General features: G+C 35.7%; 16 protein-coding genes across 16 annotated transcripts; 12 read left to right on the top strand and 4 right to left on the bottom strand.

Annotated features, from left to right (window-relative positions):
- Positions 1–705: 705 nt before the first annotated feature.
- On the top strand, positions 706–1,173 carry HELRODRAFT_176632 (hypothetical protein; the record flags this gene model as incomplete). Its single annotated transcript, XM_009023957.1, has 1 exon — positions 706–1,173. The coding sequence occupies one exon, from the start codon at positions 706–708 to the stop codon at positions 1,171–1,173; it is 468 nt and encodes a 155-aa protein (XP_009022205.1).
- Positions 1,174–9,311: 8,138 nt separating this feature from the next.
- Positions 9,312–23,101, top strand: HELRODRAFT_83783 (hypothetical protein; the record flags this gene model as incomplete). The annotated part of the gene is made up of 16 exons (XM_009023774.1): positions 9,312–9,479; positions 10,501–10,575; positions 10,833–10,889; positions 11,711–11,782; positions 13,269–13,301; positions 13,682–13,834; positions 14,120–14,385; positions 16,976–17,150; positions 17,928–18,001; positions 18,430–18,581; positions 18,767–18,822; positions 20,636–20,698; positions 20,963–21,036; positions 22,477–22,585; positions 22,796–22,905; positions 23,002–23,101. 16 exons carry the CDS (start codon positions 9,312–9,314, stop codon positions 23,099–23,101), a joined length of 1,737 nt encoding a protein of 578 aa, XP_009022022.1.
- Positions 23,102–29,622: 6,521 nt separating this feature from the next.
- On the top strand, positions 29,623–30,347 carry HELRODRAFT_127019 (hypothetical protein; the record flags this gene model as incomplete). The annotated part of the gene is made up of 2 exons (XM_009023958.1): positions 29,623–29,806; positions 30,229–30,347. Coding segments are annotated over 2 exons (303 nt in total), but the record flags the coding sequence as incomplete, so codon positions are not given.
- A 5,745-nt stretch (positions 30,348–36,092) lies between these two features.
- HELRODRAFT_125554 (hypothetical protein) lies at positions 36,093–36,771 on the top strand (the record flags this gene model as incomplete). The annotated part of the gene is made up of 3 exons (XM_009023959.1): positions 36,093–36,230; positions 36,348–36,530; positions 36,658–36,771. Coding segments are annotated over 3 exons (435 nt in total), but the record flags the coding sequence as incomplete, so codon positions are not given.
- Positions 36,772–39,734: 2,963 nt separating this feature from the next.
- Positions 39,735–42,076, top strand: HELRODRAFT_83887 (hypothetical protein; the record flags this gene model as incomplete). Its single annotated transcript, XM_009023784.1, has 8 exons — positions 39,735–39,803; positions 39,939–39,996; positions 40,459–40,601; positions 40,716–40,848; positions 40,944–41,099; positions 41,194–41,318; positions 41,483–41,659; positions 41,783–42,076. Coding segments are annotated over 8 exons (1,155 nt in total), but the record flags the coding sequence as incomplete, so codon positions are not given.
- A 1,760-nt stretch (positions 42,077–43,836) lies between these two features.
- HELRODRAFT_185809 (hypothetical protein) lies at positions 43,837–46,017 on the bottom strand. Its single transcript, XM_009023960.1, has 6 exons — positions 45,937–46,017; positions 45,458–45,535; positions 45,207–45,387; positions 44,780–44,877; positions 44,554–44,688; positions 43,837–44,131 (listed from the first exon to the last, which is right to left on the bottom strand). Exons 1-6 carry the CDS (start codon positions 45,937–45,939, stop codon positions 44,054–44,056), a joined length of 573 nt encoding a protein of 190 aa, XP_009022208.1. The 5' UTR covers positions 45,940–46,017; the 3' UTR covers positions 43,837–44,053.
- Positions 46,018–52,457: 6,440 nt separating this feature from the next.
- HELRODRAFT_176639 (hypothetical protein) lies at positions 52,458–55,531 on the top strand (the record flags this gene model as incomplete). Its single annotated transcript, XM_009023961.1, has 2 exons — positions 52,458–52,760; positions 52,883–55,531. 2 exons carry the CDS (start codon positions 52,458–52,460, stop codon positions 55,529–55,531), a joined length of 2,952 nt encoding a protein of 983 aa, XP_009022209.1.
- A 4,147-nt stretch (positions 55,532–59,678) lies between these two features.
- Positions 59,679–69,776, top strand: HELRODRAFT_101473 (hypothetical protein). The gene is made up of 35 exons (XM_009023962.1): positions 59,679–59,761; positions 60,052–60,165; positions 60,719–60,792; positions 60,928–61,008; positions 61,228–61,304; positions 61,425–61,534; positions 61,659–61,775; positions 61,845–61,943; positions 62,206–62,341; positions 62,529–62,611; positions 62,876–63,026; positions 63,171–63,237; positions 63,409–63,484; positions 63,557–63,639; positions 64,366–64,505; positions 64,740–64,825; positions 65,021–65,159; positions 65,249–65,411; positions 65,536–65,613; positions 65,729–65,797; positions 66,023–66,212; positions 66,290–66,385; positions 66,484–66,699; positions 66,772–66,861; positions 66,975–67,090; positions 67,198–67,272; positions 67,367–67,435; positions 67,589–67,725; positions 67,828–67,925; positions 68,138–68,226; positions 68,302–68,412; positions 68,654–68,815; positions 69,002–69,114; positions 69,301–69,384; positions 69,541–69,776. Exons 1-35 carry the CDS (start codon positions 59,722–59,724, stop codon positions 69,596–69,598), a joined length of 3,687 nt encoding a protein of 1,228 aa, XP_009022210.1. The 5' UTR covers positions 59,679–59,721; the 3' UTR covers positions 69,599–69,776.
- A 5,408-nt stretch (positions 69,777–75,184) lies between these two features.
- Positions 75,185–81,838, top strand: HELRODRAFT_129847 (hypothetical protein; the record flags this gene model as incomplete). Its single annotated transcript, XM_009023963.1, has 20 exons — positions 75,185–75,311; positions 75,681–75,748; positions 75,975–76,115; positions 76,338–76,494; positions 76,636–76,663; positions 76,896–77,004; positions 77,359–77,457; positions 77,550–77,613; positions 77,885–77,986; positions 78,200–78,303; positions 78,674–78,815; positions 78,981–79,249; positions 79,380–79,550; positions 79,819–79,998; positions 80,301–80,424; positions 80,555–80,616; positions 80,735–80,822; positions 81,106–81,223; positions 81,333–81,587; positions 81,721–81,838. Coding segments are annotated over 20 exons (2,526 nt in total), but the record flags the coding sequence as incomplete, so codon positions are not given.
- Positions 81,839–85,735: 3,897 nt separating this feature from the next.
- HELRODRAFT_157461 (hypothetical protein) lies at positions 85,736–87,265 on the top strand (the record flags this gene model as incomplete). The annotated part of the gene is made up of 4 exons (XM_009023964.1): positions 85,736–85,836; positions 85,989–86,256; positions 86,372–86,489; positions 87,234–87,265. The coding sequence occupies 4 exons, from the start codon at positions 85,736–85,738 to the stop codon at positions 87,263–87,265; spliced, it is 519 nt and encodes a 172-aa protein (XP_009022212.1).
- A 1,477-nt stretch (positions 87,266–88,742) lies between these two features.
- Positions 88,743–89,000, top strand: HELRODRAFT_83777 (hypothetical protein; the record flags this gene model as incomplete). Its single annotated transcript, XM_009023772.1, has 1 exon — positions 88,743–89,000. A coding segment is annotated over one exon (258 nt), but the record flags the coding sequence as incomplete, so codon positions are not given.
- Positions 89,001–89,335: 335 nt separating this feature from the next.
- On the top strand, positions 89,336–91,838 carry HELRODRAFT_113615 (hypothetical protein). The gene is made up of 7 exons (XM_009023965.1): positions 89,336–89,466; positions 89,987–90,173; positions 90,323–90,388; positions 90,522–90,599; positions 90,771–90,840; positions 91,110–91,191; positions 91,431–91,838. Exons 1-7 carry the CDS (start codon positions 89,411–89,413, stop codon positions 91,564–91,566), a joined length of 675 nt encoding a protein of 224 aa, XP_009022213.1. The 5' UTR covers positions 89,336–89,410; the 3' UTR covers positions 91,567–91,838.
- Positions 91,839–94,287: 2,449 nt separating this feature from the next.
- Positions 94,288–96,965, bottom strand: HELRODRAFT_84003 (hypothetical protein; the record flags this gene model as incomplete). Its single annotated transcript, XM_009023802.1, has 7 exons — positions 94,288–94,454; positions 94,572–94,681; positions 94,786–94,878; positions 95,035–95,086; positions 95,330–95,448; positions 96,569–96,669; positions 96,822–96,965. Coding segments are annotated over 7 exons (786 nt in total), but the record flags the coding sequence as incomplete, so codon positions are not given.
- An 8,051-nt stretch (positions 96,966–105,016) lies between these two features.
- HELRODRAFT_84013 (hypothetical protein) lies at positions 105,017–105,457 on the top strand (the record flags this gene model as incomplete). The annotated part of the gene is made up of 3 exons (XM_009023803.1): positions 105,017–105,100; positions 105,182–105,308; positions 105,381–105,457. Coding segments are annotated over 3 exons (288 nt in total), but the record flags the coding sequence as incomplete, so codon positions are not given.
- A 286-nt stretch (positions 105,458–105,743) lies between these two features.
- HELRODRAFT_192833 (hypothetical protein) lies at positions 105,744–110,218 on the bottom strand. Its single transcript, XM_009023966.1, has 13 exons — positions 109,984–110,218; positions 109,759–109,850; positions 109,493–109,617; positions 109,257–109,392; positions 109,082–109,140; positions 108,100–108,194; positions 107,849–108,001; positions 107,629–107,717; positions 107,168–107,406; positions 106,833–106,935; positions 106,611–106,681; positions 106,257–106,339; positions 105,744–105,995 (listed from the first exon to the last, which is right to left on the bottom strand). Exons 1-13 carry the CDS (start codon positions 109,997–109,999, stop codon positions 105,898–105,900), a joined length of 1,359 nt encoding a protein of 452 aa, XP_009022214.1. The 5' UTR covers positions 110,000–110,218; the 3' UTR covers positions 105,744–105,897.
- Positions 110,219–111,125: 907 nt separating this feature from the next.
- HELRODRAFT_185810 (hypothetical protein) lies at positions 111,126–115,049 on the bottom strand. The gene is made up of 7 exons (XM_009023967.1): positions 114,883–115,049; positions 114,547–114,686; positions 113,607–113,809; positions 113,265–113,431; positions 113,096–113,156; positions 112,609–112,823; positions 111,126–112,048 (listed from the first exon to the last, which is right to left on the bottom strand). The coding sequence occupies exons 1-7, from the start codon at positions 114,988–114,990 to the stop codon at positions 111,944–111,946; spliced, it is 999 nt and encodes a 332-aa protein (XP_009022215.1). The 5' UTR covers positions 114,991–115,049; the 3' UTR covers positions 111,126–111,943.
- Positions 115,050–119,170: the final 4,121 nt, after the last annotated feature.

Consider the following 119,170-nt stretch of genomic DNA (forward strand, 5'->3'; position numbering starts at 1 on the left):
GATATGACAAAGATAAACGAATGAATGAAAGAATGAATGAATGAATGAATGAAGAGTACGTAACTAGGATTCTATTTAAAGTAACTAAGCCTCAATTTCATGACTCTATACATTAGTTTCATTCATTTGCTCTCTTATGTTTTTGTTGAAAGAATATTTTTTCTTTTTCATCAACTTCTTCTCTTCCATCTTCTTCTTCTTCTCCTTCTTCTCTTTCTTTTTCTTCTTCTTCTTCTTCTTCTTCTTCTTCTTATTATTATTATTATTATTAGTAGTAGTAGTAGTTTTATTTCTTTTTTTCAGTTTTCTTTAAAACTTCTTTATGTCACGAGATCTTTGAGAGATGAATAAGATAACGACGACGATGAAGAAGATAATGATGATGAGGAAGATGATGATGATGAGGGAGATGATGATGAGGAAGATGATGATGATGAGGAAGATGATGATGATGATGAGGAAGATGATGATGATGATGAGGAAGATGATGATGATGATGAGGAAGGTGATGATGATGAGGAAGATGATGAAGAAGATAATGATGATGATGATGATGAAGAAGAAGATGATGGTGATGATAGTAGTGAGGAAGATGATGACGACGACGTTGTTTATGATAAGCGCAGGCTGAATGATCATAATGACATTGATGACGAGCAAGTCACATGAGTTGAATATGAAACGAAGGTGACGACGACGACGACGATGTTGTTGTTGCTGCTGCTGCTGCTACTGCTACTGCTTCTGCTGCTACTGTTTCTACTGCTTATGCTGCTACTGTTGCTACTGATGATGATGATGTTAATAGTCATCAACAACAACAAAGACATCAACAACATTAACATCATCAACAACTACAACAACATTGGCAACAGCATCAACATTATCATCAACAACAACAGCACCAACAGCTTCAACAAAAACGACAACAACAACAACAGCATCAACAACAAAAGCAACATCAACAACAACAGCTTCAACAACAACAGCATCAACAACAGCAGCATCAACAACAGCAGCATCAACAACAACAGCTTCAACAACAACAGCATCAACAACAACAGCATCAACAACAATAGCATCAACAACAACAGCATCAACAACAACAGCATCAACAACAACAACATCGCCATCATTTTGTACATAAATTCGGCCCAACGACTGCTTTTGTAGCGAAGTTAATAAGCGTGAAATGAAACTTGGCAGAAATGAAAGATGGTGATGATGAAGATGGTGATGATGATGGTGACGACGGGGACAATGATGAATTATTTAATTATTAATCCATAATAAAAGAATTGTGAGATGAATGACGATGACGTCACGATGAATTTGAATGGCACTGCCAATGAGTGTGTGTGTGTGTGTGTGTGTGACGTTGATGGCAATTTTACTTATAACTTCAAGTTATAAACTTTTAATTGACAATAATTCAGTGTGTCTGTGTTTGTATGTGTGTGTATGTATGCATACGAAGATTGACTGATTGATTGAAATGGTTGAAATACTAACTGCTTCATAATTTTGCACGTTACCTGCCACCTAGTGAAAAATTCGAAACTTCTCACGCGTTTGTCCTGGGAACATTATTTTCAATTATTTCTCAATTCTCATAAATATATATATTTTTTATTTATTTAATTATATTTATAATTATGATTAGTACATCAAAATTATCAACATCGTCGTCGTCATCATCTACGTGATTATTATCATTATCATCATGTACAACAACATCAACAAAAACAACAACATCAGCAACAACTGCAACATCAGCATGGTGTGGCATCGTGTCGTGACGTGTGGTGTCGTGACGTGTGGTGTGGTGTGGAGTGATGTGGTGTGGTGTGGCACACGTCACGACACGACGCCACACGACACCACACCAGACGACACCACACCACACGACGTCACACCAGACAACATCAGAAACAACAACAAAACTGGTATTATAAATTGTTTTAACGCGCCATTCTCGTGAAAAGCATCGCCACTATTTTTCTAAAACAAACTTTTTTTGAAAAGTTGTTTTCTTCTGTTTTTATTTGTACTTCTTATTTGCAACAACTTCAACAACTTCAACAACGTCAACATTATACGAAAAACATTTATCTTGCATTTCTTTTTCAATGGTCATTTTATAGTTTCGTTCACAGCTCATTCATTCGTTCATTTGTTGGTTTGTTTATTCATTCATTTATCCATTCATTCATTCATTCATTTATTTCGTTCACAGCTCATTCATTCGTTCATTTGTTGGTTTGTTTATTCATTCATTTATCCATTCATTCATTCATTCATTTATTCATTCATTCATTCATTCATTCATTCACTCATCTATTCACTCATTCATTCATTCATCTATCCATCCATCCATCAAATCTTTCAAGTTTAATATCATCATCTTTTACATGGAAACCTATGGAATTGTAAAATATTCGATCAATATATTTTGGATGGGTGGATGGATGGATAAATAAATTTATTGTTAAATGAATATTTAAACAGTAAATAAGCAAAACGGCATAGACATTTTAGACTAATTGTTGAGTGATTGAACGAGTGAAAACAAGAATCGAACGAACGAACAATGGAGGAACGAACGAATGAACGAACGAACAAAGGAGTGAATGAATGAATGATGAAATGAATGAATAAAAGTGAATGAATGACATAGAATCGAGAAAAGAAATAAAATTGAATAAATAAATATATTGAGCGAAAAGATGAAAGCGGGCGATAGCATTTGCATCTACAAATGTTTGTGTGTTCGTCTTTCTGTTCGCCTCTCTGTCTGTCTGTTCGTCTCTCTGTTTGCATGTGTATATGTATGTGTGTGTTTATATATGTGTGAATGTATGTATGTATATTAACGATCGTGTTTAAGTATGCAAGATAAGCTTGTAGCCACATCTTTAAGTCTGCACTCATCTTGTTCTAAATGCTTCTAAATACGCTTCATACATAAATACAAACATACGTACAAACATACGTACGTACACACACATACATACAAATTTACATACATACATACGTACGTACATACATACGTACGTACATACATACATACATACATACATACATACATACATACATACATACATACATACATACATACATACATACATACATACACAACACACACATATAAAATGGTGAGCACGATGTGTTTACACGAAAATAAAATTTTAAAAGAGATTTTTTTCATTTAAGCAAATTATCGTCTTTTAAATATTGATATAAATAATAATTAGCAATAATAATAACAATAATAATAATAATAATAATAATAATATTAATAATTGCAATGATATTTTTTTCTTTTTGGATTGATTAATTTAACGAAGTAAAATCGGCGTCATGTGGACGTCACACCATCTCCACCATCATCTACCGCTTCACCCACACCATCATCACAGTTAGTTTTGAAATCGTCACCACCATCATCATCTTCATTCCTTTATCTCGAATGTCTCGATTGAAAGAAAGAATAAACAAAATTTTTCGCAAACCGGCCAAGCCACCAAAACTCTCTTTGACGTCATCGTCAGCCTCACCCACGCAATCATCATCATCACCTCCACCATTGTCTTCCAAACTATCATCAACACCACCATCAACTCAGTCCTCATCGTCGCCAACAATATTTGATGATAACGATGATGACAATCGCCATTCAAAAACATCGCCATCGTCCTATTCATTCGTTAATATCAATTCAACCACCACTACTGATGCCACCACTACTGCTATCACCACCGCAGCCATTACGACCTATACCGGCAGTTTAAATCCCATTACCGCAATTACTACTATTTCTTCTACTATTATTACTAACACTACTACTTCTCCTGTTAGTGAAGCTACTAGCCATGCTCGTTCGACTATCTCTATTACTGACGCCACTACCGACACTTCTCATTCCAATACTGCAAATGTTGATTTCAATGGAAGCAGCGCTAAGAGCCACAGAAAGTTGAAACCCTCTCCGAAGACAAAAAAATTTTACTACAACAACAACAGCAACAAACTGCAACAACAACAAAAATTTTTACAATGTCTGGACCTGTCGCCCACAAAAATGACCTCAGCAACGACGACATCCTCAATAGCAACAACATCAACAAGAACGACAACATCACCAAAGGCAAAAGCCACAACAACAACAACGTTGAAAGTCCCGAAAACACCGCCAACAACAACACGAAGCACGTCAACAGCGTCAAACAAGAACAGGAGTTTGAGTTTCGACGGCATGTTGAAGACGATCAACCAGCTAAGTAGCAAAGAGTTCCATCTGAAAGTGCCAAGCACCGACCGACGATTCAGCTACAGTGATAGCGATAAGGACACATCCTTATCCTTACATTCCGGATCGAATTCCGTTCAGTCCGGAGCCAGCAACAATTCGTCTGTCAGTTCTCTGACCGGAAATAGCTCGTACAACTTGCCGGAAGTTCAATTCAAGTGCGTTCATTGCGCTTATTTGAGTTCTTTGGCCAGTGCAGGGAATTATTCTTTTGTTAATCAGTTCGCGTTTGGTCAGAAGTATTTGCCATTGAAAGAAGATGAGGACGACGACGATGAAGATGACGATGGCGCTGACGTCGGGGCTGGTACAGAAGGCCAAAACAATGCCGACAGGAGGCAGAAAATTGATGGTGCTACTAGTGACAGTGATAAGATGATGAAGGATTTGAATGTTTCCCTTTCAAATTTCGCTCAGTCCAACAACGACGATGAGGATAAAAAAACTGCAGCCATCAGTAAACCTTGTAATACAACTAATACTTCTGCAACTACTGTTTATAATAATGATGATGATGATGCAGTCTCTATCGCTACCACTCCTACTTCACCCTTCCAAACGGCTTCTTCTAACTTTACTACTGGCACAAGTACAAATACTCCCACATTATTTACAGCAACTGCGGCTAACAACTGCACTGACAGCAAAAAATGTCTGAGTCCAACCGCTAGTAACTGCTCAGTCTTCACCACCTGCTCAGATGTGTCTTCGGGCGATGAAAATCTCAATTATAATAATAATAAATACAATACTACTACTAATAATAATTATTACAATAATAATAATAATAATAATAATGGCAATAATGACAATACTAAAAGACAGCGTATGATGTTAATGAGGTATCGAGATGGAGAGGAAGAGCACGTTTATAATGAGGGGATGACCATCAATGAAGATGAAGACGACGACGATGATGGTGGCTATGATGACGACGACGATGATGATGATGATGATGACGACGACGATGATGAAAGCCTCGCGGAAAGGATTAAGGTTCTTAGCGGAACTCAACTTAAAAAAAATGGAAGAAAATCGAACGAAAATAAAATAAATAATAAGAAAAATAGTAATATTGATATTATAAATGATATAAATAATAATAATAATAGTATAAAGAAAAATAAGAGAAGAAAAAGAATAATAAGATCTAAAAATGTTAGCGAATCAGTTGAGGAGAATGTCGCAGCAGTATCTGAACGAGTCGGATTCTTCCCACTTCCAACAATATCCCTGGTGATCTCCAGCCCCTCTCCTCCCATTCCTAACAAATCTTCCTCCACCACGGACCGCCAACAATCCGCCAAAATATCTTTTTCTAGCACTGCTACCGTTCCCTACTATCTTAACTACTCTCTTGCTAAAGAAAAAAATAATAATACAACTACTGCTGCTACTGCTGCTGCTGCTGCTACTACTACTACTACTACTACTACTACTACTACTACTACTACTACTACTACTACTACTACTACTACTACTACATCTACTCTAACTGTTTTAAATATATCTGAGAAGCTTAAACTGTCACTTTCATCCTCATCATCACCATCATCACCACCGTTCGTGGCATCAATCATCATTTCTTCACAGCCTACGACAACATCCTCATCGGTCAACTTGCTGCATGGACAAACGCCAACGGCTGCCACAACCGCTACAGGTAGGGCGACAACGCAACCAACTACACAGCAGCCGACAACGTCGCAATCACCAGAACAACAACTCACAACAACAACAACGTCAGCAGCAGCAGCAACAACAACAGCAGCCGTAGCAGCAGCAACAACAACAAATGATTGGCGGGAAGCAGTGACCTTGCAAGTCCCTCTCTTCAAGCCGCGCTCTTGCTCCCTGGACACCCACTACATCGACATCAACGTCACCGGCGACCAAAACTCGCCAACTACGACCACACCAATTTGGGGTAGCGGAAGTGACGTGAGCGCCAGTGACGTCACGAATGAAAGTTGGGGCGATATTAGGGTGAATAGGGATGAAGAGGATGGCGGGAGCCAAAATAAATTGGCCCGTGATCAGCTGGGCATAGAATCAGAAATCCACAAACAGCATAGATCAACCAGCGTCGACGTTAAACTTCCTGTTGGCGATAATGAAGCCTACGAAGCGTTTGTCGTCGTAAATAGCAATCATAATTATAACCAGCATCATCATCACCACCACCACCACCATCTTCACCATCATCATCATCATCGTCATCGTCGTCCGAACCAGGATGGAGAGGATGTTGGTGTGGGAGGAGCGATAAAGTGGGTCTCCCTGAGAATAACAATAATAATAATGAATTATAATAATAATAATAATAATAAATTTTTATTATTATTATTATTGTGATTATTATTATTATTATTATAGTTGTCGTCGTTGTTGTTGTTATGGCAGACACAGTGGCGAGCAAATATTGTTGTTGGTTAACATGCATGCTGTTGTTGTTTACACAATCTTTTTTTCCTAGATTCATACTATCGATGAAATATATTACCGTCACCATCTTCATCATCATCATCATCAGTACGACACTATTATCAACATCAACATTTTCATCATCATCATCATCATTCCCGTGTCCGTTATTTAAACGTTGATTAAAAGAAAGATGTATGAAATGTTTATGCAGACTATGATGATGACGACGACGATGATGAAGAAGATGATGATGATGAAGAAGATGATGACGATGATGATGACGATGATGATGATGATGATGATGACGATGATGATGATGATGATGATGATGATGACAGAGTAGCACTGATAATGATGTTGACACAACTTTTTCTGTAAAAAAAAAATGTTTCCACTGTTTACGCACGTAAATCTTTATTTTAATTTTTTTTAAAATGAAAAAATTTTTTTTTGACAAATTTTTCAAAAAGAAAGTGATGATGGCGATAATGATGATGATGATGACGGGTGATGATGATGATGATGACGGGTGATGATGATGATGATGACGGGTGATGATGATGATGACGGGTGATGATGATGATGACGGATGATGATACGAAGATAAGTAATGGTAATGATAGTATTAAATCAATCAGTTTATCGTCGTCTAATCATTTTTCCCTTCCTTCTATCTATCATTCATTCACGAGGCTATTTTCAAATTTTGTCCTTTTATCTGTTGGTCGTTCGTTCGTTCATATATTCATTCATTCGTTCATTCATTCATTCATTCATTTATTCGGTCGGTCAATCAATCATTCATTTATTTGTTCATCCAACAAAGCATCAGTCAATTTATTCGATGTTTTGTTATCTGTTCGTTTGCTTTTCCATTAAGTTTAGTTATCTATTCATTAATTCATTAATTCATTCATTCATTCATTCATTCATTCATTCATTCATTTATGCATTCATACATTCATTCACTCAATGCATATGCACTCTTATTCAATGTTTCATGAAAGCAAACTGCATTCTCCAGTATCAAACAGCAGTGAAATCACCATCATCATCACAATCACCATCATAACCACCATCATCATCACCATCATAACCACCATCATCATCGTCGTCGTCATTCCCAGCTAGACAGACATGATTGATGCTAAGGTGCATGAATTATAAAGTGTGGCATCAGTGCTATTTTTAACCACCACCATCATCATCATCACCACCATCATCATCAGTATCATCATCATCACAATTATCATCACCTTCGTTATTATTTTTCTAGCGCTTTTTTCTAAAGCAAGCGAGCCGAAATATTCGATACATTGTAACATAGGATGAAGATGATGATGATAAAATATCTATTTTGTTGTTGTAGCTACTACCACAGCTACTACTACTACTACAGCTACTACTACTACTACTACAGCTACTACTACTACTACTACATTACAATAAAGAACTACTACTACTACTACTACTACTACTACTACTATTCTTAATACAACTACTACTATTACTACTTTCAATAAAAGATCACTACCGAGAGGAACTTTAGCAATTATTTTTTAATTTTTTCAAGATTATCATCTATGGACATGATACGGACGCACGTGGATGACGATGAGAATGATGCTGGTCATCATGGTGACGTTGAATATTTGACGGGCGGCCACATGGTGATGAAGATGATGATGAAGATGATGATGATGATGATGAATGATGAAAAGAATGATGACGTTGATAGTGACGTCATTTTGAAATAATTTGGACATTGTCATTTCCGCGAAAAAACGCCATATTTTTACCTCCACCATTACATCTATTAATGACGCTAATAACATTAATAACAGTAATAATAATGATGACAATAATAATAATGATAAAGTTATTATTGTTGTTATTATTGTACTTCCATGTCTTTAACTTCCATGGAATCATTCGTGAAATAGCTTTTTGTGCACGCTAATGCATGGCGGATAGAAAAATTTCATTTAAAATGTGAAACATCATAATGGTGATGACGATGATGATGGTGGTGGTGATGGTGATGATGATGACGAGATAGAAGAAAGTGAAAAAGTGGGAATAAGGATAAAGTTGATTGAGGAGCAGAATGAAATTTTTTATTTTCTGGACTCTTTTTTTTTGGTCTCATATTAACTCAAAGCCGCCACCACCATCATCATCACCATCATCGTCATTATTATCATGATCGTCATCATATTTTTCTTCTTCTTTTTCTTCCCCATTGTCATTACAAACACCATCATCATCATCAGGGTTTTCATCATCATCATCATCATCAACGTCACAAATATCGTTATCATCATCGTCGTCGTCATCACATTAACAGGAAGGCAGTGTCATCTCAACACGCCAACAACATCAACAACAACAACATCAACAACAACGCAACAATGTTGGCAACAACGACAACCAACAATAACTTTCTACACCCTAAATATGCCGAGTGTGTCTATAAAAGGAAAGAGCCAAAGTCTTATGTTGATTGGACGGTTGGTTGGCTGGTTGACTGGTTGATTGATTGATTAATTGGTTGATTTAGATTTATCATTCATCTATGCATTCATTCATTCATTTCTTCATTCGTTCATTCATTCATTCATTCATTCGTTCACTCATTCAGGACACAGCAGTAACGAACGATCACATTTGGATCAGCACAAACGCATCTGGAGATACATGCTATCTAGCTGACATTGAATGTTCTGTATGTTTGTGTTTGTGTGTGTGTATGTGTTTGTTTGTATGTTTTTATGTTTGTGTTTGTGTGTATGTATGTTTGTATGTATGTATGTTTGAATGCATGTATGGGCAAACATGTAGAAAGTTCATTAGGAGAACGCCGTAAACAAAACAGTTTAATAGTTCTCTCGTGCTGAATATTTGACGGGCCATGGTGATGACGACGATGATGATGATGATGAAGTTTTTCTACCATTGTTGGTATGTTGTGTGACATTTTCTATAGGTCGCTTCTATGGTTTTAGTTTTGTTTGTAGTGTTTGTATTGATGTTGATGTTGGTGATGATGATGATGATGTAGTAGTAGTAGCAGTAATAGTAGTAGTGGTAGTAGTAGTTGTAGTAGTAGTGGTAGTAGTAGTTGAAGTAGATGCTGTTGCTACTGTACTTTCCCCACTAATTACTTAGTAATGTGGCCAAAAGCGACTGATTCATGTTAACAAATTTTTTTACTTCAATTTCTAAAGCTGAAGCAGATGTTGTTGTTGATGCTGTTGTTGTTGTTTTTGATGTTGTTGTTGTTGTTGTTGATGTTGTTGTAGTTGTTGATGTTGTTGTTGTAGTAGTAGATGTTAACGATGGTGTCGTTGTTAATGGGCTTGTCGGCGTCATAAATTGTAGTATCTCCTTGCCCATCAACAATCGCTTGGTTCGTAAGATACCATCTGCTGACAATAAGACAACTCGAACAATAAGTGGCGTAGAATTTATTAAAGTCAGTCAGCAATGTAACTCTAGAGACTGCAGACCACATAACCATTGAGGTAAAACTGGAGATCTCTACTGACTCTAAGAATTGCTGGGGTTTTTTTAAACTTACAAATTTAATGAATGATTAAAGAAAGAACAATATCATGAATTAATGAATGAATGAATAAATGAATTAATGAATGAATGAATAAATGAATGGATAAATGAATGAATGAATAAATGAATGAATGAATGAAGATAATTGAATGAATGAATGAAATATTGCTTCCTAACTCGTGGCACTTGATTGACAGAAATCTGGATTTCGCAAGAAGTGTGCGAGTTGTAAGATTGTTGTTCATGTTGGATGCATACCTAAGTTAGATCAGGTAGGTTTGTGTGTGTGTGTGTGTGTGTGTGTGTGTGTGTGTGTGTGTGTGCTTGTCTGTATGTGTATTTGAAATGTAATGTTTGCCTGTTTTTGTTTGTTAGTTAGTTGGTTTGTTTCAACCATCATTAATTTTTTTCTTTGCAAAATTTTTCAACACAAATTATCGTCATTAAAAGAAAGCACAATCGTCATCATCATCATCATCACCAACATCATCGTCATCATCATCAATATCATCATTACCATCACCAACAGATGATTTTTAAATGTAAACCAACATTTTGTGAAGGAAGTCACAGAAATTATAGAGAGGTTTGTTTGTTCGTTCATTCGTTCGTTGTTTGTTTACTTGTTCATCTGTTCCTTCATTCGTTCACGCGACTATTCATTCACTCGTTTGGTCTTTTTGTTTTTATCTTTGTTTTTCTAAACATTTGTTCAATTATAAGTATGACTGTTGTCATGATTGTCATCATCATCATCACCACCGTCTTCATTGTCGTCATCATCATCACCACCATCGTCTTCATCGTCATCCTCTTCTTTTAAAACACTTCTTTCCCTTCTGGCTTTTCAATAATTTAGAACCTTGAAAAATGTTTTACAGACTATGTTTACTTTTATGCATGCGTGTGCTTGTGAGTGTGTGTGTGCGTGTGTTGTTGTAAATGAGTGGATGAATGCATGATTGAAAGAATGAACGCATGATTGGATGAGTGAGTGAACGAAAGAATGACTGAAGAAGGAAGGATGCATTCATTCAATGCAAGACTTTGCCGGCATTGTATATTTTTTTATTTGCTTGCATTCGTTCTTCCTTCAATCCATCAATCAATCATTCTTATTTTTTGTTTAATTTATATTTTTCATTCGTTTTTTCTTTCCTGGTTTGTTCTTTCCATTAAAGATTATTTATGTGATTACTGTTGTCTGATTCGTTCGTTCACTCACTCATTCATTCATTCATTCATCCGTTAGTTGAAATTCTTCTTTCATATACTCATTTCTTCGTCGATTCATTCATTCATTCATTGATTCATTCATCCATTCATTCATATGCATTCATTGATTCATTCATCCATTCATTGATTCATTCATTCATTCATCCATTCATTCATCCATTCATCCATCAGAACCCGACGACAATGCGTCACCATTGGGTGCATAGGAGAAGGCAGGATGGGAAATGTTCCAAATGCGGAAAGGTGAGATGATGACGATTGTGGTTTTGATAATGATGGTCTGGTGATAAGCAGCATCAAAGCCATCATTCATCATTCTACTCATTAAAAGCTAACAATGCATAAACACGTATAGCATTCATAAACAGCCTCCTGCTACAAAAACGTACATTCATTCTACAAATTCATACTCCAGGCAGAAATATCCAACTTTCATCTTCATCATTTGGCTTAAACACTATAAACAGATGAAAGATTCTTTATCAAAAAAAATATTTGAAATCAGTCACTGAAAGAAAATTGCGTGATTTTATTTACGTTACCGGCATTCATTTTCAGTACTACAAATGACTGCCTCGCTAAACACGCATATGTCTATTATTATAATTGAGATACAAGATAAGAATGAGATACAAAGATGAGATACAAGATAAGAATGAGATACAAAGATGAGATACAAGATAAGAATGAGATACAAAGATATGTTATAAAAAAACACGAGCTTGATTGAAAAAATATTTATAGGATGGAACAAACTTCCTAGTATGTAACGGTCTCGGAATGAAAATAAATATCCGATCGACTTCGAGCTACTCCAAATGATTTCGGCTTTGACACTTTTGTACACACAACGAAATAACCGACACTTACAACAAACATCAGTAACAACAACATCAACAACAACATTATCAACAACAACAACAACATCAATTACAGCATAAACAACATTAAAAATAAAGATGACAACAATAAAGTACACAAAAAATACATTCAAAGATTAAAACCCCCAAAAATGTGAGATAAATAACAAAAAACATCAACAACAACTGCGGCCAAAGAAATAGCGTTTTGTAAGGTCAGCCTAAGCAATCATTCAATGTCATATCGACAAAAATCAAACATTTCCTTACAGCAAAAACACAACAACGATACAACATCAACAGCAACAAAAAAATTACATCAACAGCAGTAGAATAAAGCTTTCTAGCAGCTGCCATCAATAACTGAATATCTTGAAGATGCGTGCACCCCGCTTGTTTATAACTGATTTCAATGGTTGTTGTTGTTTTTTTATTGTTATTGTTGTTGATGTTGCACACACACACGCACACACACACACACACATACAAACAAACATACAGATGCTTACACACATGCATTGAAACCATAAATTCAATTTAACTCGATATTACAAACTCCATGGCGAATGCGCTTGGGTTTTAAAAAAAACCTTTTAAAATTTTCAAAAGTTTTATTTGTCATCATTTTCATTGTACCTATCGCCATCATCATTATCCTCATCGCAAAAAAATAGTCATCATCATCATGACCGACGTCATCATCATCATCGTCGCCATCATTGCCATCATCACCCTTATTTAACTGTTGAAAACGCTAGGGACAAATAAACAATGCTGAAGCTATGGGTTTATAATTGTCTGTTTGCTGATGGGACGATGACAATGATGATGATGACGACGATGATGATGATTAAACTCTCAATTTGCAGTCCTTCCCGCAGAGGTTTTCCTTTCAGAACAAGGTAATGAAAACGAACAACTTTTTTATTGATGATGTTTTTAAATATTTTATATTTTAGTACGGAATGATGACGAAGACGATGATGATGTTGATGATGATGATGGTAGATAAGGCGCAATCGATTACGTCATTCGTGACGTCATGCATCTTCCTCCAATGGCATCTGTCTTAATGACGGTTCGCCTGCCTGTCCAATGGCTTTGAATTATGCGCCGATAGGATGAACATCTGATTTGGTGGTGGTGATGATAACGATGATGATGGTGATGATGATGATGATGATGGTGGTGGAAATATTTATTAGATTGATTGTAAGCATAAGGATCGGAAGAAGTAAAAAAACTGGATGTGAATTAAGACGTCCCCATCACTGCCAAACAGGAAATAGTTGCGATTGGTTGTTCCTGGTGCAAGATGGCCTACCACAACAAGATCACGTGCTTCACCATGAGCTGTTTAGAGGAGTGTTGTTCGTTGGGAGAACATTCTAGAATCATCATCCCGCCATTTTGGATTATCAAACTTCCAAAAAAGGTCATTTTCACGATTCGTTTGCAGTTGTAATAATAAATATTATTATATAAGTGTTATTGCTACCGTTATTATTATTATTATTATTATTACTGTTATTATTATTATATGCAGGGTTTTTTCAAGTCGTCAGTTTGTAGAAAGAAGAAGCCGACGTTGAAAAAACGCGACAGCAGCAGCGGCAGCAGCAGCAACATCTCAACAACAATATCAACACTATCAACAACGCCATCATCGTCGTCGTCCTCGTCGTCGTCTTCCACTCATCATCACCACCACCACCACCAGCGATCGACTCACCTACGTGTATCATCGTCATCATCATCGTTACTCTCACCACTTCTGACGTCGTCGTCGTCGTCCTCATTATCGGCGTCACCGTCTTATAAATCGTTCATCGTGAAGCCACTTCCGTCGCCACACAACCTTCCACTGCTGGTCTTCATAAACCCGAAGAGCGGGGGAAACCAGGGCTGCAAGCTCGTCAACAAATTCTTCTGGTACCTCAACCCCAGACAAGTCTTCGACCTCACTAAAACCAAGCCCCAGACCGCGTGAGTGCTGATGATGATGGTGGTGGTGGTGGTGTTGAAGATGATGGTGATGGTAGTGGTGATGATGATGAAGAAGAAGATGATGATGACGAAGATGAGTTTTCACCAATTAAATTTTACAATCAAATAGCAGCAGGCACTCGTCGCTCATACGAGATGAATATAACTGCACTCTCAAATATGAATCATAACAATAATAATAAAATTTATTATTATTGTTATTGTTGTTATTATTGTTATTGTTGTTATTAAAACTACTACTACAACTATTTTTGAGTCGTAATGTGGCTATTTTTAGAACATCATTATCCAAATTATTACTTAAGTTTTCATCGTCGTCCTCATCACCTTCTTTTTCTTCCTCGTTCTCTTCTTCTTTTTCTTCCTCTTCTTTTTCTTCTCTTTTTTCTTCCTTTTTTTCTTCTTCTTCTTTTTCCTTTTCTTCTTCTTCTCCATCTTCTTCCTCTTTATCTTCTCCATCTTCTTCTTCATCATAATCATTATGTCTGCTAAGCGTTTATTTGTTTGGATAAAAAGTTTGTTTATTCACATAATTGTTGCAAGCATCTCTGTTAACGATGTCACTCATCATCATCATCATCAGCACCATCATCATCACCACCACCATCATCATCATCATCATCACCACCACCATCATCATCATCATCATCACCACCATCATCTTCAACATCATCTCCACCATCATCTTCAACATCATCTCCATCATCTTCAACATCATCACCATCATGATTACAAAGTCTCCCACGTGACCAGGTCATTCATCAATAATAATTATACCATTACGCACACAAATATATAAATAAATACATACAAACATACATACAGACATGCATACATACATACACACAGGCACACACACAAACATAAAAACATGCGTGCATACATACACCCACATGTTTGTATATATTCATGTTCATGTTGTGCTGTTATTATTTTCATTTTCATCGATCTTTTTTCTCTGTTTTTGTTTACATAGAACAAATTTTTTTACTTAAACATAGATAAGAAATTTGATTTATGTTCTTTGTTTATTTAGGTATCATGGTGGTTATATTTTTTTTTTCAAATAGGATGAATTTTCATGTGTTTTTAATCGCTGCTAACACATTATTTTTAAATATAAATGCCTATACATGCATGCATACATACACGCATGCACACATACATACATGCATACATACATGCATACACACATACATACATGCATACATACATGCATACACACATACAAAATGTACATTCACACCATTAACATCACGTCCAAATCAATTTCATTAGCTTCCGGATATCAATTAACATCATCATCGTTATCATCTTCATCGCCATCATCATCATCGCCATGTTTCAAATGCCCAAACATGTTCAGATGGTATATGAATAATGACGTCATTTCTATTTTTAGCTTGAATTCATTTTCGTGTTCAAATATTTTTCGTTGCACATGTGTGTGTTGTTTGTGTGTGTGTGGTGTGTTGTTGTATTAAGTGCGTTGTTGTTGTTGTTGTCTCGAGTGAAATCTTCTTCCATTCAATTTTTTCACCGTATCATGCGTCCTTGTATTGTTTTTGGAAATTATTTTTCAAAAAATTAATTTTTCGTTGTTGGTGGTTGTTTAACTATTTGCGAACTGTATGTATCTGACTCCTGTATCATGTTTTTATCTGACTTTTGCATCATGTTTGTATCTTACTCCTGTATCATGTTTTTATCTGACTTTTGCATCATGTTTGTATCTGACTCCTGTATCATGTTTGTATCTGACATCTGCATCATGCTTGTATCTAACTCTTGTATCCATCTGACTCCTGTATCATGTTTGTATCTGATTCTTTCATCATGTTTGTATCTGACTCCTGTATCATGTTTGTATCTGAATGTGGGAATGGCGGTTGGTTGATGACGCAGATGCGAAGATGCCCCCTGTTGGCCACGTCCCCCCCCCTCCATGCAGTCGTTCGTTTTTTGTGTTTTTTCTTGATCGCTTCCGTTATCATCGTACAACATCTTCCGGGGAAGATCAGGAGAGAATAAAATCGATAAGGATGACGTCATAGTTACGTCATCGTATCGCGCGGTTGCGTCGATATGATTGGATGCTTCGGCGAGTGTGTGTCTGCCTATGCTTGGCTGCTTGTTTGTTTATTGACGTGTGAATAAATAAGTATTTCTTCCGTCTATTTATAACTCATGTTTCTTACACACACACACACACACACACACACACACACACACACACACACACACACACACAGACAGACAGACAGAGACATACATACGTAGAAACAAGCAAGCACGCAAAATGATGTTTAAAATAGTTGCAAGGACTCAGTGCATTCCCTAAATTGATTTTTTAAAATGTTTCCATCTACTTCTTCATTCTTTCATTTTTACTTACTCTCATTTTTCCATTCATTCGTTCATTTGTGCTTTTATTTGTTGCTAACTTTTTCAATCACTCATTCAATCACTCATTCATTCATTCTCTTGCTTTATTTAAAAAATTTTGATTTCACACAAGATAAGTTAACCTCAATCATCATCACCACCCCCACCCCCACCACCACTACAGATTAGAACTCTATCAGAAGGTTCCTAATCTCAGGATTCTGACATGCGGGGGTGACGGAACGGTGGGGTGGGTCCTGTCGGCCATCGACCACCTCCAACTTCAACCCCACCCCCCTGTCGCCATCTTGCCTTTGGGGACCGGAAATGACATGGCCAGGACTTTAAACTGGGGAGGGGTGAGTTTGGTGGTGGTTCTGATGTGATGGGATGATGACGACCTTGTTGTTGGTGACGATGACGACGACGATGATTGTATAAGTAATGACAATTTTATTGAATAAATATTTGGCCGCCCCTTAAACTTAGTCGCCCTTGTTGGGTGCACCATTTTGCTACCCCCCTGGGCTAGGGCCGGCCCTGGTCAGTTGCCCGGGATGAAGGCCGGCAAGCAGGTGGAAACATGAAAACTTCTTGCGCATGAATTTTTGAAGACGTGTGAATTAATTCTAACAAAAACGAAAAGATGGTGGAAGAATGAGGAGAGAGAGAACGAGAAAGAGAAAAAGATGAAAGAGAAAAAGAAAAAGAAAAAGAAAAGGAAGGCAGAAAAGGGAGAGAGAGAATGAAGGAGAGGGTAAAAATAAAGTGTGGAAAGTTGTGTAGAAATGTTGAAAGTGTCGACGAGATGTAACTGATGGGTTCCTTCTCGCCTCCTCCAGTTTCCACGTTGCCACATGGCGGCTGCTGTTGCTGCTGCTGCTGCTGTTGTTATTATTATCGTTATAATTATTTGTATTACTGTATCTGTATCTGAACAACGTGTGCAACGTCACTCTCTCAGAAGCTGTAGTAGCAGCAGTTGTTGTAGTAGCAGCAGTTGTTGTAGTAGCAGCAGTTGTTGTAGTAGCAGCAGTAGTAGTAGCAGTAGTAGTAGTAGTAGTTGATGATATAATCATCTTCATCATCGTCGTCGTCATCATCATCATCGTCGTCGTCGTCATCATCATCGTCAGGGCTACACAGACGAACCAGTGAGTAAAATTTTATCATCCGTTGAAGAAGCTGTTTCCGTTCTTGTGGACAGGTGGTCATGATGATGATGATGATGGTGGTGGTGACGATGATGATGGTAGTGGTGATGATGATGATGGTGGTTGAAAAAATACATTGTTATTTAAGTATATCATCTTCCTCATCCTAACCTTCACCCTTATTATCGTAATCATCATCATCATCTCTATCATCGTCATCATCATCATCCTAATCACCACATATTTCTAGATGGAATCTTCAAGTCGAGCCCCTTGCGATAGAAGACGATCAACCAACACCATCATCATCATCAACAACAACAACAACATCATCAACAACAACAACATCATTATCATCAACAATAACAACATCATCAACAATAACAACATCATCAACAACAACATCAACAAACTTGTTGCTTGGTAGCAGTTGTCTTAGTGGAACAGACTACGATGGTGGGAATGGTTGTGCCGGTAACTTCAGCAATATTGGTGGTGGCGGTAGTAGTGGTGGGTGTGGAAATAGTGGTAGTAGTGGCGGTGGTAGCGTCACGAAGCTTCCACTCAACGTAATGAACAATTATTTCAGTATTGGGGCCGATGCTAATGTTACGCTCGAATTTCACGAGTCCAGAGGTTATGAGAATGATGACGATGATGATGATGATGTGATGATGATGGTGATGATGATGATGTGATGATGATGGTGATGATGATGGTGGTGATGATGATGGTGGTGATGATGATGGTAGTAATAAAGATAGAAGCATTAGAGATTTTTAAAGTTTATAAAAATGAAATTTTTTACTCAACCTCTTCAGAAGCCAAGCCGGAGAAGTTCAACAGCAGGTTCAAAAACAAAATGTTCTACGCCGGGGTAACATTATCATAATTTATGTGCATTTTTAATTAATTGCCACAATTTATTCAATTTCTTGATAGAATTTTTATTCAATGTCATATCAACAATTCGCGCCTTTTGCACGTAAGCATCGGCGTCTCGTTATTAGTTATTTCGAGGCAATACGATTCGATACGATACTGCAGTTTTGTCTCGAACGAAACGAGACAACCCTTCTGCATCAGATAGATAACTATCCAACAGACAGCACCCCTATAGCAATACGATGTTGAGGGGCGTTTGAAATTTTTAGGTTTGGAACCTGCTAGCACTGCAACGTTAATTTTGTGCTACCGCTGCTGTGTAATGTTTGGCCAGCAAAAAGTTAAAGATAAGTTTGAAATAAAAACAAAACCTGAAAACCTGCTTATTTGAGTTGAACAATTATATGAGACCACTAAACCAACAAATAGAGCGATTTTTGATGCGCCAGACCTATCATTTTCCATCTCCGGCGAGCAACCAGCAGGTAGCTCGTAAGACTGTCTGGATGGTTGCTAGATGTACTTTTAGCTGTTGAGAGACATGGCAGGCGAGTTCTCTTTCTCCGCTAACTCTGATTTACCGAGCGAACTGCATTGAAAGAAACAGAAACAAAAGTCATTGAAATCGAAATGCGAAACTATAGTTACGATTTTGTAAAACTTTTCATTTTTTAAGAATGATTTCTCTGCATTTAAATCTTTTCGAGACGTTAAAATGACAAAAATGTTGCCTCCTATTTATTATTTTATACGAGACTTCCTGAAAAATGCCTCGTTTGAATAACGACACGGAAGGTGTCTCGATTGGCAGGAAACGAGAATAACGAGTCGAGACGCAGATGCCCATTGTGCGCTTGAACTTCCAACAATCACAAAATTAACACCAACAACATCGTCAGCACCAACAACAACATCAACACCTACAACATCAACAGCAACAACATCAACAACAGCAACAACATCAAGAAAGATTTAAAAGCCCACATACATCAGCGTCATTCTCACTTGTTAAATTACTTCTCTTTTTTCCTCCTTCGTTCGTCAGATCGTAAGAACGAAAATGATTAAATATTCTGCTAATTTTTTTGTTCGTTGTCATCATTTTCATCTTCTTCTTTTTCTCCTACTTCTCCTTCTTTTTCTTCTTCCTCTTCTTCTTCTTCTTTTTCTTCTTCTTCTTCTTCTTCTTCTTCTTCATCTTCTTCTTCTTCTTCTTCTTCTTCTTCTTCTTCTTCATTTAATCTCTCATATTTAATAAGTTAATAGAATCCTTAGAAAAAAATGAGACGAAAAAAATGAATCGTCAAATTAAAATGCGAAATATTATGCTTGAATAACTATGTATGTATGTATGTATGGATGTATGCATGTATGTATGTATGTATGTGTGTATGTAGGTATGTATATATGTATGTACTCTTACTTTTGAACTATATTTGGTTTCATATTTAATTTATTGAAATGCTATAGAATCCTAAATTCAAAACTTTAATTTTATGTACTCATTTTGAACTATATCTCTGTTTCATAAGATTAATAGAATAGAATCTGCAGTTCAATAACTTTTGATTTATTTCGATCTAGTTTAATCCTTGATTTTTGTCGAACTATTTTAATTTTTGATTTTTGTTGATCAATGTTGATTTTATTTGGATAGGGTGACTTTCTTACAAGCATTTGGTTGCTTTTTTAGTTTACCCCTCTTTTGAGAAAATAAACGAATTGAATTGAATTGAATAGTTGAAGTAAATTACATTGGAAAAAAATTATGATTTGAAGATTTGTTTGAAATGAAAATTATGAAGGTCGGGGGCATAGATATTTTGAAGAGGAGTTGGAAGGATTTAACGGAGTACATATGCCTAGAAGTAGGTTCATTCCTCCATTCTTTCATTCATTCATTCATTTCTTGCTCATTCTGGTGTTCATTCGTTTATTAACTCTTCTTCCATCGAGTCTTTCTTAACATTTATTCATTCATTTTGTCAGTAAGTTAGTCATTCATTCATTCAATTTAGTTATTTATTCACTCATTCATTTATTTGTCCTACTTCACTTTTTCATTCGTTCATACATTCATTCACTCGTTCATTCATTCCTTCATTCGTTCATTCATTCATTCACTCGTGAAGTGTGACGGACAAAACATGGATTCAATTGTGAAGCATTCGAAATTTCACTGCTTACTATTCCTCAACATCCCAAAGTTAGCTATGATGATGATAAATGATGACGACGATGAAGATGATGATGACGTCATATATTATATTTATAATGTAATGATTTTGATTTGTCTGCATCATTTTCATGATCAATCGTCATCACAATTAGTAACACTTTTTTGTCACCAACATCATCTTCATCAACATCATCATTATCGTCGTCATCATCATCGTCCAAATATAGCAGCAAATAAATCCAATTATACTTGTGGAATCATTTGAAATAATTTATTTATCTGCCCAGACAGCATTGTTTCTCTCTCTTTCTCTCTCTCTCTCTCTCTCTTTCTCTCTCTCTCATTTTTTCGTTTCATCTTTCTATTTTTTGTGTTTTTTCATTCATTTCATTCATCCATTCTCTTTCTTTCTCTCTCTGTCTCTTGTTTATCTCTTAGATTTTTTTCAGTCATCTTCTTTGAATTTTTGTTACTTTAATTTAAATTTAAATCTCATCTCCCTCCTCACTCTCGCCATCTCTCTTTTATTTTTCCATTGTTTTTTTTCGTTCGTTCTTTCATTCATTCGTTCGTTCATTCCATTCAAGTTTCACTTTCGCTAATGTTTTTGTATAGAAAGAATAGAAGAAAAGAATAAGAAATGAGAAGATATGAATATAAAATGAATGAGTGAATGATTGAAAGAAGATGAAAGAGAGAGAAGAATCAGTGTGTGTGTGTGTGTGTGTGTGTGTGTGTGTGTGTGTGTGTGTGTGTGTGTGTGTGTGTGTGTGTGTGTGTGTGTGTGTGTGTGTGTGTGTGTAAAAGAACGGTCCGCGAAGATATTTTATGCGGCCCGCAAAGCCTTGCTCGCCAAAAAAAGGTCGAAAAAATTTGCTAATTAAGTACATATGCAGCCCTTCAAAGGTAAAATAGTTCTCAACGCGGCCCTCACAGCAATAAGTTTGCCACCCCTGTGGGAAAAGTGACGATGCAAATCGAGAGAAAGGGTGAGAGAGAGGTACGTGAGATAAATAAATGTAGCATACATGACGATGCATCCACACGCTCACAAACACACACACACACGCATACACACAACGTTATATCATGTTTTATTGTCCATTTTAGCACTGACATCTAATGAAATAATGTCTATTATTCTTTTACGTCACTTTGCCTCTCCTACCTTTTTTCTTTATTTCTTTCTCTCTTTCTCTTTCTCTCTCTCTCTCTCTCTCTCTCTCTCTCTTTATCTCTCTATTTTTCTACTTATCTATCTCTTTCAAAATGTTACCTACTGAGATGTATTAATACATATGATGATATTAATTTAATGCGATTATCCTCATTAACATCCATCATAAATCTATTAGCGCCATAGAACGCTTCTACTTCCTTGCAATCTCCATCATATTATCATCACATCGTCGTCGTCGTCATCACTATTACGTTATGATGACGTTATCATGACGTCATCGCCACCAGGTACGCCGCAGGAACCAACCCGTGGGGCAACTCATCTTCAAGTAACTTTCGCCAGCAGAAACCAGACGATGGATACCTGGAGGTTGTCGGATTCACCGCTGCTTCATTGGTCTGCCTGTCTGTCTGTCTGTCTGTCTGTCTATATTTTTGTGTGTTTGTCTGTCTGTCTCTCTGACTGTTTGTTCGTTTTTAAGTGTGTCTCTGCTCGCCTTTTTGAATGTTTGCAGTCTATCATTTACATTTACTTTATTTTATTTTATCCTAATGTATGCTTGTACTTAGTTGTATGTAAGTACGCACTTGAATGTACGACCGACAGGCCAGTCTGCAGATGGGTGCCCACAGTGGAGTCAGGGTGACTCAGTGTCAGAAGGCCTGCGTTAAAACTTTCAAGTCCATGCCTGTCCAGGTGGATGGAGAGCCCTGTCGGTCAGTTGCTGGCGTCATCATCGTCATCATCATCACCATCATCATCGTCATCATCGTCACCATCAACTTCATCATTAACTTCATCATCATCATCAGTCTTTCTCCTTCCACCATCACGATCGAACGGAGAAACCAGGCTTGCATGCTCCAGAAACTGAAGAATAGAGGCTCAACATCGTCTGTGCAATCTGGGTGATGATGATGATGATGTTGTTGTTGATGATGAAGATGATGATGGTGATTTTTCACCTTCTTTTCAATATTTACCCATTACCTCCATCAACAATATCATAATCTTTGTCATCATCATCATCATCGTCGTCATCATCATCAGTAACATCGCAGGCAGGCAAGACACCAACATATCAGAGATTCAGATCAGACTGGTCACAATGGCTGACTATTCTACGCTCATCCACGATAAGTTGAAGCTTAATCAAACGTGTATGTCTGTATGTGTGTGTGTGTGTATGTTTGTATGTGTGTGTGTGTGTGTGTGTGTGTGTGTGTGTGTGTGTGTGTGTGTGTGTGTGTGCTTTTTTATGTATTGTAAATAAAATAACGAAATGTTAAACAATTTATACTGGCTAGTTTTTAACAAATTTCAAGCAATTGTTGCTAAAATGGGGATTACGGTGCATTTACATTGTATACATCTGCAACTATTCACATACACACACACGCACACACGTACACACACACACAGCCATCACAATCACAACGATCGAAGCAGAGCACGATAGCGATTTGAGATCAGTGAGACAACTGATCAACAGCAAACTGCGGAAAGTTCGTATTTATTTTATCAATTATATTTGCGATAATATAATTAATAATAAGAATAATAAAACCATAGTTAAAAATAATAATAATAAAACTATAATTAATGATAATGATACTATAATTAATAATAATAATAAAATAACCAATATACTTCTATCTGCAGACTTTTCCGAATAACACGTCTCGAACTCCGGGTCTGAGTGAATCCTGGTGCTTTCTCGATAGTGAGGAGTTTTGATAATCATCCTTTTCATCGTCGTCATCATCACCATCGTCATCTTCATCATCACCACCATCATTATCATTACCACCAGCGCAAACAGCTGATCAGTACTTCCGGATCAAAGCGGGCAAGGAGCACCAGCACTACATGAGTGATGTCACTTCCTCCCATCTCTTCATTCTCGATCCTGATAATGATCTCTCACTTTGCGGCGGTTATGATGACGACGACGACGATGGGGACGATGATGATGATCGCCAAAACAAGGATGATGAAGATGATGATGAGGATGATGATGATAATGGTGGTGGTGATAGTAATGACGATCGTCGCGATCACCGATGCTTTGATTATCGAGCTTTCAAGAGAGAAAGAAGAGATTATGATAATGATACCCGAATCAATAATAATAATAATAATAATAATAATAATAAAAAGAAAAAGCAAAAGACCGTCAATGAATCCTGTGATAAGAACAACATTATCATTTACGATGGCCGAACGGAATGTGCCAACATCAACAACAACAACAACTACAGCAACTACAAGCGAACCAAAAATGATGATGACGACGACGACGAAGATGGTGATGGTGATGATGAGAGTCGTATTCAGCCTGAAAGAACAATTTTACAATCAGGTGGTTATGATTATAGCGGTACTGCAGGTCACATGTTTTCAGCAAGGGGGAGGGGCAAACTTTTTTTTTGTGGGCTACGTGGGAATAAGTAGCGGGTTCGAAGGGCCATACTCAGTGTGCTTTTGTCGTATTCGAACCAGGTCACTGCAAAACCGAAGTAAGCGACACTAACCACTAGGCTATCACGCCGATCATGCAACTAAATTGCACTGCAATAATCCTGCAAGCCGCAATTTTCCACCCTCTGATTTATAGTGATGACGACGACGACTTCGTTGGCGCTGATGATGTAATAGCCTTTGGGGCAAGATGATTTATTATTTTCATTATCGGTGTGACTGCCCTGTTCAGTCGAAATCATATTCAGAAGAATTAATAATAATAATAATTTTAATAATAATAATTATTATTATTATTGCTGCTACTGATCATGGTATTTCATAAATAATAGATGATCATGAACACCATCATCACTCCCCACAGCATTTCTGATCGCTTGCAAGACTGGAGATATGAAAACAGTTTGTTCTGTCTTTTTTTCCTTCGTTCATTCATTCGTTCATTTTTTCGTTTGTTCGTCGGTTCATTCGTTCGTTTGTTCATTAATTTGTTTGTTCATTTGTTCATTCATTCGTTTATTTATTCATTCATTTGGTTGCAAAAATTGAACATGACCAAAGGCAACCAACCGGCCAAGATTGTAAAACATTCATTCATTTCTTTCATATGTATTCATTCATTCAATTATCCATGCCTTCATTCACTCGCTCACTTATTCACTCACTCATTCGATCATTCACTCCTACATTCTTTTCTTCCTTCATTCATTCATCCAGTTGCAGAAGTTGAACATAACAAGGGAGAACGCGGAGACACGGGACAGCATAACGGGAATGACAGGCTTGCACTATGCCTGCGTGAATGATCATCTCAGAGTCGTTCAACACTTGATCGCCAGAAGTTTGCTCATTCTTTCATTCTCTCATTCATTCATTTTTTCATTCAATCACTCGCTCATTAGTTTCTTCATGCATTTGTCCATGGATAATAATTATAATGATGATGGTGACGATGATGATGATGATGACTTTTTTTTATTTCAGCTCCCACCTCAATTTACGACGTTGTAGACAATTTGAAGTAAGTTGATATCATCATCACCACCACCATCATCATCACTACCACCATCATCATCATCATCACTACCACCATCATCATCATTGCCCCCATCATCATCATCATCATCGCCACCAGGAAGCAGACGGCCCTCCACAAGGCCTGCTCCATTGTTAACCGCAAGATCATACTCACGCTCATCATAGCCGGATGCAGATGCTGCATCCGAGATGACGAAGTATGACGTCACCATCATTTTCATTATCAACATCATATGACGTCATCGTTATTAGCATAATCATCGTCGTCTCGTTCGTCATACTAACACGTTCCTCATCATCTTTGTCGTAGTTCTCATCACCATCATCATCATTACCATTATTATTATTATTATTATTATTATTATTCTTTTATTATTATTATTATTATAATTCTTTTATTATTATTATTATTATAAGGGTTTCCTCCCGAGTACATTAGCCCTGCAAGCGAATGATGTTGATCTTTCAAAATTCATTAGAAGTTTGTTTCTGTATTTGTCTCAGTTTGTCTGTCTGTTTGTGTGTGTATATATGGGTATATTTATATGGGTATTTGTATGTACGTGTAATCTGTGTGCATGTTGTGTTTGCATGTGTGGTTAGTATGATTGTTGTGTCATTTTTCTTGAAGGCTGTTTTTTATTAGGTCTTGAAAAGTTCGTTTTTCCAGTCTATTGAGCCACCATTACCATCGTCATCATCATCACCATCATAACCATCATCATCACCATCATAACCATCATCATCAACATCATAACCATCATCATCACCATCGTCGTCATCATCAGGAGTTGAGTTGCAGGAATGTCGAGACATGGGTCAGAACATGAACATGTTCGGTGCGGCAACTGACAACCAGTGTTGTTGATGACGACGATGATGATGATGATGATGTGGTGATGATGATGATTGTGTGGTGACGATGATGATGATAATTATGTTAATAATAATCATTTACCTCTTAACTTTACCATTATCTACGCGTATAAATTTTTTAATAATGTTTGATATTATTATTATTATTACATAAATAATAATTATTTTTATTATTATTATTTTGTTGCTGTTGTTGTTGAGGTTGTGGTTGAAACTAAGGCCCAACAGACAAATTTGGAGCGCAATAATTTTCCTATTTCATTTACACACACACTGACACACAAGCAGATGAATCTCACACATTAAAAGTTTTTTATTTGTAATAATAACAATAATTATTATTATTATTGTTATTATTATCGTTTCTAATGATTTTGTTGTTGTTGTTGTTGTTCACTCGATCATTTTTCCGATCTCAACCTTTTTCCTCTTCCGCTCTGTTGTATCGATCGTATCGACTCATTTGAAACGAGACAAGCCTGCAGATGTATCACCATTCGAAACGAAACTGCACGTACACGCACACAAACACACACAGTTTAGATAGCTTCAAGGGTTTTATGCACACAGCTGTTAATTATATAAATTTTAAAAAAACTTTAATTTGTGATAATAATCATCAATAATAATATTTTCAGATGACGTTTCTTATGCATTTCTAATTGTAATCAATGTGATAATTGAACATCGGTTTGTGTCTGTTTATGTACCTTTGAATGTCTGTTTGAATGTATGTTTGCATGTATGTTAGCTTGTGTGTATGTTTCTATGTTGTTTAAATCAAATTTTATCATCGAGTCAGTGAAATTTTGTGAACTTTTTTCTTAAAAAATTTTTTGATAATAAATCGAAATAAATAATTATATAAATCGTGTTTTTCATTTTTATTTAATAAGTAAATGAATGGATGAATGATCGCATGAACTGATGCATGAATGAATTGATGAACTGTTGAATGATTGGATACACGTTGGAATGGAGAAATTAAAATTTTCATCCAACTGGAAGTGCAGATTCATTCCACAGATGGCTCGCCTAAATCATTTTCGCAATTCACAGTCGTCTTCATCGTTTACATCTTCATCATACGCCATCTTCTTCATCATCGTCGTCATCATCATCATAGTGGTTTCATCATTATCAGTTGAGAGATAATTCCTCTTCTGTTCTCTTTCCAAAATTGATAATAATAAAAATAATAATAAAAATAACAGTAATTATAATAATGAGGAGAATAATAATAACAAGGGTGTTGACGCTGATGAAGATGTTATCATCTTGCGTGATGAATACATTAAAATCATGACACTCGAAAGCAAGCGCTGGATTGCATGGGTCCGTGGTAACATTTTTTATACACGCACACAAACACACACATACATACATACATCATATATACATACATACATACAAACACACATACATACAAACACACATACATACAAACACATACATTCAAACATAGATTGAAGGCTGCTGTCTGCTGGTTCCTTGAGCAACATGCAGCTGGCCTGATCAATAAAAGATGTGTTCACTGTCTCATAAGAAGCTGCGGTAGTAGTAGTTGTTGTAGTAGTAGTGGTAGTAGTAGTAGTGGTAGTCGTAGTTTAGTATTATTATTAATATTAGCAATAAAGTTGTAATTTTTTAACTAATCTTCTCGGTACGTTTATAATAAGTGAGGATGTTTTTGTTGTTGTTTAATGATGATGATGACGACGATGATGAGAAGGAGGAAGAGGAAGATGTTGTTTCTTTTTCTTCACTTTATGCAGTTGTATTAATACAGTTTGAGACAAATGCATGCGTGCATGAATGCTAATATATTTCGCGGAGGCATACATACATGCATACATAGATACATACATACATAGATACATAGATACATGCATACATAGATACATACATACATAGATACATACAGACATACATACGTACGTACGTATTTTTCAAGTTTTCAAAAGAAGCAGACTCATTTACAGAATATTTTTCATAGCATAACCCTTTCCTAGGTGCATTCAACGTCAGCTTTGCGACCAATGCTGAATAAGTTGGCGTTTTTTAGGCTGTTGTTGGTCAGTTTAGCACCAACTAATGGCTATAATTAAACATATTTAATAAAAATATATTATAAAGAATAATAATTATAATTGCTATATTAGTTGAGTTTCTTGGAATACATAGTTTAAGAAAGAAAATGTGGATAGATGGATGGACGGTTAGATGGATGAATGAACTGATGAATAGATGGATTGTTTGAAAAGTCGATGGATGAAGAAATGGGTGGATGGAAAGATAAATAAACGAATGAATGAATGAATGAACGAATATAGATTGATGGACGAAAGGATAGCGAGGCAAGTTTTAGAGATCCTGATGGAATGGAGAGTCAATGAATCCGATGAATGAACCAGATGTCAGATAATTTTCGGTGGCCACATTAACAACAACACCGTCAACAATATTAACAACAACATTGTCATCAACATCAACAACGACAAAACCATCATCTCTTAAATGGATTACAAACATCAAACTGCTTCATCTATTTTGTTCTACTAAGCAGCGGCAATAACAATTATGAAAGTAACAATAGTTTGAATACGTGGCCAAAGATTGTTAAAAATAATTTGGTCAACTTGTCATTCATTTGATCATTGATGTCTGTTTATTTCTCTACAACCAATCAACTGATTCCCTGCAGCCAATCACAGCAATCCATCAAACTATTCAATAATTGCTCATCATCAAACCAGCCAATCAGAACATTTTATTCAACTTAACCGGCCAATCACGTTTCGTTTCTGGCATGGGCAACCAATTATGTGCGCCCTGGAAGAAGGTCTACCAAGATGATGACAACCAATGGACGCCCAGGAAGGATTCGCATCTTTTGAGGTGTGTGTGTGTGTGTGTGTGTGTGTGTGTGTGTGTGTGTGTACTTGTAGATGATGGGGCGTTTGTTATATATTGTGTGAACGTGTTTGATTTCAAACATATTGAGCCAAATCAATCAAAACTGGCCAACCAATGAAAACAGACTGTGGGCGGAGTTATTTGAGGTTCAGGAGGAAGACGGAGAGATATGTTGGAGCAAGTTGTCGGATGATGTTGTACCGATCAACATTACCTGCGTCCAGAACAATCCACTGGCCATCTTCCAGATCACCGCCTACAACCGACATGTCGAGAAGATATTTGACGTCAAACTGACTCAACCTGGTTCGTTCGTTCGTTCATTCGTTTGTTTGTTGTGTGGTGGTGGTGGGTTCTCCACATGCTTCTCCACAAATGTTATGAATCTTACGGTAAGTTTAGTAATTGTGCTCACAAATTTGTGGCTCTTTTAGTGCTACCAACGATTTGTTCTCATCATTTCATTCAATGTTGAACTTTCACATCATTATTTTCTACAGTTTTTTATCAATAATTCACCAATAATTTATCAAAATTTTATCACAAATAATTCAGTAATAATTTTTCAAAATTTTACAAATAATTCATCAAAAAATCTGTCGAAAATTCGAGACCAATTTAACAAATATTCAGCAATAGTCCACTAAAAATTCGCCAATAACCCATCAATAATTCGTCAAAAAATTGGCGATAATTGGCCACAATTCAACGCCCACCGACGGCCGCAGGGACTCGCATAACTCAGGCGTCCGAATGTTTCGTGCACTGGAAGGATTCGAAGCTGGATCACGAATGGGGACTCAACTTCACCACTCCAACTGACGCCAGGAGATTCAGAGAGTGCTGCTCTGTATGTTTCTGTTGTTGTTGTTGTTTTTGCTGCTGCTGCTGTTGTTGTTGTTTCTGTTGTTGTCGTTGTTGTTGTTTCTGTTGTTGTTGTTGTAGTTGTTATGTTTTGTTGTAATAATGTTTACTTGAACATACATACATACCTACACACATACAAACATACATACATACAAACAAACATACATACCCACACACATACAAACATACACACACATACATACTCACAATCATGCCTGCGTGCAATCGCACACATACTTTACATGTACACATACACACATGTACAAACAAGTGTACAGAGCAGCTGCGTGGCTAGTGGTGGGTGACCTTACTCTCTCTTTCCTCAATCTCTCTCTCTCTCTCTCTCTCTCTCTCTTGCATATATTTTTTGAAACTAAATTATCTCTTCCTCTCTCTTTTATTTTCTCTATCGCCCTATCACTCTCTCCCTCATTTTATATTTCCGTCTTTCAATCATTTTTGTTACCATCATCACATCACATCATAACCTTCACAACCATCTCCACCATCATCACCATCTTCTTCATTATCACGGTCATGACGCCAGCGCAATCAGACGAGTAGAAAGTCAGCTTCGAACCCCACCTCCCCCGTGGTTCAACCGAGGCGAGCCATCTCCTCCCCGGAAGAACTCGGCAGTCATGATGATGATGACGGAGGAGTGTGCGTAGGGGGTGTGGGTGGGTCCATTTCAAACTACCAAGGGGTGTTCGGCACGGAGGATGATGTTTCAAGTCATTACAGTCACGTTTCAGGTTGGCGTTTCTTTCCTCATCGCCATCACCATCATTATCTTACTGTTTTTCCCCAGTGACGTCATCATCTACGTCATCCTCACCAGGAATAGCCACAGCTCCAAGAAACTACAATAAGAACAGCTGCAACAGACAACAACAAACACAATCCATGTACTCAACAATGGATGTATACAACAACAACAACATCAACAACAACAACAACATAAAAACCATCAACAACATCAACAACGATTGTGTTAGCAGCAACAATGAATCATACCGCTGCGAAAATATATACTCGAAAATAACTCGAAACCCACAGCAACAACAACAACATCAACAACAACAACAAAACATTTTCTCTGGCACGTTACGTCATCCAGTGACGGAAAAGTTGTACCTTGCAAACAACAACAACCTCAACAACAACATTAACAACAACAACATCATCAACAACAACAACATCAACAACAACAACATCATCAACAACATCGTCAACAACAACTTTTTAGATAAACCCGTGCATGGCAACACAATCAGTTCTGGGCACAACAGGTAGTAGTTGTTGTTATTGATTGTGTTTTTGTTGCTGCAGTGTTGTTGCTGATGTTATGCTAATGTTGTTGCCTTAAGGTAGATTTTGTGTTGTTGTCAATTGTATTCCTGTCATGTTTATTAATAACAACAAGGATGGTTGTTCATAACTGGCACCAAGAAACAAACATACAAACGCATCTGGAAACACACATACAAACTAACAAACATACACACATACAAACATACATACATACATACATACATACAAACATACATACATACTTACATACAAACATACATACAAACACACACACGAACGTACAGAATGAACAGCTTAGGACATTATATCAATCACGGAAACAAAAACTTTGATGAAGTATGCCGATGTTACATTTGTATTAACTTTGTATATTGGAACTTTTTACATACTTTGTTGTGGTTGATGTTCTTGTCAAAAATTTTAAAATTTATCATCTGAGGTTTAAAACCACGAATTGACTGTTGTCTAGATATCTGTTGGATAAGTTTCAATAAGAATCGAACGTAATTTTTTAGAGGATTCAACTTCTTGGTTGTCCAGCGATGTATTTAAGACAAACTCAAAGATATTTATTACCTCTGATCTGCAGTTTTATTTCATGCTCGTTTCAATTTTTTTTTTCGTTCATGTATTAACTTATGGCGTTTTAGAGATATTTGTTTTAATAACACTTTATAAACTCGTTATAATAATAATATTAATAATAATATTAATAATAATAATAATATTAATAATAATAATAATGAACCACAAACACTAGCTGTCGTCGGCAATGCCGCCAAAGTACAACTATCTTTCAAAATCATTGAAAAACATTACCTGCTCCCCTGGTGCAAAGTCAGTATGTTTGTTTGTATGTTGATGTCTGAATGTGTGTGTATGTTTGTACGTTGAGGTTTGCTTGTATGTATGTATGTCTGTTTGTATACATGTTTGTATACATGTTTGTATACAAGGTTATGAATAATTATTGTTTCTTCATTTTTTTTTTAAATTTTGCAAAAATTCAAATTGCAGTTTTCAAGAATTCTGCAGAAATAATCGAGAATTTCATAACACAACAACGCACTACAACAACAACATCAACAACAACAACAACATGTCAACATCAACAAAACCAACAACAACAACATCAACAAAACACGCCGAGTTAAGACAGTTTAGTAGGGAACCGACTGTTCTAAACTTCAACAGCAGCAACATCTTCAACAACAACAACCTCAACAACGATGATGATGGTTGCGATACTGTCAACAACAACAACGCAACCGACTCACATCTAGTCAGTCAATTTGCCAGACAGCTCACACATTCTATCAATCAATTTAATCCAATCAACAACCGCAACGACGACGACGACAATGATGGTGATGCATCTGGTGTTGATGGCGGTAGTAACAACAACAATAACAATAACATCTACAGCTCGTCGACAACAAAATCGTTAAAAAGCAGCAACAACATATCAACATCAACAACAAAAGCACAGCCACTGAAAGACAGTTTATTTTCAATTGGTTTCGACAGCAACACCTTGAAAAGATTGCTGCAAGTTCTGCCTGATGTTACTCCGTTCGATCAAGTTGTTCATATTTATTAATTTATTTAATCATTCATTCATTAATTCATCCAGTCAGTCATTTTTTCGGTCGTTCATTTATTCATTCATTTATTTATTCATTTATAATAATTTTATAATTATAAATATTAATAATTTATTTAAAAAAAATTATCCGTAAACATCTCGCGATTAAACATGACCAGGCGAGTATCAGAAGCAAGTACACACTGACCTCTCCAACTGATAGTACAACAACGACATCAACAACAACATCAACAACAACCACAACATCAACAACAATATCAACAACAACAGCATCATCGTCGTCGTCGTCGTCAACAAAAATGTCTTCAACTACAACTTTCCCAACAAATAGTAAGCTATATAAACTTTCAGCTAGCACCATCACAATGAAATATTTTGTGCTTAATTAGCTTTAAGATCTCAGAATTTAATTGCAACAATCCTTTTGAACTAATTTTGGCTATAAAATTTAGTCGTATAATTTAACATCATCCCATCGTATCTGATGGGGTGATGTTTCATAATTGCAACCTCCTATTTAACAATTTTTAAAAATTTTCTAGCTGATGATGTTGTATCACAGTCGACCATTGTACCATGCACTTCAGATAAAACATCAACAACAACATCAACAACAACAACAACATCAACAACAACATCAACAAAATCAACAACATCAGGTGGTTATTCAGTCAGTTTGTTGAGATTAAAATTTGACCAAGCTGAATCAACAACATTAACAGCAGAAACCTCAACAACATTAACACCAACAATCACATCAACAACAACAACAACAACATCAGCAGCAACAAACGTGACGACAGCGACGACAGATGTAGCGTCCTCACCATCATCGCTTTCGATACTGAGTGTAACATCCGATGATTACCCCATAGAAAAGAGTTGTGGTGACGATGTTGACACTGGCGATGATGGTGCTGCGAATGATGGTGCTGGAAAATTTATAAACCATCAGAACGATGATTCTCAAATGATTGTGACGCCAGCGGCTGTTAATGATGATGAAACCAAACTTCAGCAACAACTTATCGAACATCAACTACAACATCAACAACAACAACATCATCAGCAACAACATCAACAACAACAACATCAACAACAACAACATCAACAACAGCACTTGTCATCGTCATCATCTCCTTCAGTTGTCAATTCTATCAAACAGCCAATCATGTCAACCATTAATCAATCAACTAATCATCATCAACAGCAGCAACAACATCATCAACGACAACATCAACAACAACAACCGCTACAACAACCGCTACAACACCAACAACAACATCAACTTGAAGGCTTAAGTTTTTCATCATCGTTCTCGTCATCATCATCTTACGCCACCAATCCAATCAATCAAGAACCCGCAATTGATAACAACGACAAAGTCCAGGTAAAACAACAACAACAACAACAACAATTTGTTAATAATATCGATTATAATAATAAATATTATTAATAACCTTGAAATTCAAACAGATTCCACCAATGAAATCCGACCTTATAGTTCCGCCCCTTGAAAGGCAAAGTGTTTTCCTTAGCAAGTGTAGCTCTGTAAGGAGAGCTGGGTTCGTTTATCTTTACAACAACTTACCGCATCTCATTAATGGAAGTTTAATACTTCCATTAGAAGTTTAATGAAATAACCCTAACCCTTTTTATATTACATACATCTAGCAGAAAAATTATCCCTTGGTGTCTTTCACGTTTTAATATATTTTCGGTAGACTCCAAACCGGCGGATTTTTGGATCTAGCTTAAGGAAACTAATCAAAGGATTTGACATTTATTTCTTTAAATTTTGTATTTTGGCTTGGTTTCATTGTTTTGACAAAAGTTTGCAATCTGTGTTACCTATCCTCTTCTCTGACTGCTTCTCAATCAAATACGAAGTTTTCAGATTTCAAGTCTCAACCGACAGCATTTTAGGAGCTCGCTATTCACGACTTTTACTGTATCATCAATTATTACTCTTATAATAGTAATAATAATATCATTATTATCATTACCACTGTTGTTGTTGTTAATGTTATTATAATTAATCCTCCTCCTCATCATCATCATCATGATCACCAGCTATCTTCTGGTAGCCAACCAACTGCTGCACAAGATGTCAACGATCACCATGGCGACGAACAACCAATGGGAAGAGTTCTACGTGTTGTTGAAGGGCGCCGCTCTGCATCTCCACCAATCAGAAGAGGGGGCACTTACGGATGAAGCCGCGCCCTGCCACATCATAGGTAGGCAACCTAACTGCAGTGTTGTCGATACCGAAGTATTACCGATACTTTTTAGTATTAGCTTTGGTACCGGCGATACTTTTGATGGCGCGTGTCAAACTTTATATTGCTCATACTGATTACTTAAACAAAAAAAGTCAAGTGGTTATATGTTACCATTGGTCATCTCAGATTTCTAAGTTTAGCGCAGGTTTCAAGCGGTAAATTTTAGATTTATAATTGAAGCTGTGATTTTATTTTGTGCAAACAGTTAATAAAAGTTGTCTGACTTTTAATTATTTTTCGACCATGAACAATTCGTCAGTTCTCATCGGATGCCTAGCCTACCCGGACGAGAACAGCAACAACAACAACAACAACAATAATAATAATAATAATAATAATGGTGGTGGTGGTGGTACGTTTGCTGTGAGCACCATTTTTGGAAACACATATCTGTTCAAGGTCGGTGTTATTCATCATCGTCAACATCAACATAATCAACATTATCATCTTCTTTATCATTCTTTTTCTAATCACTCACTCACTCATTTATTCACTCACTCACTCACTCACTCAGTCTGGATGTCCTGAAGAGATGCAAGGATGGATCGCCAACATCCACTCCGCTTGCATCAGCAGCATGGCCAGACAGATGAACAGATCGAATGTTTGCAAACTACTCAAGGCCGAGATACACAAACTTGAAAATAGCATCGATCTGGTGAGATTTTTTGGCGGTTGTTTTCTGTAATCATCATCAGCAACACCACCACTTTTTTCATCTTCATCATCATGGTAGTCGTTATTTCCATCGTCTTCATTCCAACCAACCAACCAGGATCTGAAGATGCGGAAGATGGCGAGCATGCAGTCGAACCTGGTGAAAGAGCCAGAGATGAGGTTAGTGCTCGAGAAGCAGATGCTGGAGTGGGAGAACAATCTGGACCGTCTTTACATGGAACAGTTCCAGCTGAGGTGTTACCTCGCTGCCCTGCAGGACCAACCACTGCCCAGTGCCAAGGTGCAGATGATGATGTTGGTGCCAATCATGATGATGTTGGTGCCAATTAACCGGTGATGTTATTAGTGGCTAATTGATTGAATGATTAGTTAAATGAATGAAATTATCAAAAACCTTTCAACAACAGTCCCTTTTGAGCAACATTTCAAAACTAGCCCGAACAAGTTTGGTCAGTTTGGGGGTGAGCAGTCCCTGCTCCTTCCACGCCACAATCTGTTCCCGTCTTCCCCTCACCCTTTCTGCCAGTCTGCACCTCTCCAAAATCACCAATCAGCAGCCACAGACAGGAATGTCTACCTTCAAAGCCGATGTTTCCACCTTTGGCTCGTTGTCGTCGTCGTCAACTGCAGCAGCTGCTGCTGCTGCAAACTCTGCGTCGTCAAAAGGAAAAGCCGCAAAGTGCCCACGACCGTTAAGTTTTCAAGCCGGGTTAGTGCTGCGCGCTCATTCATTCTTTCTTTCATTCATTCATTTGTTTATAGTTCAATTATTAACTGAAAAACTATTTGTTAAATAATATCATCTGATTTTTCAATCATTTGTTCATCCCGCCATCAACCTATCCTCCAAACAGTCCAGACAGTGAGTGCATATTGTTAGAAAACGAAAGTGATGAAACAAAAGTAGCATCAGCCTCATCCTCATCGCCTGGGGAAATTGGAAATCCCCAACAGTCCGAAGATGGCGAATCCAGCGTGGCTGTTTATTTGCCTGACGGACAGGTGAGGATGTCGTTGTTGTTGATGCTGATGATGATGCTGCTGATGATGCTGATGATGATGCTGCTGATGAGGCTGCTGATGCTGATGCTGATGATGATGACGACGACGATGACGGTGAAACAACCCCACCAGATCGTAAGGATAGGTGTGAACGAGCGAACGACCGCCTACGAACTGTTCGAATGTGTGACAACGCAGTGCCAACTCAACCCTGCAGTCTATTTCATGAGAGTGCAGCTGAAGTCGGCCACTGCAGCCAGTGCTGCTTCTGCTGCTTCTGAGACTGCTTGCTACAAGGTGGCTTGCTTGTTTGTTCATTTGTACACTCGTTCGTTTGTTTGTTTCTTCGTTCGTTCGTTTGTTTTCACTATATTGAAATATATTCGGCTTTCTGTGCTATACCCAGTATCCAAGTGAATGTTCTACCGCATAATTTAATTTATTTCTTCATTAATTAATTTCTTCCATTCATTTAATTGCATTTTTTCGTTGAAAGGTCCTTGAGAAGAACAACACAGTACTCAACGAGGTAGGCTTGTGTCTGCCTAATATTTCATTCATTCATGCATTCATTCATTCATTCATTTATGCATTCATTCATTCATTTATTCATTTATGCATTTGCTCATTCATTCATTTATTCATTCGTTCATTCATTCATTCACTTGTCAATTCACTCCCTCTTTTACCCAGGAGTACCAGAGGTATGAAGTATGCACCAAGTTGCTCTTCCAAACGGAAATCGTTCGAAACTGGAAAGAGAAGGACCTGGGTTTTTCCGTTGAATGCAGAGAGGATAATTTTAGCCACAACAACAACATCAATAATAACACCAATAACAACAATAACAACAACAATAACAATAATAGTAACAACAACAACAACAATCCAAATAATAATAACGACGACGATTTGAGCGTTTGCATCGTCGACGTAGCTAAAAATTCTCAATCGGCCTCTAGGAAAGGTAAATAATAATAATTATTATTATTATTATAATTATAATAATAATTATTATTATTAGCATAATTATTAATTATGCTTATTTTATGTTTTTAATACATTTTTGAAGGTTTACAAGTGGGTGACGAACTGTTGGTGATCAACGGCATGCTGGTCAGCGAGTTGGACATGATTTACATCGAGACGTTGTTGGAGGAATGCGATGTCGTCACTCTGACGCTGAGGTCTTGCAGGTGCATTGAACGGTTAGTTGGTCAGTTGGTTGGTCGGTCGGTCGGTTGGTTCGTTGGTTCGTTGGTTGGCTGGTTAATTAATCAATTAATTAATTAGTTAGTTAATAAATGAAAAATCATCAAGTTGTTTGATGTGGTTCATGATATAAATAAAAAAGAAACAAATAAACAAACGAACGAATGAACAAACAAATGAACAAACAAACGACTCCATTAAAACTTAAAAATTAAAACACTAAAGATCGTGCGGAACAGCTCTAACTGGTTTGATCGAAAACCAAGATGAAGGAATATACGAACCATTTCCACAGATACAACAACAGCAACATCAGCAACAACATCAACAACAACATCAACAGCAACAACCATATGCATCATTTGTTAATGCCAACACAACTGAAAACGTCTTTGAAAACACAAGCTGCAACAACAACGTTGAAGATGATGGAGCAGTTGGCAATTTTGAAGGATCAACTTATATCGATTTGTTGCGCCAACAAAAACAACAACAAGTTTATGAACAACAACAACAACAAATTTATGAACAACAACAACAGCAGCAACAAGTTTATGAACAACAACAACAAATTTATGAACAACAACAACAAATTTACGAACAACAACAGCAGCAACAAATTTACGAACAACAACAAATTTACGAGCAACAGCAACAACAACAGCTGATACTTGAGCAACAACAACGACAATTACTATTGTTAGAGCAGCAAAAAATGTTAGAACAACAACAACAATTTCAAATGCATCTGCAACAACAACAACAACTCACAAACAACCAACAATATGACAGCGAGCAACAGCTAATGCAACAACAACAATATTATCAAAAACAACAGCAACAACAGTATTTTCAACAGCAACAACAACAACAAAATCAGCAACAACTTTTTCAACACCAACAGATGCAAATTCAGCAACAATATCAAATTAACCAGCAACAACAACAGCAACAACAGCAACAACAACAACAACAGCAACAACAACAACAGCAACAACAACAACAGCAAATTCCTAACGTTTGGAACCCATTAACCAAACAAAGTAAAAATTATTTTCTCTTTATTTAATTACGTCTTTTACATACGCCATCATCATCGTAGTCATCACCATCACCTTATTCATCATACGTAATCACCATTTTGTCATCGTCACCATCTTATTCACCATCGCCAGGCAAGCCAGCCAGCAGCATCAATAACATCATCACGACAACAACAACAACAACAACAATGATAATGACGTCATCGTCGGCGTCATCACGTGCCATCATGTCGGACACTGTGAAGATGTGCCGCGTCATCATGGAGCTCATCGAAACTGAGAGGCAATACGTGCAAGTCTGTTGTTGTTGTTGTTGTTGTTGTTGGTGGTGGTGATGATGATGTTGTTGTTGTTATTGTTGTTGTTGTTGATGATGATGATGATGATCATGAGATGATGATGATGGTGATGATGGCGATTTTTTTCCAAAGGACTTGAATTGCCTGATCGAATGGTATCTCGAACCGTTGAAAAATGAAAAGATCGATGGTCAGTTGATGTTGTTGTTGTTGATGATGATGTTGTTGATGATGTTGTTGTTGATGTTGTTGTTGTTGTTGTTGTTGATGTTGTTGTTGATGATGTTGTTGTTGTTGTTGTTGATGTTGTTGTTGATGATGTTGTTGTTGTTGATGTTGTTGTTGTTGATGTTGTTGTTGTTGATGATGTTGTTGTTGATGATCAGCCGTCTCCATGCAAATAACCAACCAACCAATCAACCAGCCAGCCAACAAACAAACCAGCAACCAATCAGAAATCTCTCATATCAACCAATCATTTGCATAACCATAAACCGGTCGCTTAAACATTTAACCAACCAATCACAACTGACTGACCAACCAACCAACCAATCGCAACTGACCAACCAATCACAACTGACTGACCAACCAACCAACCAATCGCAACTGACCAACCAATCGCAACTGACCAACCAACCGACCGATGAATCAGGCATTGAGGAGATAGAGCAGTTGTTCGGCAACATCCAGGAAATAGTTCACTTCCAGAAGATGTTCACTCAGAGTTTGGAGGCCGCCATTGATAAAGAGATCAACCAACACACAGACCCTGACAAGGAGAATATTAATTTCAAAGTCGGTTTGCCACTATTATTATCATCATATGTCTGACAATTTTGAATTATGTTTGTAAATTAGTAATAAACAACTTCATCGTCATCACCACCATCATCATCATCATCATCACAGAAAATCTTGCTGGCACTTGGCAGTGCGTTCCTCTACTACGCTCATCACTTCAAACTTTACAGTTCCTTTTGCGCCAGCCACTCCAAAGCCCAAAAAATTCTGCTAGCTGGTAATGATGATGATGATGCTGATGGTGCTGATGATGATGATGATGATGCACAAACACACATCCTCACAAACACACGCGAACACTCACTCGCACACCAGACAACAACTCCTCGCTCCAAGACTTCCTAAAATCGCACAACCCCATGCAACAACACTCCGTGGCCCTGGAGTCCTATCTCATCAAACCCATCCAGCGGATCCTCAAGTACCCTCTCCTACTCAGGCAGCTGAAGGACCTCACTGACGTCAACAGCGATGAACATGACCATCTTAAAGGTTGTTTCAGTTTTCAATTTGATTTGTTCGTTCGTTCGTCCGTTCGTTCGTTCGTTCATCACCGTCATCACGATCAACCCCTCCTCCCTCGTAGAAGCCCTCCACGGCATGGAAGCAGTGGCAGAGCACATCAACGAGATGCAGAAAATTTATGAAGAGCACGGTGTGGTGCTGGACGAGCTGGCCAAACAATACAAAGACAGCAATCCAAATGAGAGGGTTATATTTCAATTTTTATGTTCGCAACTTTTTAAAATCATGGCAAATTTTATCTGACATTTTAAGCGAAATTAAAAATTTTAAATCTGATCATCATCTTGTTCTTTGTCTTTATCATCTTATTCGTCATCTTCTTTGCCCTCACCGCCACCACAACAAAGCAGGGTCTGGATTTGAACGTGGGTGAACTGCAAATGTACGGAACAGTAAACTGGTTGAACGCAAGCAGTGAGCTCGGGAAGATGAAGCGAGGGATGGAGCTGCTGACACTTCTTTTCATCTTCCGAACTGGGGTGGTTCTTATGGCGCAGGAGAAAGTCAAGGGGAAGAGGAAAATGAAGGTGGTGATGATGCGACGATGGTGATGATGGTGGTTTGATAATGTGTATTGTGATATGATATGTGCAAAGGTGACTTTAACGATGAAGTTTTTTATCCATCATCTTCCCAAACATTTCTTACAGTCCAATCAAAATCGTCTGGCCCCCTTCCTCTCTGACGTCACGAACGGATCAGGGATGGGCGGCACTCGCTACAAGACAGCCATTCCAGTGGATCAGTTGCAGGTGAGGTTGATGGTTGGCGACGCCCACGAGTGCCACGGCATTTGGGAGATGATTCACTGTGGATCACGTGACGAGGAAGATGGTCGAGCTGGCAGGCCGGAAAAAGTTTACCAGTTCGCAAGTTCGCAGGAAGCGAGGAGAGATTTTATAAAAACCATCCACTCATCCATCAGGGAGAGTGTTCAACAACAACCGCAACAACAAGTTTGTTTCCAACAACAATATTTTCAACAACAACAGCATGGCAAAAAATCAAGCCAGGTTGTTGAATTTCAACAGCAGCAGCAACAAATTCCATCGACATCTGCCACCGAATCACAACAACAACAACAACAACGACCAACAAAATCGTCTTTGAAGCAGTCTAAACCAGACACACACGAACAACTACAACAACATCCTTATCAACATCGTCCGTACAAACAGCATAGAAACATAATCATAGACTCGAGACAACAACAACATCAGCAACAGCAGCAAAACTTCAGATCATCATACAACACATATTTCAGCACGTCACACAGAAATCCTACGATCTCTTCAAACACCTTGCAACAACCCACGACGTCTGACAGACATGATGGCCACAGCAGCAAGTACTCATCTCAAACACTCCAACATTACCAGCAGCCACAAAGCTACCAACAGCAGCAGTATTACCAACAGCAGCGTCAACAACAGCCCGCCAGATCCAGTTCTCCAGTTTGGAAGCCGCGATCGAGCATAAAAGTACCGCCAGCAACATCACAAAACATCAGCAGCGTTCAAGACGACGATATGGTAGTTATATCTGATTTTGAAAAAGCTGCAATGCTAACAGCAGTAACCTCTGCACCACCGCTAACGACGACTTCAAACGTGGTCATCAAACAGAGGGTGGCATTCCTCATCCCCAACAACAGCAGGTTCATCGAGGACACGGACTGCTGAACCGAACAGAAATTAATATCAATCAGATTGTAAATTATATCGGTATTACAATTACGAAAGATCTATCGATAATTATTTTCATATAAATGAGTAACTCGATGCAAATCAATCTAAATCTAAAATTCAGTTTTTATGTAAAAGTATTTTTGTACATTCCAACCAGCGTTTGTAATATGCGAATTCCGAATTTGCATACAGCAAGTTTATGTTTGAAGAACGATGCAACAAACACAACTTGAATGAAACTTTGACAGCCGACAAGCACACGAAACTTTTTCAATTCAATACTGCCTCTCTGCCATTCGATTTTAATGACATTCTGCTGATGAATGCCACTACTTACAAACAATCCCATTGCATTATTTAAGGGTTGTAAGACTAATTGTAGTAGTAAACTATGTCTAAGGCCTGATCTAGAATGAACTGCAAACAGGCAAATGTTGTACATTTATAAAGATACAACAGTTTTCAATGTTATTACAGACAAGTGCATAAAATTTCATTTCTTTAGTAGCGTGGCGTCAAATTAGATAATCCTTACATACTGCTGATGCAAATTAAACTCATCATCATCTTTCAATCTACGTTAATTCCAACGAGCAACATTTAAACACAAAAACACTGGCCCAACACGCTCACATTAAGTCAACCCGAACACATTCATCCCATTAGAAACTTGTGAACAGCGGACCAAAAAAGACATTGATACCTTGTCCAGTAACATTTGAATTACAAACACACCGTATCCATTCTTTCTTCTAATTGTTTCGTAATTGTAAAACGTATGTCTTCTTCTCATAGTCAGTATACACTTATTAAATTTATTTCAAATTATAAATTTTGCCCGGAGTATTAAATAAAATTACATATCGCACGTCTTCCGGTTGCATCAAACTATCGAACAAATAGTTAAAACAAACTACAAGTGTTAAGATAAATAGGTAGGTCGGTAGGTAATTAATTATAATTAATTGCTAGTTAACATTGTCAACAAGAAAGAAGAATTTCACAAACAAATCTTTCCAATTTATTAAATTTATTTGAAAAACTTTCAAACAATACAAATCGCATCAAAGATAGATAGATACATCTGTTTGTATCCACCAATCAATCACATTGCTGTTCCATAGAAATATAATCAACCATCAATCAATCAATCGATGAACATGAAGATAGACAGCAGCAGTTCAGTTGTGTCTGGCTTGAATCCTTCTGTCCCTTTCTTCAGCAATGGTCAGTCTAACACCCTTGCCAGCAGGCAGAGAGACCCAGGGTTTGTTGCCCTTGCCAATTATGAACACGTTGTTCAACCTGTGGTGGCGGAGGTTATTTCAAATTAGATGGGAAGGTAGATTGCGACAATCACGCATCACAAAATATTCATGTCATGTGAGAAGGCAAGAAACAAATAATGAGTCCAAGTAAAGAATAAATAAATATGACAACGAAGGACCTTGTGGCGAAGACATGTCCGGTGGGATCCTTGATGTGGACAATGTCAAACGAGCCAGGATGTCGTTCCCTGTGCGTGACCGCAACCGACACGCCAACATTGTGTCCTCCAGTGATCATGCACACATTACCTGGTTAGGTAGAAAAAGGCGGTCAAAAAGTTACCATGGATTTCAAGTTTAACAGATGAAGTGGCAAAAAACTTTTATAGGTGATGTTTTTAATATGAATTAAAAAAATAACTGCACACCTGGGTCAAACTTGATGAAGTCTCAATCCTTTCCAGTTGCTATGTTCACTTTAACGGTGTCATTAACTTTGATGAGTGGATCTGGAAATCTGATCGTACGCCCATCACTGGTTACCAAACTTGGAATTCCTTTCAAACCAATCAAGATCTTCTTCACCTTGCACAGTTTGTACTAAATGTGTGGACAAACAACAATTATTTCAAAATATAGAAGCACAGTTAAATTGTGAAAAAATTTCAAAATTTAAATTTGAAAAAGAGACTTTGGCTTCCTCAGATTGGATTCTGTGAACAGCAAATCTCCCCTTGGCATCGTAGATCAGCCTGAAGTTTTCGTTTGTCCTTTCAATGCTGATGACATCTGCATATCAATCATTTCAAATTATTTCATTCATTGTCTGCATTTAAAACATCTTCCAACCAGTTAGGCACATATAATTAAACTGGGATGCGACTAACTTTAAAAAACATAATACAGATGAGCAAAAATAAATGTGCAGTATCTGAATTCAGATGTGTATGAAACGCCACCTGTCACATTCGACACAACTCGATATTTAATCTTGCATCGTTTTATTCCAAGTTACCATGCTTAGCTCATTCAGAACTATTGATAACTAAGAGATCAATCAATGCTTTCTTGTGTGAATATTGGACAACTAATTAATAACAGATAAACAAGTAACCAACCCATGAAACCAGCTGGGTACGTTTTATCAGTTCTGACTTTTCCATCGACCTTCACCAGTCGTTGTTTCAGAATTTTTTTAACCTCTTCATAGGTCAATGCATACTTTAATCTGTTTCTCAAAAAGATGACTAATGGCAGACATTCTCTTAACTTATGTGGCCCACAACTTGGTCTCGGAGCCTAAATAATGTGTGGATGTTAAAATTCTATTACAAATACAAAAAAAACAATGTGACAAGAATGTACTTACAAATACTCCACCAAGCTTGTCCAACATCCAATGCTTGGGAGCGACAACACGCTTCAGATGCTTGCGAGGCCCGCGAACCTGTCAACATTAAATTTAATTAAATTTAAGTTTAAATTAGTTAAATTAATTAAATTTTAAATTGAAATGAGTTCAACAACCAAAGCAACAAATACAATATCACTAATGATCTAATTGATTCTACAGCGTGAAACGCTATTTAACAAAACAACATGATCCAAACTAATTTTTTTAATTAAATTCAGATATAAAATAAATGAATGCTGCACGCAATGTGGTCCAACATTGTGATCACATTAACATAGAGAGCACGCGGACGGGTTTGGAAATATTTATGCGTTAAAAATAAACTTTAGATAAACTTTTACAACAGATTAAACTGATCAGATGAATACATTTCAAAGATTTTTGCGTAATTGAAATTTAATTAACAAAAATGAAAAAACTAATCGAAGACCAACCATGATTGATTAACGTGAAAGGGAAAAAGAAATAAACAAAGACTAAATATAATTTCTTAGTTTACAAAAAATCATTTAGCGCTTGTCAGGAACTGTTTTATTCGTCCGAAAACTTCCGCATCAAAAATAAGATATAGACCTTATTTCTTTGCTTTTTTTAAAGAAAATAACACAGATATAGCCTAGTAGCAATAGAAAACATTACCTAAAGCAGAGAATGTTGAATATTAATATAAAAATCAAACCCGTTGAACAAAAGTTGAATAAACGCAAACCATTTTGATTATTAAAATCACAGAAACACCGAATATAAAAAAAAAACAAACAATTTGAAACAAATAAACCATTCTGCAAATGTATAGTTCTGTCAGGCACATATATACTGAGGCCCCAATATGGCTAAAATTATAAATAAACTTATAAACTAAATAAGCATACTAAAGAATTAGAACTAAGAGAATGTTTAAAAATGACATTGGCGCAAAAAAGTGAGAAAAGAAAAAGTGTCAGAGAATTTGGTTTCATCCGTTTGGCAAATTTTTTATGTCAACATATCACACTTGACCATATAAGGAAGTTTGTAAAGAATTATCGCATCATATCTTCCTCAACATCATCGTCATCTTAATTTAAATAATCCTCACAGCAGTCACACATAGACCTTGAACCATGCCAGCAAAATAGTTCAATATTTACCCTATAAATTTAAATGAAATTTTATATCAGATAATATCTAAATAGGACTATTCACGTACAGTGCTTAAATGTGCGGTGTGTGCGTGTGTGTGTGTTTGTGTGTTTAAGTGTACGAGTGCAAATCTATTTATCATAAATGCCAATTTTGTAGTACATGTTTAATACATATTTATATACACATTTTATATACACATGCATGCATGCATACACACACACACCACACACGCACATACATACATATAAATAATATTCTATAAATATATTCTATAATTATGGTCTATTACCAACATTTACATATAAATAAACACACACACACACATGAAAATATGCAGTCAAACTGTAATGATAAAAAATTATAAACAAAGGAAAAGAGAAAAATGTTCATTGTAAACATATCAATCCATATATCACAGCCTGCAAATGTTGTTATGTAAGCAGTGACATCAACAACAAGTGACAATAACAACAACAATGATATGAAACAGTTAATGATGTGATCGATTGAAAGGAATATCATAGACGAAATGTATTTGAAATGGAAAGAGAGGAAGGAGTTAAACAGATGAAATGAAAGGTGAAAACAAAATTTAAAAACAACAACAACCATCAAACAAACAAACAAACAAGCAAACAAAACATCATCAACAACAACAACAAAACACCAACAGCAATTGAAAAGGTGTAAAAATGAGATGAATGAATTGAAGATTTGTATAGAACGAACAATGAGACGAACGAATTGGAAATTTGTCTAAAGCGAAAGGCAGAAGAAAAAAAGGCCTCAAAGACGACGAGATTCTTAAAAGGATACAGACGATAATATATAATTAACATTGAATATATTATTATAATTATTATCACTAGCATATTCGATACATCTAATCAATAATAAACTGAGTAAATTATTCATCAAATATTTAAATGATTGTTAAAATAAATATGCAAATTAGCAAAGTTATAAATTAGGGAATGATGTATAAATTAACCAATGAGATAGATACGAAAGAACAAAATAGAAAGGATGAAAATGTGTTGAAATTTAAAACATCGACTCAGTTTATATAAAAAGCGTTTAAATCTATACCGAAGCAGCGAGTGAATGAACAAAAAATTTAATAACTTCAAGGAATGAGTGAGAAAGAACGATTGGATGAACAAAAGAATGAACGGGTCAATAAAAAAAAACATGAACTAAAAATGAACAGATGGGTTGAAAAAATATCAGTGATAATGTATATTACAATCAATCAATCAATCAATCAATCAATCAATCAATCAATCAATCAATCAATCAATCAATCAATCAATCAATCAATCAATCAATCAATCAATCAATCAATCAATCAATCAATCAATCAATCAATCAATCAATCAATCAATCAATCAATCAATCAATCAATCAATCAATCAATCAATCAATCAATCAATCAATCAATCAATCAATCAATCAATCAATCAATCAATCAATCAATCAATCAATCAATCAATCAATCAATCAATCAATCAATCAATCAATCAATCAACCAATCAATCAGTCAGTCAATCAATCAACTGAATGATTGATTGACACAAATGATAAAGTTCTATGCATTAATATTCTCACTCATTCACTCACTCACTCACTCATTCGCTCACTCATCCATTGATGTTTTGAATCATCCCTTCAGATATATTAGCCCCATCATCATCGTCATCATCGCCGACAACATGAACATCACCAATAGACGTCATCATTAAACCATCCCCATGAATAAACTCGCAACCATCATCATCATCAATACTGCAACGACCAACGACATCATCACCATCACCACCACTTATGACATCAACATCACCACAACTATTTTTCTCCTTCCCCACGGCGGATGTATTTGAATAGGATGACATCATCATCCTCGTTGTTGTTGCCGTCGTTGGTGATGATGATGTCGGCGATGATGGTGACGTCACTGTCGAACGCCTCTGTAATTTTTCAAAATTCCGAGCTTTCTGGTAGAGAACGACCCCAACCAAAACCAAACAACTCCCAAAGCCACTCCAAAGTGTCACGTGGTTTCCGAAAATTGGAACCGACAGCCAGACTGCTACTCCACATTTCATTGTGTTGCAAATGCTGATGTGATTGTTGATGTGATTGTTGATGTGATTGTTGATGTGTTTGTTGATGTTTGTTTCAACTAGCGAATACATTGTTGTGAATGAAGTAATAAAAGTTCTGTATGCAAGTAGCGTAGGTAGACAAAATTACACGGAAACAAACACACACGTGCACAAACACAGATAAACGGATAAGCAATAAAACCTAATCTGAGGTACACATAACTCCTCCCACAAACCTATGAGTGACAGGTGACAAGAACTCCATGAGCAGCCAAGCCATGTAGGTCTGCAGGTAATAAGATATGCCGACAATTAACATAATCGCAAGGGACCGCCCACCCATGCTCATGAATATGTTAATGTCGAACAGGAAGAGAGAGAGTGGGATGATGGAGAGGAGGCCGGTTACGCTTGAGTACAATTGGAAATCCGAAGGACTATGATGGAAGTGATGATGGCGATGATGACGACTGAATGAATGAACGAACGAATGAAATCATGAATGAATGAATGAATGAATGAATGAATGAATGAATGAATGAATGAACCTATACCAACTTACTTCATCTTACTGCCCAGGAATATTTTGGAGAGAACGAACTGCAGACTGCCGGGAAGTATAATAGTGAATCTATATAATCTTCATCTTAACTCACCAACACCATCATCTTAACTCACAAGCATCATCATCATAATTCACCAACATCATCATCATAATTCACCAACACCATCATCTTAACTCACCAACATCATCATCATAACTCACCAACATCATCATCATTACTCACCAACATCATCATCATCATAACCCACCATTCGGCGACATTGGCAGCCAGAGCGGCAAGGAATCCGAGCCAGGTGAAGCTGATCTCAAAGATGCTGCAGAGCAACAGACCGACCATAATAGGGAGGATGGACGCCTGCTTCGAATCATCAAAGTGTCTGAGTCGATCCAAGTCGGAGATTTTTTGAGGACTCGGAGTCGGATATATTTCATCCGACTCCGCAAAGTTTTATGAATTAAAAAAAAATTATTTTTTATTCAAAATTAATTTTTTATGCCGTGAGATATATAGGCGCGTGGCAACATGCAAGCAATCACCTGAAAATAGATGAAAATAGGTGCTTTTATCAAAGGCAATCACTTTCATTTTTAAAAACTGGTGCTCCTTTTACGACAGTATGCGTAATGCAATGTTAACTGGCTTGAAAGCCATTGACGTATACAATTTTTCTAGATTTGCGCCCCAAGTACGATTGAATGAATAATTTTTCACGACTGTAACGTTGTGATAACCTATCCTACCCCTGGTTATTCTGGTGTTTCATTGTTTTAAGATGCTTTCGAAGTCGTCCACTAACTTTGATACACATTCAACGGATTATTTTGCTCATTGAATTATTTAATGTTTTTTCATATTTCTCAATTATTATTATGACACCAGGGGCTGGATTGCAACTACGAAAGATGAAAAAATGATTTGCCAGCTCTAAAAAGTTGCATCTTGCGACGCAGCAGGGATCCAACTCTGTAATTTAACAGTGCGACCGCCAGCAGTGCACAGCAGTGGATATGAAATCACATCTTTTAGCGTATTTTTAAGCGTAAATATGAAGTAATTTAACCGGAGGAAACCATTATATCGACTGATTTCAAATATTTTTGAAGTATTTTTTATTTGGTTGTGGAGGTATTTGAGTGAAATTATATGGCAAAAGTTGAAATAATTTTCTGAAAGTTGGAATCCGGAGTCGGAGTTGGAAAAATTAAAATCAGGGAGTCTGAAATATTTTCACCTAACTCCAACACACTGGTTATGACGATGATGATGACGACGACGACGATGATGTTGAGGATGGTAGTAATAATGATGATGGTGGTGACAATAAAAAAAAGATGATGGTAATGATGATGGTAGTGACGATGATGAAGAAAAAGCAAATGATGATAGATAAAAAGCAGATGACTATGATGAAGAAGAAATAGATGATGATGACGAAGAAGAAGCAGATGATGATGAAGAAGAAGATGATGATGATAATTTATCACCTGAGTAAGCACACCACTCTTTTCCTTGAGGACCACAAAAGAGATGACGACAGTGAAGAGGGGCGCAGAACTTTTGACAGTCTCCATGAACGACAATGCAACATGCTTCATAGACAGCAGGCCCATGTAGACCACCAACAATCTGCAATGGCGTTGTTGTTGTCACGATGTCATGATGTGGTGTTGGCCCATTGTGATGAAATGATCAATAATCAATATTATTATAGCAACATGCCTATAGTTAACCATAATAGAATAAAATATGTTTTAAAATTATTCTAAATATGAATATTTCTGATTAAGATGAGCAAAGATTTATAATCTTTGACCTCATGAATCCTATGATGACCATAGAAAAGTAAACATCTCTATTGAAATGACTTAAATCCTTATGTTGTGGGTACTTTGAATCATCACTTGGCTTCTTAGTTGGCAGTTGAATGTTGATGTAAGCCATAAAAGCTGATATGCCCAACTGGATGGCACCTAATTAGAAGGTTTTTTAAGGAAGTATTACTTTCCAATAATATATTCATTTTGTAAGTTTAATTTAATTTAATATTTTAAAAATTAATTTGAAAGAGAGATAAATCTAACAGAAGAAGAGGAGGTCAACATTCTGATGATCAATGACATGTTTGCTGAGAAAGATGGCGACAAAACTGAAAAAGTACCAAACGATGATAATTAAGATGGTTTCCACACTTTTAAATTTTTTCTTCAAACTGCCAGACTGATGTTGTTGTTGTTGCTGTTGAGGATGGCGATGATGATAATGGTGGAGATGATAATAATGATTGTTGTAAATGTTGGTTGAACTTATGTTGATGTTGTTATTTATTTCCTTTTCTGGGACAAATTTTTTCTGATGAATCATTGTTTCATTTATAATGAAAGTTGTTTGTTGGCTGTTGTTGATCACTCTGTTTTCTTGTAATTGTTCCTGCTGCTGCTGATGAGGTGGAAAGGAGAGAAATAAAAAATCCATATATATTATATTATAAAAGGCATAAATAAATAAATAAGATTAGTAGAGGAAGAAGAGTCCTGTTTTAGATTTCTGTTTGCAGTGAGACCTTCAAATTTAAAACTACCTTCCTCGAATGATTATTTATTGAGTAATTGGATGATTCTGATAGTCATATATAGTAAATAGAAAAGAGAGCTTCTTATTCTTTTTAAAAAGTTTCTTAGTAGTTGCTACTTAGTAGCAAGTAAGAGCTTAGCAACAACAAATTATTCATTTATACTTTCAATTTGAGCAAGAAGAGTTTAATAAAAAAATGAAACAAATTGTTAAAATTAGTTGCTTAATAAAAAAAAAAACTTTAGAATTCATTTAAAAGCCGATTTAAAACAATTTAAATAACATTTTGAAACAATTTTTCACAACGATCAGTCGACAACAAAAAATGAAATGTGGATTTAAGTTACAAATTTTCATTTAACTTCAAATGTTAAGCGCAGCAAAATCAAATTAAACAACTCGTCCATCCTCTCGCTCAGCGTTGTTTGGTTATTATTGTTAAAAAAAGTCGTCTGGGTATCTCTAATTAATCCGTTTCTCGATATAAACACAAATGTTAAAAAAGTAATATTTTAATGACGTAAAAATGTGTGAATGATTTTTGGCGATTCGATCATGTTGCTCTAAAATTCAAGATTTCCTTAATCTATGGGTGGTTTCGGAGTGACACCGACCAGTGATGTGCTCTCCCCACCCGATCGTTTCCAAAGACGCCTGGATGGCTACAGAAAACATCACAGCAACAACAAATTACATTACGACAACTACGCCTCGGTCGAGTACGAGAAGATAAAGGAAGACACAAGGGTCCTCCATCAGAGGTGGCTGGAGGGCAGAACCAAAAAAACCAACAAAACAAAAACAGTGAAGCCACAGCAGAATGAACATATAAAGACTGGTAATAGTAAACTTGCTGACCAGCAGACCTCTACCTCCTCAATGAATAATCAGGTTTTCTTCTTTTAATTTTACAATTGGATTTTGATTATTTTAATGTTTTGAATTTCAAGTTACTACCCACAATACTTATTTCAAAGTGAGCAATAATAAACCAATCATATTTTCAATAGCAGAGCAAACCAAAGCCGAAAGTGAATGCTGTGAAGCCGATGGTTATAAACCCACCACCATCATTAAACACAACAACTAATGAGCAATCAACAGCACAACAACAGCAATCATTGCAGAAACAAACATCATACATAAACAGCAGCAATGCTGCTAACACTAATAACAACATCGTCACTAACAACACAACGGGGGTCCAAGTGAAGATAAACCTGGGGGGAGCACAGCATAAAAATGGTATTACTTTTCACATCACAGCCCCTGATAACAACAGTCTTGCCAGTGTTAGTGTATGTGGGGGTAACAATAAAAAGTCAGCAGGGATGTGCAAGGCCGAAATGTTAGATGAAAGTTGTTTGGACACATTTGTGGATGAGGAGTTGGATGATTTGTTGGCATCAGGTTCCCCGGAAGATGGCCCTATCGATTTTGACTTCTTTAATTCTTTCGATGACTCTTTTGCTGATCAAACTTTTAATCCATTGATAAATGATAATAGCAATAACAACAATAATAATAATAACTGTAGTAACAACGGTATTAACAACAGTAAAAATTTTAATAATAGCAATGATAGTAATAATAATGACAATAACTCACTACCGACATGTCGTTCTACACCAAATCCTTCATTTGAAAAGCAAAAGTCTAACACAACATTAATAAATAACTTGCAGTCAGCCAATGTTTCCCTCAGTGACAACAACAACAACATTAGCAACAACAATTCATCAACCAGCAATAATTTCCAACAGCAACCATCCTACCAAAACTGCATGACATCAACAAACATGGCATACCATGCACAACGACCGCAGCAACACGTGTCATTTCAACAACAACAGCAGCACATAATTTCACCAGCCTACCCACAAATTGATTTGAACATCAGCAGCAACATGTCCAAATTCTCTTCCATCCTCGGTGATCCCACTGGTCCTGCTGCCGAAACTTTGAAGCATCTTGCTGCCAAGCACAACAACAGAGACAAACAACTCAACTTCCAACAACAACAACCACCACCACTCAACTTTCAACAACAACAACTACCACATCAGCACATGATGAGCAGCAGTAGTAGCAGCAATCAGATGTTTGCAAATGATGTTGTTAAAGCTTATCAAACTAGGGAATATTATCAAGTCAGTCCTGACATGTTGGTCAACAACAACAATAATATTAATAACAATAACAACATCAACAGCATCAACAACAGTATTCACATCAACAGCAGTATTCATAGCAACAACACCAACATCAACACTTCACTTTCTTGTAGTAGCAGCATGTTGCCATTTAACAATAACATTAATGTTAATAATAATGTTATAAATAACAGTATTAATATAAACAACCACATTCATGTTAATAATGAACCCCTAAGTAGCAGCAACAATCTGTTGAGTTTTTCATCACATAGCACATCAAAAACATCAACAACTATCACGACAACATCTTCAACAATTGATGCTGGCAACATCATTGCAGCCACAGCATCAACAACAACAACATTGGAACAGCAACAAAAAATGAACATTCTGAAAGCCCCTCCGAGTTACATTGAATCTTCCCTACATCAACAGCAGCATATCAATAACAGGATTCTGAACACCAACAACAATAACATCAACAACATTAACGTTGACATCAAATCAGACATTCAACATTTTGAAATGTTGCAGCAGCAACATCAGCAGCAACAGCAGCAGCCACATGTGGTATCTCTGCAACAACAACACCAGCAACAAATGTTCACCCAGCAACAACTCAGACAACAAAGCCACTTGACCTCAGGCACCGTGATGCATAGACGTCGTTACATGACTCACCACATACCGTCATCATCTTCTTCATCGATATCCGGGTTGCCACAGTATAGCAGCATGCAGCAATATGAATATGCAAAATGTATGCAACTGCACAGGCAACAACAACAGCAGCGTATGTTACAACAACATCGACATCATCCGTATGCTACTATGCATTCTGGTGTCGTTGCTGCTGACAAATATTTCAACAACAGCGACAACATCACCGGAAATGTACCTTCAGATATGATGATGATGGCTCAACAACAACCACCTGATGTGAATTACAGTCTTCATCATCATCAACAACAACAGCAACATTTGCAGATGAAGCAGAAGATGATGAGTCAACAACAGCAGCAGCAACAATTTCAACAAATGCAGTTCCACAATCAGCAGCAGCAATTTCAACATCATCAGCAATTTCAACATCATCAGCAACTTCAACAACAACATCAGTTGCACAGCAGAATTCATCATAGCTCGTCAACATCATTAATGAATGTTGCAACACCCGACATCTCGAAACAGATCAGCAACAACAACAACCAAACTAACAGCAACATTAATAACACCAATGATCTCTTAAATATTTCACAACAACAGCAACAACATTATCAGTGCATGCAGCAGCAACCAAGTCAGCAGCACCAAGCAAACCCATCACAACTTCAATCAACATCAAACAATCCTCTTCAACAATTTAGTGGTTCACATCAACAACAACAGCAACAACAACTGTCGTCACATCAACAGCATCAACAATCACAACATTACAACAACCAGTCAATGCACTACTCCAAGATGAATTACAATGGTGTGCCCAATGGTGAATCGTGGTGGTGAAAATGATAGCAATCCAATGACCATAACCGCTATCAATTGTTGTTACGATAATAATAATAATCAAAATATTTCTCATTGATTGATGTTATTATATTTTCAAACTTAAAAGTTTATGATAATCTCACATTGTCATTAATTTTTTTGGGTTTTTTTATTACGATAATTTAACAATATCAATTGAAATACTACGCAGTATCAGTATTTTTCACTTTAATTCAATAAGCTAAGATAAGATATTCATGCCCTCAATGTGTATATCTATAAATGTATGTATCTACTTCGGAAGAATATTAAATAGTAATTTATATTCATATTTAGATTATATATATATATATATATATATATATATATATATATATAATGAATATACATATATTCAATTTATTAATTTGTTTGTTTACCACATTACATATTTATATTTATTAAGGTACTCCCAGTGTGTTATCATCGAACATTAATTGCTATTCTGTTAATCATGGGTTCAACAAATTAAATACCAATTAGGTGAAACATTTTGTGTGTGTGTGGCGTGTGTGTGTCTGTGTGTGTCAGTTTTTATCATAAAATACTTAAAATACTATAGATATCTGTAATGACCTTTTTCTATTGTTTTAAAATTTCTAGCCAGTCAAATCATGTCATGCCAATCAAATAGTTTCTTTTCTAATTATGCAAAGCAACCATTATTTGAAACCAATCATTAACTCTGTATGTGTGTGTGTGCGTATGTGTGTGTGTGCGTATGTGTGTGTATGTGCGTATGTGTGTGCGTGCGTATGTGTGTGTGTGTGTGTGCGTATGTGTGTTGAATCACCGTTTTTAGTTTTTCAACTTAAATCTTCGCAAATATTATTGTAGCATTTTACTCGCACGTTTGTTATAATGCTGATGAATGAATGAATGAATGGTTGATGGATAGATTGAATAGATATTAACCTTTCACATTTTCATTCACTCTTTTATTTGTTCCTACAATTTCCGATCAACTTTCTTAAGAGTGAAAGTTTTGTTGGCTCCATGATGCCGATCATTGCAATGTTGTATAATATTAATGTTTATAGTACATTAAGACTATAAGAATATTCATTTATTCATTCACTCTTACATTCGTTATTCATCCACTCATTTGGCTTTCATCCATCCATCCATCCATCCATGTTTCAACTCATTACATGCTAGACTTCACCGCATGATTTTTCTCAGTTTTATTTCAACAATTCTTTATATTATTTCATTTATTTCTTTCCTTTTAAATTCTTTCCTTTAAAAAAATATATATTTATATATATATATATATATATGTGTTTGTGGGGTGTGGTGTGTATATATTTGTTGTATGCTATGTGTACATATGTGCGTGTGAGTGCGTGCGTGCGTGCGTGTGTGTGTGTGTGTGAAATTTTACAACAGTGTGGAGATGCGTAGTAATGTAGAAGGTGTTGTGAATGTCATGACGTGCCTGTGCGTGTGATGTTCCTAACTGTTAGTCAAATAATAATTTAAACACTTAGGTACATATCCATTCGTCGTCGTTATTAATATTTTCACCATCATCATTTTTTGAATGACTGACTGACTGATGGATGTTGACTGCATCACATTCATCATTGTGGTTGTTATGGTCAGCTATCTGATACCATCTGTCTATCAATATCATGGTTGTCGTCACTTTTCACCATCGTCTTCATCATCATTCTTGTCATTACTACTATTTAATGTTTAATTAATTTGACAATATGAATAATCGTATATGCATCCTTTTCCTATGCAAACGCATAAGCAGGCATCATTATTTTCTGGTTAATTACATAGAAGATAATGACGTTATTATCGTTGTTACGTATTTAAAGCATAGTTTATTTTTGTTTTGTCTTCACAGAGCTCTCCTAGAATGCATATTTATCACAGACATTAATTGCTATAATGCTATTGTGCATCTATGTGTTTATATATCTCAGCATGTGTTTGTGTGTGTTTGTGTGTGTGGAGCATGTCAAGTTTTAAACTACTTCATCACGTTCGTATATATTGCTTATTTATATCCAGTCAGCTGACTTATTTTTAAAATTTATTTTGTAAAATGATCGAAATAAACCACTTTCATTATGCTGCCGGGGAGTTCTTCCAACATTTGGTTGGCTGAGGGAATTTCTACTCCCAAATCCATGCACATTAACCACTGATAGTAATAATAAATATCGGAGTTGAGCCATCACGTGATTGCGATGTGCTGATTGCATTTACAAAAAATTAGCTAACTCGGTGGCAGTTTTGTCATGATGGATAGGCGCGCAGGCCTGTTACTATCGGATGATCGCTTTTTTGTCATATTAGTTCATTGTTGTATTGGCTATCACCGTGGTACTTTTGATGTCGAGTCAGTACCGAACTTGATACCGTAAGAAAAGGTGATATTCGATATTAGAATCGAACTATAGTATTTAGTGCGTGTTCGGTATTACTGCATAATGATAATAATCGGTCTATTCAAGTTACTATATATATCCAAAAAGCCGGGTTTTTACATTCATACGAACACAAATGTATATATATATATATTTAAATAAAAATCTATATTTAGTTTTTTAGAATATATCTTCAATTATACGCTGATATGCTGGAATTTACTTGTTTTGAGTGAATTTTACAGGCATATTCGCATATAAAATACAGAATATATAAATAATAATATATAGAAATAATAATTTCGCTTGTAAGAATTCCAATTGATAATAATGGTTGAAACGAGAGAACGTTCTAGTTTTCCGATCAGCTGGCAGAATTCAATTAATTCTTTATGTTAAGCACCTTGTTGTAAGAAACATTTTTAAAATATGAGCGCCTAATTTAAATTTTATTATTTAATTTTAGTTATTTAGTTGAGTTGTATATAAATTCGTCGGTGGGAATTTCTAATTTAACATGACGTCATTTCCACCAACATTTTTCTAACGAGTTACCCATCCTATTTTAATAATTTTTTAATCAGTCAAGTAACAATCATCATCATCGATATAGCAATGAAAACAAATTGAGAAATCTTTGAAATTGTCGATAAAAGTATTTTTATTAACTTTATAATACTCTCCTGTTCAATGAAATACTGTTTGATACTGTACTATCAATTAAACAATCAATCAACCGCTTAATCAACTAATCAACAATTGAACCTTGAAGTTGATCATAGCGTTAACTACTATAAAATTTACTATCATTATCATAGTATGAAAACTAATATATAATAGTTACTTTTTGCTAGTATTAAATAAACTAATTTATAAACATTAATTAAAAATATTCGACCTCGTTAAGCTCTGTATGATGTTTTTATGAAATAAAATGAGTAAATAATTCAAAATTATAATTTCAACAACTATTTTCGTCATGTTCAATAAAAATGTTTTACATGGGTATCTAATTTTTTAATTAACAAACTCAACTAACGAAATGTAGTACAATTTTTAAAATATGTACGTCTTTGTAAAAATTTTATCTCACTCCACGTTCCAAACAATGATGCATACGTTATACCTAAGCTTAAAAATTCGGTAATCAAAAGTTTTCCACAGATAATTTAATTTTCCCAAACTTAGTACATATTCTGAGATTAATCAGTCAAATACTTTACTTCAAAACTTCGGAATGTTTTTAAATCTATAAAGTTTGAAAGAATTCTTCTTTTCTTCTTTCTTCTGCCTCATTCTTTCAGAACATTAGCGACCATCGACCTCCACAAGACCCGATCTTCAATTTTTTGTAGTAGTTGAAATGTGGTGATATTCAACATGTGAAACAAGGACTTCACGAATGTTATTCGTTGTTAACCGCGATCTCTTCTTCCTGCAATCTTTCCAGTAGTTGTTAGATTTTCCATTCTCAGCAGCATTAATCTTTTTTTCCATTTCTTTAAAAATTTTCTAGGAGCTGTAAGTGAGCACAGGAAAAATTAAAACACTCTAACCATGGATTATATATATATCCATGACCCTAACCGCTATTGCTATGTAGGGAGATGTATGCCTATTCAGGTTGAGTGGAGAGACGTTACGTTACGCTAAATTTCAATTTAAAAAAAACTTCGGCTATCACTATTCTTCCGACATCTTAGTTGACACATCACTCCGTAGCATCTTTTTCATTTAATTAATGGTGTGAAGTTAAATAATTAAAAATAATAAAATATTTGAAATATGTTGACTAAATTTGAGACAAAGTCGGCTCGTGTGAAAGGTTTTTTGTTATTTTGTTTTGTTTTTGCCTGCCAACAAACTAATAATTTAATTAATTAATTTTAATTCAAATTTCTTGTAATAATTTATTATAAATAATTTAATATAATATACATAACAAAAGAACAACATTTAAAATTTGTGTTCATTTCTTTCATCTACTTTTTTATTTAAAATTAAAAATCTTAGTTACAAATTTCTACCTATATGTATAATGTATATCATATCCTATACCTATAATAACCTCTATATAAAAATTTAAAGCCATTTGAATTGAATTTAAAAAAAAAGGTTTGTCCTTCCACCCTAAACGTCCATGGGTCCTAACTAGTCTGCACAGTGGCATCATCCAACTCTGGGACTACCGAATGTGCACACTGATTGATAAATTTGATGAACATGAAGGTTCTGATTGTCTGTTTCTTAATTATACTCTTTATAATTAAATTAGTTTCACATAAAATGACTTCACACATCATTACTAATATTAATTAATAATTTTATTAGTTATTATTTAGTATTTTATTTAATATTTAATTTATGATATTAGGTTATTACTATTATATTACTTGATAATACTTCCAAATAGAAATTTTCACAATGTGATGTACATGGAAATAAATTGTCAAATCCTAATAAAATAAATGAACATTAGTATTAAACAAAATAGTTTTCTCATATATCTGAAAATTTATTAAGGATAAAGATAACAGTATTAAAATTTTATTGAAATGTTATTTGATTGCCTCCATCCCATTTTATCTGATTATCATATTGGTTACCTTGTTAATGTTGTACACATATGAATAAAATTCAGTCTGAGAAACCTATTTAATTCATCATGAGAATCACTCATTTATTAAATTTTCATGTAACTTTTTATTTTTAATTTAGATATAATTATATATAACAGTGAAATGTTCAAAGAAAATAAAAAAAATTTATGAAAATAATTCAGGACCAGTAAGAGGCATAAGTTTCCACAGCCAGCAGCCATTGTTTGTGTCTGGAGGGGATGATTACAAAATTAAGGTTCATCAGTTTTTGCTATATTATCATTTATTTCATTTCATAATTTGATATCATATTGAATTTGTATCTTACAAATTGAAGTGGTTGTTGGCTAAATTCCCCTGATGTTTAAATTGTTGATTGTTGAAATTTAAGGTCTGGAATTACAAGCAGCGTAAATGTCTCTTTACATTACTTGGACATCTGGATTACATCCGCATGACCACTTTCCATCATGTTGGTCTCAACTTCTTACTCAACATCATCATCTCTTACACCAACATCATCATCTCCACCATTAAGGCCATCATCATTTTTTAAAGTATCATTTTTTTACCGTAACTCCCATCAAGGTGTCGTCCTCATCAGATGAACTTTACAGATATCTATATCATCATTATTATTGCTATATCATCTTCTTGAATCATCTTGAATTAATTCAACACATACATTCAGGAATATCCTTGGATCTTGAGTTGTTCAGATGATCAAACAATCAGGATTTGGAATTGGCAGTCAAGAAGTTGTTTGAGGTTTTCAATTTTTTACTGCTTTTTTTATTCTTTCATCTGTTTTTCCATTCTCTCTTTCTCTTTTGTTTCATTTTCTCATCATCAGCCTCCCCATCATCATCATCCCCACCATCACTGCAGCGTGCTAACAGGACACAGTCATTATGTGATGTGTTGCCAGTTCCATCCAACTGAGGACATGATCGTGTCTGCGTCTCTTGATCAAACTGTTCGAGTCTGGGATATTTCAGGTAGACTGAGCACATTCCATCAGTCCTCAATCATTTAGTGAATCAATAAAATAGGGATGTGCTCGAGAATTGTGTTAATTCTTCTTCTTATTATTAATATTTGTCATTAATTAAAATTTGAAAGGACTTCGCAAGAAGAATGTGGCACCTGGACCGTCAGGGATTGCTGATCAGTTCAGAAACCCTGGAACCACGGAACTGTTTGGTCAGACCGATGCCATTGTAAAGCATGTTTTGGAAGGTGGGTTGATTGGTTGGCTGGTTGATTTATCAGTCAAACTTTTGATTAATGATTGAAATTGGTCAGCAGGGCATGACAGAGGTGTCAACTGGGTCTGCTTCCATCCAACTCTTCCTCTCATTGTGTCTGGGGCCGACGATAGGCAGGTCAAGCTGTGGAGGATGAATGGTGAGTGAGGAGGGTGAGAGTGAATTGGATGGGAATGATGGTGTGAGGATTGCAGTAATGATATATTGATCTTTTGAAAGATGTTGCCACCTTTATTTGCATTGGTTGTGGTGTTTGAAATAATTCTCACATTGTACAATCGCACTACATACAGCAAACAATCACATCATTGTTGCACATCCACAATACTGCTTTTGTACCACACTCACACGCACGCACACACGCACACACAGACACACACACAAACGCACTCATGCCATAGAGTCAAAAGCCTGGGAGGTGGACACCTGCAGGGGTCACTACAACAACGTCTCCTGCGTCCTCTTCCATCCCAGACAGGAACTCATCATCAGCAACTCTGAAGATAAGAGCATCAGGGTCTGGGATATGACTAAAAGGTGGGGTGGGGTCGTTCAACTGCTGACTGATTGATTGGTTGGCTCTCTGATTGACTGGTTCATTCATTTTGCCACATTATTCATCCACACATTTGTGTACTTTATGAAAGTAAGCAGTATGCATGGGAAATTGTACGTTGTGTTCAATGGGATGTGAAATGTGGTGTGTGTGATCAATCCCATGCAGGACTTGCTTGAACACATTCCGACGTGAGCATGACAGATTCTGGGTACTTGGTGCTCATCCGACACTCAATCTCTTTGCTGCGGGTTCCTATGATTTTTCTCTACTTGTATTTGTATGCATGTTTGTCTGCTTGTATCCTTGTACACCTATTGTGCTCTTTTCCCTAGAAATATGTGCTTTTCTTGAACCACACTGACAGCAGAATGTTGAAGAACTGACGCACCACCACACGACATCACACCACCACACATCGCCACACACCACCAACCACACATCGCCACACACCACCAACCACACATCGCCACACACCACCAACCACACATCGCCACACACCACACGACAAACAGGACACGACAGTGGCATGATCATCTTCAAATTGGAACGTGAGAGACCCGCGTTTGCAGTGCACCAGAACATTCTCTACTACATTAAGGAGAAGTATCTGAGGAAGTTGGACTTCAACACCTCCAAAGACGTGGCAGTCATGCAGCTCAGAGGGTTGCTTTCTTTGTGTCTCTATATTTTTGTTTGTACCTCTTGTTTGTATCTGTTTGCCTGAATATGTTTGTATGTGTTTGCTCGCATTTGTTTGTGTTGTTGTGATCTTGTTATATCTCTAGTTAATATTTATTGTGGAAGCAGGAGTGGGAAAGTTCCAATATATTCCATGTCCTACAATCCAGCTGAGAACGCCATCCTACTAACCACTGTTCGTTCGTTCGTTCGTTTGTTCGTTCGTTCGTTTGCTTGTTTGCTTGCTGTCATTATTTTCATCATCTGCGCTATTATCATCATTATCACCATAACGTTCAATATCATTGTTACTGTAGACATCATCGCATCACCATAACGTCGCACCATCATGACAATCATTAACCAGAGAGCTGCTAATTTAGAAAACAGCACCTATGATTTGTACACCATCCCAAAAGATTCAGACTCGCAAAATCCTGATGGTCAGTTTCTTTGATTGATTGATTGATTGTTTCACTCATTCATTCATTCACTCACCACCGATTGATTGACAGCCCCGGAGAGCAAGAGGTCAGCAGGCGTGGCAGCAGTGTGGGTGGCCAGGAACAGATTTGCCGTACTCGACAGATCACATACTGTTTGTGTTATCGCTATCTTTTGTTGTTGAGCTGCGTTGTTTTTATTGCTTGCAGGGTTGTTAATGTCACTTGTAAAAAGTTCTACTTTTGTCTTGTATTGAAAGATTTTTTCTTTGCTGTTGTCGCTTTGAGAATGAACTAGAACTAGATTGTCTAAAAACAAACTCACAAAATGTTGATACTGATGACAAGAAATATTATTACATGCATAATTTTTGTATTCTTTAAATAAAAAAATCTCGTGTTTGGCGCTGAGTAGGCCGTCTTCATCAAAGCTGCCTGTTGCAGACTTACAACAACCACGTGGTTAAACCACACATCAAAGTTAAAACCTCGAACTAAAGTTTATAAAAACCAGAGGATGCAACGAAGATAGAACCTCCCAAGTTCTCACTTAGCAGAAGAAAAGGAAAATTAACAGATACAGAAAGAAAACAGCGCAATCCAATCAAAGATTCTCAAATTGAAAGATCATTAATTATATATTTGCATGATCTGAAGAAAACATTTTTCCAATTCAAAATTAGCAGTTGCACTGCTTTTCATGTCACTACTGCTCAATAAATGTAGCAGCATTATTGCCGCCAGTATTGGAAATGCTCGGCACTAAGAACCCTGCTTGCTTGCTTGCTTGCTTGCTTGCTATAATTTTGTATCATTAATTTTTATCCTTCTGCATGGGTTTATATCATAAGTGGAGTCGTCGTGATAATATTGTTTTGCAGGTGGTAGTGAAAAACTTGAAGAATGAGATAACGAAAAAGATTCAGGTCCCCAGCTGTGATGATATCTTCTACGCGGGCACTGGATGTCTGCTCTTGAAAGATGCTGATGGAATCGTACTTTATGATGTGCAACAAAAGAGGTCTCTTGTCTATCTGTCTATCTATCTGTCTGTCTATCTGCCTGACTGTCTGTCTGTCTGTCTGTCTGTCTGTCTGCCTAGTTGTTTGTTTGAATTTTCTGAACAAATTAGTAATAGTAAAAGACTGATTACAATGGAACTTTCAATGGATAGTTATGATGTTATCGATGAAGATAATTGCGATTGTGACAGTAATTAAGGTGATTAAGAAATTAAATAATGGCCATCATTCAGGGTGCTAGGCAGTATGAAAGCTCCGAAAGTGAAACACGTCTTCTGGTCGGCTGACATGTCACATTTTGCGACTGTTTCTAAACATCGTAAGTCCTTCAAATGAGGAATGGATGGGTGGATAGATGGATGGATTAATTGGTAGAAATATTGATCGATTGATTGATTAATGGGTTGATTCATTGGTGAGTTGATGGCTTATTCATTTTTGTACATGTACATGCAAACACATCAACACAAACGAAAACTGAACGGCAAGAAGTCCACTCAACACATCCCTACAGACATTCATATCTGCAACAAGAAACTTGAGAGTCTGTGTACCATGCACGAGACGGTCCGTGTGAAGAGTGGAGCCTGGGATGAGAATGGTGTCTTCATCTACACGACCAGCAACCACATCAAATACGCTCTTACTAATGGGTCTGTGCTTCCTATCATACAGCAATAATTACAACATCAATAATGTTGTTTCATTGATGTCACCGCTGATTTTGTTGTTGTTGTTGCAGTGACTACGGCATCATACGAACTCTGGATCTGCCCATCTACATAACTCGCATCAAGGGCAACAGCATCTACTGCCTGGACCGCGAGTGCAGAACGAGGGTGCTTGGCATCGATTCTACCGAGTACAAGTTCAAGTTGGCTCTCATCAATAAGAAATATGATGAGGTGAGATGTCGCTAGGCGAGGCGGTTGATGTTGCTTGCGATCAAGTGGTTTTCGCGCTGGTTGTTGCAGAGACACTATGTCGATTTGATGCGCGTGTCGTGATGAATGTTTATGTTGATGACAGGTGTTGCACATGGTGAAAAATGCCAAACTTGTCGGTCAATCCATCATTGCTTACCTCCAGAAGAAGGGCTACCCAGAGGTCAGCTCATTCATTCATTCATTCATTCATTCATTCATTCATTCATTCAGTTATTTAACCTGTTGATGCTTGTTATGCTTTCAAGTTAGTTGAAGTTACCCTCAATTTTATATAGGTGGCACTTCACTTTGTTAAAGATGAGAAGACAAGATTTGGACTGGCTCTTGAATGTGGCAACATCGAGGTCATCATCCTACATACACACCTCTTCTTCTCTTGACATCATCTTTATCATTGATGTTATCTTTATCAGTCGTCTCTTTGTAGCCGCATCAATGTGTTTGAAACTTTACTGCCTTCAATATTCTTTACTTCCACAATCAAGTTTATCATATCACAGTATTTTTTTATATATTTTTTTCCATCATATACATTTTATCATCTTCGTCGTCGCGTCGTCACCCTTTAGATTGCTTTGGAGGCAGCAAAAACTCTGAACGACAAGGATTGTTGGGACAAGTTAGGAGAGGCTGCCCTGCTGCTTGGCAACCATCAAGTTGTTGAGATGGCCTACCAAAGAACGAAAAATTTTGACAAGTTGTGCTTTCTTTATCTGATCACTGGCAATTTGGAGAAACTGAGGAAGATGATGAAGATTGGTGAGAAGTTGTTTTGTATTGTCTGCTTTTGTATTTTTTTATTCATTCATTCATTGGTAAATAATTTATGACACCAGCTGAGATAAGAAAAGATTTGAGTGGTCAGTTCCAAACAGCTCTGTACCTGGGAGATGTGCAAGAAAGGGTCAAGATACTGAAGAACTGTGGGCAGAGTATGTTGCCATCTGTCTTTTGTCATTCACCAGCATGACTACCTTCGTTACAATGTCCATCATTTTCTTCATCGTCGCCATCATCAACATCGTCGCAGGATCTCTGGCCTACATGACGGCAGCTACGCACGGCCTGACCGAGGAAACCGAACAATTATCGTTGACTTTTGACCCCGAGAAAGAGAGCTTGCCCGATGTTGACCCACGAGCACACCACTTGAGGCCCCCGGCTCCAATCATGCAGCAGGAAACTAACTGGCCTCTCCTTACTGTTGCTAAGGGAATATTCTTCGATCCGACCCTCACCAAAGAAGGTTCTGTTGTCATTGTAGTGAATGTAATGGCGCGATGATAATTTACGTGCTTCCTAATTCTTAATGATCTAGCTGTCGGAGGACACATCGTGTACACCGGTGATGAAGACGTCGGGGAAGCCGGGCCCGGCTGGGGCGAAGATGATGTCGTCATCGATGAAGGTTTGTTCTGCTGCGTTGTCTTGCGCCCTCCTGTGTCGTGTTCAGACGTTTATTGCTGCTGTGATTCTCTGGTTGAGAAGTAATTAATTTTCACACGACACGACGACCATCAGATGGCTACGTGTTAGCGAAGGAGGACAGACATGCGGATGAAGCTGGGGCAGGGACCAGCGGCGCCGGAGGTGGCTGGGATGTGGAAGATGATGACCTCGAACTTCCTGCTGGATTGGTCAGTTAACTGTCGTCTCATGTCACGAAATAGGAATGAAGTTTTTGATACTTTGAAGGTTTATTTTTTGTAATTTTAATTTGAAATGTATTTCAACATCACTGAAGGAAATTGGACCAATTGGAGGAGGGATGGAGAGTGGAGTCTATCTACCCCCCACTAAAGGAGTTAGCCAATCAGCGGTTAGTCTTTTTTTTTAGTTTCTAAAATTCGTTGCTCTGTTAATGTTTAACGTATAATTTTATTATTTGATTTCGTGATAAATTTATTGAGCAGAACTGGTGCAACAACTCACAACTGCCTGTGGATCACATCCTGGCCGGCTCATTTGAAACTGCAATGAGGGTAGGTGCACTCTATGTACATCAATCGTATTTCACCTACCTTCACAATCATCATGTAAAGTTTCACCATCGTCGTCATCATCATCATCAGAAGTTTCATCATCGTCATCATCAAGTAAGGTTTCATCATCATAACATTCACCATCCCTGCCAGTTGCTTCACGACCAAGTTGGTGTGGTGGATTTCCAGGCTTACAAGGAGATCTTCCTGCAGACATTCATGAGGGGGCGGAGTTATCACCTGGCCTGCCCGTCACTCGCACCTCTCACCACACATCTCCATAGGAATTGGTCAGTTGGTTGTGCTGCTAGTTTTTGTGTTGGTGGTGGTGGTTATAATGAGGATGATTGCTGTTATGATTGATGATGGTGGTGGTGATGATGATGGTGCAGGAAAGAAGCAGGAGCGAAAGCAGGGGTGCCAGCTGTTGGTTTGAAACTGAATGACCTAGTGCAGAGGTTACAAAGTGCTTATCAGCTGACCACACAAGGTTCGATGGATGGATGGATGGATCTGGATTGGTTCACTTGTTGGAATGAATGATTAACTTATTGTTAACTCTCTAAATGTTCATTTATCTCAATTTATCTCAAAATTTATTGATTGATTGATTATTTGAAAAACCGACTGACTATCAGTGAGACCATCAATTGTTCAATCCACCAACTTATCATTTCACCAACCGACCACACATCCAATCAGGCAAGTTTGCAGATGCCATCGACAAATTTCGTTCCATCTTGTTATCCATTCCACTCTTAGTTGTTGACAAGAAGCAGGACATATCAGAAGTATGCTGCAGATGATCTCTGCTATCATCTTCATCTTCATCATCTTCGTCATCTTCATCATCTTAATCGTGACAGGCTCAGCAAATGTTGGAGATATGCCGTGAATACCTTGTTGGCTTATGCATGGAACTGGAAAGGAAGGAGCTGCCGAAGGAAACACTGGATGATCAGAAAAGGAATTGTGAAGTTCGTGAGGATAGGAGGATGTCACAATGTGATGATGTGATTGTTAAATGATTATTGTGATGGGGATAAGAATATTGATAAAGAAATGACGATAAGAGGAGAAATGAAGTTGTTTTATTTAATTACCATATCAAAAACGTTGTATATTTGGTCTGCTTCATTTCATCACCTCACAACAACATCGTCACCACCATCATCAGCTCGTAACATCACACCTCCTCCATCATCACTTCATCCTCAGTTGGCTGCCTACTTCACGCACTGCAACTTGCAGCCAGTGCACATGGTCCTAACCCTGAGAACCGCACTTAACCTCATGTTCAAGTTGAAAAATTACAAAATGGCTGCCTCTTTCGCCAGACGTCTGCTCGATCTGGGTCCGAAACCTGAAGTTGCTCAGCAGGTAATAATTAGAGTAGGGATGGACTGTGATCAATAAACTTAATTGAATTGTCTAAATTTTTCATTATCGGCATTTTTATCATATTCGTTTTCATCACATCACCATTAATCTCCACTAACATTATCTTCTTCCTCGCCATCCTCATCATGTTTCTACCCGCCATGATGATGGTGATGCTGATGACAGACGAGAAAGATCTTGGCAGCCTGTGAAAAAACTCCGACAGATGCACATGAGTTGAAATATGATGAGCACAATCCATTCGATATTTGTGCAGCTTCTTACGTTCCTATATACAGGTCTCTATCTTTCGTCGTTGTTTGTGGGGATTTTAATGAGGAAATCAGTGATGAATGTTCTTCATGTTAATTCCTCTAATCTATCTCTTGTTAGTTAGTTGGTAGAAGGAGATACGATTCTTCATTATTAATTACTCGTCATATCACGTTTGATTAAATTCACTTCAATTCAAAAACAATAATCAGAGGCAAGCCAGTTGTTAAGTGTCCGCTCAGTGGTGCTTGCTACCTACCACAGTTCAAAGGTCAAATATGCAGGGTCACCAAGGTATGTCTGTGTGTGTGTGTTGTTGTTTGAAAGACAGTTGTCATTTGAAAGTGTAGTTATGTTTGGATGAAATCTGTGAAAGAAAGAACGGAATCAATATAATGATGGCTAATTTAAAGCTTAGATAAATCGAAATCGAAACATAAAAACACGCAGGCCACAGGAATTGGGAAAGATACAATAGGCCTCCGAATCAGTCCTATCCAATTTAGATGAATAAATTATTTATTATTAAATTTTTTGTTAAATGTTTGTTATATAAGAAGGAGTATCAACGACTTTATTATGAATGAATGAATGAACATTTGATGAATGAACGCCAGTCTGATCGGTGATCATAATGTCGCTAAATTATATTTCAATTGCTCTCAATCAATCAATTGTTAATTCTGTTTAGTTTTGGTCTTTGTGTTTCTTGAATGTTCTCATTATTTATTAGTTCGCAGCTCATGTTAGTTCGTTTATTTAGTGACTAGTTAGAACAGGGGCGGGCAAACTTTTTGCATTGAGAACTATTTTACCTTTGAAGGGCTGCATATGTTTGTAAATAGCAAATTTTTTTCGACCCGGGGGAGAATTTTTTCAGATTTTTGGCTCCTTTTTTTGTCATAATGTCTGGCTGGCGACCTTTTTTGGCGAACCAAGGTCGAAATAGCTTCGCTGGCCGTAGTTTGCCCACCCCTGAGTTAGAACAATAATGCCAGTACGTTCAAGTTCTTTTCCTCGTTAGCGATGGTTCTCAGGTAGGCTTTACGTCTGCCGTGTCATATCCGGTATGTTTGCGTCGTTCCTAATGAGTCGTGGTTCAAAATGAGTAATCTGATGTCAGTTAATGAGGTTAGTTGTTACTGTGATTTAAAATTGTATCAAAGATTAAATGAAAATGTTTAAAGTGGCAGTAGTTTACACGCTCCTTGTAGCATAGGTTACGTCACGTTCACCCAGTGCAGCATCTTCGTATGTTCTACACAGCTGAACCTTTATACTTTTATTCTGTACGTTCAACTGCATCGAAAGAAAGATAAGAAACGAAAACAACAATTTTGTTTTTAGAACATTTAATCAGTAAGTTATGTTCAATTGATTCGTGTATGTAGTACATGCAAGATGTAATAATTAACAAGGTATGTGTTGCGCGCAAATACATAACACATGGTCCTTTATTTCCTGGGCATTCATGTTCACGAATGTATGTACAAGATTATATCGACAGGCTTGAAAATCCATGAAAGAAAAGGGATTCGTAAACCCCCTTGCCAAAGTTCTACCGGCAGTGTATTCCATCGACTTATTCAGTGAAGTGTATGTAATGCTTGTTGGCTTCTCTTCCAAAAGCAGTCTGGTTCGTTGATGCAACTGTACTTTAAAACCAGAAATAATTTTCTATTGTTCCAATAATATTGCGAAGTTTTCATTTATCTATTATCTGTGTCATTTATATATATAATTTTAACATTAATATCTACGATCCGTTTATTATATTTTCCTCAGTTTTGTAGGCACTAAACATTATATATATATTTATGTTGTTCGTTCCAGTTCTCATTAGTTTCATGTCTATGATTAACTGGCACGTTTGTAATCTTTTCGCTTCATTCAATATAGCACCTGGACGTCCCTATACGAACCCCCCCAGTCAGGTCATCAGCTAGTGAAATGTTCCTTATATAGCATTTGCAATGAAGATAATGGTTTTATTTGGTTGACAAATTCAAATTTAATTCAAATTTATCAGTCTCGGGTACGGGAAAAAGAATATTTGTATCTTAAAATGTATGTCCGTACAATATGTGTTGGAGCCTCTTCTTTCTAGGTGTATTAGATTCATACGTTACTAGAGTTTGATTCATGTTGTCTCTATTTTCGTAAGCATATAAACACGTGTATATACAGCCTGTGCATATGTTTGTATGTTCTTTGTATGTGTAATATGTATGTATGTAGGTAGGTATGTGTTTGTATATGCACTTGAGATGTTTGTTAGTAGATTAGTTAGAGAGAATATACAGCTTGCTTTCTTTCTATTGATGCGATAGATTTTTAAAGGTGCAGAGAACTTTAGCTGTTTGATATTGCTTGCGTGTGTATTTTTATACGCATATATATGTACGTGTGTGTGTGTGTGTTTTTTTGTTTCTGTGTATACATGCATGTCTGAATAGGATTTGAATGCTACAGATAATTTCTTGCAAATCTTTAGGTATTGCATACTTTTAGAAAGAGTTTGATAAAGTTTTTGAACTTTCACTAATCTGAAGAACCTCGAATCAATCCGAGCAGTAAAAATTGGAGGAAGAGGATATCGCCACAAACTGCAACCATAACAAGTTTTAATTGTAAGAAAAAACCCTTTCTTTCGCGTGCTTAAATGATGAAGAAGAAAGAGAAGATGGTGGTGGTGGTGAAGATGAAAATGATGATGATGGCGAGGGTGGAGGTGATGATGAGGTTTATCATCGTTCTCGACCTAATCGTCATCAACGCGTTCATTATTCACGTACAACTAAATACAATTTTCATATTTTCATCATGGCCATATATGGTATTATTTTTTCATTTCATCGTAATTATCAACGTCATCATCTTCATTCTTGTCAAGTTTCCTCATCATCATCTCCATCATTTCATCATCGTCACCATCATCACCTCATTACACAATTTCTCTAAGAACAAGTTGTATCTATCAAACATCTCTCTGAATGTTATAAATCAAAATTCATCCGCGCATCGTTGTCGTCATCATCGCCCATCTACCATCCTCCTCACAAACATTTTTTAACATCACCTCACCACCATCACCATTTCTTCTGTGGTTTAGTATGAATGTGTGTTTTTGGTTGTTTGTTTGATTGTTTGTTTGTTTGTTTGTATGTACAAGACCCATCTGTTTGCAAAATTCATTAAGGAGCGCTGTTGAACATCGCGGACGACAGAGCGCTTTATAAACTAACTGTTTGTTTGATTGATTGATATTTATATAACTCTATATAACTCAATATAACCTTATACATAAATTGTATTGTATATAACTCTGTATAAATCTATACAACTTTATGCAACTTTATATAATTCTTAATAACTATATAATAACCCTATACAACTTTATATTTTTTTATTCTTTTAATATATAATATATAATCTTATATAACTCTATATAATTCTATATAATTCTATATAAACTAATATATAAGTTTATATAATAAGTTTAAAAACGTTTTTAAAAAAATATAAAAAAATATATAAAAATATGAAATATTTTTTTTTATCCTTTTAATATATAATCCTATATAACTTTATATAATCCTATATAATTCTATATAAACCTATATAAATCTATATAACAATTTATCCTTTAAGTAAAGCTCTAGTATGTATGTTTGTGTATAGCATATGTACTTGTGTGTGTATGTGTATGATGTATGTATGTACGTATAATGGTATGTATGCAAGTCTTATTTTTTGTATAAAAATTGGAGATTTATTAATGGAGATTGTTTTTAATGGTTTTAACTAACCATTAATTGTCTGATATGTTTGCGTGTGTGTGTTTGTGTGTGTCCTTGTATGTGTGTGTATCTTTGTATGTGTGTGTGCATATATATATATATATATATATATATATATATATATATATATATATATATGTATGTATATGATATGATTGTGTATGACCATGATTTTAAAGTGTACAAAAACTTTCGGGCACGTGTATTAGGCACATAAAATTTATATCCAATGTGAATATAACCATTCAGTCACTAATCCATCTATGCCTCCATCTATCCCTCCATCCATTCATTCATTCATTCATTCATCCATTCATCCATCCGTCAACATTTAGTTCGGCACCATCTTTTAAATGTTTGTAGCCAGTTCAACATGTTCATCCAACAACAACTTTTACATTCGAATTATTTATCAAGCCATTGAAATACACTCATTTAATATAAAAAAAATATTGTGTACGGATGTTTAGTTCAACCTGTTGTATGAAAATTTGTGTACAGCTGGGCATGTACTTTACGTACATGCGTCAAAATTTGCATGTATTTTTCTATGGATGGATGTAAATATGAATGTATGTAACGCATGTAGGTATATATATTTACATGTGTGTGTGTATAGAGGGTTAGAATTAAGGAACTGGAGGCAACTGAGTTTTGCATTCGTTTAGCTTTTGCGAGTTGAATGACATACAACGACCCTCCTCTGATAAACACCTGATAAATAAGTCAACCTAAAATTTGAATGAACATTCTGGATTTGATTGCCAGTTCTCATAATTTCTTTTACCAACGTGGAAATATTCCATAGTGCAGGAATATCTGATCAAAGACTCAACAGTTGGAACATCGATTCAGTAGTGTATGTATGTATGTTTGTTTGCTTGTTTGTTTGTTTGTTTGTATGTATGTATGTATGTATGTATGTATGCATGTATGTATGTATGTATGTATGTATGTATGTATGTATGTATGTATGTATGTATGTATGTATGTATGTATGTATGTATGTATGTATGTATGTATGTATGTATGTATGTATGTATGTATATATGTATGTATGTATGTAAGTATGTTCATTGTGTGTATGCGATATATTTTTTGTTAGCTGTAAAATATCACATATTCGTTCACATATTTTTATATACACAAAATCTTTTGCATGTGTACATTACACGAGCAAATATGTACATATACACAAACATTCACACACACGCAAACACACATAAAAAAAGCAATTGTATAAACATTATGCACGGGAGAGCATAGCATTGCAGGCAGAGAAGTTATGTTGTTGTCTGCTACAAGAAAGTTTCAACGAGCAAGAAAAAAATGAAGACGAAGATGAAGATGAATGTGGTGGTGATGATGATGTTGGTGGGTACGTAGCGTGTTTGTATGTTTGTTGCTGTTGCTTATTCTATTGAGAAGATGGAAGGCTGGATGGATGGATGAAAGGTTGTGTGGATGAATGAAGCAGAGTTTGTTTGTTGTAAGCGATGTGTTGCAACGCCGTGCAGATGTGGTGAGGTAAGAGATGCTTCTTATATAAAATGCTCGTCCTGCCTAACTAACAACAGAAAGGAATCGATTCTCAGGTTAGAAAGATGTTCAGCATTTCATTTTTTAAGTTTCATTCAACTCATTTCTCCATCAAATTGCTTCAATTTCTGGTTTTTATCATTTGAAATTAATTAAACTACAATCTTTTATTGAATTATTGCTCATTTTTGTTGCACTTGCTGTTGAATTTTCTATCCAAGGATCGAATTAATCACTTAAGAGCCTAACCTTGCTTCGACCTCCGGCTCATTTCTGCATAAATTAATAGATTTGCATAAATTAGTGTTTATTAATGATTTAATAACGTGCAACTATCGAAAAATGTTTTAATGTAAGGTTAAATTAGCGATCGATCGGTTCAAATATTTTCAAAATTTTGTGCTACGGAGGAACATTTCAACAACTAAGCTTGTACTGATAAGAAAATTATAATTAATACATTGGTCTGGGGGTAGTCTTACAATAGCAGCAGCCTGTGCAAGCTATAGGACGTATAAATTAATTACAATAACTTAAATAACAATACTATTTTTACAATTATTGCAGGTTCTTCTTAGTCTCTTCTCTTTTTTAGACCAGGATAGATCCTCCTTCGTGAAATTTTTGATCTTCAAAACAGAAAAAAACATTTCGGCATCACAATCACCACTTTAAAGTGTTCTCGATCAATCAAATTCGTCGTTATTTTTATATTTTTTGACGTGCGACCAATAAAAACAGCGCAACCATGAGTATGATGAACAACCCGTTTGAAGGAGACCCAGACTTTCAGTTCCTGGCGAGGGATGTGAAGAAGATGCTGGAGGAGCAGAACAAACCATTTGATGCGAAGACATCCTGCTGGGTGCCTGACCATAAGGAAGGTCAGCTGCTTCAAATCTCCCTTACCTATCTTCTTATTTAATTTCACTGCAGATGATTTGCAAACGTTTTATATCATATTTTTTGTTTATGATATATATCCTTTATTATTTGCCTCTCTATCTGTTCCTATTTCTCTTTCCTCGCTATCTCATCATTTGTTTCGTTTTATATTTGATTGCGAAAGTCAAATTGACATTTTTGGATTATTTTTGGTTGCGTGTTTGAAGCTTCTCCAAAATGTTTGTTGGGTTATTTTTTCGCCTTCATGTTTTTCATCTGTTAAACTTGTTATTTTTTCAATAATTTACACCATTCACCAAACCCCATCCACGATTCACCATATTCCTCTAAACCCTTTCCTAATGCAGGCTACATCAAGGCAAACATCTCCGCCACCAAAGGTGAAGAGGTCACAGTCACCACTGAATCCATGGAGGTTTGTACGTAGATGGATGGATGGATGGATGGATCAACCATCAAACTAAAAACATAACTAACTATTCAATTAATACTCAAATCAATCTACCAACCTCTATTCAACCGGCCAACCAATAAAAATCAATCAACCACAATTCAACCAACCAATAAAAACCAACCAAAATTCAACCAGTAAAAACCAGCAGCTAACCAAACAACCACCCACTCACCCAACCAATCAGGAGAAGACTTTCAAGAAAGACCAGATTCAACAAATGAACCCTCCCAAGTTCTTCATGGTTGAGGACATGGCCAACATGACCTACTTGAACGAGGCTTCTGTGCTCCACAACTTGAGATCCCGTTACACCAACGGGTACATCTATGTTAGTCAACTCAACTCCTTTTATTTTTAAAATTTTTCATCTATTTCTTCCAATGTTCTTTCAATTGTTTTTCTATGAAGAACTTCTTGAACTATCGTTACTGACAGCAAAAATAACCTGACAAACCAACCAACTAATAACCAAGCACCAATGAAATAAAAGGACGACCGAATCACACACACCACACACACATACACACACACACCACACACACACACACAGACATACTCAGGTCTCTTCTGCGTGGTCATCAATCCCTACCGTCGTCTCCCTATCTACACCCCCAACGTCGTCAGCAAATACCAGGGGAAGAGGAGGAACGAAATGCCACCCCATCTTTTCTCCATTGCTGACAACGCTTACAGAAACATGACTGTCGGTTCGTAATGGTTTTGTTGTCGTTGGTTCGCTTGTTCGTTCGTTTGTTCGTTCGTTCGTTCGTTTGTTTGATAATGTTGGTTGCGTTGCTACTTCGTTAATTACAATTTATCTATCGTCTCTAATAATTTATTCATCTCAGACCGTGAGAACCAGTCCATCCTCATTACGTAAGTGCCAAATTATTTCGTTGTTAACACGGCTCAACTAATTTGTAAAACAAAAACTATTCATGCCAGAATTGTGAATGAAATAATTTTTCATTTTAAACTTGTGAATAAATGAGTGCAAAAGTGAATATACATGAATGAACATGAATGAACGTGAATGAACGTGAATGAACATGAATGAACATGAATGAACGTGAACGAACATGAACGATCGTTTCATGCAACCAACCAGTGGAGAGTCTGGTGCCGGAAAAACGGAGAACACGAAGAAGGTCATCTCGTACTTCGCTCTCATTGCGGCCGCCTCACAGAAGAAAGAAGAAGCAGCTTCCGGAGCACAGGTCAACATTTTTTTGTTGTGTAGCCAGCAGCTGGACTAACCACAGGAATGCAGGGACCCAAGTTGTTTAAAACTTCACAGTTTGACTGCACACGTTCCGTTCAGTTCTGGCCAAATTTTTGAAGAATCAGAATTAGAATAGCACACATGCTCTGGCATATCTTTGCAAAGCAGGCCTGCAGAGGCGAGCCTGAACAAACCTGAATCGTGCCTTGGGCCCTTTATGTATAAAAAAGCTTTTGCAAATTGTATTTATTTGAAAGTCGCGCTCAATACAAATTTTGATTTAAAACTAGATTGTAAAATTTGAAATATCAAAAAGTTAACATTGAACAATGAATGATAATAATTACAGTCTAAGGGTTCGCTTGAAGACCAGATTGTGCAGACCAACCCCGTCTTGGAAGCCTACGGTAACGCCAAAACTGTCAGGAACAACAACTCTTCACGTTTCGTTAGTATAGATATTATTCTGCCTACTTACTAACTTCCTACCTACCTACTAATCCACTCATTCATCCACTCATCCATCCATCAATCCATCAGGGTAAATTTGTTCGTATTCATTTCGGAAGCAACGGAAAAATTGCCGGAGCTGATATTGAGAGCTGTTAGTTATTTTTCATTCATACGTTTGTTCGTTCGTTCGTTCATTTGTATGTTTGCTTGTTCATTCGTTTGTTTGTTCATTTGTTTGTTCATTCATTCATTTATCCATTCATTATTTGAACTGCATGTTTAGCTGTTTATAATTTGAAATTTTCATCCTCCTGATTAAAATTAACGACTTCTTCTAATTTTGCTCTAAACGAATTGCCGAGCGATCAATGATTAAATGTAATTAATGAAACGAGCATGAATATGAAATTCGTTGAATGAAGATTTGTTGGAGAAGTCCCGTGTGACCTACCAGCAGCCTGGCTTGGAGAGGAACTACCACATCTTCTACTTCCTGCTAAGTAACCAAGTCCCTGCCTACGCCGGTACGTACAAAACTTCATACCCTGTGCTCATTTCTATTCAAAAAATTCAAACGTGTTTGTGTTTACTTTGCTGTGCCCACACAAACATCCACCTAGTTCGTTTGTACGCCCACCAATCCATCGATACTAACATGCTTGCTTATATACACCTAGACATGCATAGGCAAATATTAAATTGTGCAAACTCAAATAGCAATACAATGAACCCTGCAGAGAAGTTGTTGGTGCAGATGGACCCGGGCCTCTACTTCTACATTAATCAGGGCTGCCTCACTGTCGACAGCATCGACGACAAGGAGGAGATGCAGCTCGTTGAGGTCGGTGTGGTGTGGCCCGCCTGCCTGCAGCGACATTCAATCGCCATTCAATTATCACAATTATCACCGTTAACTTTATTCTCTAAACTTTATGATACCATCATTCATTCATTCATTCATTCATTCATTCATTCATTCATTCATTCATTCATTCATTCATTCATCATTCATTCATTCGTTCGTTCGTTCGTTCATTCATTTATTCATTCATTCATTCATTTATTCATTCATTTATTATATTATTGACAGTTGTTAAGTTTATTTGTTACCGAATAAATAAATAAATAAATTAATTAATTAATCAATGGAAAAGTAATTGAACGAATGTGGAAATAAATAAATAAATTAATTAATTAATTAATTAATCCAGGACTCCTTCAAAGTTCTTGGATTCGACGAGGTGGCCGAGAAGTATGCCTTGTACAAGTGCACAACTGCCGTCATGCACTTCGGTGAGATGAAGTTCAAGCAGAGACCGAGAGAGGAGCAAGCTGAGGCCGAAGGAACTGCAGGTTTCTACTTACTCAGCTTATTTATCTGCACACATTTTTTCATCCATTCAACATGTTAATTATATTAAAATTTTAAAATATTTCAAAAATCTGTCCTTTTGAATTGTATCTTATAAAACTTTGAATTTTCCACGTTAAATAAACTTTAAATATTTCCTTTAATAGAGGCAGAGAAAGTAGCCTTCCTGCTGGGGTTGAACTGTTCGGACATGTTGAAATGCCTGCTGACCCCTAGGGTGAAGGTTGGATCGGAGTACGTGACGAAGGGTCAGAGCAAGGACCAAGTGGTGTACGCAGTGGCTGCTCTCGCAAAAGCCATGTACGACAGAATGTTCAAGTGGCTCATTGCCAGGGTCAACAAGACTTTGGACACGAAGACCAAGAGGCAGTACTTCATCGGTGTCCTAGATATTGCAGGATTCGAAATTTTCGAAGTTTGCTCCTTTCATATTTTCACAATTTTTACAATCGTTTCTTTTCCCCATCACTCATCTTCCCCATCTTTCCTTCTCATCATTTTAAAATTCCAAATATAAACAATTCCCCTTGGCACTCCTTCGACAGTACAACACCTTCGAGCAGTTGTGCATCAACTACACGAACGAACGTCTGCAACAGTTCTTCAACCATCACATGTTCGTGTTGGAGCAGGAAGAATACAAGAAAGAAGGCATTCAGTGGGAGTTCATTGACTTCGGCATGGATCTTGAGGAATGTATCAACCTCATCGAGAAGGTTGCCTGCCTTCTCCTCTTTTAACGTTTACAACTATCATTAACTATTTAATGTTTTATTTTCATCCGTAAATATTTTATTTTTTTCTGTTTTTATTAAAATTCTATTCTATTTTATTCTATTAAATTTTTTCTATTTTATTAAATTCTATTCTATTTTATTTTATTCTATTAAAATTTAAGTTAGTGTGTAAATTTTTTGATTTTTATTTATATAAATATTTATTCGACTGACAAATGATTTTCTCCTCAAACCCACCCACCCCCAGCCCATGGGCATCTTGTCCATCCTTGAGGAGGAATGTATGTTCCCCAAAGCCTCCGACAAAACTTTCTTGGCCAAGTTGTACGAGAATCACGAAAAGAAATCAAAGAACTTCGGCAAGCCGAAACCACAAAAGAACGCCAAATATGAGCCACACTTTGAGATCTACCATTACGCCGGCACTGTGAGTTGCCCTTTTCAAAATTCTTACACTCCAAATGAAGAATGCGTAGCAGGAAAATAAACAATGAATTCATTCAGCGCAGATCGAACTTATTAGTTGAATCGATATCAACAAGCGAATGAATAAATTATTATTACCTAATGATTTATGTGGATTGATTGATTGATTGGTTGATTGATTGATTGATTGATTGATTGATTGATTGATTGATTGATTGATTGATTGATTGATTGATTGATTGATTGATTGATTGATTGATTGATTGATCGACTGATTGTATAATGGATGAACTAATCGCCCAGGTGCAATACAACTGCAATGGCTGGTTGGACAAAAACAAGGACCCCATCCAGGAGTGCGTTGTTGAGTTGATGCAGCAGTCCAAAGAGCCCCTCGTCTCCCACTTCTTCAAGGAGCCAGAAGATGGTGAGCAGTTTATTTTTTTTATTTATTTTCATCCGTTTCATATATTTTTAATTAATTTCAAACCCTCTGAAATTATTTTGAATTATTATGAATGATTTTATTCACTTGAAATTGATAATTTGATATGAAGAGAGCGGTGGAAAAAAGAAGAAGAAGGGTTCAGCCTACCAGACTATTTCCGCCACTCACAGAGTTGGTTGATGATGAAATTTCAATTTTAATGGACAATAAGCTATTTGTTAAAATGTAATTTTACTACAGAATGGTTTAAAAATTATTGAAATGAACTTAAAACTTTGAACAATTTTAGGAACAACTGGCAAAATTGATGGCCACATTAAAGACAACTCATCCATCATTCGTCAGATGTCTCATTCCCAATGAACAGAAAAAACCAGGTTTGCCCTTTTCTTGCCAGTGCATGCATGTGTGTGTTGGAATGAATGTTGGAAGATAGGATTTCAAATAATCTATCATCAATTTCTGATTATCAATCAGTAACTTTCATTTTGTAAACTTCAAATTCAATTAGTGTCATCAAAAACTCGCGAATTTTTTCATTTATTTGATTTTATTTCTAAAAATTTAAATTAAATTAGAAATACATTCATTATATTATTTTGAAAGCGACAAGTGTCGTGTCTTATAATTATTGGCACACGATGTTTTAAATGAAATTAGGTGTCTTGGAAGCGGAGTTGGTTTTGCACCAGTTGCAATGTAACGGTGTGTTGGAAGGCATCAGGATCTGTCGTAAAGGTTTCCCGAACAGGATGGTCTACTCCGAATTTAAGCAAAGGTAACTGCTCTCTATCTCATGATCGGAGTTAATTTTTTATTATTTCGTTTATGTTATTTTCTCAGCTAATAGTACAATAAACTCTACTAAAAATGCGTTCTCTGCGTAGATACTCAATCCTGGCTCCCAACGCCATCCCAGCTGGATTCGTTGACGGAAAAGTTGCGTCGGAAAAGATTCTTGCCTCGTTGAACATCGGCGACACCTATCGTATCGGTCACACAAAAGTTTTCTTTAAGGCAGGTATTCTCGGTCAGCTTGAAGAGATGAGAGATGAAACTCTTTCAAAGATTATCTCTAACTTCCAAGCTCGCATCAGGGGCTACCTCATCAGAAAGAATTACACAAAACTCTGTGACCAGAGGTTTTTTATTATTTTTTAATTTTATATTCTGTTCTTTTGATTGTCAATACTTTGATGATTATTTGTGTTGTGGTGATTAATTTAAATTATTCTACATTTTTAAAAACGTTATTGTTAATTATAATCTGAACAGAGTTGCATTGAGCGTCATTCAGCGCAACATCAGAAGATGGATGTCCATGAGAAATTGGCAGTGGTGGAAACTTTACACCAGAGTTAAGCCTCTCCTCACTCAAGCCAGAGCTGAAGACGACATGAAAAAACAAGCCGAAGAATTAGAAAACACCAAGAAGGAACTTGAAAAAATTTCTGCTCAAAAGAAAGCTTTGGAAGAAGCCAACGCCGAATTGACGAAGCAGAAAAACGATTACTTCTTGCAATTGCAAGCTGGTGGTGATACAATGTCCGATCTTGAAGAAAAAATGGCTCTCTTGGTAAACCAGAAGGGAGAATTAGATGCCGACTTGAAAGAAGCCGAAGAGAGGATCAAAGAATTAGAAGGAGGATCTGAAGAACTTCTCGAGAAGAAAAGGATGCTAGAAGAAAAGAGCCAAGAGCAGAAAAAACAAATTGAAAACCTCGAGGCAAATCTACAGAAAGCAGAGCAAGAAAAACAAACAAAAGATAACCAAATTAGAACGTTGAACGAAGAACTCGCCAAAGGAGATGAAAATGTTGCCAAATTGCAAAAAGATAAAAAAGCGCTCGAAGATACAATCAAAAAAACTCAAGCTGATCTGCAAGCAGAAGAAGATAAAGTTAACCATCTCAACAAACTGAAGCAGAAACTTGAAGCTACCATTGACGAGGCAAGCTATAAAGTTTTAATTAAATTAGTTTCACTTAGAAATTCTCAAGCAAATTTATTCCTTTAATAAATATAGCTATACAATTTGTTTGCTTGTTAAAAAATAGAAAGAAGAAAACTTGGAAAGAGAGAAAAAAGTAAGAGCCGATGTCGAAAAGGCGAAGAGAAAACTTGAATCAGACCTGAAACAAACGCAAGAAACGGTTGAGGAACTTGAAAGAATGAAACGAGAACTTGAAGATGGAAACAGAAAGTACGCGTTTCAGTAACTTTTTTGTTTGTTAGCGTCCAATTGCTAAAATTTTGTTAACATATGATGACGATGATGATGATGTTGATGATGATAATTTTGTACGTGGCAAAATTCATTTGACGCTTGGCGTTAATGCAACCAATAATGTAGTTTTCAATTGTTAAAGGAAAGATGCCGACATCAACAATTTAAATTCCAAACTGGAGAGCGAACAGAGCTTAGTTGCTCAACTTCAGAAGAAGATCAAAGAACAACAGGCTCGCATTGGTGAACTGGAAGAAGAATTGGAAGCTGAACGTGCTGCCAGATCAAAGGTCTTCATCATTCTATTATTCAAATTTTTAACAATTACATTTTTTGCATCTGCGAAAACCAATTTTAAAATCGTAGAACTAACTTAAAGAACGTAAAACATATTGAAAATACAGGTTGAGAAACAACGTGTTGAACTGCAACGTGAATTGGACGACCTGAGCCAGCGACTCGATGAAGCTGGCGGGGCCACACAAGCTCAAGTTGAAGTCAACAAGAAACGTGAAGCCGAGTTGCAAAAATTGAGACGTGACATCGAGGAGGCCCACTTGCAAGCCGAAACTCAGCTGGCGGCCGCACGCAAGAAGCAGCAAGATGCTGTCAGCGAGTTGGCCGAACAATTGGACCACGCTCAAAAAAACAAACAAAAAGTAGAAAAAGAGAAACAAGCATTGAAATCTGAAGTTGATGATTTGAGATCTCAACTTGACCACGTAAACAAGGGACGCAGCAACTCAGACAAAATTGGCAAACAATTGGAAGCCCAGGTCAGTGAGCTGAACATGAAATTAGAACAAGCCCTTCGCGAAGCACAAGAGCTCAATGCCCAGAAAGCAAAAGCCTCAGCTGAAAGCACCGATCTTTTGAAAAAATTGGAAGAAGCTGAAAGCCAGTTGAGTCAACTGGCTAAAGCTAAACAGATGTTGGCGAAATCTCTTGAGGAAGCTAAAGGAGGCATGGAGGAAGAAAATCGCTTGAGAGTCAAAGCACAAAGCGAAGTCCGCAACTTGCAGGTAACTTGGTGAATGATTTAATCGTTGAAGGATTTGGCGCATTCGTTAATAAACATTTAAAATTAATATTATCCTCATAGTAACATTTATATTTTAAATGATTTTGACAATTATAAAGCTGATGTTTAACAACATTTAGGCCGATCTTGAGCAATTGAGAGAACAACTAGAAGAGGAACAAGGCGCTCGTTCTGATTCTCAGCGTCTCATCCAGAAAGCTCAACAAGAGGCTCAGTCATGGAAACAAAAATGCGAAAGTGGCGAGGGAGGTGCCGGCAGAGAAGAGTTGGAAGAACTCAAAAGAAAACTCAACGCCAAGGTTGCTGATGCTGAAGGTCAACTTGAGACTGCTCAACAGAAAGTCGCCAGTCTTGAAAAGGCCAACCAGAGGATGAGAGCTGAACTCGAAGATGTCACAATTGAATTAGAAAGAGTAAGCGTTTTTTTTCTTAGAAATTGAACTATGCTAATATCGTTGAGTATAATTTCACGTTGAATGTACCGTTACAAAATTATTATGAACAGTGTTCCTCAGTCGCAAGCCAAGCTGAAAAGAGACAGAAATCGTTCGACAAGGTTGTTGATGAATGGAAAAAGAAAGTAGCCGAATTGCAAGCAGAACTTGAAAAGTCACAGAAAGACCAGAGAACTGTTGCTGCCGACGTGTACCGCTTGAAAGCTCAACTGGAGGAAGCCAGCGAAACGACTGAGGCTGTCAGGAGAGAAAACAAGAACCTGACTGGTTTAAAATAATTTTTTTAAATATTGATATTATTAAAGTTTAATTTGAAATGTTAAAATATTTTTTTATATTTTTAACATGAGCATTCGTTAGGTATCGTTTGTGTAATTTTTTAATTAATCCAATAACACAAAATGAATAACCGCTTTTTTAAATTTTCCAGATGAAATCCACGATCTGACTGAGCAGCTTGGCGAGGGAGGGAAAAATGTACATGAGATGGATAAGGCAAGAAGGCGTTTGGAGTTGGAGAAGGAGGAGCTGCAAGCTGCTCTGGAAGAAGCTGAAAGTGCTCTTGAACAGGAAGAAGCCAAAGTAGCCAGAGCTCAACTTGAATTGGCTTCAGTTAAACAAGACATTGACAGGAGACTGGCTGAAAAAGAAGAAGAATTCGACAGCACTCGGTAAATACGATTCCTTGTTCAAAATTCTTTTTTTATTCGCTGTTCAAAATTACTAACAATCACTTTCTAATAAATCCAAAAATATTAAAATTTCAATTAGCAACCGATAAACGCGAATGTTCTTTCGAAATTCATTTTGTATTCGATGTTCAAAATTACTAACAATCACTTTTTACTAAATCAAAATAAAATTTTAGTAAAAACCACCAACGAGCCTTGGAATCCATGCAAGCCAGTTTGGAAGCCGAAGCAAGAGGCAAGGCCGAAGCGTTAAGAAGCAAGAAGAAGTTGGAGCAAGATATTAACGAGTTGGAAGTTGCCGTCGACGGAGCCAACAGAGGTCGTGCTGATGCTGAAAAGAACCTCAAAAAGTATCAACAACAAATTCGCGAACTGCAAGAAGCCCTTGAATCTGAGCAGAGGAACCGCGAAGATATCAAGGAACAATTCATGGCCGCTGAAAGAAAATCATTAGTGTTGGCTGGCGAATATGAAGAACTGAAAACTCAATTGGAACAGGCAGAGAGGGCGAGGAAAGCAGCTGAGAATGAATTGCATGACGCTTCAGACAGAGTTTCAGAAATTTCTGCTCAGATGTCTTCAATCGCTTCTCAGAAGAGGAAGCTCGACAACGACATTCAAGCCATCAGTGTTAGTGAATTAATTTGTACGTGAATAATGAGAATTCAACTTGATAGCTCTTCGAATAACGCGTCCTTGTTATTATAAAATAAATATTTCCCGCATCATTCAACACATGATAATAATGTTCTATTTAGTTGAAACGTACAATATTTGAATGAATTTAAATATAAATTTCAAGGCCGATCTTGACGACGCCCAAAACGAATTGAGATCAGCAGAGGATGCCGCAAAACGATCAGCCGCTGAAGCCATGAAGTTAGCTGACGACCTCAAAAACGAACAAGACCACTCTAGCCAAATTGAAAAATTAAGAAAAGCTTTGGAATCTCAAGTCAAAGAACTCCAAGCTAGGTAAGGACAAATAACATTCATCCATGATGTTGACGAAATAGTTGCTCAGTGATCATTTGTGTCCTAAAATTTTAAATTCTAAGTATTAAAAATTAGTTTTAGTTGTAGATATTTTTGAAGTATCATAAAATTTAAACTATAAATAAATAAAGATTGGACGAAGCCGAAGCCAACGCTCTTAAAGGAGGTAAGAAGACAATTCAAAAACTGGAACAGAGAGTGCGTGAATTGGAAGTTGAGCTTGAAAATGAACAGAGAAGATACTCAGAATCAGATAAGAACTTGAGGAAACAAGACAGACGATTGAAAGAATTGGCAGTTCAGGCTGAAGAAGACCACAAAGCTCACGAAAGATACGTCAGCGAAATTGATGCCTTACAACAGAAGATCAAAACATACAAGAGACAAATTGAAGAAGCTGTGAGTATATCATTTTTACTTAACTCTTTCACTTTCCGACCTTGCTGCAAAATTGTTGAATAAAACGTTTCGAGAACAAATTTCATCATAAAACTTTTTTATTTTTGTTTTACAGGAAGAAATTGCTGCTGTTAACCTGGCTAAATACAGAAAAGTGCAACATGACTTGGAAGAATCTGAAGAGCGAGCAGAACAAGCCGAGAATGCAGTGTCCAAGATGAGAGCCAAGTCTCGTAGCTCAACGTCCGTGGCGAGAGGCGGAGCTCCAGGAGCTGCTGCATCCGGTGGAGTTGTGGCCGTTGGTGGACCCCACAAAACTTCTTCGCTATCCTCACACACCACTCACGGAATGGTACGTTTTCAACTTCATTTCTTATCGTAGCACTCGATTATTATTATTCAAATATCTCTCTTCTGTTAAATTGATCAGTTGATAATATAATATTAACAATTTTGGCGATAAATTTTAACGTGGGATGCATTCTTCCAAATAAACGAATAGTAATTTTAATGGCTTCAGGGTGGAGGCGCAGGAGGGATAACAATCACTTCAAGAATCGAAAGAGAAAGTCACACATGTCAGTAATCATTCTCAAATTCATTTTGCAATTTAAACATCTTGTTACCAAAATTAAATTCGTAAAAATTTAATATAGTTTGTTATTAAACATGTGATAATGATTTAATTTTTAATCCAGATTCAGACTAAATGAAGAGTTTTACAAGTATGTACGTTATTCCTGTTTAAAAATTTGTTATCGATAATTGTAAGCAGTCCCTTCGTTTTTATTACATCTGCTTATAGTTCTAAATGATGACTTTTTTTGTTACATACATTATAAAAAAATTCTTTAAAAAATAAACTTTTTATAATCATTTGCAGGTGAAACGTCCTGATAAATAAAATTTATTAAACGAACCTTATTACTCTTAAATTATTATATTAATGTGGATATTTCGTATTTATATGTTTCAAGTCAAAGATATAGGGACTTTAATTCTCGTATAACTACTTACGTAATTATTATTTAAATATTTTTAAGTTTATCTTCATTAAATATTTTTTCATCATCATCGATATTGTGTGAGATCTTTTAATCGAAAATAAAATTTGGGTGCAGTGTTGCATAAAACCTAAAAAATTGTAATTATTGTGATTGTTTTAATAAAAAATCAGTATATAAGTTGTTCAAATTTCAACGAATGCATCAATTTCGTAAAGTTCATTAACAAATAACTGGGCCTTGTCAAACCGATTCTGAATTTCGCCAGCAACCAGAGATAGAGAAAGTTAATAGTTCCAGAGGAAGTATAAATTTAGGCAGTTTATGAAAAAGATTTTTTATCATTACTTCAGAAGAGTTAAAAATAAATCCATGAAATATTCTACACGAAAGAGTGGAAAAAGTGCTGACGAAGCAAAATATATTTTAAAAATCAGGGTTCAGAATCTCATTCAAACTTGAAAAAGTCTAGAGATGTTAAATAAAAAATAGCAACTACATATAGGGTAGTTACGGAATTTGTACTAACACAAAAACACGTTCTAAAATCAATATATATGTAATGACAATATATCATATCTATAATCATATCTATAACGAAACAGTATAGAATGAAACAAAAAGAATTATGCGATGTATATTCATATATTTATATATATTTATGTGATCATATATACAGATGTATATGGACGTTTATGTTAGGCATTTTAGAATTCATTAGTTTTCCATAATTTTACGAGCAGTTATCAAAGTTGTTAGACCTAGCTAATCTTAGTCACTGGTGTTTCAATTCTTCTTTTATTTGCATTTGGAAACCTTCTGATATAATTTTTTGTTTAATTCTTTACTATTTTTACATTTTGCTATTACTTATTTCTTTGTTTCCAATCAAAAATTGACTTAACATGTCTGCTGCATTATTAATAAGAATAGGGACGGGACCGTGTCCAGGCAGGAAGTTTTTAGGCTCTCCTGCAATAGCCAATTCCTTTCTTCTAAGGTTTGTTTGTTTGTTTGTTTGAAAATAATGAAGTTGATAGCATCATAATAACAGGCAAGAGTAAGAAGAAGTATTTATAATTTTAAATTAACTTTTAATTAAATTAACTAGTTATAATTATTATAAGTATAACATATATAAAAAAACAATATCATCATGTCATGTACATTTATTTTATAGTAGGCTTGTCCTATGGTTAAATTTTTAATAGTTTTGGTCAAGAAAATTGAATTTTGCTACATAAGTTACATAAGGTGTCTTTTTTGTATTATTTTTTTATATAATAATTAAATAATGGAAAAATCTGCATGTGTATGGATATTTTAAAACTTATTATTTTTTTATATAATAATTAAATAATGGAAAAATCTGCATGTGTATGGATATTTTAAAACTTAAATATATAATATAAATTATTTTGTAAATGCAGGTCCTTGTGGTTAGGACCTACAAGAAACAGCAGCAACAAAATCTCTGAAAATAATGAACCTATTAAATTTAGTTCCAGCAAAGCTCATTCTTACAGTTCATTTGACACATTTCTAGTGAAACAGAAAAGATCAAGTCCCTGGTACCAGCCTCTCATCATCACTTTCAGTGTTGCAATATTCCTCATTTATTTTGGCTTTCTTAGGGAAGAAAATGACTGGGATGAAGATCTGAAATTATCTTTGTATGACAGGATACCAGGGTTAAAAGAAAAAGATGAGATAGCTAGGAAAAACTTTTATAAAAAATAATGCTTCCAGAAAATGTATATTTAATTTTTTAATGCTGTAATTTACCTCTTTTTATTAGTGGCGGTACAATAAAATTATGTTTCAAGAATTGCATTGATTTGAAACTTAAAAACGTCAAAATGTAAATTTCTAAACTGGTAAGATGTACGTTAATTTAGTTGAGATCGACGAATTTAGTGAGAAATTTATATGCTCCAAGCAGGTACCTATAAAGATCCTTTTATTTTAGATATCAACGTTAGTGGTAAACGTGTAAAAGTGAATTTACAGGTTAAATTTATGGTTAAATTTTTAATAGTTTTGGTCGTCCTCCGTCGGAAACATTTAAATGGTAGTAAAAGTGAATTTACGTTCATATTGTAAAATTTGCAAAATAATTTTGGCAAACTTAAAATAATTAAAATAAAGTTATGAATTTTTTAAAGGCATTTGTACGAAATTCTTATCCTTCGATCAGCAAGTTAAAGTATTTATTAATTTTTTCTTTTAAAACAAAAAATATTTCTGATCGTTTTTTTAGTCAAAATTTCATCAAAAAATCGATTTAATTAAAAATTTTATTTTAGGCTTTTAAGCTAGACGTAAGTGACATTCTCTATATTTGAAGATTAAATTGAGGACCAACCGCTTTTAGGGCAGTCTAAACGCCATTGTAGATTATGGTTGCAAGCTGTAAGTATGGAGAAGGACAGTATTTTTTCTCTATTCTTCAGTTTAGTAAGGTTTGTAGAGGCAATCGTCAAACTAATTAAAAACCAACCATCCAAACAAATAGGGACCAAATGTTTTAGGAAACAAACATGTGAACCCTATTAAATGTTATTAACATTTATTTTTATTAGCTATTTGAAAAAAAAAACTAATTGCAATACAAATGCCATGCCTTACCAGAGCATGGCATAGCCCATAGTGAATTAGTATGTCATTGATTAGAGTATTAGACTCAGTAAATCTTATACCTTACAGTAAAAACTTTAAAATGACAGGTTAAATGTGCCTATTATAAACAATTATCTGGAAACCCGTCTATGTCCTCCAGTCTTCACAAGATGGCTACATACAAGCACCACCTTGGAGAAGTCATACAAGGTGCATGGGGAACCAAAAATTTGGCTGAAATACAATGATGTTGTGTACCCACCTCTGTCTCCTAATGAACCCCATAGGCCTGCTGTATGTTTTCATTTTGAAGTATTTTAGTTAATTTATTCAATAAAATTTTCAAACATAAACAAAATCTTTACTTTATTAAAATATATTAATACGTGAATATGTTGTATTTTTATTTTACTGTCTAAATGTCAAAAAATGAAAAACTGCAGGAGGTAGTGCACCAAAGGTCAAATATAAAATACTCTCAAAAGAAGTTGTGGTACATTGCACATATGGTAAACAATAAAGAAGATTAACTTTCTTCAAAAAGAGTTTAATTTGACACCATTTATAATAAAAATTTCATTTATTTTTTAAATATTGTTTTAAATTGACACAGATTATAAATGATACAAATGTTCAATTTAGATTAGAGGCATGTCAATAGACGAGGCTGTGAAGCAACTGTCTTTCTATGAGAGGAAGGGAGCTGCCATTGTTAATGAGGTCTTCATCTCTTTCTATCTCTTCTTCTTTTCATTCATTTGTTCATCCACTTACTCACTCATTCATGTCTTCTTTCAACATTTTGATTGCTCTTACAACCAACCGTCATCACTCTTTCGTTTAACTAGATATCATTCACAATGCAGTTATTGTAACACCACATTATTTAAGATATTGTTGGAAGCTCAAGAACTAGCTGTGAGAGACCACAATGTTGAATATAAATCAAACTTATGGATCGGTTGGTTGGCTCTTGATCTTTATTTATAAAATTAATTAACAGCGAATACACTATCAGCATCACTCTACGACGAAAGTAGTCATCAGTTTTGATTACCCTGCAGCGTTTCATTTCATCTTGCTAAGATTATATTTTTATATTTTACTCATTCCAGAAGGAGTTAATGAGTTTTTTTTATAGAAACAAATATTTATAACATTTAAAATTATGCTGCTTAAAAAAATATTCATGTGAAGACGGCTTATGTATAAACAAATAACATCCATCAGAGACGGCATTCGTTGGGAAGGCAAAAACAGTGAAGGGGATGCGGAAGCATGCCCGTCGAAAACCCGGAGTCATCGAGTACAGGTCAGTCGGCGGAGGTCTTCATCGCTCATATCATCTTGTTATTTATTTGCTCTTAAAATGTTGCCCACGTTAGCTCGTTGAAAATGAATTGATCAGTTGATGGATGGATGGATGATGATAGGTTGATTGGTCAACTGCAAAACGAGAATCTTCTTAAACTATGAACAAGATGATAAGAGTAGGGCACAAAAATAAATTTTCAATTAAATGAACAATTGAATATAACATACTAAAAACAGGTATTCACATTTTTTTGTGCGCTTGAGAGAAGGTCGACCGCCACTCCACTACTACCCTCCCGACCCAACAGGCCAGCAAATGTTCGAAGACTACATCCAAAAACTGAGAGATCGAAACATCAAAGTGGCCCTGTAAAAAATTTAAACAAAGAAATTTAGTTGTGTGTGTGTGTTTTTGTTTGTGTGCAAGTCTGTGAGTGAATCGGGAAAGAATGAAAAATCAGTTTCTTTTTCTGAACATTTGTAGTGTTGGTGATGATTTTGATGCGATAATGACGTAAAAATGATGATGTAATGACAATATCATCATTTTCATCAGTTTCAAATTCGGTTGCATGTTTTTAAAAATTTGAATCACGTGCTATCAAGAAATAAAATTGAAAAAGTCGTTTGGTACAAGAACACTAACTCGTTTAATCAATTTTTCATATTAAGTATTTATTAATAGCGACATATTCAATCAAACTGTGAGCTGAACTCTAAGACAAAAAAATGTTTTTAAAACTATATATATATATATATATAGCCGACTTCAACATTAAATCTGTTATAAACATAAATACGCGATGTTACGCTCAATCAAATAATCTTTTAAATGTTATAATTTAGTGTGAAGTGTCCATCGTTCCTAATGTTACATGAACGAGACAAATGAAAATACTTGAATAACCGAATAAGTATATGAAGAAAACAGGTAAGATACTAATAACATCATAATTTTGTACGTTGAATGACAACAGTCGCACAAAATTCTATCACGCGTTAGCAGCTATGATGTATGTAGCACGTATGCCTCGTGATGATTCGTTAATAAGAGAGATGATACGGATGCAGTACGAGCGTATTCACAAAGATACGTCGTTCGGTGGATGGAACGAGATCCAACCAACTTGAACATCGTACCTGCACAAGATATTTGATGCAAGTAAGATATCTTCTTGTCTCCTTTAACTTTTAACAAAGCATGACATTTTTTGAAAATTAATTAGCATGAGACTTGAAATTTAATTTTAGCGTTTACAATCAGCTCATCGTTAATGGATTGAATTCAGAGACGCAAACTTCACAGCCAAAAATGTAAAAATGTAGTTTAAATTTTCAAAAATTTGTTTATTCCAGCGGAGAGGTTGTTTAAAGATTACATAAAATGCTGACGGCAAACGAGAGAAACCAAATTGAACCATTTAAAAACTTTATAATCAAATAAACGGATTAAAAAAATAAAAATTGGATGAATAGATTGAGTGAAAGTGGGTGAACGGACGAAAAATTTGCCGACAAATTTGCAAAGCATGAATCAAACGCTACAATGTAAGATGGATGAATAAATAAATGAATCAGTCCACACGACTTGCTTGATTCTCTCTGAACTTAATTTTGAAAGGCACTGATTAATTTTTAAGTTAATGTCGAAATTACAAACTATTTATCGTTCGCTAAATAACACCCCGACAAGCTATCATTTGATAATAATCATCTACAAACACTTCAAATCCAAGAAACAAGTGAGGGACATGTGTGATCTATCTAATACTTCCCTGGTGAGTTTTTATTTGGATTCAACTGCTGTAGATTAGTTGATCGTGCCATCCCATTGAGACAATCATCGCAGGTTGATGACGTGGCTGCCAGACACATCACGCAAGGACGTTAAAAAACAATTTCAATTGTAAATAACATAATAAATATTTCAACTTTTCAAAAATTAATTACTTCACTTAACTGATTAATCATTAAATTATACCTTTAAACTCCATTCGTGAAGATTAAAAGAAAAAAAAACAGAACATTCACTGCTGCAATGCCATTAAAAACGATTGATTAATAATAAGTTGTGATTAAACAATCATTCATTCATTCATTCAATCAATCAATCAATCAATCAATCAATCATCCATCCATCCATTTCCATCCATTTATTCATTCATTCATTCATTCATTCATTCATTCACTCTTTATCTATCATTTAATTATTTGCTAGCATCAATCTTTTGGGCATTCATTCATACGTTCATTGGTTCATACACTCAATTTTTCTTTTCCAACTCAGCCAGTTGAAACTTGGGCTTCCTCTCCACTAGCAGTTCCATCTTCACAGTTTCAACATTTTTTTCTGAGGCGTCTGCAATAGAAGTGCCGCTACTACTGCTGGTGGTGGTTGTGGTGGTGACAGCAGCTGTAGCATTGGACGATCTGGGTGGTAGAGTCCCACCAGAAGATTTATGATCATATTTTGAGGAGCTGATGTTGTCATTATTTTTATAATTTGTTGTTTCATCATTAGTTTGTTTCTGATGTTGTTGTTTCTTTGGCTGCCTCTGTTGTTGATGTTGTTGTTTTTGTTGTGGTCTTTGTGCCTCTTTAACTCGGGCACTGTGTGGTCTGACATTTGCAGAGCTTCGCATCTGATGTTGTTGGTGATGTTGGTCGCCACTTCTATTCTTTGATGAATCTGATCTGAACGGCAATGATGTTTGTCACAAAATTCGTTTACTGAAAAAACTTACGTGTATTTTATATTTTTAAAATTTTCTTTAAAAAACAAAATGAACCACAAAAATGAACAAATGAATGAGCGAACGAGCGAATGAATAAACGAACGAATGAATGAACAAATAAACCTTTCCGAGTCCTGTCTGACTCTGGTCATATAATTCATAGGGGGCATGTTCGAGTAAAAATGAGGCTGCATTTGACTGCTGTGATGGAAGCCTGGCCCCGAACCGAGAGGGGGCTGGTGGTGGTGAGATGTTTGTGTGTGTGTGTGTGTGAGCGTGCTAGCCATCGGTTAGAATAACCTTAATTATCAAACCCGCGTGTACGAACAAATAAACTAATTAATTAATTGATAAATTAATTAATTAGAGAATGAGTGAAGGAAGAAAGATGAAGAAAGCACCTCAACTCTGAAATCCTCCAGTCTCTGATACTTGCTGAGCCAACCCTTCAACCTGCCATCGACCAGCACATGCTTCCTTGAATATTTGAGGAAAGCCCAGAACTTCTCCAGGCCATATAACTGGCCTAGACGAACGTTGACAACCAAAGAATTGAAATTAAATATCAACTGAATATTAGAACAAATAAACATGGAAGTAAATGAATGAATAAGAAAAAGAATGAACGAATGGATGAACGAACCATTTTGATAATCGCTGATTGTCTCCTCTTGGAAGTGCTCAAACAAGTCAGGTCGAAATCTTTTCTCCAAACCATAACTATAGAACCGAAAGAGACATTCCAAGCCATATCTGCATGCAAGCAACAAGTATGTAGTAGCTATAACAACATTAACACCAACACCATCATCACCGAAATCATCAACAGCAGCAGCATCACCAACTTTGACACCAACCTGAACCCTTCATTGGCATCCTCAATGGCAAGTTGCCTGAACTCCTCGTACATCTTTTGGTGAAAGTGGTGACGAAGAAAAAATGACCAAAACCTGTTGGCATCATCAGTTATCAACCAGTTGCTGACTACGTCATTCGTATTTGTGTTTTAATAACCAATAGACACTCCTCTCATTCAATCCACTCACACTTTACTTATCAAATTTAAAAACTTCGAATAAGAAATAATTTGAGATATCTCTGGTAACCTGAAAAGAGTGTTCATTTCTGTGGACTGCCCGATCCCAACTTTCCGACGATCTATTCGTACAAATGAAATGAGTTAACACGCTTCAGACTACACAAAACCCTCTCTCCATTCTAACCATAACACCGTCAGATAAAGAAAAGAACAAATTCTATCAAAATAATCTATGCAGAACAAGAATACGTATTTATATCACAAGGCAAAGAAATTTACAACCAGAAACCTCGACCAGCCACTGAACTCATTATTAATAATAAATGTTTGAAATATTTAAGAACAGGAAAAGTTTCTCGAACCCTTGAGGCAGTTGGCTCGGTAAGAATTGTACTTGTGCCAGATGAAGTTGTTGTCCTTCAGTAGCTCGTGGGATGGGTGTTCCAACGTTACACTCGCCACTGACAAGCTTTCTGAAACTCTATAGACGGCATGCATTGAAATTAATTTATAGCTTTCATAGGTTTCTACTTAAATGCCATCCTTCTCCTCCTCCTCCTCATCATCATCATTATCGTTATTATTATGTAATAATACGATACGAAACATTTTATTTGCTTCCAAAAGAAAAAATAGGTAGAAGAGATGATGGCCGTGTCCAAGTCATCAAGTAACTCATTAGCCAAAGCCATGTTACAACCGTTTTTAAATAAAAAGCATTGTAGGCAATAGGCATTGTTCAACACGCAGTTGAAATTTTCAATTTTTCGTGTAACAAATTTCAGTTCATCGTCAAGTTTGTTCAGTTCATAAACAAAATGTTTATTCATTTTTTGCATAGATAAATTCTAACATAAAAAGTAGAGATGGGAATCGAACCTTCCCCTTGAAGTTCGGGCTCGGTTCGGGCAGACCTAAAGTTCGGGTTCGGTTGACTTATATAGCCGCATCAAAAAACTAAATGGTATAGAACACGGCTGTATTTTAACATTAATTTCATGGATTGTTATGTGAGGTTGCTCGTTATGAAAAGTTTAAGCAAGGTAAGCAACGCGCACAATTCGTTATAGAAATGCGAGAATAACAAAACATGCATTGCAAAATATCGATTCAGTTCGTTTAACATTGGTAAGGTTCGTTCGGTTCAGTTTGTAATCGGCAGTTTTAAAGTTCGGGTTCGGTCGGAGGTAGGATTCGAGTTCGGTTCGATTCTCATCTCTAATAAAAAGTTATTTTTTGACAATCATTTGTCGTCATCAGAGTTCAATACGGATCATGTTTTATGTGTTTGCTTATATAGGTTTTGAGTGTCTTTGTTACTGTGTGTCTGAAGACATCATCATCGTCATCCGCTTGAACCATCACTGCCACATTTTTGAACTATCATATTATCATTATTCGTCATCATGTTAATAAAATCTTCACATCTATCCACAAGCATCCTCGCTGCAGATACGACCATGATTGGCTGATTTCTTGATAGCAGGACAATGATGATGATAGTGATGATAATGATGACGATAGTGATGATGATCAAAGTGATGATGATGATGATAATGAAAATGATAGTGAATTGGCAAAAGAAAGAAAAGAGAACAGACGTATGACTCCTTTCATTCTTGAGTTTGTAGTCGACGACCCATCCGACGTGGCCCTCGACGGGTGGGTTCTCACTGTGGCGGGTCTTCTTCTTCCTCGGTGTCTGACCACCCCAACCCGATTCAATCGTAATAAATATTAAATCAAAGCACATGAAGTAAAATTCAAAATAACAATAAAATTATGAATTAAATAAATTTAATTTACAATCATCATCACTACAATCATCGTCATCGTAATCGCAATCATCACCACCTGTAGATCAGCTTTGACAGCTTCTTTCACAACGGGATAGAACCTCGGATCATCATTGTTCACTCTCTTTGGTGTCTTTGGTGTCCTCGGTGGGTTGCCAGGAACAGGAAGTATGGGGATTTCTGTCGGCAACGATCGAGCAATTTCATTGGCCGTCGATGATGCCAAGGACGCGTGTGTTGACGGAAATCCTATTGAAATTTGTCTTGATGTCGTCGGCTTTGCAGGAGTTTTGAGGTTTTCTGGAAAATTCTCTGAAAATTTGTGGACAGAATAAGATGAGGATTCAATTTAAAGCTAGATGGATGAGTGAATCTGAATGGATGGATGGATGAATGAATGAACTGGAGCGCAAAAAGATAACGGATTTGCGCCAGTCATGCATTCGTAGTTGCATTCAATGTCACTCGCAGAAAACAAACCATGAGTGGATTTTATTAAGTTAGCTAAACTAATCCTATTAAACGAAACTATTGCAGGCAATTCAATTGAACTCCTTTAAAATGTGGAAAACAAACCATACCATCAAAGATTCTATGAAACAAAAAGATACATAACGTAAACAATGTTAAAAAATATTTCAACAATTAAAGACAACAAATTTTTTGAACCGGAGTTGTAAGATGGAGGAGATGGTGGTCGAATTTTTTTGCTGTCGTGAGCAACCAAATGACCACCATTACCAGCAACAGCATTATTTGTACTGCTACTACAGCTGCTGCCACTGCTGCCAGCAGCTGCAGTTTTGTTAGCTGTTCGTGTCAATATATCAAAATCTTCTTTTTGCAATATCTGCAGAGTTTTGTGCTGTTGGAAGAGACTTGCCTGATGTTAAATAAGTAATTTATCTTATTAACTAGATTGCCTAGAAATAAACAATCAGTTAAACAATCAAATAGATAAACAGAAGAGTAATTAAATAAAAAGAGGAAATGAAAGCACAAAAAAACAAAAGAATCAGCCAGTAACCTTAAAATTATCATGCAGTTGTTCTTGCTCAAAAGTTACGAGTCCCTCATTTATGATCTTTGCATTCTCTGCAGTCATCTTGGATCGAGGCAAGAAATCGCCTGTCCTGTCTCCGCCTGGATGCTTACGAACGGCCGGTGGTGTCTGAGTTACAATCAACAACTTGTTCACGAACGTGTCATCTATCTCGTCCCCCTCATCATCATCCTCGTCAGACCTGTTTGTAAATGGTGAATTGGAGGTGAATCATTGAGATATTGAAGTGTACAAACAAATTTCTGATGAACGATCTTGAAAATTTGAAGATGAAAAAATTTATATTTGTCAAAAACAAGTTATCTCGGTCCTTACGATCATTATCATCATCACTATCTACCAATGATGAGTTAACTACTCACAAAAAGTAGTTGACCACTGTAGTAAACTACTTTTTAAAGTTAATGACTATTTCTTAACTGTTTTTAACGATTTTAAATAATTAGCGTAAAGAGCAATATAAAAATAGGTATAATGTTGTTTGAATATTATTAGCAACTACGACAAATTCTGAAGAAATGAGTTTTCGGTGTTTTTTAAAGTAGCCAGTGAAATACAGGCTCTAAGGTGACATGTTCGTGTATTCCAAACTGATAGTGAAGAATGACAAGCTGCACGCTTTGCAATGGCGGTTGATACGTGTATAATTAATTATTGTTGATTGTTCAATTAATTAGTTGGTGCTTTGAATGATTGCAAGTCTATGCTTTGGATGGTTGCGAGTTCATGTCTATACTGTAAACATAGCATGTATATTTATGTCTGACTTCGAATAACCCCTTTGTAAGCAGAAAAAGATCAACTACGTTATTAATTATATCCAAAATTTATTATAGAATTTATTATTTGTAACGTATTGTATTTGCACATTATATTCGATAGCTGGGGAATGCATGCCTTCTTGCGTACACGCTTGAGACAACACCCACCACGGATCAGAAAACGTGTTCCTCCTTCCAGACGTAGCAAAGTTATCTTCATCAAGTTCCTCATCAAACTTGAAATCCAATTCAACTGGGTCCTCCAGTCTCACCTTTCAATGGTTCAACAAAATTTTTCTTTTATGTTATCATCATCACAAACAACATCAGTATAGTTATCATCAAAATGATGATTGACACAACAAACTTTTCTTTCCTCCTTAATTTTTACGGTCTTTGGTTTCTCAGCAGACCTTTTCTTCACGACCTCTGACCATCCGGCCTCTGTTCTGGGGGCGCTTGATGACAAGACAGGAAGGATGTAGTCAAACTCGTTTTGGAAATGTTCATCACGACCACAATGGTGAGGTTGTTTGCCAAGATGCTCATCCTCGTCAACATTATCATGCTGCTGATTTGGTCGTTCTTTCCCTTCATTTTCATCTTGATGTTCTTGATGATCATAAGAATGGGAAGAAGCATTTGTTGATGTTGTTCTTGCTGTTTGAGGATGTCCAACTCCATCATCGACTCTTTCACTGTTCGTTCTGTTCGTCTCCAATCTCTTCTCCCTGGCTGGTTCATTCGAGCTGCCTGCATACATTAATGATACAATTAAAAAAAAACGGTGAATGAATAGAAAGCTGCAACACAAAACAATAACATTCGAACCAGCCAGCCAGCCAACCAACCAACCAATTAAAACTCCTCCCACTTACCTTCTACGCCTAACTTAATCTTTGGGACAAATTCGGGCACATCAACTTTTAAATTTGAAAAAGAGCTAGGAGCAGTACCAACGATCGGCCATCTTTCCGGTCTATCTAATGACCTCATGCTCAACTTATCTTCTGATATCTCAACGACTTTGCTATTCTCCATGACCTGTCAGGATGAAACAACATTCACAACAGCACATATCAAAAACATCATCGACCCCGCCAACAACAACATCAACAACAATAATAACCACTGCAACACAAATAACAACTTAAAGATATGAGAATGATGATACAAACTTGAATAATTGTAGCATCGTCCATTGAGTAGGCTTGCACTCGAGGGAATGAAAGAATGAGAGAAATGGCAATCCATCCATTCCTATCCATCTTCCTTCGAAGAAAGAAATCTTTCTCCAAATTTTCATCACTAAAGTAATATTCTCTGTAGAGAATGGTCCAGTGTGGTTATCATAATGACATTGAACATAGATACGCATGCAAGAACACAAACACACAAACTAACATTTGCTTCTTCACAGTATTGTCGGCTTGGTTGAAGTAAACAGTACCGAACATAGGAATAGCACCACCAGTCACCATCATATCTGCACAAATATCAACTAGCATCAGCAAAATCAAGCAATCCAACACGATCAGCTGAACAAGGTATATAATTGCATCAGTTCATAAAATAAGATGATCAAACTCCTAAATGCACTCTCTCTCAATAATTATGGCAAGAACTAATAATTATTATTATTATAATAATAATAATGTGAAAAAAAAGAAGAGGTGTAGTATAAGAAAGGACCTTGGAAAGCCGTTTGCTCAGGATTTGCATAAAAACCTCTCATCCTCCATCGATTTCGTCTGTTTGATCTTTGGTTACGTCTTCTGTTTGACAAACTGGCTCCTTCCAAAAAAAATGCAACACCACATCTTATTTTTTGTCATGTTATAATTATTAATCATCATGATAACACCATCATCATCACCATCACCATATATTTTCACTATCATTAAAATCATCATCTCTTTTCATCCCCACCAACAAAGAAGGCACGTTCGCTACCTGACTTGCTCCGATCCTGAGAGTCAGCTTCTTCCTCATTGGTCGGTTTCTTGAATCGGGTCATTGACCTACTTCCCCCTTTGTTGCTATTGGTTGTCAGTCTTCTCTTCATGATGCCACCTCTGTTGACTCGTTCAACTCTGCAGTGGCTTCGAGTATCGTCATTATGATGATCATCAACAACAGCAGCATTCTGATTGCTGTTGGGCTGGGTCCTCCTACGATCATCTGATTGCGAGTGGCCACTACCAGACCATGATTTCTTATTTCGAGAAGATCCAGCTACGTTATTCCTTCTTCTTCCTCCTCTTGTCATTTCTATTGGCATGGGAACCCATCTTGGTTTTGATCCTGAATGAACATAAGAGTGAATAAAATGACTGAATAGATTAATGAATGAATAAATTAATAAAAAGAAAATAGAAAAACTAATTAGAAGCTTTATGAATAAAAAAGAAATATACACAGAAAAAAATTTAAAAAAAATAACCTTTCTTTTTAAGAGAAAACTTATTGTCAACATCTCCTGAGCCATTCACATTTTCCTTATTTTCCTTAGCAGAATCATCTCCACCTGACTCAATTGAAGCTAGATTAGTGGATGGTGCTACTGGGTCTTCAATCTCATTGCAGTGCTTCTCCTCTTCTTGATTCAGTGGCTTTTCCTTCACCTGACTCTTTCTGTTAGTCTTAATTTCAATTTCATTTTAAATAAACATTTAGTTTTCAACCTTTTTAAACCAGTACACATTTTAAAAACACAACAAAGGCTTATAAATGAGAAAAAATGTAATAAAATTGTATTTAATAAGCAAAATATTAGTATTTCAATATAATAAAGTTAGACATAACTTACAACATGTTCACCCTTGTGCAACACAGGCCAATTACTTGAGTCTTCAAGCTGTTTTTACAATTTTTAACATATTGCCATATAACTAACTTATTAAACATTTTGCTTTGGGTAACAACATTTTAAACAGAATAAGAATTATTTTGAAATTACCTTGCTTTCGGAATTTGGTTTAGTATATTTTCTGCAATGTTTCAATGGCTTGGCCATTTCTAGATTAAAGCAAAAGTAATTACAGAAAAAAAAATTATAATTATTTTACAAGATAAAATAAATTAAAAATTCTCTATCTAATAAATAGAACAAAAACGTTAAAATAAGTAAAAAGTCTCCTACGAGTTTGCTGTTTGGAGTCCAAAGATAAATTAGTAGTAGTCTTCACCTTATCGTTATTACCTTGAGCTTTGCTTTGACTAATTATTTGTTTGCCTGTCCAAGGATTTTTGTTAGGAAGTGGAGCTTCAACAAAATTTTTGTTATCAAAAATCTTTGGAATCACAACATTTGAACTTTTGTCAGGGGATTCGTTACTAACTGTCGGTTTATCTGCACTTTCAATGCTTGGTGTCACTTCTTCACTTTTAAGAACTTTAACTTGATTACTATTATCAGTGGTGGTGGTGGTGGTAGAGACAGAGGAGCTGTCGCAAGCATCAGTAACAGATGCCTCCAACAGCTTCTTACAACTACTTGCACTCATTTCTTAAAATATGGGAAATCAATGAGAATATTTAATCAAATCAAATGAACTTTCCCTGGTTACAATCTCTTTCCGGGTGTGCGTCATCAAATTTCAAATCAGAACGAAAAATAATTTTTTATTATCAATTTTATCTTAATAAGATTTCCGTTGGAGATGCAGCAGCAGATCAACAGACAGATATGATGACAGTGACAGATGACAAGAAGAAACGAATCAGAGTTCTGCGAAATTTACTTAATTTTTTAAATTTTGGCAAATATTTGTTTACCTAATTTTAAAGAAAAATGTCTAGCTAAGTTTTAAATGTCAGCTAAAACTAATTTAGATTCTTAAATTAGCACCTAAAAAGACCATGCCACCACAACGCTAGCAAAACATCGATTCCGCCATGATAGACATTTTCAAAGGGTGTGTTCAAAGTTTTTTTTCTCATTATTAAACAACATCTCGATGCGATGAGTAACGTTCTATTTTACTCCGTATTTCAAAAAATACGTGATTAAATATTATATTGCATATCTTTTAAAAAAGACGTGTTAAAAACATTTAAAAAGGCTATTGAGATGGGGTCGGGCCCCCGTCGACTTATCTGTAGTGATTTCCTCTTTTCATAACCGGACTGTTTTAATACATCCTCATTTAAAGTCCAAATAATTTTCATAACCCTTTTCCCAACCCTTTTCAAAGACCACATCTCAGCAGCATTAATCTTTTTCCATTTCTTTAGAAATTGTTCAGAACTCAGAGCCGTAAGTTAGCACAGAAAAAATGTAACACCCTTACTGTTCAATTTTGTTGATATTCTGATTTTACTGTTGGCGAGAATGTTTTTAATTTTAAAATAAGCATCTTTCGCTATAGCTATCCTTCTTTTGATATCCACATCATATTTACAACCTTAGCTAAACAGACTTTCGAGATAATGGAAGCTGTTGACTTGTTTCACCTGTTCACCATTAATGATTTTGGAGCAGATCGGGGTGGTTTTGCTTTTACTGATAATCACGCACTCTGTTTTGTTGATGTTAATTTGCAAGCCTTTCTTTTCACTTTCAAAAAACAATTTGGAAACAATTGTTTGCAATTTTTCTATTGAATCTGCTAAAAGAGCTGTATCATCAGCATATCTTATATTGTTTATTTTATATTTACACATCCAATGGATATTCCCGGATGATCTTATAATCTTTCTCATGATGATTTCACTATAGAGATTATGTCGCTATTTGACTGCTTTGGATCTCACCTCTATATATATATATATATATATATATATATATATATATATATATATATATATATATATATATATATGATGAGTTTTAACGAACAAGCAATATGAAATATTTATTTGACTTATTAGGTTTAAAACAATGTAATTAATTATTTTGGTTAATTTGAATATAAAAATTGCTTTTGTCCGGTGAAACACAATGGCTTATTGGAGGTATTATAAATTAATATTTTTGAAATGCGCACATAAATGGATTTTTGGCAATTTTCAAATTTATATATGTATAGGTGACGGGTTCAATCCAATATTTTGGCGTGTGCAAAAAACTGGAGACAGTTTTGTTTTATATGATATTTTAGAAGGTGAAATTTTCTATTAGAATGTTTATGTATTTTTGAAATGCACACATAAATGGAATTTTGGCAATTTTTTAACTTTCTCGTTATCATTGATGTAATAATAAAACGGTTTGATAATGGAGTTCAATAACTTTTTTTTTGTTTGGCACATTTTTTAATTTCAATACAGTTAGAATGTTATAAATAAGGATCAATAATTAATAAGTTTTCATTTCATGAAACCTTTAAATATTTTTTATTTAATCGGTTTTTTCATAATCTGCCTTTTACATATGCTTCACCGTCGCTGAGTTCGAACTGTCTCGAGCATTACCTTCGTTCTTAAGTCGACAAACGTTTGTTCAAAACTAAAGCTCCTTATCCTAACTCTGACACTAACCAACCCAAAATTTATATTATATATCATTTCAAACTTAAAATTATTTTTTATTTATAAAAATAATTTAATAAACTTTTTAATTTTCTGAAATAGCTCAAAACTGAATGTTTTTAAACGTTTGTTAGCTTTTTACTGAAAGTTGTCTTGAAATGTTCAGTAATAAAATTGTAACGAAGAATATTTTTTTAAATTTTATCACAGGTAGAAATTGATATAATTTTGAAGACTTACTTTACTGGTTGTACTAGTATTAGTAGCTAGTATTATTTATTACTATAAATAAATAATTTATATACTATATAATATAATAAAATTTATACTATATAAATAATTTTATAACTATCAGCTCAGTCTCAATGTCACTATTTACTGACTCTTATCATATCAAAATCGATTATCATATTTTATTTATCAAACTATACTGCATTGATCCAGTTCGAACCCATAAACATCCTGGCCTGTGTGACATCTCGTAATTGAACTTATAGGATGCATGCAGTATGCATCTTACTGTTAAGTGGTAAAAGCTATGCTTTTTATATGTAGAACATTTGAAAATGTCATTAAGTTGGATATGATTAGGATGGTTAATATCATTTAGCATTTTTAATTTCAAATTAAATTTTTAACTTAAAAAAGTTAATAAACAAAAATGTACAGTTCAGAAGCGAAATGTTTATGAAAAGACTTCGATTATATTACACAAAGAAGTAGTTGACAAGTATAAGAATGAGAAATTGAAAGAGATGAAGAAATGTGAAGATGGAAGTGAAGCAAGGAGGCTGTCTGAAGATGTTCTTGATGATATGGTGCTTTAATTTTTGTTTGCATTAGTGGTCAGTCATTCATATTTTCCTCTCCATACTGTTTCTTCATTCAATCTAATTTATGAAACAAATTAATATTAATTCATTATTAAATAATTAATTTGTTATTCTGCTCTTGTAGCCTGTTGTCAGCATGGAAAACCCATTCCTGAAGCCTGCTGAAAGATGCATTTTATGCAAACACGACATACCACTTGACTACAAGGTTATTAAAATATTTCAATACAACATGCCATTATAAAATCTAAGTTATTTAATTTGATAAATTTTCAAATCTCTCACACAGAATGTGAGATTGTTGAGCCAGTTCACATCGCCGCACACTGGCCGCATATATGACCGAGGTATCACTGGCTTGTGCCTTTTCATGCAGAAAAGGATTGCCAAGGTCATCAAACGAAGCAGATACTTTGGTTAGGAACATGTCAAAATTAAGGAAACGATAAAGGAAAAATAAAGGAAATAAAAAAAATTTTTTATTTTAGGTTACATGCCTTATGAAATGAAAGATCCTAAATATGTAACAGATCCTAAATTGTTTGATCCTTTCAAAAGAAGATAGCAACCCAGCTTTTAAAATCAACTGACATTTTATGCGCAAATATATACAAATATATTTTTTAGTTCATATTTCAATATAAAACTTGTTTGTTTCTTAAAGTTAACATGATAACTTGTAACAAACAGTAAAATTTATAAAAATAAAATTTTTTTCATGAGTATCTTTATTTGTAATTCTTACGGTAGAAAAGTATAAGTTACTTGGTTTTTTGAAGAATTTTGATGAATTTTTACAAAAAAAACTGCCCGCTTACCTGGCAATAAAACGATTGAACTTTCAAAACCAATTTTTTTTTACAATTTCGTGTTTAACATACTGAAATATTTTCTTTTATAAGATAGTAACTAAAAGAAATCAAGATGAATTTTTACACCGCAATGTTAGCTTGCGACAATTTAACGAGTTATGCAACAACTTTTAACTCTGCAAAATGTCGTGGTTCATGAAGGCATATAGCGTTCCAAATGGGACTTCGGTACGAACCCACACTCGGACTTGTAATTTCTCACCTTCCACCAATTTTTTGAGTCAGGTGCCGTCTGAAATTATCAATTAACTTGAAAGCACAAATCTAGTTTATAAATTAAATGAAGTTTCCATCTAACAGTGTTAAAACAAATATGACAGCTAGCATGAACTAAACATTAAGTGGATTGAATTGACGAATGAGAAAATGACAAGTGAGGGACTGAATAAAAGAACAAATGAATAAATGAACGAAATAAATTAGTGAATGGATAAATGAATGAATGAGAAAATTTATGTGGTCAGCAAGTAGCAGATTCATCAGATGAACTAACCACGGCCTCTACAATTTCAGACTTTTCAATTGAAAGTTCTTTCGTATTGGCCGCCTCCTTAGACGACTTCACGATGTAGATTCTGATTTTTATATTTAAAAATAAAGTGTTATTACTTCAATTATTAAAAACGTTTTTCTTTCAGTTAAGACATTGCCATTACAGGATGTCAAAAAAAATGAATTATGATGGATGAAAGAATGAATAAAAGAGTATTTGAAAGAATGGATAAATTCATGAACAGAATGGATGGATGAAATGATGAGATTGAATAAACGATTAAACCGGTGAATGAATGAAATTGTAGATTAATAAAAGAGTGAACCAATATATCGCAATGAATATTAAATCACTTGGCATTCTTAGCAATAAGATCTTTCAAAAACTTTTCTTTCGTTTGCATTGGTGGAGATTGTGACCTCGCCTGAGGTGATGAACATTAGAAAGAAACGTGCCAGTCATCAAACATCATTCTAACAATTTCTTTAACCAAATACTTTTTAAACGATATGCTAGAACAGTTTTATGTGTGTTGGTTATGACGACGACGATGATGGAGATGATGATGAGCTAACTGAAGTGGAATCATGAAGAATTTCTCTCATCCAATCAAGAGGTGGTGACCACCCATTCAAGAAGACGGGACTGTATAGAGGTAGCTCTTCAGGCCACTGTTTGCTGGATGATGATGGGGTGTGACAATGGTGATGTGATGTGATGATGACGGTGTGATGTTGAGGATACGATGGCGAGGAACGTGATAAGGGATGAGGAAGAAAATGGCGGCAATGAAGTGTTTGGCGTTAATATTAAAAATTTTAAATAAAAAGAAATCAGAAACTTAAAATTAATGCTATTTTTCTATGAGCAATATTATCAAGAATCATTAGGTTGCATAGGTTGATCTGACCTCGTTGAGTTCCAAGCTGGACCAAGTTTGATCCAAGTCTCAGTTTCTGACGTATCGAGACAGTTTTCAAACAAGTTCCTAACTTCTTCAGTTATCAGGGGGTTGTCCACACGCCTCACCAGTTCAGAATATTCCTCTCTTGGGTCCGAACATGCACTGACCACCAACATGAGCGGTTTGAAGAGGAAGTGAACAAGCTCAGGTGCATTCGGTTTGCATATCTTCTGTTTCAGTTTCGCCTGTCACGTACGTCACGGTTGATGAAAGTCATAAAACGAGTGAATCAAATTAATTTTTCATTTTATTAAGTCATAAAACAATAATCCGGCAGACTAAAATTTTCACTTTCGCTCTCTTTTCTCTCGTTTTTCCTCTTTCGATGCTAATTCTTTCTTTTTCAACATTCATATTAGATAAATAAGTTCCTATGTTAAGCTTTTAAATGTTCTAACAATACTAACAATGAGAATGAATGAAAGTTTGAACTTTTGTAGGATATCAAAAAAATCTTTGGCAGGCGGGGGTTTGCATCTCATACTCAGCAGACCATCTATCAAATAATTCAAGTGAATGATGTTGGATTAAATGAATTTAATTATGATGAAGATGATAATGAAAAAATGGTATCTTTCTTTTTTTTAAATATAAAACTTTGCAAAACTTGTAACCATAGGAACCAACCTCCCAAGCCAGACGACCTTACAGTCATCCTCTTTCTTTTATTTTCAAATGCCTGAGCTATCTGGTTCAAATGCGAGACAAACATTTGGATGTCTGAGAAGAGGTAGTCCAAGAGTTGCTGAGTAGAGAATTCAGATGTTGTTATGTAGTCGACTGCCACAAAATTCATCACTAAAATAACCATCATCATCATTGTCATACCCACCACCATAAATAAAATATAATTGTCACCAGAATCCAAAATTACTAACCACTTGCCTGCTGACGGGACCATCCGACGCCCTCTGGCCTCCTGGCATCATCTTCAATGTTTCCAATTTCGGGAAGTTTGGTATGGATGTATGTTCTATGAAAAAATAACTACAATACTAAGGTGATGACATGAAGCAAATGTAATGAAAAAGTTAAGAACAGTTATAATAATGATCAGTAGCGGATTTAAACAGAGGCCAGACAGGCACCGCCTGGACGGCAAACTTTGAAGGCTATGGGCTTTAAAAATCAAGGTTCAACATCATTGATTTTTATGTGAATTTTTTCAAATTAATGTACAATTTTAAATAAATGCTTTTCTGTCTAGATTGCCACAAATGCAGTTGAACCGTTTGAAGAAGCTTGCAATTTTTTGGTTAATTCAACATGTATATATTTTTTTGGTGCGTTTACAGCCAGATGGGAAATTCTACAATCAATAAGGGTCTAACTCGTCTTCTTTAAAAAGTCTTCCCACTATGTGGCAGTCTGCTCGCTATGACGCAATTAGAGCGTTGAAATATTGTTGTAATCAAGTTATCGAGTCATAACAATTATTAGAAATAGATTTAAGCAGAAGGATAGAAAAATTATTATCCGCCACTGATGATGAATATAAAAATAATAATTGATAAAAGATGAATAAGCAGATGACGATGATGACGACGATGATGATAACAATTTCACAGCAGCTTATACTTCCTTCCAGAATTGATGATGACAGATCTTGTACTGGCTGGTATATTAGTGCTGGTTTGTTTTGGTTGTTGTTGTTCCTGTGATGTTGTTGATGTTATTGATGTTGTTGGTGTTGTTATTGTTGATTTTCAGGAGATAATAAAATATCTTAACCAATCTATGTATAATTATTTTTATTTGAAGGATAACGTTCAAGATAGTGATGACGATGGTGACGGTGATTATGTTTATGATTACATTGATGATGGTGGATGATGATGATGTCGATGATGATGTTGACACCTCTTTATTGGATTTATACTCCTCTTCGCCTCTTGAACGTCAGCCACAAAATTGTTCCCCTTGAAAAAAGTTCATTAATTCATAAAATTTTCAATAAATAAATTCGTTCAATAGAATAAGAATTCATCACTTTTAAAACAATTAATTTTTTTAAATCATTGAAACATCAGCGAACTGGTTTCTCGGTCTGGAAAAGATGCATCTCATGGAGTTGTTGGTCGGAGGTGCTGAAGAGAATGACGTCCCGTCCTTGTGCACTGCCTACCGACGCAGATACACTTTCCAAATCTTTGACAGAACTCATTGGGAAGCTTCGGGAGAAAATGATTTCAATATTGAAAAAACCATAGTGCGAGAATTGAAAATAAATGACACTGGCAAATAATAATTAATAGCAATTATGCATCTCACCTTTCGACGAGATGTCCGCTGTTGGGATCAACGACATCTATTGAGCCTGGCATGACGACCAGACGCACCTTCATCGTCCACACGCCCGACGTCTGCTCCATTCTTTTCAATTTTTCCATATAATCCTATTAAAACAAATTCAGATTCTTGATCATAATTCATGAGTTAATAAACAAAACATGATGTAAAGTCAGTTGATTTCAATCAAATTGTTAATATAATTGCCAAAATCCCCCAATGAATCATATATAACATCATAAACAAACTTGAGCTGTTAAATTTGATTGTTCTGAGCGAGCGAAACTTGCCAAATGTTCACAGGGGTAAGATGAACTGATAGCCTGTTGCGGCGGTTGAGCTGGAAAAATGTATAACACTTGGTTAACTGACGTGTAGGTATTAATCGCTATTTCAAAAAATTAATTACTGAATCATATATCAATACGGTACAATACATTTAAAAAATTAATTATCATGAAAGTTGTTATTACCGTAGATCTTGTTCATTTTTTACTTAATTTGAGATTCTAGTTTCTTGTGACAATGATGTAGCTAATGTCTTTATCATTCGAAAGAACGTTAGGTATCAAAAACTTTTTTGTAATTTATAAACTAATTAAATAGTGTCTAGCATATATATATATATATATAGATTAAACTATATGTCTAGAATATTTTCGAGATATTTTGCTTCGAAATTTAAAAAAAATTACGTTCCCTGCTCAGTTGAGATCTATATGTGAATTGTTCTGCTTATGTTAACCCACTCTTAGGCAACTTTATTTAGCTGTCAACGAATGAATTAATGAAGCCTGCCTGTCTCTATAGCAGACCCGTTGTAATTGCAAGCTTCTTATTGTTAAATAATCTATCCTCATAAGTAGCTTGTAATATACACATAATATTTAATATATTATATAAAGTATGCAATGCTTAAATATTGATAGCAAACGACGCGTGTACGGAAGGGAATCACATCTCAGCTGCTGACAATCATATATAAAATGTCATGTCAAAATTACTACTAGATTTATGCAAAATTACTTGGTACAAGCAAGGCAGGACAGGCAAACATGTACACTTATATTTAGTAGGATGTAATAGTTTCATTTTGTTCTTAGTGTGTAAATAACCGAAATATTGTACTAAAAAGTTGCAAACAGGAAGTTACGATTTTTAACGTAAACGCTGACAATCACAACAAGAATGGTTGCGTGATGATTAAAACACACGGAAATGTGATTGCGGCGACAGTACCCTGCCATGGACTTTTATGTAGGAGGCAAATCTGTTTTGATATGAAAAAGCCAACAAAATCCTTTTATATCATCGAGTTCACATTGGAAATGATTTAAAAATGAGTTGTTGGTTGCTCCCATATACATAAAATCAGGGAAGGCCTGTAAGCACCACGATCTCGCATCAGCGTGGCTACTATATGAGACCAAAGAAAAATACTAAATGTCATATTTTATTCATTTTAATTATTTTTAATTGATTTATTTCCAGCATTTGCATAATATTTCAGCATATTTAGTATTTTTTCTACGATGATTTGAGATCGTCGTGGTTGATATGCCTGCCCCTGGTTGTCTCACTTTATTATCCAAGATGAATTTATGAGGACGTTCAGTGAATTTCACTCGCTACATTTTCAAATTATTTCATCGCATCACTGTGACGATCTGAATTATATATATATACATATATATATATATATTATTTCACAAAGATGTTACAAAACACATGAACAACCCCTCAATAAAACACAAATCATCAGAGAGCAACATTCAGATCGTACGTTGGTAAAGATCATACGTAACTCATGAATATGCAGCAATAACAAATAACTCTATCAACTATGTTTAATAATATAAAAAAAATAGTCGTTGAAAATGTAAAAACAAAAGGCCTTTTGATTAAAATTAATAAAGGTTGAAATAAAAGTTAAATTAAGTAAAATTTATTAAAAAGGTAAATGATATAATACTAAGGGGCTGAACTATAATAAAACATGAACAAATGATGTGTGAGAATGTATATGAACACATCAGAAACAAAAAGTAAATCATAATACTGACGTAAAATAAGGCAACAATTGGTTGGGTTTTGGTTAATTGGTTAATAATTCAATTGTTTCTTCGTCTCTTCAACATTCATTCATCGATCTATTCATTCACAGTTGCCCGTTAGATCAAAATATCATTTAAATAACTGAAATGAAACAAAAACAACAAAAATAATGATGACGATAACAAAAATTTTGACAAAATCATAAAGACGATAACAAAGAAACAAACACAAGACAGAAACATTGACGAATATATGAATGAAATAAAGGAGTGAATAACCAATGAGTAAATGAATGGACATTTAGAGGACGAACAACTAACAAAGCGAATAAACAAAAGTGGATGTTAAATGAAAAGTGAATGATAATAGTTGTGAAGGTTAGAATTCATCGTGCCTGACGAGAGCCTCTCCATAATCGGTGGCCTGGCTGCCAACAAAAATGCTGTAATTGTCCAATATTTCTGACATTGTCAATTTTCCATCCTGCAAATTGTGTGCGTGCGTGCGAGCGTTCGCGTGTAGAGTTAGTTTAAAAGTTCCAACTTAATACAACAACAACACACATTTAGACGACATTTTCCCCGAGATCGGGGGTTGCCGTTTGGCTACCTATGATGAAACCGAAATGCCCCTCGACGCCATTCACATCTTTCACTCCCCTCAGTATCACGCAACCCCGCTTTCACTCTGTCCTTCTCCACCTGCTCTCTCCATCCCAATCGCGGACGAGCCCTTCCTATCACTCCTTCAACCTCGAACTTCAATGCTCGTCCAATCCCGACCCTTTCATCCCTTCTCAACACATGTCCATACCACCGCAATCTCGATCTCCTTATCAATGTCTCAATGTCCTCATTCAGTCCTCCTCTCTCCTCAACACCCAAGTTTCAACTTAATACAGCAAACAAGATGAAAAATCAAATGAAAGAATTAATGCAACAAAGCTTAAAACAATAAAATTTTCCATGATTTAAAACATGAACAGCTTGAACTAATTTATCTCTCTGCCTACAAAAAGAAGATTCGCATCAATAACAACTTACTTGGTCTTGGTCGGCCTCATTTATGAGGTGTTCCGACTCAACAGCAGCATTATTGAAATCCTTTGGACTGATCCATTCCTGCACCTCCTCCAAATCCATGAAGCCATCTTTATTTTGGTCCCGGTGCTCTGCAAAGTATGTTCTCTCCTTCCTCACCCAGTCTGGCTCCTCCTCATCGTCTTCATCCTCCTCAGTTGATCGAGGCCATAAATCACCTGCGTTCAATCATTGTAATATCATGCAATCCTTAATAAATTTGATGCGGTTCATAATTACAAAGAAGTATAGAAACAGTTATGTGTAATTTGTAATTCAAGATGACAAATATATACTGTATTGTGTAATCTCTTGCAGTGGAGGATTGGCTCCGACCTCGATTGGAATGCTGAGGGCCCCCCGGAAGGGGCAACAACAACAACAACAACATCTTTTGTCATGTGCAGTGCAAAATAATTATATATTTTTTACTGTCAAACTTAATCCTCACCTATATATTCTTCAATAGTCACTTTGCCATCTTTGTTCTTATCAACATCTTCCATCGTTTCCTGTAATTAGAAAAACTTTTACAATCATCAACTTCATTCTCACCATTATCATTTTCGCCCCATCGTCACCATCTTCATTATCATCATCACCATCATCACTAAACTCACAATTCCAGCCAAATCCGCTGTATGTTGGAATTCTTCCGGATGAATAAATGCCTTGAACTCATCCTTTGAGAGCTCGCCATCGCCGTCGACATCAGCCCGCTTCCACCTCCTCTCATCTTTCCTCAGCATCTCTCTGTAATCGTTCGGTAGGCCCATCACGTCGGGCACTGCAAGAGTTTGTTACCATTAAGTAAACATCATCACTACTAATAACTAACTTTTATGACACCGCCATTAGTAGCATATTTTGTGTATCAAAACATTCCACTTGAAGCAGTCAGCAATTAAGATAAAATTTATTAAAAATATGATTGCACAAACAAAAAGAAACCACACAAGGACCTGCATCTTCTGACCCGTACATGCGCTCCTTGTACTGTTTCCATGACAACTTGATGTTGGAGTCATCAGTCCTCTGGTAGTCCTTCCACTGTTTGTTGATGTTCATTTTGATGTAGACCTGTTCCGCGTGCTCAATCCAAGTTGTTAACTCAGCCTTGTCTACATAACCATCCTTGTCTGTGTCGATCTTCTCAACAATCAACCTGTTTAAATTTCAAAACGTAACACTCATAACACCAGTATAATATGGCTTTAGTAAATTTTTGTTCCTTATTATGCAGCTGTGAAAATGCAGAAAACTGCTTACTGCATCATTCCATGTGATAAAACTCTTGTGCCACATGCACAGCGCATGATGTACACAGTGGCGCATTGCATCTAGAAAATTTTGAAAAATACTTTTTGACAACGGGGGTCCAACATTTTAACTGAGGAGGCCAACTTTTCTGATAATAGGCCTATAATGTCTATTTTTCTCCAAAACCTACTCTTTGTTGAAAATATGAATTGTATTAGTTTATAACACATATAATGCTCACAACTGAAGGGCACTGCCACCCCCAAGATTTGCTGCTGGATGTACATATAATCATTTTGCACACGAGCACAAGCTATGCATAAAATACGCATGGAGTTTGATAGTCATTTTTTGTTTTTAACAGCTAATATTCACACCAGGTGAGCACTCTGCAAGAACAACATGAAATATAGCATCTCTATCTTACAAACCATTTTGATTGCACTGTTCAATAAAAAATGTTTTTATTTGTGTTTATCTATGTATCAAAGCTCAACACAATACGTTTTATTGACTGAATCAAGTTATAAAAACTGTTATTTTCAAATAAATTGCAAGCAAATAATCCTCGTTAAAAAATTATCACACTTTATAAATAAGAACAATAATGGTAAAAAATGAAGGCAGCAAATCAAAGCTGACTTTAATTTTTCTTTGCTTTCTTCTGGTGTTAGTTGATCAAATGATTTTGCACTTTCTTTCCCTAAGAACGCCTCCCTGTCAAACTGGGGGTTGTGGTGGAGTTGTCCATGTTCATCTTCTACAAAGTGTTTCTCATGATTCTAAATGTTATCAAAAGTTGAATAATTGATTCTTTAACATAAATTTAATATAAACAAAAAAAAAACTTAAATTTTTATTTTTAAATATTAGTGAATAATATAATATTTCCTATAAATAAAAGTATTTTAAATGAAATCCAATGTCAGGAAATGTATACAAAATTAAAAATAATACGTTCATTAATATTGAACTAACTTTGTCTGGGCCCCTGGTGTTTTGAGATTGATCAATGATGGCTGCCAGTGTCAGATGAAGGAGAGTCAGGGAGAGACAGCATATATATCTCTTCAACATTCTTTTCATAGTTTGTTAATAATTTAATTTAATTAAGTGAATTTAATAATCTAAAAATCTAAAGCTGGCAAAAATCTACTTGGATTTATTTTACATAAAGATAAACTAAGCTAAGCAAGAAGACGATGAGTGAAGGTGGTGATGGATGGATAGATGAGTGACTGACCTGTTCTGTTGACCTCCTCAGTCAGCCTTTCTTTACAGCCTCAAATTAAATTAAAATAGTCTGGAATTTTTGTGAGTTTTTACTTCTAGCTTCAGTTAGTGTTGACTTGATAAATCAGTACTTGAACTAAAAAATCATGAGACAGCCCTCCCAACTAACTAACTGACTAGTAATTAGTTGTGGATCAGAAACAAAAAGCAGAGGCTACGGTAGAAACGAGACGATGGTTACGTTACATCAACCTGCCACGTGGAAAAGTTGCTAAGTTAAATGATGAAACTCTCAATTTTTAAAATTTCTCCTTACGAATCAAAGATCTATTTTGCTGCAGAATGAACGACAAAATGTAAATGTAAACATCAAAAAATTAAAAAAGATAAGTAATTTTAAAACAAAAAACATTATTAAAAGAAAAAACATTTCTCACATAATTTTTTTGCTTTCAATACCCCTTATCAAAAAGTTAGATTACAACGTAATTTTGAAATGTTCTGTTATAAATCAATCATTCATTAATCACTATTAAAAATGGATTCTAAACAAACTTTCGCAACGAATGACAAAACGCATGAAACTTTACAAATGTTATTTTCGCAAACCTATCCATCATCCCTCTTTCAGTAATTTACCCATTGTCTCACTTTGCTCATACTCCACCTCCAACGGAAAAGGAAGAGAAAGACGACGACGATGAGTTGAAAATAACACACATGCAACCAACGACAGCAAGCGCGTCACTTGCGCTTGCATGTCATTGTCAGATGGATGATGCGTTGGGAATGGAAGCAGCAGCTGCCAGCTATCAGCAACAAACAACATTGGATCACTGCAAAAGAGACAAACAAATTTTAACAAATCATAATTTGTTGACAACCTTTTGCCTTACTGGCATTTTCAATTCTTTTCTGCTAGAATGATATTGAAAATGAAAGTCAATACATCTTTTACGTTTTTCAACTGCTTGATATATATGAATATATATATATATATATACATATATATATATAATTATATATATATATATATATATATTTTATCCCGACTACAAAGTTAGCGACGGGTTCCCGCAACTTTGCGGTTCTCGGCCCGGTTGTTTGGAATGGTTTATCTCCTTATTTACGTGACCCTAACCTACAATATTTACAATTTCAAAGTCAGCTTAAAACTTATTTATTTGCACAAAGAACGTCCGTCTTATTTGTCTATGATTAAGTAGCGCTTTTGAGTTTCAACAATTAAAAAGCGCTGTGTATATATGTATATGGTTGTGGTGTGGTGTGGCGTCGTGTGGTGTGGAGTGGTGTGGCATCGTGTGGTGACGTGTGGTGACGTGTGGTGTGGTGTGATGTGGTGTTGTGTTGTCTGGTGTGGTATGACTTATGAAATTGTATAGCTTTTAACAAACTGTATCTTACTGAACAAAGTAGTATCATAAAATGAACTAGAAATATTGCCGTGTCAGGACCAATTGCCTGGAACAGTCTTCCGCAATCGCTCAGACTGCCTGGACTAAAGCTTGATGATTTTAAGAGGAACTTAAAAACATATTTATTTTGACATAGAAATACTTAATCGATTTGTACTTTATTGACCTTCACTGATTTCATTTATAATAGAGCGCTTTCGAGAAATTTCAATTTTAAAATGCGCTTAATAAATTGTTGATAATAATAATAATAATCATAATAATAATAAAGATACTGTTTTTCAAATTTAAAAAAATTTTCAATTTGATTTCATTGCATTCTCGATGATGATGATTGTGACCTGAGTGATTAAAAAAACATCAAATAAAATTTAATAAATAGGATGGGTAATTCGTTGCAAATGCTAATGTAACCTTTTTGAGATTTTATTAAAAAGCGATTTATAAATTTTCATTTAATAATAATAATAATAAAAACCCATGTTTGAGAGTGCGCTAAAAGTGAAACAACGAAAAAGACAGAGAATCGCATTTTTAAGAATTTGAACGGCATTTAGTGAGAAGCTTGAACGGCATTTAGTGAGAAGCCCCCTCGCCACGTCAAGGCAGCCGTTCATGAGGGGGTTAATAATAAAACGACAGTCTAGAAATAATAAGTAACGAAGGTCTAGAAATAATATACAACTTAACTAAAATATAACGAAAATAATATTGTGTTGATTGTTGTGTTTGATTGCTGCTGTTGGTGTAGTGTTGAACAATAAACAATACAAAACAATACAATACAAATAAACTAGAACGTAAGAAAGAAAGAATAGAGTCCCTAACTTACCTATGTTCACTAAATTAACTCACCTACCTATGTTCAATTAGCTCAACTTACGAATTAATCCTACCTATTTGTACAATTACGAAGAAAAAAGTAAGGAAAAGAGAATAAAACATCAAGCAAACAAAACAACGAATATATGTATGTATGTATGTGTGTGTATGTGTGGGTGTATGCATGACCGCGCAATAATAATAACTATAAAATAAACGAACAAATCTAGAAATAATAAGTAACGAATAAAATAAAAAAATAAATCTAGAAATAATAAGTAACGAATAAAATAAACGAACAAATCTAGTAATAATAAGTAACGAATGGTCTAGAAATAATAAACAACTTAACTAGACTTAACTAAAATATAACGAAAATAATATTATGATGATTGTTGTGATTGCTACTGTTGGTGTTGTGTTGAACAAAACAATACAATACAAATAAACTAGAACGTAAGAAAGAAAGAAAGAATAGAGTCCCTAACTTACCTATGTTCACTAAATTAACTCACCTACCTATGTTCAATTAGCTCAACTTACGAATTAATCCTACCTATTTGTACAATTACGAAGAAAAAAGTAAGGAAAAGAGAATAAAACATCAAGCAAACAAAACAACGAATATATGTATGTATGTATGTATGTATGTATGTGTGTGTATGTGTGGGTGTATGCATGACCGCGCAATAATAATAACTATAAAATAAACGAACAAATCTAGAAATAATAAGTAACTAATAAAATAAACAAACAAATCTAGTAATAATAAGTAACGAATGGTCTAGTAATAATAAACAACTCACTAAACTTAAAATATAACGAAAATAATATTGTGTTGAATGTTGTGTTTGATTGCTGCTGTTGGTGTTGTGTTGAACAATAAACAATACAAAACAATACAATACAAATAAACTAGAACGTAAGAAAGAAAGAATAGAGTCCCTAACTTACCTATGTTCACTAAATTAACTCACCTACCTATGTTCAATTAGCTCAACTTACGAATTAATCCTACCTATTTGTACAATTACGAAGAAAAAAGTAAGGAAAAGAGAATAAAACATCAAGCAAACAAAACAACGAATGTATGTATGTAAGTATGTATGTGTGTGTGTTTGTGTGTGTGTATGTATGACCGCGCAATAGTAATAATAAAATAAACGAACAAATCGAACGAATAAAGAAATAATAAGTAACGAATAAAATAAACGAATAAATCTAGAAATAATAAGTAACTAATAAAATAAACAAACAAATCTAGTAATAATAAGTAACGAATGGTCTAGTAATAATAAACAACTCAACTAAACTTAACTAAAATATAACGAAAATAATATTGTGTTGAATGTTGTGTTTGATTGCTGCTGTTGGTGTTGTGTTGAACAATAAACAATACAAAACAATACAATACAAATAAACTAGAACGTAAGAAAGAAAGAATAGAGTTCCTAACTTACCTATGTTTACTAAATTAACTCACCTACCTATGTTCAATTAGCTCAACTTACGAATTAATCCTACCTATTTGTACAATTACGAAGAAAAAAGTAAGAAAAAGAGAATAAAACATCAAGCAAACAAAACAACGAATATATGTATGTATATTTGTATGTGTGTGTGTTTGTGTGGGTGTATGTATGACCGCGCAATAATAATAATAAAATAAACGAACAAACCTAGAAATAATAATTAACGAATAAAATAAACGAATAAATCTAGAAATAATAAGTAACGAATACAATAAACGAATAAATCTAGTAATAATAAGTAAC

Source organism: Helobdella robusta (assembly GCF_000326865.2).
Source record: "Helobdella robusta unplaced genomic scaffold HELROscaffold_38, whole genome shotgun sequence".
NCBI lineage: Eukaryota > Metazoa > Annelida > Clitellata > Rhynchobdellida > Glossiphoniidae > Helobdella > Helobdella robusta.

What these genes read in the sequence shown, in the direction of transcription:
- HELRODRAFT_113615 (XM_009023965.1), top strand. Translation starts at nt 89,411, where the DNA reads ATGAATTTTTTAAAGGCATTTGTACGAAATTCTTATCCTTCGATCAGC. An exon ending in CCTTCGATCAGCAAGTTAAA is followed by an intron (nt 89,467 to 89,986) that starts GTATTTATTAAT and finishes TTAAAATGACAG; the next exon opens with GTTAAATGTGCCTATTATAA. An exon ending in ATGAACCCCATAGGCCTGCT is followed by an intron (nt 90,174 to 90,322) that starts GTATGTTTTCAT and finishes GAAAAACTGCAG; the next exon opens with GAGGTAGTGCACCAAAGGTC.
- HELRODRAFT_185809 (XM_009023960.1), bottom strand. An exon ending in ACAAGCTTGGTGGAGTATTT is followed by an intron (nt 45,388 to 45,457) that starts GTAAGTACATTC and finishes CACATTATTTAG; the next exon opens with GCTCCGAGACCAAGTTGTGG. An exon ending in CCGTTAAAGTGAACATAGCA is followed by an intron (nt 44,132 to 44,553) that starts ACTGGAAAGGAT and finishes TAACCTCCGCCA; the next exon opens with CCACAGGTTGAACAACGTGT.
- HELRODRAFT_192833 (XM_009023966.1), bottom strand. An exon ending in AATCAAATTTAACAGCTCAA is followed by an intron (nt 109,618 to 109,758) that starts GTTTGTTTATGA and finishes TTGTTTTAATAG; the next exon opens with GATTATATGGAAAAATTGAA. An exon ending in TTCTTCATGATTCCACTTCA is followed by an intron (nt 106,682 to 106,832) that starts GTTAGCTCATCA and finishes TCATCACCTCAG; the next exon opens with GCGAGGTCACAATCTCCACC.
- HELRODRAFT_185810 (XM_009023967.1), bottom strand. Translation starts at nt 114,990, where the DNA reads ATGAAAAGAATGTTGAAGAGATATATATGCTGTCTCTCCCTGACTCTC. An exon ending in GTACGGGTCAGAAGATGCAG is followed by an intron (nt 113,432 to 113,606) that starts GTCCTTGTGTGG and finishes AAACTCTTGCAG; the next exon opens with TGCCCGACGTGATGGGCCTA. An exon ending in GACTATTGAAGAATATATAG is followed by an intron (nt 112,824 to 113,095) that starts GTGAGGATTAAG and finishes GATTGAACGCAG; the next exon opens with GTGATTTATGGCCTCGATCA.
- HELRODRAFT_101473 (XM_009023962.1), top strand. Translation starts at nt 59,722, where the DNA reads ATGTTGACTAAATTTGAGACAAAGTCGGCTCGTGTGAAAG. An exon ending in ACGCCATCCTACTAACCACT is followed by an intron (nt 63,238 to 63,408) that starts GTTCGTTCGTTC and finishes ATCATTAACCAG; the next exon opens with AGAGCTGCTAATTTAGAAAA. An exon ending in TTATCAGCTGACCACACAAG is followed by an intron (nt 67,926 to 68,137) that starts GTTCGATGGATG and finishes ACATCCAATCAG; the next exon opens with GCAAGTTTGCAGATGCCATC.